Here is a 144,179-nt window from a genome sequence, read left to right as displayed (position 1 = left end):
ATATAAGAACTGAGAATTATTATTATCATTAAACTTGGCTCCATATATCATCAAAATTGATCACCTCAAGTTTTAACTCAAATTGTCAAGCTTTTGAAAAAAACTAGTAACTTTACTAACTGAATGTATAAGCTACATTTAAAGTGATGCTGAATGTCAGAATTTACAATATTGATTTGCAGGCTTTTACATAATAATGCTCATAAGTAATGCAGGCGTAGCCACACATACTGCATAATGTCGAAACCATAGCAATGATTTAATGACTGGAGAAATATGCTTGTTTCGGTTAGTGTAGTTTAGTAGAAAAAAAGGATCAGGAGGGACACTTAAGTCCCTATCAAGGACCCTATAGGAGAGAGAAAAAAAACAGAAGACACAAAAAATCAGACCCGATTACATTTGCTTAAAGTGCTTGTCCAAAGCATTCTTAAACCCATTCACACTACTTGGAAGTACAACTTTCTTAGGCAAACCATTCCACTGATTCACGACCCTATTAGAAAAAAAAGTAATGCCGAATATTAATCCTACTTTGTAACTTCTGGTGTTTAAGACAATGACCTCTGGTACAACTACTATCAGCAAACATGAAAATGTCAGTTAAGGATAAATTTTCAAAACCATACACAATCTTGAAAACCTGAATCAAGTCAACACGTAACCTCCTAAGCTCCAGTGTGGTGAGATTCAGCAACTGTAACCGCCTATATTAAGGAACACCCTTAAGGGACTAATCATCCTAGTAGCCTCCTCTGGACCTTAAGGAACTAATCATCCTAGTAACACTCCTAGTTGTAACCTCCTTAGCTCCAGTGTGGTGAGATTCAGCAACTGTAACCGCCTTGAATAAGGAACACCCTTAAGGAACTAATCATCCTAGTTGCCCTCCTAGTTGTAACCTCCTTAGCTCCAGTGTGGTGAGATTCAACAGTTGTAACCACCCATAATAAGGAACACCCTTAAGGAACTTATCATCCTAGTAGCCTTCCTCTGGACAACCTCTGGACCTCTAGACCCTCCTCTGGACCTTCTCGAGTACTTCCTTAGTTTGAGTATGAGTGGCCATTATTTGACTTTCTAGCATATCTTGTGGAAATTAGCTGATGACTTTTAAACATTACCTCAACAAAATGACCAAAAAGACATTGTTTTGATATCATGTAACTAATGAATGTATATATGTTAATTGTCTGTAAAAAGAGAAATATCAAGTATATCTATAAGTCGTAATTTAAAGATACCTTGGAATTATTCTTTTACAGGTGGCCCTCCTTTATCGTGTTCCAATCTCAGTGCAACGTTGGATAATCGGCAAGAAAATAGCCAACAATCACGAAACCATTCGGGGAAATGGTGTCACCGCCAACTCAAACCTGGTCTTGTTTCTCGTGAAGAAAGAGGGTGACACAGAGCAGGAGATGATGGTCATAAAGGGTTTCCAACAAAAATTGTTGATGGAAGGCATTAGCAACATTGGTAGGACCATCAATGACAATTAAATATTAGTACCTGATGTAACTAAAGATGTAACTTCACATGATGAGGTATCCATTAAAGTTGCCTCTGCCAAGTTATAAAGCCTGTTCTATACATGTACATTGTACTCCTTGACTCCCAGCCCATGTCCCCACTATGGTATAATATGGCCACAAAACTTCAAGTTTACAACCCCTCAGTGTAACAGTTATGGCATTTCTCTTTGCATGCTAGCCGTGATATTGTGCTGATCTTTTTGTTCAGAACTTTTAACTGCTGAAAATGGCATTAAGTGGTGCAGCTAATTTTGGGCTGAACTGAGTATTTGATTCTCACAAGAGTCAAGTTTAACATGGAACGGTTATTGTGTGATTAAAATGTGGTAAATCATAAAGTGGCTATCAAATGGATATTACCACACAGCAGATAGACAATAATTGTGTCGTAGGGACATCCTCTCTTCCAACATCTTACCACCTCTATCTCCTCCCTCCTACCAAAAAAACACAGGGATTACTTTGGCCAGGAATGTGACAACATGAATAAACATATTTCTATTGCCAATTAATTCGCTATCTCTCTCTTCTCTCATCAATTCAGAACTGAACTTTAATGAAGAGGAATATAATAAATATCTTCAAGAAGAGAGAAAACGTCCGCAATCTTCGCATGAAGAGATTTGTCATGACCAGTTGCAGGATGGTTTATATCTAAATCAGCAGTTTCATCAGATGGAAGAGAAGGACCAAGCTCATAGAATGAATGGTGAATCTTTCTATGAAAACACCAGGATGAGTTCATCACCGTATCATCAACAGCAAATACGTGACAAGACACAGGATGGTTACCCAGATCAGTTTCATCAGATGGAAGAGAAGGATCAACTTGCTCATAGAATGAATGGTGAACCTAATTTCTATGAAAACCATTACCGGATGGGTCTGCCACAGTATCATCAACAGCAAGTACACAATACACAGAGGACAACAGGTGAGCATTATTAAAGTTGCACCAGCAGCTGTTTGCATTTGGAAGGTTAATTTATTATGGTCGGTGCATTGTGCAATTAAGGTACATGGCGTGTGCATATATGTATTACAAGGACCCTAAAGCTTGTTTTAGCTGTGTTGTTGTGTCTAATTCTCACCGTCATATGCTATTGAAGCAAAAAAAACATAATACATGCTATTGAAGGGGTTGATGCTTAATTCCACCAAATTTGCTCAGTGGAGGGATTTCAATCCTGCATGCACACTAGCAATCACTTTTCCAAACAGCCATCAATATTTTGATCTAGGCTGACTAATACCACCCTTTCATTGCAGATGTATTCTGCCTATCCTACTTTGCATGAAACAATTGGAGCTGAAGCTGTTTTTGTTATGTATTTAATTACTAGTAAGGCTGATCAAATGTCTTCACCCTTTTTGGAAACAAGGGCAAAATGTCCTCAGAGATAGTCACATAGAACTTCAACCTGCTGGAATGTTGAAATTTATTAAATTCTCCCGGCTGTGTTATGAAGCTGTGGAAGATAGTTTTTCTGTAGCATTGGTAGGATATCTATACGTACATACGTTACACCTCAATTACCTGTCACGTTTCAGCCTTTTGTAGACAATTTTCAAAAATGCATTTTAATAGCCAATTATCTATCTCAAGAAAAACGTTTTTGTCAGACAGTTGCATTATATGTCCCAGATTTTCACTTAATTCATTACCATTTTATGATTTGTGTCGTCTTCTTTGATAAAATTCACCTCACTGAATCAAAGAATAAAATCTTATTGAGGAACTTCTACCTTCTGTCTGACAGAACTTCCACAAAGAGGTTTGCCATTTTCTCCGATGAGTAGGCAACCAGACGTTACAGAGTCAAGAAGTGCAAACGGCAGGAATGAAGTCTTTCCACCTTCAGATTTAGTCCAACGTGGGCCGATGAAATATTTCGGTCCAGCTCAATCACAAGAAGTTGACCAAAGAGTGCGGTCATTTGATCCAACGTCTGGCAGGAAGACATTACCTCCACAACAAGTGCGTAGAAGAGATGACTTGGATACTGAAGCAAGACGTAGGGGTCATTCATCAATGCAAACTAGTAGGCGTCTATCACTCTCTGACTTGCGTGTACAATCACAACCGCAGTTTGTGGTGCCACCTCAGTTGTCCCGTACTGATAGCCTTCCAAGGTCATTTAAACCACCAAATGTCTTCCAAGAACAGTTAAATGTGAAAGAAGACATTGAAACACTATTTGAGGATGGACCTCACCATCGTAAACAGCGGCAAACTGGTAAGCAAATGTCATGATGTCATTATGATGGTAGCATGTAGCAGTAGCATGTACAAGGGTGTCCACAGAAAGAAATCCAAATCAGGCTCACCAATAAATGGTTAACTCTCCAAAGAATCAACTGGTTTACAGTAAAAGAATGGACTGGTTCACTGTCAAAATTGAACCGCTCTTGTTGGGCGCATCAGGCTGGGGAAGCAAAGAGCCATATGTAGCAATGTAGATGGACTCCCAAAGTAGAGTCCATATCAACCCAAGCCCAATAATGATTTTTTCTAGGGTGAGCACTTTTATTGTATTTGGCAATTCTAGATAACCAGATATGGCACTCTGGTGCTCTCTCTCTCTCCTCATTGAGGACAGGATTTCTCTTGAATTCCCTATTGAGTGGGTATCAGGAAAGAATTAAAACTACTATTTTAGTGGACCGACTTGACGGATGTATTTTTCTTGGTTCTTGTTACGCCACTGTCTGGTGGTCTTTCTCGAGATGTTAGATTAGTACCTTACCCTATTTTGTCATTTGGTTGATTGCTGTCCGATTTGACCAGTAATTTCTGCAAATTTGGCAGATGAAGCCACAGGCCTGCTATCTGGCAACCTATGAAGAATGTCTGTCAAGGTGTTGTACAGTAGATCAATTTTTACTGATTAGCTTTTTTGAGACCAACTGCTGTGACTTGTTTAAAAAATTAACCAAAGAATATTCTCTGTGGAATACCATATCTCAGAGTGCTAGTGGGCCCACTTTTCAGTTGTTTAAGTTAAGCCCAAAAAAACATTAAGAGAAGAATCCATTTTCATTGGAATGAACTTGACAGCAGTTAGGAATCCATAGCAGTTAGTTAAATTTTTTATTTGTTTGATTTTCCAGGAGGAGAAGGCGATCCTCATGACCCCCTAGCTCCTCCTCCTGTGGACACCCATTAGCATATATAGTCTTATATATAAGGGTAACAAAATTTGGGGTATTGTGGGGGGAGGGAAGGCGATGTCAATGATTGGTTACTGTCAAAGCATATTCCTGCACATTTATACTACATAGTACAAAAAGGTAAACAGAAGTTTCTGAAAGGCCATCCTTTTGGTTTAAGCAATTTGCTTTATATACTTGGGAAATCATGCCAAAATTTTATGTTCTCTGTGGAGGATCCTTTACCAAATGTTGATAAATCTCAATATGGCAGTGATTATCACATTATTTCAATATGGCAATGAATCATTGAAATTAATTCTCCCTGGCCCATGTCATATCCATCTTCCATATTACATGTAATTATATGTACACTCCCTTTCCTTGTGCCCCTTGTTGCTTGCACATTCACATCCAGCCCATCTCCATACTAATTTTACCACTTTTATTACACTTTTCTGGGTTAGCTCCAAAGAAAAAAAAATCACGACGAGAGCCATTGAGAAGACCATGTGATTTTAGTGGGCAGGAGAATTGGAGCATGGAAAACAACGGTGGATGGAAGGAACAGGAGGAACCTTTTATAGGAAGAGAACAATTCCGTATTCCACAACCTGCATCATCACGGCGGAGACATCGCAACCAACAACTCCCAACGGCTGATGAAGTTGGCTGGGGGTGTCCACAGTGCACATTTATAAATCCACCACGTGTCCCTGGTTGCCGTCAGTGTTCGCATGAGCGACCAGAAGACTACGAAATCCCAAAAATGGGGTCATATGTTATGGACAAAGATGAAGCAAGAATCGAGGCATCATTTGAGACAAATGAACAAGCGTTTGCAATGGTGAGTCCATCTCATATAAGATGCCCTAATTCCCCCCTTCCCCTCCCCCTCCCTTCCCTCTTCCCAACAGAACATTTGAACAACAAGGCATAATTGCTAGTTGTATGGAAGTGTATATATAGTTACCTAATGATACCTAATAATTAATACTATGTTTTTCCTTTGTCGTCAGTGAGCTGATGGTTTTTTCAAACTGGAAAATCACCTGACGTAGGATAATTTTACTATATAGTTAATTGTGCAATTATTTAGTGTCCACGTGAATAGCACTGAGAGCATGCAAGAAAGCTTACCTACATTATCATACAAATTAGGCCACATGAATAGCTAATTGAGAAGCGAGCATGTCATGAATATGTATTTATAACATAGGAAATTTAATAAAACCATACTCTAGGGAATTAGTGTATAGTTTCTCTCTGAACATGTCCATTTTTTCCATCAGGATTTTAACTTCAAAATGCTACAGAAAAAAATAAGTGGTTTTAGATCTAATAGCTCACATAGGAAGGATTAGAAATTGTAGTTTGTTGGCTAGGTGAGCCTATTGAGGCTATTTCTGTTGCCATAGGAATGGTTGCCATGGTAATTGTTAGTTTTCCTGAGAAGCGAGTCACTAGGGTCATTCATTGTGGTGTAATTGAGGGTGACCAGAAGTCCATATCTGGAATGGATCGAAAGCTGTCGACTGTTTCTGTGTGTGTTTGTCAATTTTCATTTAAATCAAATATATTGTGAAGCGCCCCTTGCGCTAGATTGCAGCTGACTTCTACATACTTCTTAAACACAAACAGGTGATGCCATAACATGCACGCATGGCATGAGGGTTTCTTACAATGCATTGGTATATACACTTAATGATCGAAGCAAACTAGGGCATGTTTTGTGCGTGCATTCATTTCATTTGGTTGATCGATTGGCAGTATTTGACTCTTCAAATTTAGTAGGAAGGTACCGTTTGCTTTGTGGACTTATGTCCCGAAGACATTTACAATGAAGGGTAAATTGGAGGGAAAATGGTTACTTTTTGCTATGAATACAATGACAACTTAATATAAAGTTATGATATTTAGTTACAAGACATCTGAAGTAAAACGTTTGAAGTACGATGGTGCTTTGTTCTGTGCAGCATTCATGGATAGGGGTTTGAATTTTAAAAATTGTTACAAGTAGGGCAGCTATCAAAGGCTACCGCTTTTCAATGCAGTTTATTACCATGAAGCGATCCTTATTTTGTTGCACCTTTTTATCTTTTGGATCTGTGAATACCATTGGTTAGTATAATCATCATAGTTTTGTCAATTTTATTGTTGGTTATCGCCCTCATGCGGTCAATGCATGCTAAATCGTTGCGATGATATTCACAACATATATAGCCGTCTTCTTACCCCGGTTCGCAAAAAATGTAATGGGGTGAATGTGTATGTTTTGGTTTTCGATATAGATGCAAGTCCACGAAAAGGAAACAGAACGTCTTACTGCGCGCAAAAATCGTGCTAGGCTTTACCAAGCGACGGAATATAATCTAATCACGAACGATGAAGTATTTGAATGCCCAATTTGTTTCTCGGAGATCGAACCTGGACAAGGAATCAGACTACAAGAATGCCTACATGAACTATGCAGGTACGCATGCAGGGCTAATATACTACTGTTAATGTAAAGTCATTCCTTAATTAACTGAGGCTATTGTATTAAGTATGATCTCCCTGATTCTCTCTGTCTGTTGGGCAGAAATCACCTCTAGGTTTGTAGTTTTTATATGTCATGTTTTTTCCTTAAATCTTCTATATCTATTTTTTTAAGCCCTTTTGATTACTCAGTCTTTACTAAATTTCTCCTCCTTTCTAGTAAGCTTTTATTTACTTTTGTCATTTAAAAATTTAAAAAATTTAAAAATTCTTTTGCTGATTTATGGTTACTACATTTTGTCATCATTTTTTATCATGAAGGGATTGTTGTGCAAACCATGTCAGACTTAGTGAAGATGCCGAGGTGAAGTGTCCCTACACAGATGGAGACAATGCATGTCAACAAACCATTCTAGAACGAGAAATTAAACAGGTAATTAACACGGAAATTAAAAGCAAAAATATGAAATTCAATTTCCACAGTAATGATCATAACTGATATCTTAAAATATGATACTGCAATAAACAATTAATAAACTGATAAAGAAATATGATGAATGTCAAGTTAGGTTATAATTAATTTAGTAGTCATCCAGCCACATGACAAAAGAACCCCATTTATTATATATGTATGTATGTATATAATGAATGTGAATATGCATAGCCCTGTGTCAATCCAATCGTTCATGGCCTCCGTCTGTTAGCAGCCCCACGACGGAAGTGGTTTAATGATATCAGGGGTCGTTTTCAATTTAGCTCTTCTTACTAATACATTTCTCAGGTTTTCTCTTATAAAATCTTTAGCCCACCGCATATTCTCGTTGACATTCCCCATCTCCTAACATGAAAAAATTTGTAATATTTTCAAATTAAACAAACGGTGTGCTTTATTGACATAATTTTTCATCATTTGGGTTTGCAAAGTGTTTAGCTTGCTCTCTCTCCTTCTGGGAAAAAAACGTTTTCAAATACATGTGCGTCTCATATTTGCAAAATTAACATTCATGCAGCTGGGTTGTTGAGACCAGTCATTCAGTTTTACATCATCAATCCTTTAGATTGTTGGAAGAGAAGGTTACAATGATATCAATGAGACCAGTCATTCAGTTTTACATCATCAATCCTTTAGATTGTTGGCAGAGAAAGTTACAATGATATCAATGAGACCAGTCATTCAGTTTTACATTATCAATCCTTTAGATTGTTGGAAGAGAAGGTTACAATGATATCATAGAAAGAAGCCTAAAAACAGCTGAGGCATCATCACCTAACACTTTCCACTGTTTAACACCGGACTGCAAAGGCTGGTGCTTCTACGACGAAGAGCACAACTTTTTCCACTGCCCCATCTGTAAGCAAATGAACTGTTTGACCTGTAAGGTGTCACACGAAGGTCAAAACTGCAAGCAATATCAAGACGACCTTAACTTGAAAGCTCGGAACGATGAAACGGCCAGACAGAATCAAGAAGCCCTACAGGTGATATTATCAAGCTTGCATGCTTTAATATTAAGCCTTTTAATAGCTCGTTTTGAAAGTCATCTGCAGTGCTTATAACCCATAAATATGCTACAACATTAACAAAAATGGTCAATTAGGAAACTTGTTTGTTTTTTAATCTCTGGGAATAATCCAGAGTTGGGTTAGATTATTGAGAAGTTAAAAAAAAGGTACATATTTGCAATTATAAAGGTTCTAAAACTTTGTGGCCATACAGATAACTGTAAAATAAAAATAATTTTTTTGAGTACCCACATGCAGACCTGACAAGATGGCCAGGGAAGGGGAATACAGCCCTAAAGCCTGTAGTCAATTTCGGGAGGGGCGGGGAGGCGGGCCTACTAAACCATATGATTAAGATATGCCGTGTGCCAAAAGTCAACTCCTAAAATATTTTATACTTCTAAAATTTAGAGTTGTATTTGTCAAGGCCCAACTTGAACAGAGTTTTGATTTGACTGATTATTGGTGTTCTTGAGAGGCAATCACTTTACTTAGGGAACGATTCACCCCCCTTCATCAGTCCAACTTTTGACAGCTCAAAAAATTCCCATCTTTGTCGATATATTAAACTTAATTTCCTTGCTGGATTAAGATATTGTATTGCTTGCCAAAGGAAGGAATCTCTGGGGTGGTGATGGCATGTGTGTGTACAGCACTGTGGCTTGTAAACATAATAACTCTCAAAAGATATGTAGTGGATGAGCTATCAGAAATTATCACTTTACATTGCTGTCAAAGATTATTTGAAGTCAACAATTTCAGATTCTGTAAAGCTTGAAAACAAGGTAATCACACAAAATAAGGCTTGGATAAAGTAAATAGATGGCTTATGGTCGATCCTTCTTTATCAGAAGAAGGGAGCAGATGTTTTCTGATAAGGTCAAAGATCATACTAAACCAGCAGAGGTCAGAGTATGAAAGGTTGTAATCACAGTAAATAAAACAAGATCCTCTCTACAGTTCAAAACTTTAGATTTGGATCTAAATCGATCCACTTTAGTGAGTACCTTAAGTCAATCATGTGCTGAGGAGTTCAAAGGTCATTTCAATAGAGGTCAAAGTCAGAAAACCTTTTGAACATGCAAGCTCCTAAAACATAGTTTGGATTACCTTAATAATTGGTATCTGGATCTACCTCAATGAGTGTGTGAAACCTTTTTTTAGCAGTGAAGGTCAAGGCTACTTGAGGTCAATGGAGGTCAAAGTCTGAAAACCTTGCATACGAGACAAATCCAAATGTAGATCTTAAAAGGACTTCATACTTGGGATGTGTATCCACTTTAGAGAAGTGCATTTGCAAAATACCATCTTTTAACTCTTTCAAAAGGTTTATCATGGGTCAGGTTATTAATTGTTTCTGGGGGAGGGGGGTTGGGGGGTAGAACATTTATTTTACTTTTGAAGCATGTCCAATGGACTATTTCGTTTTAAGCACATAAATTTTTTTCTTTTTGTTATAGCAAATGTTGAGAGATGGAAGAGCCATGAATTGTCCTAAATGTGGTGTTGTCATCCAGAAGAAAGGTGGTTGTCCAAATATGACATGCTCTGTGTGTCGCACAGGTTTCCGCTGGACTGGTGTAGATATGTAGAACGGCTATTATACTTGGATCCACAGCACCTTTGCGCAGCCAGCTATCCGCATGCCGGAGAGACTAGATACATGTCGGTAGTTTCCCGGTGTATGCTAAATGGGTAGATTGACTGCAAAGAGAGGTTCAGAAGGATGATAGCAACGAATTGAGACCATTAAATATTAAAATAAAAATATTGGTCATATTTTTTGCAATAACTTTGTTTTAATTTAATTATGGCTTAAACATATAGTTTTCTACAATTTAATTTATAGACAACCTTTTTGAACAAAAAAAAAAAATTGAGAGATCAAGTTAAGGGTCAACTCTGAGGATAAATTTCTAACTACTAGTTCCTTGCAAGGATTTTTGGACATTCATCAAAAGAAATCATCAATTTTCCTTCTTAGTAGAGTATGACGTACAGCTCAGTGTTGTGACAATTAAGTTATGGCTCAAGTCACCAAATTTCAAAAGTGAGTTGACCAGAACAGTTTCCTCAAATTTTTTCCCCATTAGAAATGAAAATGCAGGGACTCAAGTCTGAAACTCAACTTGAGTCTGGGACATCAACATAAGGAGAATTGCTTTACAAGTTGCAATTACAACTAAAGTTGGCCTGTGTCCTGTTTTTGGCACTAAAAAATAAATTATCAGCCTCTCACTGATTTTGAAGTTTTCATGATCAGCCTTTCTTGAGCTAACATTTAGCCCTTATATGTTTACATGCAGAAAACCTGTATTCATCATGATCTACATTCATCACTGAAAGAGTATTGTTATATTAAAAATCAATTTCGGTCACTTGATCTATAGAAGTAGTAGTAGTAGTACTAGTAGAAGTAGCAATAGTAGTACTAGTTCATCACTGAAATTAGTTTCCTTCTCGGAAGCACAGATACTTGCCAAAACGAGACAAAATTGTTCAGTTTGGAAAAATAGTAATCATATTAAAAAGTCTCATATAAATCTGAAATTATTATTTAAAAAAGATACTTGCCAAACCAAAACAGTGCTTTGTACCATCAGTAGGGGTGAATGATATGATCACATTAAGTCATTTCTCTCACATCTAAACTTGTTTTTGGTGATTAAATATATAGATACATGAAATGAGACTTGTTACTGTCAGCTATCAATGTTACTGTACGTCTTACATTAGTTTTTTATGAATTTTTGTATAATGTAGAAATATTTACAATCATAGAGCTTCTGCCAACCACTGTTACTACTGTCTTGTGTTATGTAAAATTAATAGAATTGATCTCAAATTTTACAATATATGTGTGTGTGTGTATATATATATATATATATATATATATATATATATATATATATATATATAGATATATATATATATATATATATATATGTATATGTATATATATATATATACACATATATATATGTTTTGTTATTTGTTCTTGTTATTGTTACAAACTGTTATAAAATTGTCAGTAAGACTCCTTTCTAGTTGCTTTAGTCTATACAAATTTCTTTAAATCATGCAAAATCAATTAAGCGAAATGTAGATGCAATGTAAACAATTATTAGTAGTTAGATTTCAATAAGAATTTCTTTCATAGCACAATTGCAATACATGGTATACATATATGGGGGGAGAGGGGAGGAGAGGTGGGGGGCAGCTGCTCTGATTTACATGTCATAGTGCCATCTCAGGAACTAGGCATGATATCTTTCAAAATGAAACAAGACTTTGCATAGCTGTTTAGTTTCTCAATCACATACTGTATTATACAGATGATATGCTTGAGTTTACATAGTAACATTTACTATCGAAGCATGTTGTTGTTGTGTACACCCTGGACGGTGAATAAAGCATGTTGTAAATGGAACCATGAATCTCTTCTTGTTGTTGTGTTTCAAGCAGAACCAAAAGATGTATGACAACTACATATCTATGTTCATTTAGTATATTTTCAATTTTGTCACTATATACTGATTCATCAAAACACTTCATATTGTTCAAGATATGGAAATGTTAGTACACTGAGAATACTGATACAGGACTATTAGTTGTTTGCATAGAATTTATTCTCTGCTATATGCTTTGTTTGGGAAGCAACACTGGCTACTTTACAGGGATATTTCGGTGGCTGAAGATGATTCCTAGAAATGCTGGAAATTGTCTGCATCCTTAGGTCACAACCACCTCCTCATAGCATTCTGTATGGCTGGAGTAAATATGGATATTTCAAAATTTGGTGATATGTTGTGAATTATGCATCTGGCAATGGTGAATGATGTTATAATCAGACATGGAATTATGCATGCAGTGATTGGTAATATGGGATGTTGGTCAAATGCCCAAGTAATTTATTGAACTTGTGTGACCTGATTAATTCGCAGATGACGTTGCAAAGGTCCTACCTGTACTGTGTAAGATTTGTCACATGGGGTGTACTCATACTGTGTTACCTTGGCATGTAACATATTTATTTATGAGTAGTCAAATGAGAACTTTATTTCAGGATACATAAATAAAATGTGTGTCTTATATGTCTTCTACCGTGCAAGCAAGTATTTTCATTATAGATATATTTGCAGGTTTTTTTTTAAATTTAAAGCCAACTTAGGTCTTCGGCTTGGAGCACAGCATTTCTGTATCATTATAATCTTCCCTGCCTATATCAAATACCACCAAGAGATAGAATATCTACCTGAGTTAATAATAGCCATACTGACGCTTCTCTTCACAAATTAATGATTAAACACACTGCACTATTTCAGCGGTCAAGCCAAATTTTCTTTACACAGGAAAGTAGCGCCAGCCATTAGAGCCATAGACGTAGGAGCCCAACTTGATTTGGGGGGTCTGTAACGAGTTGCCCGAAAAATAAAACCAAATTTTTGCGCTCCGCGCGCATTCAACATATTAACCCGCTATCATATAGGCATGCATCGGTTATTACATCGCATGCCAAATACATACAATCATATGCCGTGTTATTACCCTTCGATATTGATTATGACTTTCGGGGAAGTCGTTACAATAATAATGATAATAATATATAAGAAAAACACATTGCAATTTATTTTTCTTTCAGTAGGTGCCCGAAAAATTCTCAGCATATTGCCCGAATTTTCACCAAAATATTTGGTTGGGGGGCTGCAGCCAACCCCCAGCCCCCCCCCCGCCTCCTGCGCCTATGATTAGAGCACTTGTGTTAACAATCATCTGTGGCTGGTCGATTAATTAGGTGTGCTCAAGGAATCCTAATTGCCGTACCTAGGGTATAGTTTATGCTATCAAGTAGCAAATTATTAATGCTCAAGTGAATTTGAAGACTGTTTTTCTATAGGCAGGCTTGACCCATGATGTTGTTGTGTTGGATGAATGTTACCATAATAGTATTTGCCAACTTTGCAATCCTCATAAAAAATCCTCATCCTCCCTGACAACTGTGCAAGGACGGTAAGAGTCAGTGGCGGAGCTAGGGGTATTGTTCAGGGGGGGCGAGAATGGTCTGTAGGGGCGTTTTCGACACTATATCTAAGCGGAGCGCCACCACAGGTTGGCGCGGAGCGTACAGGATTTTTTTAGTAAAGATACTCCCTAGATCGCCGGAAATGACCCTTTCCGGGCCTTGCTAATTTGCAGATAAACGAAGAATAAATAGGTGTCATCGCCATTTTGTCAGAAAATTACACCATATGTGACAAATGTCGATAGGTATTTGAGAGCACAATAAAAAAGTCAATAATCGCAAATAAGTTAATAGTGGTAAAAAGCTTAAACGGGCGCCAGCAGTCCAATTGAGTATGTCAGGGGGTGGGGGGGCATCCGCCCCAGCTGACTGTATGGACGCTCCGCCACTGGTAAGAGACTCCATACTTTTCAAATTCAGGAAACCAAAAATGCACGTTTGAAAATCCGCACATTAGTAAGACTTCTGTTCATTTTTCCTCAGTGCACACTTCTTCACCATTGAAAGTTATCTGGGACATTATCCTGTGTGTTACGTAATCAATTCCCCAAGCCTAGCAAAAGACTTACTTAAAACATAGTTATTGTAAGATGGCTCATGTTATATATCAGTATCACGCCATTTATTTTGGTAAAGTTGTTGTGAAATGCATGTGACCTGGATGAAAATAAACAGTTCAATATGGCCGCATGTGCTGTAAACACTTAGCATTTGTCTTCTTGTTATATCGCTAGGAATCAGGATAATCCTCCATTAATCCAGGGTATAACAAACTGGCGACGAACTAAGGAAGAACCTATAATATAACCCAGAATATTTCTGTATTGTAAACATGGCAGTTTACGGGAATATCGGGCCGTTCGACAACACAGTCGAAAGCTTCGAAGATTACGCAGATCGCTGCGATGCCTTTATAGTGGCAAACGATATTGCCGAGGCGAGACAGGCTAATTTTTTTCTCGCTATGGTGGGCGCTGACACTTTCAAGCTCTTGAAAACGGTATGTAGCCCAGACAAGCCGTGTACACAGACGTACGCGCATCTGAAAACCATCCTGAAAGGACATTTTTCACCGAAACCGATCGTGATCGCTGAACGTTTTAAATTTTGGGCTGCTTCACAGTCTGAAACCGAGTCAGTTGCAGACTTTATTGTTCGCTTGAAGAACTTGGCAACCCATTGCGATTTCAACGCATTTCTACTGGAGGCACTGCGAGACAGACTGGTCTCGGGACTGCACACAAGATTTGTGAAAACTCAAACGCAGCTACTCTCAACCGCTGATCTGACGTTTGACAAAGCTAAAACCAAGTGTCTTGCAGACGAAATGGCTGGCATAGCAACAAGGGAACATATCGATGCAGGAAGTTCTGTGAGTACAAACAGATTGAATTGGCGGAGCCCTCAAGGTCAAGGACGAAGGGGTCAGGGGACTAATAGAAACAACGACAAGCACAATAGGCCTAATCAGCAACCCTGGCAAGCTAACAGTGCACAATCATGCTATCGCTGCGGGGGAAGCAACCACAAGCCCGATGATTGCAGGTTTCGCGAGGTAAACTGTCATTCGTGCGGGAAGAAGGGTCATATTCAAAGAGCTTGCCGATCTGGGGCTAAGGGACCTCAAAGCCAGAAAAGTTCGCAGAATCAGACAAGGACAGGGGGTCACCGCAACCACTCTGTCTCAACTAGCTATAGGCCTATGGAGGATGGTGAGCCTAACGTTAGTTCTAGTAATAAGGACACTAATGAACAGTATGTAGATAGTGTTAATACTGATGAAAGTGATTTACATTGTGGTTTATATCATACATTATCAGGTGTAAAGACCAATAAGCCGTATTTGATTACGTTAGTGGTAGGGGACACTAATGTTCCAATAACCATGGAAATTGACACCGGTGCGGCTCGTTCCACCATTTCAGAGCATGTGTACAAGTCCAGTTTGACCCATTACCCCATAAAGGATACCAATATAACCCTACGTGGCTATTCAGGTGAAAAGGTGCCTGTGATAGGGAGTATTGTAGTCACGGCAAAGTATGGAGGTACTAGTTGTAGGATGGATTTATTGGTTGTCAAGGGAAGCCGTCCATCCCTTTTCGGCAGAGACCACTTGAGTAAAATCAAACTGGACTGGGAGAATATTTTTGTGGTATCTGAGCCAAAACCAGCAAAGGTTGGAATCCAAAATTTGGGGAATCCTGTGTCACCAACCTTGGAAAATTTGTTGAGTCAAAATCAGAAAATGTTCTCATCAAGGGATATGGGTATTAAGGGATTCTCTGCTAGGTTGAGGGTGAAAGCAAAAAGTAGACCCAAATACCAAAAGAGTAGGCCAGTGCCTTACTCATTGTTGTCAAAGGTGGAAAATGAATATGAGAAACTTATCAAGAATGATATAGTTACCCAAGTCAACTATAGTGAATGGGCCTCACCAGTTGTGCATGTACAGAAGGGAAACGGTGAAATAAGAGTATGTGGAGACTACAAAGCTTTGAATGATTGTATTGAAGATGAGGGATACAAATTACCAAATACTAATGATTTATTTGCAAAACTGGCACAGGGAGGTACACACCCTAAGGTATTTTCAGTGCTTGATTTATCTGGTGCTTTCAATCAGCTGTTTCTTGATGACGAATCAGCTAGGCTCCTAGTAATGAATACACATAAGGGGTTACTGTCACCAAAACGTTTGTGTTATGGGGTGAAAACTGCACCAGCTATTTTCCAGGAAACGATGGACAAAATATTATCTGGATTAGACAATGTATTTTGTTACATGGATGATATCTTGATTGCAACTGAGAATGAGAATAGTCACCTTAAGGGCCTCGAAGCAGTGTTTGCGAGGTTAAACATGCACAATGTTCGGCTGAATGGCACAAAATGTCAATTCATGAAATCAAAGATCAGGTATCTTGGTCATGAGCTCACCAGTGAAGGTGTGAGCCCTTTGCAGGACAAAATCGAGGCCATACAAAAGGCACCTCGACCAACCAATGTATCTGAATTGAAGTCCTTTCTGGGCATGGTGAACTATTATGGCAAATTTGTAAGGAATCTCTCTTCTCAGATGCAACCATTGTATGCCCTACTGCAACACAACATTAATTGGGTTTGGAGTGATGACTGTGAGCAAGCTTTTGTTAATGCAAAGAATGCTTTAGCTAGTAATCAGGTGCTCACCCATTTTGATCCAAATAAACCTCTAGTGTTGAGTGTGGATGCTAGTCCATGTGGACTTGGAGCTGTTTTGGGCCATCGATATCCAGATGGTTCAGATCGCCCCATAGCATATGCCTCTAGGACATTGAGTCAGACCGAGAAGAATTATGCCCAAATCGAAAAAGAGGCTCTTGCCATTATTTTTGGGATCAAGAAATTCCACTTGTATTTGTATGGCACTAATTTCACACTTATCACAGATCACCAACCGTTGACTAAGATCTTCGGACCAAAACATGGCATCCCGGCTTTGGCGGCAGCTCGGATGCAGAGATGGGCAGTGTTATTGTCCGCATATCAGTACAATATTGAGTACCGCTCTTCCGCAAAGAATGCAAATGCAGATTTGCTCAGCAGACTCCCAGTTGGGGAAGCCTCTAGTGGTGACCCAGAGGAGTATTTTGTTTTTGAGACAGTCCTAATGGAAACCCCTATTACTGCGACTGAAATTTCAAAACATACAGACAAGGACCCAGTTTTAGCCAAAGTTTTAGAGTTTACTCTATCTGGCTGGCCAAATCATTGTGTTGACCCTGCCATACAACCATACTTCACACGCAGAGATGAGCTATCCCTGGAGGATGGATGCCTTCTTTGGGGGCGTAGAGTAATTATTCCATCCAAATTGCATGAGCTTATCCTGAGTGAACTTCATGAATGTCATCCGGGCATGAGTCGGATGAAGGCACTTGCTAGGTGTTATGTATGGTGGCCAGGTTTAGACAAGGATATTGAGGATAAAGTTAGGCTGTGCACGCAATGTATACAAGTGCAGAAGGCGCCTAACCCTGAACCATTGCTGTTATGGCCATGGGCCACACAGCCGTGGCAGCGGGTTCACATAGACTATGCAGAGGTCAAAGGTCAGAATTTCTTGCTAGTGGTGGATAGCCATTCAAAGTGGTTGGAGGTATTACCAATGAATACCACTACAAGTACTGCCACGATTAATGTTTTGAGAACACTTTTTGCACGTTATGGGTTACCCATTCAGCTAGTAAGTGATAATGGTCCTCAGTTTAGATCTGAGGAATTTCAGAACTTTCTGAAGTCCAATGGTGTGGACCATACTCTCACTCCTCCATACCATCCAGCTACGAATGGGCTTGCAGAACGCAATGTTCAAACTTTCAAGAATGCTTTTGCTAAGTCAAGTGGGGAGACATTGGGTCACAAGGTAGCTAATGTTTTATTTAGTCTTAGAAATACCCCGAACACAACTACCGGGAAAACTCCATCAGAGTTATTTCTTAAGAGATCCCCTAGGACTAGGCTCTCTTTATTGAAACCTAGCCTGCAGAGAAAGGTGGAAAAGAGACAGGATGCTGCAAAACAGCAAAGGGACCGCAGTTCACCAGTGCGGCAGTTCGACCTTTATCAACCAGTGAGGGTGCGAAATATTAGAGGGGGGAAGGATCGATGGATTCCTGGTACCATAGTGAAAGTCAAGGGGCCTCGTACATATATTGTTAGGATCCCTGGCAATAATCGTAGGTTTGTACACTCAGATCATCTTATCCCTGACGATACTGGTGCAAATGCTATGGCTGGAAAACCAAACATCAACTCCCCTATGGATGCTGATGTTGTGCCAGTTCCAGTTAATGTACCTCAGACAACTAGGGAATTAGGGCAGAGCTCTAACTTGGATCAGCCAGGACCTTCCACCACATCCCCAGTAGTATCTGGAAGTCCTGTCCACACAGGTCAAACCCCAGTTGTGGTAGCAGAGTCACCTGCACCATCAGCTACAGTAACCAGGTCAGGCAGAGTTGTCAGACCACCCAAGAGGTTAGAGATTTAACTATACCCTCAAGTTGTTAGTTTTGTTTGTTTGATTTGATAAAAGATTGATTGATTTAATAAAAGTTGAGTTGTTTAATGAAGAAAAATATTTGATTGTTTCATCATCTGGTAGGAAGGAGTGTTATATATCAGTATCACGCCATTTATTTTGGTAAAGTTGTTGTGAAATGCATGTGACCTGGATGAAAATAAACAGTTCAATATGGCCGCATGTGCTGTAAACACTTAGCATTTGTCTTCTTGTTATATCGCTAGGAATCAGGATAATCCTCCATTAATCCAGGGTATAACAGCTCAGTAGTATGGAAAGCCATTTTAACATTTAATCGGGAATTTTAGATATCTGAAATTGTTTCTTATTTCAGATATCTGAAATTGAATTCGAGATATCTTAAATAGATTTCGAGATATCTGAACTTCTAATTCAGATATCTGAAATTGAATTCGAGATATCTGAAATTGAATTCGAGATATCTAAAATAGATTTCGAGATATCTGAAATTCTAATTCAGATATCTGAAATTCAATTCGAGATATCTGAAATTGAATTCGAGATATCCGAAATTGAATTCGAGATATCTGAAATTCTATTTCAGATATCTTAAATTTAATTTGAGATATCTGAAATTGAATTTGAGATATCTGAAATTGAATTCAAGATATCTGCAATTCTAATTCGAGATATCTGAAATTGAATTCGAGATATCTGCAATTGAATTCGAGATATGTGAAATGCATATGCATAAATTTCCGATTAAATTGACATTAAATCGGGAAATTTCAGATATCTGTAATTGAATTCGAGATATCTGAAATTGAATTCGAGATATCTAAAATTCTATTATCAGATATCTGAAATTGAATTCGAGATATCTGAAATTGAATTCGAGATATCTGAAAATGAATTCGAGATATCTGAAATTGAATTCGAGATATCTGAAATTATATTTCAGATATCTGAAATTGAATTCGAGATATCTGAAATTGAATTCGAGATATCTGAAATTGAATTCGAGATATCCGAAATTGAATTCGAGATATCTCGAATTCAATTTCATATATCTGAAATTCCCTGGTATTTCGAGATATCTGAAATTGATTTTAAGATATCTGCAATTATTTGTAGATATCTTAAATAAATTGGAGATATCTGTAATTTAATTTGAGATATCTGAAATTATTTCGAGATATCTGAAATTCCTTATTAAATGTTAAAACGGCTTTCCATACAGTAGACACACCATACGTGCAACAGCCATGAAATAATTGGGTCTTTTTTGGCGTTCCATATAATCTACTAACTTCTGGCAAGGGGCGATGTGGGCTTCGCAAACGTATTAGTTATGCGGGCTCCCCGTGGAAATTGATTGCGAAATTCCTGTTTGGACAAAGGTCAACAACGGGATCGCGGACAGCAACAATAACACTACTGAACTGCTTATGCTAATTTAAAAGTTCTGTTAAAGTTACAGGTACTTAGCCCTAGCTTATGTAGGCCATAATTAGTCTAGGAACAGGTCGAGAAAGCTAGCTATGCAGCTAGGTCTGGAATAGCCTAATTATAAAGCCTAGGCCTCCCGAGTCCTAGGCATGTGTTACTAATACTAGTCTAGTATAGGGTGACTGTACCTCACCGTTCTGTATCCTAATCCCCTGTCTAACATCCTGTTCAGCATTTGGCTGCATATTAAGTGAAATCGTTAGGTCTACACTATGCATGCTTTAGATGCTCATCAAAACTCAAGTCCAGGCCAACTCAAGTCTAGCAATTAATTAAGCCTAACTTAGGCCTTACAATGTTAGCTTGGGGAGATTATATGCTACTGCTAGTTGCTACTGCGACTTTAATAGCCTAGTAGTAGTAGTACTAGTTTTTTACTACAAAGTGGCTATTCTTACGACTTGTCGTAAGAATAATTTCTGACTACGCATGCGCAGTTGCTATTTTTATGATCAGTAGTACTATTTTTACGACGAGGAGTAACAATAATTTCCGGTTAGGGTTAGAGTTAGGGTTAGGATTGAGGTTTAGGGTTATGTTTAGGGTTAGGGTTACCACTACTACATGCGCAGTTGCTTTATTTCCTTTACTGCACTAGAATTCGCCTTTGTTGTAAGAATAGTTTATAAATAATTGTTACGACTAGTCGTAAGAATAGCCACGGCCTTTTTACTACACTACTCCTTAGGCTAAATTAGTCCTCACTCAAGTATTTTTATTAGGCCTAGCCTTTTTTTATGATGTTTTTAATTGCTTATACAGGGTTACTTGTTTAAAAATAATGTAGTAAACCATCCCCTATTGGCATTTGAAGTTGAACTGACAACACCTTCTAAAACAGAACTATTGCCATCAACCTCAAAGTGGACCCAAACCTAACAAAAAAAAATTTGTGTAACTGATAGTAAATTCAGAACCAAGTACACAACCATGAAGACATGAGAACCATTCTGGTATCTGTATATATAGCTATTTTAATACTAGCCTACTGTAGTTGTAGTTAAAAGGGTAGTCCATAGGAAATTATATTTTGACTACTGAAAGAAAAACATAGCATTGTGTACATTCCTTCATATAGTTGAAATTGTCACAGTTTGTACTTATAGGGAACTTGAAACAAACAGTTGTGATGTCATAGGTGCACACTGACAGCAAAACATTTTATTTTACTTTTATCATTTTGACAGTGGATTGTCCAGGGTTCCTGTTTTTGTAAAGTTAGCAATAATGAATGACTAGTGTATTCTTATGTTGACTTATGTTGAATTGTGAAAATTGGATGTACGCTTTAAGGAAGGAACACAAAGCAAATTTGTCAGATGCCATCTATGCCATCACACCTGTGATGTCAACTTCAAATGTTGTTATCTTGCAACTTTCTTCAAACTGTTTGAGAAAAATTCCTTTTTCCTCAGCAAAAATGAAGTTCTCTTGGACTATCCTTTTGATTGCAATAGGGTTATCCTAAGTCCTATTCCTTGGAGGAATCTTTGATTGCGCAGCATGAGTACTGTTGAGACAGTGAAAGTCACTTTCACAATTAAATATATTAAAAATTTAAAGTACAGTACAACTCTGATTATCCGATTTTCGGAAACTGATTGTTATTTGTATCAAGATTGTTACAGCTTTACAAAACAGTGCATGGTTATTATTTTGTGATCACACTTTTTACAATAATGAATGTTCATTAGGCCAGCACTTGTGTACCCAGCATACAAGCTATGGCCTTTTATCACAAATTATACCTGATATGAGCGGTTACAGTCATTGCAGCATTGTTAACAAAACACATTTTTGAATGAACATCTTTCTTTCTTTTTTGAGTTTGAGTTTGTTTCGAAACAAACTTTTCATAACAATCAACTGTGCTTGGTCAAGAGATTTTTATGCTAAAAATAGTCAATGACACTTTTCCAAATTTTCTGTGAATTGATTGGCTAATAGTCCCTTACCCATTGACTTTAAACATTCTTGCATCTGTAGCACAGACTCTCTTTGTGATCTTTAGTGCTCAATAAACACAAAGTATGCATCTGCTTGTATGATTTCTTTCCCGTTTGTAGAGGTATATAACAAAGTTTGTGCTTATAGGCTATCATGTGTGATATTGTTTTTAATTTTGTTTCTATCTTGACCCTCTCCATATCCCAACTACTACTACTGTACACAGTGATTTAGTATATTAATATGTGTGTTTTAGTTACAAATATTTTTACTTATCATCAATGACATATTTGTCAAAGCTGAGAGGAGAATCACACCAGCCTGCACATTCTAATTGCTGAAGCTATTTGTTTAAAATGTGTTTCTAAGTAGTTCAACGGTGAAATGATCATGAAATAAATATGTACAGTAAATATTGACAATTTTTTGCTTTCCTTTCAGCTTCCCGAGTGACAGCTGCCACCATGCAGATGAGCACCGCTGTTTCCGATTTTATTTTAGCCTTTGTCTCTTACGCAGTGACTGTATCACTGTTCAGAATTCCCAGAGTCGCTGCAGCCTTTGGATTTCTCCTCACAGCAGTAGCAGCGAGTCTGGGATCATTGAAGTTTGGACTGCAGCAGCCAACGGTGACCATAATCAGGTACCATTCTCATGCCAGTTGGCTGGCTGCCGTGGTCGGTACTTCGCTTTTCACTGCTGATTATCATCTCGGAAATCGCTATCAGTCTGGATATTTCTCTTCTTTATCAATTCTTCTTTTATGTGCCATTCCGGTCGTAACAATCGCTAAAGTTTCAAACTTCTGGTCCAGTCAGGTGGACGCTTATATTACAGATGCTATGGGCTTTGTTTCAATTTTATCGCTGCTTCTATCGAGTGTTATGTACCCAAACTCGTCTTGCCTGGTGGGATCGCTGATGTATGTCCTTGCAGGAGTAGTCGGAACACAAGGTAATCTTTATAATATCAAGAGAGTTGACTGGTTTCACTATTTTCTGGCCTTTGGGAATGTGGCCTTTTTCCTGGCATTCAAGCACAAACCTAACCCAGTTTACTTTAAATCAGGATAATTTCATTGAAAACAATTCCACAATGAGACATCTTGTCTTCCATCCTGAACGACAGCAATTTCCAGTTTCTGCCAGAGTCTTATCAACCGAGTCAACGTAACAATTTGTCTGTAATTTTCCGATTTACCAAAGCTTCCTCTTTTCTGTGCAATGTAATGTGGAGGTAAAGGGACTTTATACTTTTGTGATGAGAGCTAATAGACTTCACTGGTCGTATTTTTAACTGCATTTTGAATTTTTCTACCTTTCTTGCCATACCATGGTATATTCACCCAAGGATATGTTTGTAGTTCAAATCATTTTTCTGCACCTAATTAGCGGGTTTTAGACTGTCAAATAAAGTAGAATACTGTCTTACAAAGTTAGGTTGAGTTTCATTTTGCACCTTTAAACTAACGCATAATTCAGTGGTGGTAGTGCATATTTAGGGTGGAATAAATTATAACCACTGAAACACTATATAAGAGATTAGAGGAGATGGCATTTGAAAAGCTACCCTCCTCGTACAACATACTGTATGAGTGAAATGGTTAAACCGATTTGAGAAATGGTCTCAAACTTTTTTGGCTGTGTCCTAACAGCTAGAAAGTGATGTGATTTGTCAATGCAAAGGCAAATATTTTCAATCGATAATCAAGAAACAAATTGACTTTAAATGTGAGCATGGATGTAACTATTAAGTATTAACCTTGACAAAAACTATTTTGGTTACATATCTTAGATTTTAACTGCATGTGGTATTCGGTTCAATTGCTATTGATATCCTATCACCGATAAGTTTTGGCCTGTGGTCCACTATCCAATCTCCAATCAGTTAAATTTGTTTAGTTTTCAGAAGAACAATGGAAGGGGTTTAAAACGTGGTGTTATAAATTACACTACAGAAACGATTGAATAGTGATGCAACTGTAAACCTGTATGAGAAAGGTTACCATTAATCCAGGGAGGATGAAAACTGCCATTACATCAATCAGTATTGAAGGTAGCTGAATTGGTATCAGCTGTAATTCTGTCCTCTTTGCACTAGAAGTAAGACCCCAAAGTTCTCTGTTTCCAGAAAAGGTGTCTCCTTGCAGGAAGATATATGATGTGAGGCACATTGTCTGTCAGGGTTGTTGTAGGTATACATCTCACTAATGCTGTAGTGAATATCCATTTCCCTGTACAACCATATGCTGTTATGTTGTGTCTCCAAAGTTGCCATTGAATTCCTTATCTTTATTTTCACTTTATATAACCTTGTAAAAGTCTGCTTTAAATTGTGAATTATGCAGTATATATTTATTACCAAGCTAACATCATGTCTATGCTGTAAAGCATTTTAATTCACAGTACTTTAACAGTCAAATTATGAGATGACAGCATTTAAGTTTGATATGGTGTGTCTGTGTGTAATAAAATGGAAATTGCAAGTAGGTATGATGTCATAGCCACACATTGACAAAGATGGGTTTTTTTTTTCCTTCAATATTTGTATCCAATTTAATACATCAGGACTGAGATGCATCACAGTATGATTACAAAACCATCAGTGCATCACAGTGTGAATACAAAACATTCATTGGTATATCACCCAACTTCAGGTTAAGACATCAGTTTGGGGCAAAAAGGCAACCATGGTGAAGAAAAGCAAAAGAGTTTGTTGTCAGTGTGTGACAATGAAACAGCATCCTGTTTGCTTAGGAATCACTTTTGTTACAAGCTGTAGTAATTCTAACTTGACGTGACAAAAACAGTGGATTTAATGTGTATTTCACCAGGATGCCTTGAATGAGTTCTTTTTTCTACTAAAATAATTTGACGCCTGAACTTTGCCCTAGAGTATGGAATCAAGTACAGAACAATGAGGCAAGTACAAACACTATTATAATACAGAGATTATATGTAGACTTGTAAATATTTGTGTGATCTTAAATAAAAAGAAATTGTAATCTTTTCTATTTTTAAAGATTTTCTTCAGTTTCTTTAGTAACTGTTTTGAAAACAGACATCCTTTGTATTGAATATTAATATTGCCAATGGTCACAGAGAAGGAGCATTTCATCTTACGGAGACGTTTTCACTTAGATATAACAGGCTGTGTCAATCTCATATTTTGTTTAAAATTGACTATTTAGCCACAAATTCATCAAACTTCTGAGAAGACTATGGTGCAATATAAATGGTTGGCTTTTACTGTCAGCTCCAGGCCTACGTACCTCTTGAGGAAGGAGTTAATTTGGACTGTAACGTGTGTCAAGGGAATGTTGGCAACAAATATCTGGGGAAACCCAGAGGAAAAGTCGCCCAAGAGAGATCCTAGACACAAAACCTAAACAAGTTGATCCACCTCTCAACCCCAGTCCCCTTTAATACAGCATTTGAACCTGTAGATATATATATATATATATGTATAGATATATATAAATATGTATATACATATGTATATATATATATAAATATGTATATATATATAAATATGTATATACATATGTATATATATATATATATACATGTATATATATATGTACATATATATATATATAGGCACTGCTAATTGCAACTGGTAGTGATATTGCTCTTTGGTTTACAGAAATGGGCCCGGGGGCTGTCGTGGGGGTAAGAATAAGTTTCCCATCCCTCTTTCTAGCCCATTGACAAAATGCAGAAAATGTGGATTTTTGAAAGTCTTACGATATTAATGACACTGGTATACCAGAATAATAAAGAAAACCGGAAAGTTTCTATTCCAACGATATTTATTAATTCTATATCTTTTTACATCTATAATCATAGTGATTATATGTAGATTACCGTAAGTTAATCATCATTGCACAACGTTAGTGGGTACCCAACTGAAATCATATGAGAATGCTACAGATGTTTGATATGGGGGTAAAAGAGAGTTACATATCGTTAAATACAAAAGATTAATTTAGAAGATTTTACTTTCCGAGTTACAAGATTATTAGTATGTCTTTATCACTGATAGAAATCTTGAAGTTCCTTTAAGAGTCGGATAAGCAGAAGATACACATCGAGCCATCCGATGAAACACAGTGCCTGTAAGAACTGGCATTACTTAAGCACTTTGTAGAGAGCTTGGAGGCGTGTAACCTTGCCCCCAACTCTCTGCTGCAATATCAGGGACATGATGGGAAGTTGTTATATGTCTATGCTATACATCACTGCCCTAGTATGAAGGAATCTTTAATTGTTGCAAAAAGTTAACTATTTTAGGGGAGTGATGACTATGAGAAATTTTTAGTTGTTTTAGACCATAAATTCTTATCATTCTGAATCAACTTAAAAATAGCTCTGGATGTGGTTGAGAGAGAAAGGGAGGAAAGCTACAAATTATTTTGGGGCTCTTAGCCTTACTTCTGTCCTATCATTGCCCTCCCATGCCCTTTCTTACTACACGTAAAAGGTATCCCATTATTTGAAGCAACATAAATCGACCATCTTTGAGCAAGTCTTTTAAGAATGGCTGCTAAACAAACCAAACTTATTCGACAATGAGGTATGCTCCCTCTGGTCATGCCTGGATTGGCAAGTATAATCTCACTGGATAAAATGGCATACATAAATTAAAAAGTTTGGGATATAACTTATAACTGATTTACAACTATTTACAGCATTAATAACAAATACACCAAAGATTTAAGCCAACAAAAATTAGAATGTCCAATTTGTTTTTAAATTCAAGCATTGTTTCAAAGAATTGCATCCTAGCCCCCCCCCCCCCCACCACCACCCTCCACTGCTTGAACTGTTTTAATGCTCTGGTAGTTATTTGTCTTAAAGCACTATATTGGTTATATCTTTTAGTTAAATCTACTCAATTTATATATTTTATCCCTAAATGTAATTTACTATAAAAGGCAACATTCAAAATACTATCAACTGGGTTATAATTTTAAACAATGCCACCGGCCAATACCAACTTACTTGTTACATTAAACTCATACTCATCCCATGAACATGTGCACCACAGTAGCAAAATATTCAATAATTATACAGACGTTTCCCTAAAAATGAGTAGAGATGCCAGATATTTTTGCCAACAGTTAAGAATATGGAATATATCACTGGCCTTGGACATGATTCTAGAGTAAATTAATAATTGACTAGACCTAGTTTACAGCTTGTCTGAAAAGCCCAAAACAAGTTGATTTGTAATATTTTTTTGGTGCATATTTCGAAGACTGAGACATAAAATATAAAGATTCTATTTTAGGAAGCAAAGCTGGAAAGGGAAGAAGGAATTTTTCACTGATTTCGCACATCAACAAAGTATGTTCACGAGGTAACAATTAACGTTATAAATTCCATGAAGAAGCTGTACAACTTGATTTTGGTTGTGTGGTATTTTCCACGTTCATGTTGTCAAGACTCCCAAAACTAAACCACTTTTTGACAGAATATTTCACTCAAGGTAATTTTTCTGATTGAAACCAAACTACAGTTCCAACATTAACAATGCATGACTACCAAACTTTGCCAGTTTGTTCTTCAGAATGAAGAAAAACACTTTGCTCTTGTAGAATTTCTGAGCCTTAATTTATATGCAGGCCAAAAGAAGCAAGGGAAAACTTAATAAATAATTTTTGGTGAAGGAACCTGAAAAACGTACGTCTATTGGTCTTTTAAGGTTCCTAGATTTCCCCCCAAAATAAAATGCCCATACATCCCAATTTTTCATGCATCTCCACAGCTAATTTATAACACTGGAGATAAACAGAGACCATTTACTTTGGCACTTGGAAAAGAATAAGTCTAAGGTTGATAGTTTTGTTAGCTAAGATCTTATTACATTCAGCCGAGTCCACTAAAGGAAGAGTCTCGTATGGACTCTCAGTCTTTTCCTCCGTGAATTCAAACCGATAAACCTGTGGGTTTATTTTCACGTCGCTGTTTGGCCCGTTTATGACTAGGTAGTGAACGTCCATAGGAGTGGTCACACGGCTCTTCAAGACTAACTGGAATGTCATCCTACGTTCAATGGTGTGCGATGGATGGCGCTCGTGGTCGTTGACGGCCGTCTTGATCAACCACTGTTGGTTGAAGGCGGTGAACCGACCCGACTCGTAATACAGCTTCGTGCTAAAGTCATCCGTTCGGTACGGCCTCAGCTGAATATCTGTAAGATAAAAGAGATAATATATAATTGATTAGAAGTATTCAAGGATTGGTTTTCTACTAGTAAGGGTTGTCCAATGGTCTGCAACCACTTTATTGGTTGATTGGAACCAAAACGGTTCCTTGACATGGAGGATATTTGTCCATTGATATACTTCAAAAACCTAACATTTGTTGTTGATACTAGTAGAGGGCGTTTTGGCTAGAAAACATTGGAATTTTGGTCAGTAGTATGCACAAAACAATGATTTCATTTAACAGAAGCATTCACAATAAGAAACTCTGGAAGAGAATTTCACAAATTAGTGTCATATTCCAATGAAATTGATGATTTTCGCCACTACATCTTCCTCCTACGTTCACACGTGACGGCCAGTACCTCCGACACTCTCCCAACTTAATTTACATATTCACATTACATCTCAATTCTAGAACAACACAGTTTAAACCTACTTCCTTGTTCAATCCAGAACCCAACCTCCCCATCGTCACAACTTCCTTCCTTGTGTGACTTTCATCTCCAACTCACCGTTAAAAGTTATCTTTTCGTAGGACAGCAATCCCAGAATATTACGATAGTTCTTCACTTCCTCCTTGTGCTTGGATTCCTTTTGCTTCACCACCTCAAGGACCTCCTCTCCTTTCTTCGACGGGGCCGAGCATTCCTTCTCGTGCAGGGCCATTTCGTGGAAAGGACCTTGCCAGGAACATCCCAGAGCATCGTATTCACAATTAACCAATCTAAGCATGAGAACAGTTTGTTATGGGAGGAGAGAAGGGGAAAAAGAAGAACTGAATTAGAAGGTGTTTTAATTTAAATAATTGCAAAGAGAGAGGAATCTGGTTTTCTTCTTTAAATCCAGGCTGATAGATAATTACAAGGAATTTCCACTTCCTTACCTGAAAAATCTCTCAGGACTGTCAAATTACCTGTGAATGACATATTAAACAATTGCATTAGAGTCGAGGTAGGACTTTAGAAATATAGTCATTGGTCCGTACCAGGAAATGCGCCGTGCTTCTGTTTCAAGATTTTAAAGGAGTCCCATGCAAGCATATGTGGATGCACTCTTAACAGCAGACAATTCCAGTAAAAAAGAATCAAAAACAAACAAATGGAGACAACATAAGGCTTTGTCTGTATATCATTTGTTGCAAAATTGTTGTCATCATTTTCTGACATATAATGTCATATAATGAGGTAAAATGTTTCCATGGTAACCATTTAACATGTTTCTGTTTATTTGTGCTGAAACACATACAAACTTGCACTGACCTCCTTTCAACATACAATGCTGTACAAATATGTAACTGGACAGTAACTTTCAAGCAATTTAACAGCTTAGAGCCTATTTTCTTTGAAATAAAGTTGTTCTCTCAAAATATGTCTTTAAATATCAGTAATTATCATTATGTTCCAGATAATGTATCATTTCTCTTCTGTTATATAAACCAAACACTGCTGCAACATGTCCACATTTTTCCATGCCAAATATCCACACGTATCTGTCCAGTTTCTTGTTTGCAAAACACTGTATGCCCTGGTCGGATCAATGTTTACATTTCTGAAAAGTCTTGATAAACGAGTCCAGTATGTATGAAACTCAATATCATAATATCTTCTGGCCAGGCATGCAAAAATGAGGACATAAGCGATGACAGAAAATAAATAAACAAAGGAAGCGGAAAAGTGGTGGTTACATATGTTTGTCTGGCATTAATTGGAGGACGTCTCTTCAAACATGATTTTCAGTTTAACTAGCCCTTTTGTTATTTCTTTAAACTCCTTTATTTTTTGAGTCGTTAGCAAACAGAATCTTATCCTCCACATCTTGGCTGATGTCGTTAGGAAATACACAGTTTTTTGTGGATTTTTTTTGTTGTTATTTTTTTCACTACAACATTTTCATTCAACTTCAAAGTTTCCAGGGATACAATTTTTTTTCTTTTCTCTACAACATTTTCAGGAAACTTCAAAGTTTCCAGGGATCACATTTCTTATTTTTTTCCCCTTATCTATTTACACATCTTGTCCGACACAATTAAAGATATTGTTGTGCCTTTTTTTCTTATTTCCTTCAATTTTTTCATACCTTAAAACTTTTATCACCGCCTTATAGTGACGGCTAATTGACTATTGTACGTCATCATACTTAACAATGTCTAACAATCAACCTTCCTTTCTCAAACACTACGGTTAGTAACAGTGGACAATTTAGATCTTAACTCAGTACTTCACAAATGGAGAGAATGTGAATATACTGTAGAAGCTCTGACATTTCAGAGAGTTAAAAGTCCACGTCTGTGGACAAGCTTTTATGGATTGATCTGAAAGGCAAAAACCGATCTATAGAAAAAAAAATATCACGGAATAGGGGAAGCTAAAAGGGAGTAAAAATGTCCAGAGAGGCCTCATTTGTCCTGTAGTCCAGCAAGCCAACTTGTCACCGTCTATTTGTGAAAGTGGGGGGGGGGGGTAAAAAAAGAAAAAAAAAAAGAAGGCAAAATACACACACACAATGCAACATCACCAGAAGTTTTAGTTTGCACCTATCAGTGGTTATATTCACTATCAATGTAGTCGTAAACAAGGTATGATATACACTGTTTACCAGCCCTAGTCAGAAGAACGATTGAACTCCGCAATCGACACAAAACATGAACGTTTGTGTCTTTTTTCGAACATAGTCTTCTCTTTGTTCCTGTGACATTTCTTAGGGCAACGTGTGGTAGAGTATATGCCATAGAGTAAGTTACAAGCACTCTTCCTGAGTAAAAACGCATTAATCAAGAAGTTGGATATCACAAAATATCAGCTTCCCTGAATTGTTTATTTGAATTTTTTTTATTATTAATTTTTTTCCCTCTACCCCATGAAGTATTTGACTTTTGATACTCTTATTAAATAACTATTGCAATTGCCATATACTGAATGATCAGCAATATAATTTCTGCATTTAAAAATATTATTTCAGGTAACCCAGAGAAGTTCAACAATGTATCTTTGACAATGTTTTCAATTTGCGATTCAGAATGCAAGACAATGTGACAAAGATTCTTACAGAGCCAACCGGTCACCACTACGATAGAATTAATTTATTCACAGGTTTCTGTTTACAAGTATAACGTTTTTTATATTTTTGACAAATCAATCCCAACCAACCACAAGAAATCAACAGAGCATAGCCTACGATATGAGATTCAAATCCCTAAGCCATGCTTCAAAAAGAAAAATTAACAAATCCTCTGTGTTATGCAAAACCTGTGAATTCAGATTCATAATTTTGAAATAAGCAGACAATTCATATTTCAAGGTAATTTTGTTTTTGTTTGACAATGAGCCCACTCTCTTTGTAAAATCTCTGGAAATGAGCAAAAAACAGTATACCCACCCCCCCCCCCTCACCCTCCCCCCATCATTGTTACTCTGAGGCATCAAACATATAAAATAAAACAACCATTCCAAGTCAAATGAAATTTATAACCTTTTAGTCGGTGATTACTCAAAACAGCTTTTTTTGTGGTTTAATAGTGACTGATATGGTTGACCTAGTAAGCAAGTAAGTCCCAGCTACAAGTGGCTGGGACTTATCATTAAATCTCTGCAAACCATTTCTTCTTTTTTAAGTAAAATATACTACATTGATAGTGAATATAACCAGTTCTAACGTACGGGAAGATTTGTGTCATAAACCGTGTAATATAGTGGCGTGTCTTGGACAAGTTTGTGTTAATTTAGATTTCTCTGCCTAATTTCTGATCATTTTTGAGATATGTTCTGTTATAGAATATGCATGGGTTATGATTGTACATGCGTACTTGTGTTTGTGTGTTATGGGCACTTGTGATTGTGAAAGTAATATTAAGGCTTTCCAATAAATGTTCTCTCTTGGCCAAGTCCAGAGCAAAACATTCAATTTCCACCTTCAAAAAGGAGAGTGAAATTGTGAAAACATGAACCTTGCGCTACAAGGGTTTTTAGTTTCGAGAGCGAAAAACGTCCAAAGGCTGCTTCATGGAGACAGAAACTGGTTAAAATGAAGTATTGGATAAATAACAATTCTGGATGAGCCATCTGACGGATTCCAAAAAAAAAAAAAAAAAAACCTATGATATTGTCAACATGTACAAATTTCATGTGCTGCTCTGTGAATTCTGCGGCTTGGTAGCTCATGGTGGCGTACAGTACATCGGCAACCAGCGCGTCACTTCTGGTGATGTTAGTTTGATAGGATAGCAGCCTAAGTCAAAACCTTTCCAAGGGCAGTGTTGTATGGGAAGAGACACAAAATTCTGAGCAAATAATTCGATATTTGAAACATAACTGTCGACTAAGGACCAGAAAGCAGCCTGATGAACCATTTCTTTGAAGAGATTATGACTTTCAAATTCCCCATATTCTTCGATTGCCGTTTAAATTTTTTTTATAAGTTAGACATGGAAATCATTTGATACAACATAAGATGTAGTCAATTCACCTGTTACCAAGCATTCTTTGCAGTTTGCCATAAACATTGTCCACTTGAAAGTTCTACCAGATACAATGCCATGTATGAAATATTTGCGTAACGATGACAAGATTTGAAAATAATCGACTATGAAGACAAGGTTCAAACGTTACTGATCAATGGTGACTAAATCAAAGATTTTATTGCAATGTTTTTTTATATGACCTATTCCACATTAAAAATGACAATCCTTTTGATGTTGCCAATGTTTGGTAAGTTTGATGGAACTGACAAAGACATTACAATCTTTCTTGTCATTTATTAGACTTGAAGTTAGCACATCATTTATCATTATTTTCTTCTCAACTGTTTATTATTTAGTTCAACTGCAGAGTGCATGTGGACTTCACAGACTCACACTAGTGACATAATATAAATGTTTCCCCCCCTGGATGTATGGCGAACAATATCAGGCTGCTTTCAAACAAATGCACTAAATTAATCACAACCAATGACTCTGATATGACAGTTTGACATGGCGGTTCATATATACTTGTCAACTTTTATATTTATAAATGTTTTTCACATCGTTAATAATTTATCTTTATCTCACCACAGGATCTTTATTTGGATATTAGCTATTCTTGTTACTGACTTATTTCATGAATATGCATAAAGCCACGAATCCCTGGATGGCTATGTATACAGATAGTTGCACGATGTATTAGAGCCAAGGAGCCTATGGCCTGATTTTGTTTACATACTAGGGACTAAGATAAACAAAACAGTCAAGTTGACAATAAAGAGTTGGGGTGATAGGCCAGTAGGTGACACTCTTTTCTAATATATATTCTTTGTTTATCGAATGTCTAATCTCTACCGAGATAAAGACTGAATTTCTTTCTTGACAAAGGAGGTTGTAACAAAGCATTTACCATCATAAATTTCAGGTTTCAGGTTAGTCAAAGGAGACCCAAGCAACATACTGCAGTTAATGGATTGAACATGTGCTAAAGTGCTCAGTTCATCAATTTACAAACCAAGCCTAGCGTTATTCCTTGCCTTTTTGTTGCGAACAGTTTTAACAGATTTTACATGTGGTGGCTTGTCTCAATACACATTTCATGGTTTCTGTATGGTACACGCCGTTTAAAGGCTATGAAGTTTTCAGATTACATATTCATGATTTCATATTTTCATGCAACGTGAGATATGAAAGTGTTCAAATGCATCTCAAAATAAGTTTTCTCTGTGTATTGAAGCAACTCACCACCTCCAAAAAACAAACTCAATTACAAAACTATTCTGCTTATTTTATTTTATAATTATTTATTTTTGGAAGGAAGGGGGAGGGGGTTGTTTTCTGAAAGCTAGAGTTCCAAAATTTGAAACCTTTCCTTCCTATCCCCAATAACATTTTTGTTTGGCTTTTAGTTTTAACATGCTCAATAATTTGATGGGTAGGGTGAGGAAATAATTTGCTGGTTTCTTTGTTTCTAAATGTAACCAATATCTTGTGACATTACCATAATGGCCTTAACCATTTATTGAATAAAAATTTTTAAATTTAAAACTTCAAACAGTAATGGCCTAGAACTAAGTTGAAATTAAAGCATTTTTGGAGGTAACACATTGGGACAAAAATATTTTGCAACAAATTAAAGATTTCTTTTCACATGGTCAAACTGTCATATCTCATTTTACATGAGAAATAATTACTTTCTCAATTTTAATAAACAGGAACTTCTTCTGTGCATGTCTCCTTCTCCGTTCATTTCCGTCGTTTTCTCTGCTCCATGATTCATTGTTCATTCGTTACAACAATTCTTTTGTCCGACAAGAGAAATATTTAGGTTTCTTCCTAACTTGATGCAGGAAAATTTGTTCAGTTTGTTTGGGTAATTTAGGCAGCACAAAGTATTACTTTTTTTTCATCCTCTGATCAAATTTCCGACCACCAGAGTCATATATTTAACATTACTTTGACCAGATATACTTCATCGGATGAAGAAGGCATGCGAAGAAAATTTCCCATATCATTAAAAACTAAACGTAGCTCAAAATTTTGTAGACGTTCCCGTCGAAGTTAACCCTTACATGGATAAAGGTTTTGACATAGGGACTGCGAATCCTCTGACTGGTATTGAAGGGCAAGAATGGGTACGACCCGTACCCTCTCACCTTTACCCACCTGAGCTGGCATGGCATCTATTGAAGACACCCGATACTAAGTGGCATAGACGGGTTCGTGCGTGAGCAGACGTCGGCAGGAAAAGAAGGATCCGGCTGTGCTGTGAGAATGACGGAAACACAATCAGTGAATTCAATCGATGAGCACAAGGTGTGCTCAAACATTGTTAACATCTAACTTATGCCTAACCTACCAACCCACGGGGAACCTAACCTTTCCCACATCCTACTTAGAGATACTGGCCTAATACGTCACGGTGTAGATTCTACACCGGGCGTTACCTTTCCTGACATTGGTTCCAGACATGTTGGTCCACCGCACTTCGTGGTAGCTGTTGGTTACAGTGAGGGCACTCTATCGGCAACTCACTGACTGCCTTCTCGACTGCCAGGTTCCTGCTACAGAGGTTCTTGCTGATCTCGCAGCGGCAGTTAGGGCAGGTAGCCCTCTCATCCTTCAGCCTTGCATCAGCAAGAAGGTGTGTAAAACACCCAGCACACATGAGATGTCCATTGGTACACTGCAATTACAAAAAAAAGTTAGATACACTTGTCTGAAGAATTCATTTGACCCTAAGTGAGATTGCTAGTCCAAACGCTTTAATTTGTACCACATTTCACCCCATTAAGTAATTTGATCGGTTGAAAAATAACAATAGATGGTAACTTGGGTTATAAATATCTCATGCTTAAAGGCATTGAAGCATGTGCGGCCATCTGAAAATGTTAACTTTCTGTTGCTTGCAAGAGACGTTTTGTTCATGTCGCTACAAAATGCAGGCAGTAATGAATCGTGATACCTTGTTATGTTTAGCTGGACCTAAGATGTCGATCGCTGTATCGTTTATACACTTTGCTGTGGGTATTGACCGCAGCTGTACGTACTGACTGTACACTGGTGTCTAATTACCGACTGCGGTAGCAAGCTGTGTGTGTGTTTTCTGGGATCGATGGTGGTGTCTAACACTTCTGTTACACCTCATTCGAAACTAGGTCAGATTACCAGCATTAGACTTTTCTTTTTACGCGAGTCTTCACACCCTTTAAATGTATTATTTACAGACCATAGGATTTTTCTTGTCTAAATGTTAACCTAGCTTTAGTATTTTGTAATGTGTAAAAATGATATCTACTTCCTACTATGGCTCAAACACTATTTTGGTGCAAAGAAGACACACTTTGTGTGGGGGAAACTCCCTTCCCCTCCCAATTTCACCTTGGCCTTAGGAAAAACATAGCCTATGCAGGTGTTTGTCAAGAATTCTTGGTTCTTACATGATCACTCCTTCAAAACATGGCTAGGCATAAGCAAGCTGGTCCAAATAAGTAAAATAGATTCTGTCTAATCATGCAATAATAGAAGGAAAGAAATGTGAGGGTGTTTAAACTAACATAAAACATTCAACCTGGGCTATCTTCCAGCGTGTCAATACTTGTATTCGCAGATATAAACATTTTCGGTTACGTCATCATAAATAGAACTGGGCTAGGCCTAGGCCGTAGCGAGCTAAGCCTAGCGAATTCTGGACTGAGGTACCTAAATGTAACTACCGGTAAGATCAAATCGACAACAAATATGGTTCACACACCATCTGTCTTAAAATGTAAAATATGTTGTTCTTTTTTGGTCTAAAGAACATTCGAAAAAGTCACACACCCCTGGCCAAAATATAAACAATACGCCCTGATGTGGCGAGAACTAACCTGGTAAACAGTGCAACTGGGTAAGTCTAAGCACACTGTACAGCACAGAATGCCATTCAGTCTCTCTTCAAGCTTCTCTCCTTCGGCCTTCCTGTAGGATTCCAAATCTGTTCTTGGCTTCTTTTTTAGCGGCTCCTGAGAATCCGATCCATCTGGCTCCGATGATGTAGATTCCGGAGAATTGTGAGAGTAGGAAACGGGATTTTCTGTCATCGTTGAGGCTTCCATGTTTTACATTCCGTAGACAAAGTGTTTGGCCAGTGTATGTAGTACAACCACGTATATATGTGTTAACGGTACTGTTTCCAGTTGGAACGTACACTTCTTTCAATGCAAAACTATTTCGTAATACCAGAATAGGTAAATAAACCCCTATCCTGAAAATGGTTGTTACCATTTACCAAATGAGCGTAAATTCCATCCAATTACTTTATTCCTCCATGGCTAGTTGCCCAATCGTAATATAGAATTCTGCTATAAATATTCATTAGAATAGTCCACATAAACCAAGGGTTGTCCAAACGAACACAAATCGGTAGGGAAACGCCCCATTGTATTCAAGTTGCCTCTCGACACTCTAATTTTGGCAAAATTCCAACGAACGGTGGCCGAGGATGTGAGATCAGGTCAGATCTAAATTCTTTGGTAATCATCTAGCTACTGCTATCCCACATCCGTTTTTTGTAAAGACGTGCGCAGTATCGGAGTGCTTGTTAGTAATATAATCATACATTGTCAAGCATGGGTGAGGTCTGTAGGGGTCAGACTTCAGAGGGTTGTCGACTGGCCTTAGAGGGGGAGCTCTAGATGGGGGAAGAGGTATGATTTAACTTAAGTTTACAGTTAGAGTGTGAAGTCAGCTTTCCCCTTCCACTGACTGACTAGTTTTTTTCTTCTTGTTTACACTTCCAATCTGAAAAAGTATTTGCTTGTCTACTTGCTCCTACTTTATTCCTTATCCTAGTCTGATGTTTAGTTTTGTTAACCTACAGGAGCTGTGCCCCCCTGCCACTCCCCCACCCTTAACATTTCACAAGGGGTGTCTTCTCTAGTATGCAATTGGAAGGACATTGGTGCTAATTGCCAAAATTTTGAATGATGAAGCTGAATTGTTTCCTGTTGCTCCTTCTTGAGATTGCTCACATCATAGAAGCTATAACTACTTTCAGAAATTCCTTGTCTGGCTCAAATTAGGGTTAAGGAGCAGGAATGTGTTACAGTTACAGGTCAACATGGGGAACCTGTGCAGGGCAAGTCATAAATTTTTGCAGACAAACTGTAGCTTTCAAGATACAGAACAGATAAGAATTTGGTACCATCAAGTCCAGAACTGATCCAAGGAAATATATTCTCTCTTATGGCAAAACCTCTCAAGCATTTCTTCTAAATTCACAGAACCCATTAACCCTGAAGTTACGCTTCCACAAGTGAGATTTATCTATATCTGCTTTCCCATTCACCCTCTCCCAGTGAAAAATTAACCCACTTTCATTTGGTACAGTACACAAAATATGACAAATTGTCAGAAATAAAACTCATTTCTCATAGCATTTAATTTCAATTCAATCTCCACAAATACAAAGCTTACATGCAACTTCATTCGAAATTCAAACTCGGTGCATTTATATTAATTATTAACTCTGTACTAGACTGCTTCAAACAATAACATACTTAAATTCCTTATCATTGCTACAAACATAATATTCTACTGAAACATTGTATTTTGAAGATCAGTGGTATTTTGAGCAAACAAAAAATGGTCAATATTTGCAGTGGAGTTCAGGGCCAAAGGGGGAAATACGCTTGCATATACTCTACACTGTAGGGAACATTCTATGCATGGAGCAAATTTACAAGAATATGTAAAAAAACATTTTGTATTTCCTTGGCAGGGAGGATTCCTGTCACCACAATGAGTGGAGAGCATCCCTTTACAAAAGGGCTAGAGATCACTGCTGTGTAGGAAGCAGCCATGTGCACATTACATTGAGAACACTTTTGTCGACACTGTACGATGTAACCAAGGCTACTCTCTGCTGAAAGCATTACTCTCTACACTGGACTAGTTCATGCCACAGTAACTCACAATGCTGGTTCCCAAGGACAATGGCTCTTAGAAAAGCAAAAAACTATTTGGCAAGTATATTTTCATGATCAACAGAAAGCACATATGCTGTTTAGTTTAGAGTTCCTCACCGTCCACTGAATGCAAGAGCCAATTCAGAATGCAACTGTCTTTCAGGAGCACTCGATTAAGTAAAACAAAGAGCCTAAATCCAAAACAAAAGCAAAGACAACCACCACCAGCATGAGCACAAAACAAAAACAAAAAGATTATATTTAAGTAACCATCCACTCAACTTCAAAACAGCATTTTACCTCATATTTTTTAAATGCAGAAAACCAACCCAAATCTTCCCAAAAGTGGGAGACGTAAAGCAAGCCAAATCTTTATCAATTCAGAGAACTTTTCAATTAATGATGGAACAAGGCAGTGAAAAGTGATTGACAATCCCAAACCAAACTGAGTTGTATTTTGAAATGAAATATGACTTGACAATACCCTCTCTTAAAATGAATTTATTAGTTCCCCTTTAACTTAAGCAGCGGAAAACGGGAAACAAAAGTAACGACTGCTTGAGATATAACTTCAGCCGTGTGAATTTTGAAGAGCATGTTTAGACGTAGAGATGTTAACCTAACAACAGACTGACATTTTGATTAATTTCAGTGATAAAATTTTACACAAGAAAGAGACGGACAAACAATCTTAGGGAATGAGTAACAGACAGACACCTTGAAATAGCACTAAGTATCTTTAGCATAGCATCTGCATATTATTAAAGACTAGTACTCAAATTTTATTGCATTGCATTTATTTGATGCTTATGGTTCGTCGACTCCTCCTTCATCGTAAATATCTTTACATTAATACTGGAAGGGATAAGATATGGGGAGATACAAAATAATGGGACATTATTAAATTCATTTGGGGGACAGAAAAGGAAGTAGACCATTGGCCCGTTTTACGCTTGCGTCTCCGTCGTCTCTGTGTAGAATCCCCCCGTCCGCAGTGAAGGCGCCACTGTTGAATGTTGTGATGAAGGGAAGGAATGCGTGCTAGTAGTGTGGAAATTAAATGATTCCTTGGTGACAGGCACCGGGAGTCTACTTGTCCCCAGATCCAACCTTTTTTGTCGTTCGTTGCCGTGGGGAACGCCTGGGGGAAGGGGACTTCTCTGAAAGAGAAAGTGAAAAATTTATCATTATGACTTGCCTACCATGGCATTACTGCAAATACACAGATTTCACAAGTGTAATGAAAGAAGCTTTTCCAATGATTTGGATGTCAACAGGACATACTATGCTGGAGAATCAACTCATGGTCACATACAAAGCATTGACTAGTACTTTACCCCTCAATCTCTAGTACATCTCAGTACCATGATATTTCAATTTAAAGGTGTTTCTGGCGGCAAACAATGCCAAATTTAAATTTAAAGAGAAAACTATTCCACACTGTTAGTTGAAAACACCACCTCATTATCTTTACCCTCACACAATATATGGTGAATTGAATTATTACCCTTTCTTTGACTTGCTAAAACCTTAACTACTCCAGGAAGTGGCCCACCAGCCTTGTCTATGTCTGTCTGCTCAATGTAGATATGATTCTGTTTTAGGAAGAATCCCCCTCCCATCTCCCTCCTCCCTCCTCCCACCCCACCCCTCTCCCACCCCTTCCCCCGCCCCCCAAGTCAAGCCACCAGCCCTATATATGCTTGTCTGCTTACTGTAGATGTGATTCTGTTCTGGGATCCAGGTTAAATCCACATCCCCATTGCTCTGTGTACCGGTCTCCACAGCAGCACGCTTTGTTTTCTTCCCCTGTTGAATGAAAAGGAAATATTTCAGTTGCTAACAACACAATAATAATAAACTGTTTAAGTGCATCTCCATACTTGCAGCAGCACAAGGAGAGAAATGTTCATCTGACTGAAGAAACAAATCTGATGATAACAAGTCTCTAAACTTGTAAATGCTAAAAAGCTCAAACAGGACCAGATTTGATTAAATATTTTACTTTTTGATGGACAAGTTTCTCTACTTAGCCAAGTAATATGTGCCTACCTTCAACTCTCTACTTAGCCAAGTAATATGTGCCTACCCTCACATCTAACTAAGAAATCTATTTCAGGAACAAGTTAGCAAAAATTTAATTCAATGCAAAATAGTATGGGTCCACTTAGTTCTTAATATATGAATTTGTCACAATCGCAAACCTCTACAATACATACCATTGTTCCTGGTGCAGTTTTGCTGGATTAAAGTTAACACATTTGTCAGGTGTCTTGTCTTAACAGATGAGTATGGTACCAGGACAATGTAGCTAAATCAACACAGTGGCTCATCACACTTTACAACATAGGAAGTGTGCGAAATAACGTTCATGAAACAGAAAATGGGACTGTTTTTGTCTGTCCAAACTGACATTTGGTATTTCAGTCTACAGGACAATTCCCAAAAATCATGGAATGGAATAACTTTAAAAAAAAAAAGTTTCTTATCACTCACCCCCCTTGAAGAAAAAAGCTGCTGTAATCCGACAAGCAATAAAACCAAGACCGCAGCCAAGAAAAGGTAGAGGAAAAAACTGCAAAAAGCAAAGAAGTATAGGTTGAACAGAAATGAAAAATTCATATGTATTCAAATCACCCGACTTTCTTAATCGATTACTTCCCAACATCAATTTAGGAATGATACATATTTAACAATTAATTAACACTCTCATTTGTGTTTTACAATGCCTTAATAGTTCAGGCTATCTACTGGCTAAATGCAAGTAGATTTGGCTTTTTACCAGTAGAAAAAATTAAGGTCTTGCATTTTTCTGACAGTAGACATTAAGAACATACACTACAAATTGAACAAAGCAACTTATATGTGCAAGTGTAAACTTGATCTGAGCAAAGTAAACATTTTAAGCACTTGTATATTTTAGGTTGTAAAATTAGGTTAAAATTGTGAAGTTCTAGGCCTAGTAATACTGAATTATCTCTATGGAAAACATGACAAAACTTGTTGAAGTCAGTTTTCTTTAAAAATTTAGTTAATTGATTCATCACTTGTACTTTGTTACAACACTGCTAAAATCCCTGGACAATGTTGGTCATAAGCTTGAGTAATCAATTTTAAACATTTTCAAGTTTCCTTTTAAAGAGGTTTAATATTATAATTGAAAGTGTCACAGTGATTAAATTGATAAGATCCATTCCCAAAGAAATAATTTACTACTTGTGTCTTTCCTTCATTTTGTTTAATAGTTACAAAAAAATCACTGTAATGGGTGTCTCAGTGCTTTCAACTGCAATTTTGAGTAATATTCGGAAACTTTGTTAAAATAACCCACCAAAGTAAAAAAAAGCTGCTACTGGCAGATAATATTAAAACACTTGTGCAGAGAAACTCCTAGACAACACAACAAAGCAGTAACTGCTTTTTGTCTTGTTGCAAGCAGTATTTTAGTAGTTATAACATGATTTTAGAGTCCCAGTTTGCAGTCTTGGTAATGTGACGTGACAAACACCATTGAGTTTATTTGTTGGTTTGCAATGATCCCTCCTTTGGTGGCAAAAGAAGGGAAATACACACAACTCTCTTAATCTGTTGCTACCATACTGCCACATAAACTATGGTTTTGATATCCTTCCCTGATGCTTCTTATCATCATTCCCGTTGACAGACATAAAACATTCATGCTGTGACTTACGTTTCTGTATCAATTCCTTCATCTAGTTCCACCATTGTAATTGTATCATTGAACAGAGAATCAGCATAGAAGTTCCCTTCCTGTTAAAGAGAAAGATGACGATATGTATACAAGGAAATAAAGACAGAATTAAAACAGCAAAATATCAAATCGAGGGAACAATCATAAACCCTAATTAAATTAATTTCATTACGGGATGATTATAGGACGATGACGAGGCAGTCAGTGGCAAGTAATGGAACAGGTAAGGGTAAGACAATGATGGACTGGATAGGGAAATGAGGTATATATAAAGAGATAGACAGCCAGGGCAAAATGAATCTGGTAGATCAAAGAAAATTAGGTACAGCAAGTTATGTGACAGCAATGAGACATTTAGGAAAAGAATGAGGTACTTAGGACAAAGATAAAATGGGAAAACCCAGAGAGACAATAACGATTGTTGGGGCAAAGGAAAGTAAGTAAGAGACAACTTAGACAACATGAAAGCTGGCTACAAAGATGGTTAGGACAAGAAGAGACATTGGGGACAAGGGTTACCATGGGGAGGACAACAAAGATAAGACATGAAGGATACACAGTTTATACCTAACAGGATGGATCATATTCCTCGGCAAACATTGGGTATAACCGAAATGGAAACCTTCACTTGTGAGTTGAAATACAATACATATCATTCTATGACAGAAATGATGGCTTATTTTAAATCATAACATTAAGGGCAGCCTGCTATCGTTTCCAGTATATGTTAAAACTTGAATTTTAGGCTCTAACCGGTAACTAAGGATCCATCGTCTCAGATCACAGATTCCTAAAGTATTTCACTGATGTCTACAGTACATTGGTAGAAGGCAAATACTGGCCACGGGAAAAATCCAACCAGCTACGCACATTACAAACGTTTTGAACTTCATGCTTATCATATCGTTTCTTGTCGAAGAGGGCATTTTTGGAATAGAAACTTTAACATATACTGTCCTCTACATATTGTAACACAATACCAGTCGTTTACTTACTGCATCTTTGTAGAAGAGCTGGATGACAAAGCCAAATGGTCTAGCAGCAAAGACTTCACCAGCTTGGAAATTGTACTCCAGTGTGGTCTCCTGTCCTGGTTGCACAGTGTAGTCATACTCAATGGCAGAAAACTATATGAGACAAAAATAGACATATAATGTTAGTCAAACGTACTTGTAAAGACAAGACTTTTCACATCTCATATGAGAGGGATTGTTAATAACTGGACTACAGGCCAAAATATGACAGGGTTTCTTAATTACTTGCAGACTTGAAACGTTATAGTTGCTTTTCATCAGTGCATAGTATCACAGTATAGAAAGTATCACTTTCTGTATATTTGGCCCCCGGGATGGGGGGGGGGTTTGCATGAGAACGTACTATCTCTCAGTTCCTGCCTTAAAGAAAACAATTCTGTCGATTTGACTGGAATCAGTTGAAAGGGGCAGGACGTGTGAAAAGCCGGGTGAGCTGGGCCTGTAAAACAGCAAAGCTAGGGTACTGGACCATCTGAACAATATAATGTGTAGAGCACTCACAATGTATAGGCAGTGATACGATCGCATCTTTACGACTACACTAGTGAAAGTAGGTCATACAATAAATGCAATTGGTTTTCGATTTGGACGAAAGCATTCTTTACGTGAAGCAACGTTTTTTTTCTCTAGTAACATTACTGATTAGTTGTGACTTACATTGTAGATATGGAACGAGAAATCTTGTGGGTACCGCAGTGAAGCATGGATGTGCTGGAGAACGAATTCTTCTTCCCCATTGTTAGCAAACCCCACAAGAACCTGTAGGGGCAAGTTCACTGGGATTTCTATAAATGGAAAGAATTTAAAATATTAACTGATCACCTCCAGCCACAGTGTCACATAATTACATGTGTAAAAGCATCTAATGTCAGCCTGAAAAAATTAGTGGATGTTTCATGACCTAGGGTCACATCAGATTGTGGATTATACGTCCTCAGTTATTCACAGTAGGCATAATCAGGAAGCTTGCCTTCCCGTACCACAAAGTGGGTGCTCAAAGCAAGTTGGTCACCCAGCATGAATCCGACGCCAGAAAAGCTGGCCTGTGAACCATCAGAAAAACTCTGCCGGTCCACGTCAACTTTCCCAGACGTCGAGAGACATCTCTGCAGTATGAGAGAAGCAAGATCAATTCAGCCCAAATGCCTGAGCATCATCGGACAATTTCACAAAAACAGATCAACTGATAAACATCAATAAATGGGATCTATAAAATGACAGATTCTCCATAATTCATACATTCTAAAGATGTCATGAAGAGTGTAAGGATGGTGGCACATCGAGACACACAACATTCCAAGAGACACATTCATACAAGCGTCAAAAGGAAACTTCATGCAAAATATGAAATGAACCACAACACAGAGCTGGAAACTTAATTAGCAAATGGATGGTGACCCATGAGTGAGTCAACAGGGGTGCATTGCTAAACTGTCACCACGTTTTGCACGTTAGAAGATATTCATTGTCGATAAACGTTGCAGAAAAGAATAAGGGAACGTCAAAAATATCTAAATGTTTTTTTTTTCCATCCTAGTGTATTTGCAAACAATGGCTACATAAGCATGGTTTACTTTTCATCGTAAGCCTTTTAAAGTCAGGTCTAATAGACATTATCTTTTAGTATTTAATGAAGGCCTGGAAGGGGATGGAGGAGGGAGTGATGACGAAATTTTCAGAATTACAGAGTTCCCAATCTAAGTCAAATATCTATGAATAGAATATATAAAGTGCCATTAATATCTCAAAGTATTTGTTTTACCAGTTTCCGAGTTCCTGGTGAAGAGCATGGTAGTATCAGCATCTTTAGATGATTTCAGAACTTCCTCTTCATCTTCCTCCTCCTCTTCCTCATCACCCGCCTCTACTGCCCGTTCTTCTTCCCCTTCCTCCACCTGTGAAATATGGGAAATATACATTTGTAAGAATTATACGCAAAATAAGTAGTCATGAGAAGACACTTGCAATGAAAATAGCGATAAATTCAGCAACTCACCAACATGACACTCTCAGTGACTGTATTGCTATTGATATGAGGCAGTAAAATATGGAAGGACCTGTGTGCCTCTCTGAACCCCAAGTTTGCAAAGGACTCCATTTCCCTTTTCCTTTAAAGACCCCCTTAAAGTTTTCACAGACCTCTTGGGGGAAACCATGGACTCCAGGCTAAGGGTGATGGGTGACGTAGTTGAAATAAATCAATGAGACATTGGGACAAGGGTTACCATGGGGAGGACAAAGATAAGACATGAAGGACACACAGTTTATACCTAAAATGATGGATCTTATTCCTCAGCAAACTTTGGGTATAATCGAGATGGAAAAACCTCACTTGTGAGTTGAAATGGCTTCAACAGCATGCATGAAAGAAACTTATATAACAAGACCTATATTACAAGGAGGGTAAGGCATTGTCTATTAGAGAGCACTGAATTGAGAATCATGGACTACCCAACCTCCACATTACAAGAAGGGTAAGGCATTGTCTATTAGAGAGCACTGATTGAGAATCATGGACTACCCAACCTCCACATTACAAGAATGGTAAGGCATTGTCTATTAGAGAGCACTGATTGAGAATCATGGACTACCCAACCTCCACATCACAAGAAGGGTAAGTCATTGTATTAGAGAGCACTGAATTGAGAATCAAGGACTACCCAACCTCCACATCAGTGTCCTCATCTTCTTCTTCCTCTTCTTCAATCTCAACATCATCTTCTTCCTCCTCCTCACCTTCTAGAACATCTTCCTCAGTATCATCTTGAGCTTGGGCCAGACCGATTCCTGAAAGAGAGAATGGAATAAATCAGAGGAAGGATATTTCAGTGAGTGACTTTTGTCAGCTTCCGATAAGAAATGGAGAGACAGAACCGATTAAGCACTTATCAATTTGATTTATGGGGCACTTTCTGTGAAGGAAAGCATTAGCTTATTACCCTATGGCCAATCTGTCAAATTTCTAATCCAAATGGTGCACATTCAACCCCACTTTTGAAGGGAAAATGTTGAAATAGTTCCCCAGTTTTGACCACATGTATCTTAGGCATACAACCCCAATCTGAAGGAGTTTACGAAACAACTACTGAAACTGGATTGCCAAATATGCTTTTCCAAGAGGCCATGAAACTTAAACAGATCATACTTAATTTGTTTTGATTCTTAATCCCAAAGCCATTTACAAAGTAATGGCTAAAGAAATTAAGTTGATATTGTTGTGTAAATGAACGCTTGCTACTGCTAACAAAGCTAGCCAAACTACTTTGCCCCTTGTGGTTACTCATGCTTAAACAGTATAAGATAAAAACTACATCTAGCTGCAATTAACTTTGACCACAAGAGCCTCAATTCAAACCAAGTGACCTCAAAGGAGACACAAATGCAACCATCACCTTTGACCTATACAGTATGACAGAGATCATTGTGAAGACAAATAGCTTCAAGAGGGTAGGGTGAGGCAGGAGGGGATGGGGGGGACAGTTATCTCGATCACATAGACTAATAATGATGGTAGGATTTGTGTCTCCTGGCTGGAGGGTGGGGTGAGGCAGGAGTTGCAAGTCAACACATATTCAATTTCTTTAGTTGCCATCAAAATGTATCAATAAAATAAATACCAAGAGTTCCAACACATATTACAATATTTGTCACCACTCATTTGTACCTTGGGTAGCTGCTCTAGAACTAAAGGCTTGCAAATTTCCTTAAAAAATAGTGGGAATATTTTGGAGCAACCAAAATTTAACATTTCAGGTAAACCGTAGTCTGTAAGTGAATAATATATTGACAACATACATACAGCCTTAAAGTTCTTAGGATTTGGGGTTTAATGCACAGTTACTGGGTTAGGCTGGAGAGAGGTAAACACATATAGCTTGATATAGACACAAGCTGATAACTGAAGTGTTAATAAGTGCGACCATGACATGCCTAAAACAATTCCCAAACTTGGCAATGTCAGATGCAAACGAAGTATCTGGCAAACCACTTCCAGTGATTGAACTGATGATTTGTGTTTAATGTTCTACCCAATACCATCAGTTTTCCCTACATACACATTATTATACAAAATCCATGAACGTTTTGTTGTAATTGTGTACAGGGTACATGTTTACTTTTCTCCCTGCCATTTCAACCAACAGAAGTAATTAAAGAATACCCTGCTTTCCTTTTTAACTGCTTTTCTTTAGAGTCACAGAGATGAGACAGCTACCACATAAACTTATCTCCAAACGGCAATTCAAAGATGCCATGTTACCATCAGTAAAGCATAGGCATTTGGTCTATTACGCTGGCATATGCATGTGAATCACAATTCATCTGTGGGAGCTCTGCACACTCCCTCTACTAAATTAAAATGTTCGGTGTATGGAAGGTAAATGTGAAAGAAACTGAGTAATTGCAGTGGGAAAATAATTATCATTCTCACTCTTTTGAGTTAGTTTATATCTAATTTTTGTTTAACTTTATGGTGGCTGTTGGGAATTAAAAATTAGGCTATTCTTCTTCCTTTTTGGGCAGGGAGGGGCTGGAGTCCGAGTCGCGATGGGGAAATCTAATTCAATTTTTTAACTATTTCTGGGGTGGAGTCAGAGTCGTGACTAGGAAAGCTTTATTCTTGTTTTTGCTGCATCTGTTTTCATTGCGTTTTCTATGCTTTTGAGAATGACGGATCTTCATAACAGTAGTTGTGGTGGGAAATCATTACAATTCTTATTTTCTGTTTGATGGAATCGGAGTCAGGGAACTTGGTGAATGTTAATTTAAAATTAGTTTTGTCGAATGGCTCAATAACTGTGGGGAGGAAGTTAAACATCTTGCCTGGAACTCCCTGCAAAAGATAGCCATACTGAAAGGAGGAGTATTCTATCATTGTACCAGCCATATGCACTATGAGGGGCATGTCATTCCGTCATCGGTACATTCCGCCATAGAAAATGTGCTCTTTTCGCCATAGAAAAAGTGCCATTCCGCAATGTTACCCCGATGGCGGTAAAGCACTTTTGTATGGCGGAAAGAGCACATTAATGTCGTTGCACAGTAGGTTTATATGCACTGTATATTGCTTTGCTTCACAGTACCTAGGCCCGCAAAATCAGAATCAGTCTTTGTAATAAACAATCAACCTAACTTGATTTGATTTTTCAACCAACTATTATATATATGAAGACAGTGTATCAACTCTTAATTAAGTGTATCCAGCAAACCGTCACATTTTAAGACAGTGTACCTATCGTTCCACGCGAATCAAAGAAAGTTTCACCGATACATTTCTGTGTAAAATCCATTACTTGATTTTACCTTTCTACCATAGGTTTTGGCCTCTCTGCCATGGCGGAAAGGATCGAAACATATGGCTGAAAGGTATGGCGGTATGTACCTATGGCGGAATGGCACTGGAACAGGTATACAAAACCCCAAAAATAACATGTATTTCTGTGATTTCGTTTTAATATATTTTTCAAGTTGTACAGTAGTATTTGTCACACTAGTGACACTACCATCTAAACTTGTGTCTAATTAAATTTTAACTCTGATTGTAAAATAGGCAAGATATTAAATAAGTGTTGGATAAGACTTTGGTAGGCCTTTAGGCTTTAGCTATGAAACTAGGGCTATGCTAGACCTATATTAAAATTGGCACTGATCCCTTTGACTATTGTGTAGGCTATGCGTTAATAGGTCAAACTTGTTAACCTAATTAACGGAGAAGAATACATTAACGTATTGTCGTAGCACACTCAAACACCACCTAGGCCTAGTCCTTTTTAAGTTGAGGCCCATAACTGTGATAGTATATAACTTAAGGATAGGCTGGGCTAATTTCGAAAGAAAGTGCAAAAAACAACTTTCCAAAGATTTATAGTGCATGGAGAGCTAGGCACTTGCGATATGCAAGTTAACAGAATAATCGCTCGATATACACATAATAAATTCGATAACCCATATTGTAACTGTAACTTAAATTTCCTCAAACATCTGCCCTAAGTTACTGTACTAATTACTTCCATTATCAGTTACACTAACAGGTGTTGGCATTCACGTAGTTCAGTTGGAACTCAAATATAGGCCACGTAGCATTAGGCTAGGTAGATCATAGGGTAAACATGCTGAGATCAACAAATGAAATTTAAAAAATACGAACCATTGCTTGTAAGAAGCAAGCTAGACGGTAAAACCAACAGCAAAAGTAGAAGGAAGTTGTGAATAATCTTCATGTTGGACAGTACAAGTATTGGGACACAGAAAGACGCGATTGATGTGGATTGATTTCAGGGGTATTACGACCGTTCGAACCAATATCCCGACTCTGTACTATCGTTTATCTGCAATCAGCTGTTTTTGTTTCAGATTGGACTTCAATATTCAGTCGTTCGAAGTAATAGTATGGGGGGCCATTACGGCGAAAAATAGATAAAGTCAATGGAGAAAATACAAATTGCGAAATCAGGTAGATAGTTTCAAACTATCAATGCATTGCTGAATCAGTCAACTGCAGGGACGGACTGGGCAGTTGGGTAATTAAATTAACAATAAATAGTGCTGATCAGGCGCGGTTCTACGAGGGGGGGGGGGGGCTATAGCCCTCCCAAAATTAATTCTAGCCACCCCCCTCCCCAAAAAAATCCACACAATCAATATATAATTTATAGTAGCTATAAAAACTCTCCATGGCACTACATCGGGTTCAACGGGTTGTTTAAGGGCTTAGCCTTGAAGACTGTGACTGTGCCTTGAAGACTGTGTAAGCCAATGCTATGATGGCGAGAGTGTCATATCAGGGCGACTTTTTTGGAGTTCGGGAACGAATTCGACAGCTCACTGGATCATGTTGTCCATATGTCCACTGTCATGCCCACAGGTTAAACCTTGTGTTAGTTGACACATGTAAGTCAGTGCCATATGCAGGCGAAGTCATTGGCCTTCTAGAAGAAGTTATCGCTATATTAATGCTTCCACAAACGCCACGTCCTGTTTGTCAACGCACATAATGACAGTAACGTGATTACGTGAAGGTACTTGAGTTGCAACAACGAAGTGATACAAGATGGGCATGCAAATTCAAAGCCATCTCAGTGTTCCTGCATCGCTTCAAAGAATTAAGTGAAACAATGGAACTTATAACTGAATCTGATAACAGATGTGAAGCAGGAACTCGCGAAACTCGCGAAAGAAGCCATGGAGGCTTGTAGACTCGCAAGCTGACCGAAGCCAATCTCTCGGCACACATCCATTTAACGTCCATGTCGGGAAGTTGTTATTGAACAACACCCTTGCCAGACGACACACATTGCTGTCGGCGGGGAATCGAACCGGGGATCTCATGACTGGGAGACGCCGGCGTTAACCACTAGGCTATACACTCCGCCTGACCATAGCAAATGCTTTGACCATAGCAAATGCTTCTAAGTTGACAGAAGCTTCAATTTCAGCCATGATTTCAGAGATGATGAGATCAGATGAGGTCTTTGAAGAAATCCTGGGATTTTCTAAAGTAATGGCTGAAGGTGCTGGTATTGAGATCCGAGATGAGCCCACAGGAAGAGATAGGACGTGCCCTCGCCATCTATTGGACTTCCTCATCACGGAATCGGTGGGGGTAACACAAGCAGCTAGAGATGAACGAAGTTTCACGATGTACCGCAGAAGTTTGTACGAAATCATTGACAAGATGTCGCCAGAAATGAAACGACGTTTCTTTCAGAACAATGACATCATACAAACCTGTATTGCATGTGACCCAGCCAATAAACAATCAGATCGTTTCAGTCTCCGGCTTTCTGATATAATACCACTGGTTGCAAAGTTTCCTAACCTCAACATAATCTGGAGCATCGGGTGGCTGTATAGCACGTCAAATGTTTTCCACAAAATGACACGTTCGACAGAGGAAAATTTGGAAGTTGTATAGATTGCGCACTGCATTCCCAGACCTTCGATTCTTCCAACTGCATGGTCTGCACCATTCCCGTCTCCCCAGCTACCGCAGAAAGAAGGGTTAAGACATACTTACGTGCTACAATGAGTAACAGCCGCTTAACAAACCTATGTGGACTGGCAGGCAATATATAGAACAGGACAACACAAGTGAGATGCTTCAACACCCGGAGAAAGTTGTCAATGAGTTCGCCAGAAAAGGACGTCGCCTTTTCTTAGTAATGGAGTAGAGTAGACCAGTTGGGGGTATCCCTGTGATTAATTGTTTATATTTAGTTTAGTTTTAAATATATGTTCAATTGTTCAGAAAAATTGCTTAAAGGTACCGTACATAAAAGTTATGGTGGGTTTGCTCGAAAATATGGTCGAGTTTTGTGGCTCTTTTTACATAATTCAGATTGCACTATTTCAGAGAACAGACCAGCAGGCGCGTAGCCAAGGGGGGGGGGGGCGAAGAGGGCGACCGCCCCCCCCCACCTTGAACATATTTTTGTGTATGTTTTTGTGATATCGCTAGTAATTTCAAAATAGAAAATGCTTAGATGCAACTTACAAGGCCTACAGGGAAATGCCATTTCCAGCGATCTGGGAGGCATTTTCGGCCAAAATTTTCTTGTACGCTTCACGCCAATTTTGGTGGCGCTACGCTTAAATGGTTTTGCAGAGCCATATATACGGCTCTGATAGTTTGCCTACAGGTTCGCCCCTCCCTTGGCAAAATCCTGGCTATACGCGCCTGCAGACCAGAGCTGCCGTGAAGTGTCAATCCGGTGCTGGTTGGGAGGGAGTCGATGACAAATTGCGTGGGGAAGGGGTATGTAAATATTGATTTGAGGGGTTATATATCCATCATGCCTTTACGAGTCCGGTTAGTTGTATCTAGTGAATAGGGAAACTAGAGAAAAGCGTGCACTTCCTATACATGAAATTAAATGAAGCCTAAAAGAACAAAACTCGTTAAAAATGTTGACAGTTATACACCACTGCTACAGTCTATAGGTTGTATTTTTATACCACTTTTAATTTTGGGAAAAGTCCCTCTAAACATCTTTGGCTCATCATTTTAATTGGCTGGACAGCTTAGCCTATAACACAGTTCATCAATTACAGCGCAAAGCTCAATTAAAAAAAACAGGCATGTATGGTTTTAAAAAAACAAGTTAGAATTACACATTTTACAAGGACAAAAGAGCAACAAAAAATCATCCAAGGATGCTTTGTTGTTTATATGAAGTTCAAAATAATGCTTTGGTTGAGTTATCATATTTGAAACAATTAATTAACACAAGCATTTCTTGGAAACTGGAAAAAAAACTATAGAAATATGAGTAGCACTAAAGCAATTCTTAACCTATGACACATATCATGATTAGCAGCAGGCTGTTTAAAAGTCACCGCTGAGACATATTCGATGGTTTGAACTGTTGCCAATATATGTTTCAATATAGCGCCTCCCTCATTGTCTTCTCCCCTGCCTATCCCTTCGCATTACTACCTGTTTGAGTCAGAGATCAACACGTAATTTAATTCACGTTAACGTTGTACTGAACGGGCATGTGTATACTGGTATATACGTATATATACACAGTTGGAATAATTTAGTGGTGTGGACACCATTCGAAAACTAAAGCTACTGGAAGAAAATTGCGAATAAATTAGTCGGATTAATATGAAAACTGGTGTTTCGGATGTACTACCATGTCCTTAAAAGGAAGGTTTTCAAAGGCGCCTTCGTTGCTGAAGTGGAAGACTAGATCAATCGATGGAAAGGGAAGGACATGGAACGGTCATGAAATATCATCATCTATGCCAAATATCGCAAAATCAAGCTCTGGCGACGATAGAAACTCCTATCCCGACAGCTCTTTAAATGGAAATATAAAAAGCGAACTTGAAACAGGTAACGGTGGTAAAACAAAGGCTTACAACCTGCGAAATAGATTTCGTTCGCTAACACAGAAAACAAAATCAAGAGGTAAAGATTCTATTCAGCCGAAGTCTAGTCAATCAGGCAATAGGCCTAGTTCTACGGAGAACGAATACGAATATCCCGGAAGTAAATCGCAAACGAAAAAAGATGGCGATGATGAGGGATATGAACACAGTGTACCGCAAAATGAAGGCCCGCCAAGTAATCTAGATAATCACCAGTTTTCTGCTGCTCCAATTGGCTACTTGAATGCTCCAAAACGAGGGGTTAACAGTGATAAGGACACAACTTCAGGGGATAATGAACCTGACTATGTGACAGAACAAGGTATTTCTACAGAATCCAATTCTTGTTATGAATCTGCTCTGGAGTTGCAAAGTACTTCCTCAGGAGGGTTTAGCAGTTACCCCAGCCACAAAGCATTTGATAGTTGCGATGGGAGGGGTCAATTACCCGTTTCTAATGAAAAACGACCTGAAGACAGACCACCTGCACGTCCCCCCAAACCCTTCGAACTGAGAGGAGAGCCAATCAATAAATCGAACAATGAAAACGAACATATTCCCCCTCAACCACCAGCGAGGCAGCCCACTAGTAATGAAGGTCGCACTTTTCCTTCCATCAGGGCTGTAAAGTTGTTGCACGGAAACAGGGAATCTGGAGCTTACGAAAGCATTGATGAGAAGCCGTCCCACGTAGTGGAGTATGGCCTTCCCGGTGAGTTACGAAAGTTGCCACAACAGCCTTGGTATTGGGGGCCACTCACCCAGGAACAGGCAGAAGCAAAACTGAGAGGTTTGCCAGACGGTTACTTCCTTGTTCGAGATAGTTCTGATGAGCGTTATCTTCTTTCGTTAAGTTTCAACTCTAATGGAAGGCCAGTTCACACACGGTTTGAATACATCGGGGGCCTATTTAGCATAAATGACTCTCAAGGTTACATGTCTGTGGTGGACTTGATCGAAGATGCTGTGCGAGAATCGCAAAATGGAGTGTACAGTTTTATGCAAAACATCAATGGTACTCAGACATTCCCAGCGAGACTAACGTGTCCTGTTTCCAGGTTTACAGAGATGAAATCGCTTCAACATCTGTGCCGATTTGTCATCCGAGAAACATTTCCACGACATTATGTCGCTGACCTACCAGTGCCTGAAAAAATCCGAAAGTATATTTTAGAAAATCAATACTAATCTTTTTGTACTAGCATCATATTCTTTTTGCAATTTTTTTTTAATGATTTTTATATTTTCTAATCCAAATTAACTTTCAGTATATGAGAATTAAGCAACCTGTGCTTCCAACGTTAATCCAAATGCTTAAAGGGTATTTTAACTGTTATTTTTGATATGATAATTGGTACTTATTTCATTTAATGAGACAAGCAAAGCACATTCCGTCAACAGGACCTATAATCTCAAGTGCCTTAACCACTATTATAGTACATGATGCTACTTTCACATGTTAAGTACTAAACAATTTTTTTTCCATTCTTTTTAAAGAGTGCCGTTTTAGAAAAGTTACATGCATTTTTTAGTTGTTATTTAATTCACTGTTATTCCACCAAACCTTTTTGTACTCAGTAGTGAAATTTTGTATGAGGCTAATTGTTTACTGTATCTTATTAGAACGAGAAGTTATTAAAAATAGATATGATTGATGACGTTATGAGAATATTTTCATACCAAGAGACGGGAATTATGTATGGATTTTGAGTACATTATATTCTTAAATAACTCTGTGTCTGGAAGATGAAAGAGGAGTTACATAAGGTTGGGGGAGGGGTGAGGAGGGGAAGGAGAAGTGGTGCCAGTACTATCTGAAGCATGTTTTCAATTATAATAGGCAAAATATAATGGGCATGGAGTTAAGAATGCCCTTTGTGACAAAATTTACTAACAACATCAAAGATGAAATTTTTCATTCTTTATATTCCTTTCTCTACTGGTTTCCGTATCTAATTATCTAATAATAGTTCCCTGTTAAGCCGAGATGAAATTTTGTTGTTGATTGTTATAGACAGTTGTAATAAAACATATGGTATTGTATAATGTGTACCTCTTAGCACGTGTAGCTAGAGGAAGTATACAACAGATTCATGCAGTACGATATTAATACAATTCCTCTCACGCTGAGAAGCTAAACTACGTGAACAGTCGAACGCTAAAAGTGAAATTATTTTTATACAGGTCTGGTTGTGTTACAAATGATAAAAGTCTGTTTTATAGATTTATATATCACTTAAAACATGTTATCTCTTTTACATGTGCCTAGCTTTAAAGGTCAAATGTCATCAGTATTGATGCCAAATATGCTTGAAAATCAAATAATGGTCACGCATGCTCGGACTTCAGCAAGCCTTTTACCACCACTTTCAAAGTAGGTTGAATAATTGTCTAGTTTTCAATAAATACACAGTTTCTTGATGTCTGGAAATAATCTGGAAATTCGCAACCACCAGGAAAAGTACTTTTGAAAACGTTTTCGCAAATTTTAGCGAGGTACTATTTGGGGGCAATGCTGATCACCTTTAAGAACTAGATACAGAGATAGTTTTCAAGAGGTCTGGTTTTGTCCCTCAGTAATCAGGTGCATTACCATGACAACAATAATTAACAGGAAATGTACTCTGTGGCAGAAAGTATCTTTGCATAAATTAATCTTTACATACATCTCCAGATTCAGTGTAACAAACGTTTTGTATGTCTGCGACAGCTGTTAATATTCTTACAAGTGATCTGCCCTAGCTCATTAAGAATCAGCCAATGTAAAATTTGTACAACATATATACTATATATATACACAAAATGTTTAGTTGCTATGCATGTCAAGTTCAAATGAACACAGTTGGTGTAGTAATAATTGTTTAAATTAAATATAAGCCTACACACATATATTCCGTATATACATAACATGTAATGATACTGTATAGAGCAGGGTATATAGAGCTAGTAGTTTAAAGAAACTATTACGTGATATTACTTCCTGCAGAACTTGCCATTTACTATACATTTACAGGTTTCTACCTGCAGTAGCTTTTATTCTTGTGTACCGTACCTGATCAAACTTTATGCGGTGGTTTAGCAAAACATTACTTTTATGTATAAAGCCATCGCAGTGTAAATTGTACAAACAGAAAATGGCTGGTTCTTTATAGACCTGAATGTCCCAATTGTCATCCCATGTTAGTTCACTCTCTTCACTAAACAAGTTCAAGTGCTGTACTGTAATGCACTGTACTGCAATGCTGTTCTGTAATGGACAAATGTAACCATTATGTAAACGTACACTTGTGCTTGGACTGTAAGTAATGCTGTACTACAATGCTTTAATGCACTGTACTGTAATGGACAAAATAAGTGCTTTACTGCAGTGTGTATGTACACTAAGCGTTACATAAATAGCAAAAAAAGTCAAACTATGGTCTGATGTTCCTTCCTTCTTAAGAGTCTTAAAAAAAAATGTCATTAAAGGCAGAATGTCATTAAAGTTGCTGCTACATTCTCTTTTGTTTTTTCCTGAATCATTTGTGGATGAAGATCACAGGAGTTTAAAGGAAGATTGGTGTAGTAATGGTATCATAGAGTTGTACCTTCACTCTTTATATCACTTGAGACTTTATTACTTTACCTTTGATAAGTCATCAAAAGTATCTAAATATCATTTTACTCCAAATTGTCATTTTGTCTGATCATCATTTTGCATATAAAAGTTTTTTTTTTTTTTTAAAGTACTCAAATTTCTGAAAAAGTTGAACAATTTTTTGATGACTGAATTCACAAATCTGATTAGTTGCTGTAATGATCAAAGTGTTGTAATTCGAGACATACAGTACTTTTGTTATCACTCCTTTTTTATGTACTAATTAAGCAAGTTATGCACTCAAAGGGTTTCCCATACCTTACATGGCAATCAGCAAGACACCATTGTTTTGTAGTTGATTCTAGTTAGTTAGATTCTCGTCAGCTATGTGCCTCCATTTTCTCTTTCTCTTCCTGTTTGTGGGTTTATCAATGGTTTGTTCTAGTCATATGGAACACTTACCTGTACAGTTTAATCATTTCCTTCTGGTAACACTTTCACTCTCATTACTGCCAGTAGCCATCGTAACTGGTGTTTGGAATGGTTATTAAAGTTAGCAGTGTATGCAGGTCTCTGAATAACCAGATCTAGCTATGTGGGTACATTGTACAGTAAGTGTAATCTGTTTGTGCCATTACATATTGCTGTATGAGTGTGGTTTGGTAAAACATTTTGCTCCAAATAACCAACGTAAGCTTCGTATGGCACCACTCTATGACTCAATGTGTGATAGCTTTAAGCTCGTACTGAAACCATTCTTATCATCCACCATTCTGAGTTCTTGTTTCACTCCTGTCTACTATAAAAACCAAACCTATATAGCTCAAAGATGAAGAACAAATATACAGAACATGAACTTCCAACTCTTTTTTTGTGTGAAAAAAATGTGCCTTTGAATCTATTAAGCTCCCCCCCCCCCCCTCCCTTGTTTCCTTAGTATTGAAAATGACATGTGTTAGACATTGAAATCATTTGATTGTGCTTGTTTGATTTATTTACAATGCTTTACAGTAATAGTGTTGGAAGGTGTTATCAATTCTATCAGTTCAAACTTCACAATGTTTGCAAGTAGAAATCTTACTTTGCATGGGAAGTTTGAAGAATTCTTATAATCAGCAGTTTTTGTTGAGGTCAAATCCAATGCTGATATGAGCCACTTGTGTTGTATTTGCTATTAGGGCTGATCTCTTAGACTGGAATGCAGAATCTTTAAATCATGCTCGTTATGAATTAGGAAGTGAGGTCACATATATCTTCAATGAGTAAGCAATGCAAATAGAATCTTTTTGGCATCTTGCAAAGATGAGTTGATTTGCACTTCATATGTAGTGTTTGTTTAAACGGCCTTTCCAGTGAACTGGTGTTTACACCACTGCCTGTGGTATTTCACTGCATGAATTAGATTAAGTTAATTCACATGATAGGAGCCATATCTTTTTCATAATGAACAAGCAGTACAAGTAGAAAAGTTTTTCACTTTCTGTAATTTTGTTAACAACATATGCACAGTTTGTAACACAAAAATGAGTTTCATATATCTAAGGGAATTCCCTTATCACCAAACCACTATTCTATATGTTTACAAGGAAGAATGAAAAGTGTCAGAGTTGAATGAAAACAGGAAGAAGTCATTGGCAGAATGTGAGAGTTATAATGCCAAGATTTGAAGAAATTGTTTACTTTATAATCAACCTAACCGTTTGGTATTATATGGCCAACTTGGCAAATGAACAAGTCAGTTCTTTTCTCCTCCAAACTTGCATGCAAGTTCAAAGGTGGGTCACCACTTCTCCCAACGCGGGGTCTGCTAGCAATCGCAACATTCCTACCCAGTTTCCTTATTTCTGGTTTGGCTCTCCTATGAACATTTTTTTTCTTCCAGTAGACGACTTTCAAAAAGGCTTTACAGTAGATTTAGAGAGAAGAACCTTTGAAATTGCTTTTTCAAGTTTTCCGTCATTACTACGTTTTTTGGGGATTAAACTTGAATCTGTGTGTATTGCAATTGCAGGAAGATCAGTTGACATATATATGTTTGTTCTGGCATTTAAAACTCTCAAGCATTAATTTAACAAAGATGGAAGTCAGAATGACTGTTTTGTTATTTTTTTTATGACTTATTGTTTTTCCAAGTTCATTAATGACTAATCAATTGCTTCACAAGGAGTGTAACAAAGATAATTAAAACTCAGTTTCTACAACAGAAAAGCAGGTTATAGAGACTGTTTTAAAAGTTATAAGTCAAAGGAAAGTTGCAAAAAGTCTACTGGGTGTTATTTTGACCATGTCCTGGGGGAAAGGGGGGTCGGTGTGGGTGTAAAGAGGGAGGGCTGTCTTATTCAACATTTCTATATATATATATATATATATATATATCATTTAACTTTAGCTGTATCTGTTCCAGCAAACCATGGTATTAAATGTTGTGATTCACGGTGCTCTGTTTGTAAATCAACAGTTTTGTAAAAATGTAATCTTTTAAGCCTATTGTACAGATTTTGTTTTTTAGCTTCTTTTTTTTTTGTATCAAGTTTCAGTTTCATTCCATAAACAATTAATGTATGGAGATAATCATTTCACGACCTTTACCTATGTTTGATGTGTGAGAAAGAGAAAGGTGTTTAAGACGGGAGGAGTGACTGAATGATGATCTCATGCATTGAAAAACAAATGAAATTATTTTCAAACTTAACATGCCTTTCAAGATTGGTTACCATATTTTTTCATCATGTTTTGGAATGCATATATACCACAGCCACAATTAATCTACGGTAGTAACCGTTTCATACAATGTTCGTCTGTAGGAACTGTGCTTTTATAAAAAATGAAAGGCCTAACGAAAGGTACCCACCACCTTCTCAAGATACTGTTGAGCACAAACCTAAAATGAGGATATTTAGACCTGTGATGGGTATGTGCATTGGATGCAATTTCTCCTGAAGGTGTGGCTTTTTTTGTGACTGATAAAGGAACCATGGTGTCCCTGTATGCTGCATTATATATTGTGTATATCTGCATACATCTGCATACATTATATGTTGCATATTGAACGGTGCAGAAGAACAATGCAGGCTGAGTAAGCATTTCTTTGTTTCTTTAGTCCTTCCAACGTTGAAACAGGAACCTTGAAGCTGATATCTTTGACAATGGTTTGATTATACACATGAACTAGATTTCATTTCCTCAAGTTTGTGGGACACACTTTTTGTCTGTATTTGATTCTGTTCATGATAAGCTACTTACAGAAAAGTCTCATACTTATAAACTACATAACTCTCTTAGTTATTGGTTGAACGGTATGCTCAGACTGCTCAGTTTTGATTGAATATTTCTTATCTCACAACAGCTCAAAAGTTCCTGCTCGGTACAAACGGAACATCTTTATGTGTATTTATGTACATACATAGTGCAAAGATGCTCTGTTCGTTGGACTGTGGGGTTTAACTCATTTTAATTCAAATATTTCATTTATATTGTTTCAACTTAGTACCTAAGACAGAAGGTTGTTTGGAACTATCACCAAAATTTGGTGTAAGTAATTTTAAACTTTTGTACCATTGTGTTTAATTCTTTTTTTTATAAACTGGACAAAAGCATTAGAAACCTTGTGTAAGATATCAAGTCCATATTGATACTATTCTCATCTAGTTTCTCTGGTAATTAAGTGATTGAAATAATAAATTGTGATCATGCAAACTCTCATTGCCCTCTCTTATTTTTTGTGTATATAAGTAAGACCAAGTGTTTTTCCACTTTTTTTTGTAATTCTATACTTTCAAAAGGGTCACAGGAATGGCACGATTACATTCAATTCAGGAATTAAAAAATACACTAAGTGTATAAAAATTGGGAAAAGAAATGTGTAGCAGTTGCAAAATGTCAACAATATTCCGCTTACAAATATTTGGGCCTGCCTAGAACCCACAGTGTACCTAACTTTTGGTTGCAACCGTGCCTTCCTGACATGTACTGGTAAAAACAATACATCTCTCTATATTCAAGGTTAGAATGCACACACCCATTGCGACATGTTGAAAGTTTCTTCAGAGTAACTCAATTGGTCATTGTTTAGTTTCAAATTATAATTTCAGTTCAACCATATGTAAACAGCATGACATATGCAAAGATTGAAGGAGACTAATTAGCATATTAACAGAACAATTATGAAGACTACATGGAAGTAGTAAAGAAAAAAACAAAGCTTAGGTGTAGTCACTGTTCTGCAAGGTGTCATTGCAAGATATTTGTAACCGTCACTGGTATGTACATAGATATTTACACTGAGATACTGGAGTTAATCAGGAGGGGGTATGTTACATAGACTTATATAATACTCTGAAGATGGGCTACATATAGAATAAATGTGTGGCCAGTTTCTTGCCATTACTTTAAGGTATAAGAGATGGTGTCTCCTGTTGGATGCTGGTTTGGCGTGGCTGGACATTCATCTCGACACACAGTCAACCATATATTCATTCAGACGAATTAACCATCTGATTACAAAGTTGGAGAAGCAAATATGTCGAGAGATGTGGAGCCGAAGAGAAATAGTCAGACATTGAATATATATCTGTGAAATGTTGTATATTACACAGGAAATAATCAATTAAATAAAGGAGGTAACTCTTGGTACAATTGAAAAATCATGACACGCAGGAGGCCCGGGTTCGAATCCCGGTGGAGGCTGGAAGTTCTTTCACTGTTCTGGATTTTCCAACTCATTACGATTTCAATTATATATATATTTTCATTTTTACCTCCATTTCATTAACAAAGCCTGTTCAAAGTATCTCTTTCGAGATCCAGCCTTAGGAATCACAAATGATTTCGAGTTGGTTAGCATCATGTTTGATCTCTAAAGTAAGGCAAATATGTCACCAAAACAGAACTAGTATTGTTGGATACAGGTGACAAACGCCTACAGTGGAATTACGACCTTCCTTTACCGGTTTCGAACCGCTGGACATACAATCAGCTTCCATAGTGTAGTGGTTAGGATGTTCGCATATAAAGCGAGAGGCCCTGGTGGAGGCTGGAAGTTTTTCACTGGTCTGGATTTTTCAACTCACTACAATTTCAATTATGTATAAATATATATATTCATACATACATACAAACATATACCCACACACACAAGTGGACTAGATACGACAGTACTGGGTGTGACAGTACACATTAAACGTCACGTTACACCTCCCACCAAATTCAGTATTTTAACTTCAACTGTGAATAAACCTTTTATATCGTGAAGCAGTGGTGTACTTGAAAATTAAGTGATATTCCACCCTTATCCACACATCCCACACCAACCACCCCTATTTCCATACAGCCACCCCCCCCCCACCCTCAAAACCTTACCCTTTAAGTAAAGAAGAGAAACGTCGAAGTCATTTGAAATAGAGAGCAAGATAAATTGCTTGAAACCTTTGAACAACTTCAGTGATCACAAGAAGAGAATACTCTTGAATTTGATACGACAGGGCAAATAGTTTATCGAAAGCTTCTCTCTTCAATGACATTTTAGTAAGTGATGATGGTAGTAATAACATAGGCATCCTGTACAAAACTGAGCAATGCAATACAACACAGCATACAACTGTAACTGAAGTACGATCTAGGAAGGAACAGAAATGTTTTCTCTTGTTTATACGTAACTGCAAGTACCTAGATCAATAACATAAGCCAGAGCCTGACGCTAACAAACCATAACATTAGACCTGCTAGCCTTACAATTTCACTATCCAGTCATTAGCAGGAAATATCCTGCCAGCAACGCTTCAGAGACCAATATCTGAGGAGTGTTTGTCCACTCCAGTGAATCACATCCAATGACGAAAGGATTTTTAGTTTCCTCATTTAAAACTCTTAACATCCAGGCGAAAGTAAAACTTCATCATTCGAGAACCAGATACACTATCGCTTTCAATATTATTACTATGCGTGGGTGTCTATCGCATTCATATCTGATGCCAGAAGGAAAAACTCTTGTTGAGGAAAAATGACTGGTTGAAGTGGTTCAATTTTGACAAGTAGCAAATCTAATTACAAGAGGTTATTGTTCTCATCTAGTTAATATTGAATTAGTTCTGAATGTATCTTGACATTCAGTTTTGCTATTATAGAGCAATAATGAATAACTGAAGGCAGTTAATTTAACAATGCTAAAAACAAAGCCAGAAATGTAAGTGGGTAAAGGCCTAAACAATAGCTTTAAAGTTATGAGTATATTCAACCATAGTTGTTATGCCAGTGGTATACAGAAGATCTCACTCTAAGCTTGGCCTTGATACATAACACAGGAATGTGTACAGACTTTGTGAACAGCTGTGATTCTAATCATTTCTCAAATAACAAACATCTGGACAACATATTATGAAGAAAATCCAGTTAAGGAGTTATGGAACGTTTTAACTCTCCAAAAGATTACTAACTTGCAACTTCGTCCGAAAATTCCATCTAAATCGCTACTTTACTTCAGAAATTTGCTACAATGTAACTTGTTATGAATGATAGCGTCCCTGCAGCCCCCTAAAAAAGTCACTTCTCTTGAATCATAGTATGAAAAATCCCCGAACTAGGACTGTGGCGATGAATAAATCATGACACGCCCATGTTATTTCACACATTCCTTATGATTGATGCGGGTAAGGTGATATTTTAGGTTAACTACAAGTGTAGATTGAGACAAGGGTGTAGGAACCGGGGGGGGGGGCCGGGGGGGGAGTTTTTTCCATATACCCAATAGACTGCCACTAAAAAATTCCTTTAAAGCTGCTTCTTATTACATAACTCTACTATCCAAGAGTTGCAAGAGCTTAGGTAGACTATTTCTAAACACATGTGACTGGGTTGTACAATGTCTACCCTTAGGCAGACTATATCTAAACACATGTGACTGGGTTTTACATGTGCCCACCCTTAGATAGACTATATCTAAACACATGTGACTGGGTTGTACAATGTCTACCCTTAGGCAGACTATATCTAAACACATGTGACTGGGTTTTACATGTGCCCACCCTTAGATAGACTATATCTAAACACATGAGGCTGTGTTGTACATGTGCCCACCCTTAGGTAGACTATATCCAAACACATGTGACTGGGTTTTACATGTGCCCACCCTTAGATAGACTATATCTAAACACATGTGGCTGGGTTGTCATTTAACCAAACTTTTATCCATTATCAGCCTTGTGATGTTCTCAATTACTCTTCTCAGTACACCATCAACCAGTTATATAGTAATGACCACAGAACAGTGTTGTATCAGAACTATATTCCATATGTTAGTGATGGTACCAACATGTAATAAACAGGGTCTTGATCTTGTTGCATGGGTCCAACATCAGGGCGGGGATTCGTTGGCTTGATCTCACCTCCTCTGGTCATTAACTCCAAGAATATTGCGACCCTGTTCATGTAGACAAAGAAAAACATGTGAAAACCAACTGCAGTATATTATACTATGTGGAAAACAGCCAAATTTGAAGCCTGATAGAACCATAATTTGGCGATAAATCATATTCACAAAAGACTCAATAGTAGAAGTCCATGTGAAAATTGTGACCGGCACTACTTTTGAGGGCTCCTCTGGAAAGCAGTGCTCTGCACTGAGCAGGACTACCCTCATTATAGATTATTATTATTATATTACACAAGATTTATATAGCGCCTTATTCAATTAAAAAATTGCTCTAAAGCGCTTTACAGCAAAAGATAAAAAATTTGTTAAAAGTAGAAAAAGTTAAAAAGGATATAAAAGTTAAGATTGTATAGAAAAATAGAAATAATAAAACATAATAGAAAAATAAATAGAAAAAATATGACTAAAATACAATAATAACACCTAAATTTAGTATGTACAGCAAGTATAAAATAAGTACATTAATCTGTGTTGGCAGCTCTGAAAAACAGTGTTTTAAGCAATTTCTTGAATTGCGTTAAGTCTATATTAATATTGCAAATGTCCTGGGGTAAGTTATTCCATAATGTGGCAGCGGTATAATCAAAACGCTTAAATTCATATGTTGATGATCGCGTAGAAGGCACACTAAGTAATTTTTTATTGCGTAGAATGATGATCGCGTAGAAGGCACACTAAGTAATTTTTTTATTATATAGATGACAATAATCATAAAAAAATAAAAAACACTGAGTGAATGTTTTCAATGTATGGTCTTAATCCTGAGGACGATATAACCTTCTATCACAAAATATACACAGTGTGGAAGCTTTGATTTCTGAGCCCCTGGAAAACTATAGGCTATGTTACAAATGTGTTTGTAACACACATATCGATGAGAAATTCATTAACTGGATTCGGTAAGAAATATAGGAGTTTTTGAAGCGTATATACCACCAAAAGTTTACAGCGACAAGGGATGTAGCTCTCTAGCCACTCCCAATATTAGAGGGCGCTGTCAAATCGGTCCTATCTAGTTCCGGAAAACCAGATGATGTGCAGTCTACTGTATGCCCTTTAAGCCTAGTCCGCAATGAAGAAACAGACTTACTGTGATATCCCATATAGAAGGAAACTCAGAAACCAGACTGACAGTAAATCAGTTTAAGCTTACACAGTATGAGACTTAATTTATATCCCTTTAAAGCCATTTCAAGAGCACACCTTTATATCCCTTGAAATCTAGCCAGAAAACAGACCTCTTTATATCCCATTAAAGCCTATTCAAGAGCAAGCCTTAATATCCCTTGAAATCTAGCCAGAAAACAGACCTCTTTATCCTTTTAAAGCCAATTCAAGAGCAAGCCTTAATATCCCTTGAAATCTAGCCAGAAAACAGACCTCTTTATATCCCTTTAAAACCTATTCAAGAGCACACCTTAATTTCCCTTGAAATCCTGTCAGAAAACAGACCTCTTTATATCCCTTTAAGCTTACCCAGCCCAAAGACTTGTTTGACATTAGTTCAAGGTTATCCAGGAAACAGTGTACTTCATATTTCTTATCCAGAATGATCACAAAGTCCACAGCATGCAGATGTTAAATACTAGTATGCATAAAGTTACAGTGTTTGCAACTAACCTCTTTCACTTTGGATAAATAAAATTAAATATGTCTGATATCAAGGTATACAACCATTAAAGAAAAGACTATAACTATTCTTAATCATACAAAATCCTATAGAAATGACATAAAATCACACAGCACAGTCCATGTGAGCGTATGTGTGTGTGTATCTGTGTGGGTTATCTAAGACACCTAAGTTCTGTTGATTAATATAGACAAAGTTCAAAGTCAATATTTGCAGTTGGGGTCTTTATTATCTCTTTCCACTGAAAACAGATAATTTTTTTTAGACATTTTTGTTATTATGCTGATGTCATTCAAGAAAAAACACAGAGTCTCAGACAGGGATGAAAAGGTCACATTTACTGTCCTAATAAAAATTGACTCTTTTCCAGGAATTGGAGGAGTGGGGGGGGGGGGGGGAGTGGTCCTTATCCTAGATATAGATTTTTTTACAGTTTCCCTTTTGGAGTTAACTTTGAAATAGGTCTGACCGTAGAACCAGTTTCACTTTTGATGTCATTTATTACCAATTTAATTATTGCTTAAACTACTGCTTGTACATTCAGGGGGAAATTTCACAAACCTATCCACGTCCCCCTGCCTGAGCAGTTCCTGACATTAAACCTGATTAAATTTGAACGATCAGTTGTTGACTTTTTGAGGATCTTTGTACTGTTCTGAATGCTGCTCACAGGATCACCAAAGGTCACCGAGTGGAATACTTTCAGTAATCTCAAACACAGAGATTGGGTATACCACATCCTGTTCATTTACCAAGAAACTAGGAATTCCATAGAAAACATGATAATAGAGAGCCCCCCCCCCCCCCCTTTCATTTTCAAGTTGGATCCTTATTTCATATTCTCTGGTAGAACAATTGTATACTTGTTGAGAAAATTGCATGAGTTGTACAGTTTGTGTAGTATTCATGTGTGTATATGTATGGTGAGAGATGTTTTTCCTTTTTTAAATTAGATCTTTTTTATGATGATGCTGATATCATTCAAGAAGAAAAACACAGTCCCAGACAGAGATGGAAAGTTTACATTTACTGTCCTAATTGTCACAATTGCATGAGCTGTACCGTTTGCTAGTGTTCGTGTGTATTGTGTGCAAATGTATGGCGAGTGACCAGTGGCGGAGCGTCCATACAGTCAGGGGAGGGGGGATTGCCCCCCTGACAGACTCAAATGGCCTACTGGCGCCCTTTTCAGCTTTTTACCACTTTTTACTTATTCGCGATTATTGACTTTTTTATTACGCTCTCAAATACCTATTGACATTTGAAACATTTTGTTGGTGTAATTTTCTGACAAAATGGCGATGACACCTATTTATTTTCGTTTAACTGCAAATTAGCAAGGCCCGGAAAGGGTCATTTCCGCCAATCTAGGGAGTATCTTTACTCAAAAAATTTCTGTACGCTTCGCGCCAACCTGTGGTGGCGCTCCGCTTAGATAGTGTCGTAAAGCACCCCTACAGACCATTCTCGCCCCCGACCAATACCCCTAGCTCCGCCACTGCCAGTGACTAAATCATTATAAACAATATTTGAAGTTATCAACTGCTGTAAAGGCAGAATATTAATGTTCATATGTTATAGTCTATTTCTCTCTCTCTCTCAAGGAATATTAAAATATTAACAAATTCTGGAAAATTCCATTAAAGAGCCTTTTGAGTTGATTTTTATGGTAATACCTACTAGCAATACAAGTAATGAAAGAAAATTTTAAATGAAAAATATGGAATTTTCAACTTTGATTTCAAATATGATTAAAACTACATGGAGAGTCTGGATGGATTTAAGTTCCATCAAAAATGTAAAACAATAATCTTCCCTTCTTGAGATATCATGTTTACAAGCTGGGCATCACAAACCCATTCGCACACACACATACGCAGTGGCATAGCCAGGGGGTGGCCTGGGGGGCACGTGCCCTCCCCAAAAAAGATTGTACCCTCCCCAAAAAAATTGTACCCTCCCCCCAACAAAATTGTGCCACCCCCCAGATGCAATTTGTAGTGTTAAAAAAAATACTCAAACAAAAACTTTATCTACCTCAATTAAAAACATAAATATCGGACAGGCTATGCCTGAAAATTCTTGAACATAAAGTTACTTTGAGTTGCAAAAGATAGCACCAGATTGCATCTTAGGACCCTTCATTAATCAAAAAAGGGACACCCCCTCCCCTTAGACCCCTCCCCCAGGACTGCATTCACAAAACAAACATTGTACCCCCCTAATTAAGTAAAGTGGCCCCCAAGATTGAAGTGTCTAGTGATGCCCCTGCACATACACCATCATGAATGCAAATGTTACAATTATCATGAAAACCAAAAAGGGAGACTTCTAAACACCATTGCACTAAGGTGAAAGTAACACAATTATCTGGTATGGACTATGGAAGTGCAACATGATATGCATGATATCTAGCGTAACTACGATACAAGTTCAAAATATATTAAGTGTCTGTTGACGAATTATTACTTTCAGTATTTACGAAAAGCACCTTTCGCAATCATATGAAGAGCTAGAAGCAGAATGCCACCATTCAAGTCCTTTTTGTAAACTGCTACAATGAGACAACAATGTTGTCATACCTATTTTTTGCTGATTCTAGTAAACCAGTATTATCCACACACACACACGTAACAAAATAAGACTATGCTCTGGTATTTTCAAGTTTCAGGGAAATGATTGCACCACCCCATTCATTACCTTTGCATTGTAGCCCCATTGTGAGTGTTGGAATGCTGTTTCCAAAGTATTGCAAAGACAATGCAATCCTGCCTTAGTTGGCTAGCTACATACCAGAAGTATCAAGTCCACTTAATAACCTAGCTGTTCATGCAACAAAAATGCACTATTGCAATTTGAATAGGTTCAATGAATCTGGTTATAGGTGGGGTTATGAACCAGGAATGATAGGATTTGTGGACCGGGGGACACCCTAAATGCTACACCACGGCACGGTGACCACGCCTTCACCAAGATAGTCCAGCTTCTTTAGTAATGCAACTAGTACCATATAATCAATGTATGGGTTGTTTCCAAAAAAAGTAAAGTTGCTATAATGAACTTATAATGAACTTATCCTCGTTAATGGTCTGCTACAATCAAAATCACTTCTATGTCTCAAATTCTCCTTTAATATCTACTTCTTGCAAGAAAAAACCAGAAAGCCAGTGGGCTTATTGTGATTCCTTGCCAATTGAGATGATACTCCCAAGCTTTCGTCATTGTTGATTAAATTGATCAGCAAGGTTCTTTCACTGACTGTGGACCTACCTACTAAATATGTTAACTTACAATGTTTACAAGCTATTTTTAGCAAAAATCAACTCAAGCCCTGCCCCCTAATAAATGTGCATAATATCACATTGAACATACACTATCATGTACCCAATATCTACCAACACCTTCACACAAAGTATGATTCAATTCTGAAAATGTTTATATTTGACCCGAGACCTCATTATTATTCATGAGATGAGCTCCAAAATCAATAGGGTTCATCTACTCACTATGGCGCATCTATGTACCAAGTATGACTTCAATCCAACTTGTCGTTGTTCAGTTACCGTGTTTACAAGCTATTTTAGTGAAAATCAACTTAAGCCCCGCCCCCTAATAAATATACATAATATCAACTTGTACATATATCACCATGTACCCACTATCTACCAGCATATTAATACCATGTATAAATGATTTCTGACTTTTGGTTGGGGAGATATTAGCATTTGAAGATTTTTACGTTTGACCCTGTGACCTCATTATTATTCATGATATGGGCACCAAAATCAATAGGGTTCTTTTACTCAGTATGGCACATCTATGTACCAAGTATGACTTCAATCCAACTTGCCATTGTTGAGTTATTGTGTTTACGAGCCAAGGGCGTCACACACACACACACACACACATACACACCCAATCACCATCGCATAGATTCCTTGAGCCTTCGGGCAAGTGATAAAAAATGCCTGTTTCTGTTGCAATCTATACACAATTCTCACAGTGACAGAGGTTTAACACTAGGCTAGCACAGCTCAGTGATATGATATATATACATTCACGTACAGCCAAGACAATGTGAGCAATCTACTACCATATACTATCATCACCATGGGAAGAGTTTCCCCTGCTGTCGGACATGGAAGTAGCAAAATAAAACAACCTCTCTAAGATTTCAAAACATTGGACTTCCTGATACTAAAATTACTTTCTCTACAGTATTACAGTCCACTAGGTAACCAATGTAATGAAATCAAGTGAACATTAAACATTGATTTAAAGACACATTAATGTCAGCAGTGGAGAATATGGGAGGGAAGATATACAATTACTTCTATCTAGACATCTGCACTTTGTAATTTTAAGTGATTTAAAAAACAGCTAATCATCCTTTAAGTAATCAATGCATTCACTTCTACCTAACAATTGAATTCAGATTAGACCATCCTGTAGTCTCTTCTTCAAATTAAACCATTCAACAAAATCTTCTGTAGACTAGACCATCCCATAGTCTCATGTAAGTTTACAGATTAGACCATGTCACAGACTCCTCTTCAGACTAGGCCATCCCATAGTCTCACTTAAGTTTACAGATTAGACCATGCCAGTCTCCAATTCAGATTAGACCATCTCAGTCCTCTTCAGACTAGACCGTCCCATAGTCTTATCTAAGTTTTATAGATTAGACCATGCCAGTCTCCCCTTCAGATTAGACCATCCCATCGTCTCCTCTTCAGATAAGACCATCCCTGGCCTCCAATAGTCTCATCTAAGTTTTAAGGATTAGACCATTGTGTAGTCTCCTCTTCAGACTGGACTATCCCATAGTCTCACTAAGTTTACAGATTTGACCATGTCACAGTCTCCTCTTTAGATTAGACCATCCTATAGTTTCCTCTTCAGAATGGACCGTCCCATAGTCTCATCTAAGTTTTATAGTTTAGACCATGCCAGTCTCCTCTTCAGATTAGACCATCCCACAGTCTCCACTTCAGATCAGACCATCCCTGGCATCCAATAGTCTCATCTAAGTTTTATAGATTAGACCATGCCAGTTTCCTCTACAGACTAGACCATCCCATAGTCTCCTCTTCAGATTTGCATAACAAAGTGTAACTATATACGCTTAAAGTTAACTAAAAATGAAGCAACGACAAGCATTGAGTGATGCTACTGAAATCCAGAGAAACATTGCCTTTCTCTGCCTGTGCTCCTTTAACTCATCATTATCACCAACATTTAGAACAGTTTTACGTCTTAAGGTCACCTAGCTATATAGCCTACTAGCATAATGTGTACAAGGATACTGTTTACTAGTCTTGAATTCTTAACATGTAATTTACAGTTTTCAATGTGAGTCTTTCACTATATCAAACTCCATAAAGTTATGCTTTATTGTATGAAATTTAACATAAATATGAGGAATTCTGTAAATTCTGTACTGAAGAGATGTGCATGTAGTTTGTTACACATGGACAGACGCATCTATTTTCCTTTGAGACATAACCAACATTGGCCATCCTGGTAGGGTACAAAACCCATGTGATAAACGCCTTGTGTCTTTTAAGCTTTTGTTCATAGTACGAAAGGAAACACTCATGATATAGAAAGAACATGAAAACAATGTTGAGTGAATTCGAAAGTAAAAAATTGAAAAGGACTGAGTCAGGCCTCAATTTTGTTTGATAATTTGTGAGTCCTCTTTGTGAAAATCATTCCATATCGAACTCATTTATTACACATCCCTGATGGAATAGTTACCATAGCAACAGTTGTACTATTTAAATCCATTCTAAAAAATCATTTGTTGGCTTTTTGTTGGCAAAGTTATGTTGAAAATTTCCTGGTACGTTTATTAAAGTATTTATCGTTCACCAAACAAGTATTGCTTCTTACTGTGGATAACGCTAGCTTTTTGTCACTGCACTGTCTACAACAGCTCTTACATGTAAAATCACAATTGTTGGAAAATGGACAGTAGGCTTTGTAGATCAAGGGAGAACAGTAATCAGTGCTAAAATGATATTTTGTTGTTGTTTTTGTTGTTGTTGCATTCTCACAATTTGGAGATACCATCCTCCACTGCAACGAGTAGATTAGGTTCTACCAGAATCCCATAAAACATGATCTGTTAACAATAACATATCAAACAGCACACCAAGAAAGATACTGGCAACTACTTCAAAGGTTGGTCTTAAATGAAACTATAAAACATGTGCTACATAAAGTTTCCTTGCAGTCATTACAAATTACTATATGCCAAATGCAGCCAAATGGTTGAATTCAGTACATAGACCACCAATTGACAGCCAAATGGTTGAATTCAGTACATTGACCACCAATTGACAGCCAAATGGTTGAATTCAGTACATAGACCACTTCCACCTTAGTACATAGATTTTGTACACTTAACATGTAAATATCATATGACTTGGTAATTATAACAAATCTATACAAAATACAGCTATATATAACTTTGCAATCTATGGTATCATAAGAAAAAGAGTGAACACGCTGGTCTGACTTCACACAACACTTAGGTAGATCTGCTAATCTACATTGTTAATGAAAATTTATGCAACTGTCATGCACTTGGAAGATGAGAGTGGAATTGTAAGGGGAGGGTGATCCCTTGGGGGGGAGAAAGGTCCCTTGGGGAGGGGAAAACGGGTAGGTGAACACTATTCCTATAACCTGTAATATCTTTACATGGTTTGACTGTTTAACCTGGTAATTGAAAACATAATCATAACTCTATCTGTTGTGCTAACTCAGGTGAAGGGTAACAATGTCGTCCAACAAATTACTTTACATCGTAATTAATGAGTAACACCTAAAGTTAATTATATACAGGAAGATCCTGCTAGTTCCTGTTAGTGTTAACAAAACTTATACTTTGGTATTGTACTAGATGCCAAAGTCTCACATAGTATTTACAGATGTCATATATTGTTTACTCTTATTATGTTTTATTTTTCTCTTCCTTGTCCCCCCTTATAATGTTGTGATTGCACTTTACATGTTGAACTGGCAGCCTTTTAATACTAAAAACTTATGTGAATTCTCTATTGACCCTCGGCCATACAGTGCAAGTTTTGTTAAAGACTGTACTGACATTGTATGTCACTAATGCATAGATTTGTCAGTATGTTGCCAATGAACAATATAGCTTACACTGCATATGCATACAAACAGTCACAAACACTACATAGAAATCAGAACAGTTTCCTGTAAATACCTTGTTACTATGCTTGGGGCTGCAAACTTGACAGTCTGTCTAAGACCCACAATCCCATCTCCTCTCCTCATACAGTTCCTACTTGTCACTAGAATTTTACTGGCATTTTATACAAATTACTATGATTAATTACATTGAATTACTTTATGAGCCTATGTCTGTAAAAATTTGGGTTTTATTACCTTATAATTGCAAATTACAAGTTTGACTCCCTCCACCTTCCTATACCCACCTTCCTATATCCACCTACCGATATCCACCTTCTGATATCCACCTTCCTATACCCACCTTCCTATATCCACCTACCGATATCCACCTTCCTATACCCACCTTCCTATACCCACATTCATATATCCACCTACCTACATCCACCTTCCTATATCCACCTTCCTTTACCCGATTTCATACTTTTCCAGTTTCTAGTCCAGTCGAATAATCCTTTAAAAAGTGAAATTCTACTGAGACACCTCATCCACTCCCCTGGAGCACCAGACATATTGGACTCTGTCCATAGATTAATTGGCTGTGTTTTCCTGCACGCAGGACCTTTTTTCAAGAAATCACCAGTGTGGGGGCATTTATGAAGAAGAGACCATCACGCATGTGATTATATTATACAATATACAAGGTCCAAATGGTATCCCCCTCCCACCCCCCCCCCCACCCCCACCACTCTCACAATTGGAATAGTTGAAATCTGAAAATTAAAAGTTGTTTTATAAAGCCAAAATTTTGAGGAATGTAATTTCTGTACAAAGATGCAAATTCCAGAAGAAAACTGAGACAAATAGTTGTAATTTTATGTTTGAAGTCACAATACTCAAAAAAAGAAAGGGAAAATGGTCGATATTGTGAGAACAATCAGAAATTCAGAGATAAGAGCTAAGTCTAAATTAGGAGATAAAAGTTTGACATTTTCATCGCCCAAATTTTAGCATCTAAAAAACTAGAATTCGTCTGGGGGGTGTATCCAAACACCTCCAGTTTTCTGTTCCCTCATTTTCCATTTTTTGACCAACCTGATAAGCAAATCAGAATTGTTCGTTTTTGTCAAAGTAAGTATCGTTACTTTTGGGGACCAGGCTGGAGAAGCCAAATTGCTCTATGGGTGGGAGGGGGGAGGGGAGGGGAATAGGGGCACACAGGTGGCTGGTTTTATCTGTAGTATCCTTTCTATCATCACATTAAAGATCATGATAAAAATCCATAATTCTTACTTAGTAACAGATAAACATTCACCTGGTATAGCAATGCAGACTGCTGTGAAAAATGGCAGGAATATTTTATCCGAACAAAAAAATGGTAACATTTTAACAAATGGTGTATAACAAAAGGTGTTCAGCAATTGCTTTTGAAGAACAGAATGTTGTTACTCTCGGTACTATTGTTTGAATTTTTTTTATAATGTCTCAAGAGCAATATATGTATGCAATGCAAATAAGCAACTAGTAAATTATACCCTGGGTAAGGTTGTGCCGACAACCAGATATAGATCTGACTGGTGATTTTAGATGTAAGCATTGTCAGGTATAGATCTCAAATAACCATAGCCCTTTCACAATCAAACTCTATACTCTCTGTTACTCCCCAATACCTTGTGCACCAGCCAGTCTAATCATGTTGTATAATAATGCATTATGAACCACTTACAGTACATATTACGTACCTGTTGACTTAGGGACCGTGGTTTGATTGCTACCAGAAATAGCACAAATTTTCGCTTGCCCTACAGTATGCTTGACCTATGACCTGACCTCCATATATGGCAATTGATTCAACCTTGATGTAATTGAGAATCCACACGTTGGTTTCCTCAACGTTGCATGTAAGACAACACATAAAACAGGTTTAACAGCAAATCGAGAGATGATGCTAATATTGCTAGACAGATTGATGAATATTTCCCATAATTATTACAATACTTGTAATGTAAAGCATGAATCACATATTAAAACACCCAGTGTAAATGTTTATGGTGTTCTTCAGTCTATGTACATAATGAAGCTGACCTTGGAAATTTGAAGTTAAAAATAAAAATGGGACTTTCCATCATTGCACAGTAAACGTAGAAATTGAGTGGCAGACAACTATAGTTCTACAGAAGTAGGTACAGTATGCATACATTAGATGATTGGTACCTGCAGATTTAAAATTACTCCAAATTACATTTTGCTATATCTATTAAACTAGACATGGAATAGCCTTTAGTTAGAAGCTAGAGAATTTCCAGATGACAAAAATATACTCTGTCACAGAGGCCTGCAAACTCATGTATGTATTCAGTATACAGTAATGCAGAAACGATATTCAACAAAACTAAATAAATTATGTTTATCTTGTATTTCTTTGATCATGTCGCGATGCTTCCATTTAAATTGATATATTTGTACTTACAACATATACCATGATGTACATGCTCTTAGTATATATAATCTCATATATGTTTATTATTATTATATAACTCTTAGTCTTACAAAAACTACGTGGGACTGACATGGTTGAGGAAGAGATGGAGGAAATACGAAGAGAAGCAGAAAATGACGAAAAAACGGAGAAAGTCGGTGTTCTTACCTTACTGAGATTGCAAGACCCAAACTGGAAGAAGCCTTTGATTATATCTATATATCTCCTATTTTCTCAACAATTCTCTGGAATTAATGCGTTAGGTTCTTTTTTCCCCATCAAATTGAAACTGTTAAAGTACACACAAACTTGTCATCGTCTTTAACGGTGTCTATACCAAAGAAAGACTAGTTATGAGATCAATTTATGTTTTACCTATGAAAGAACCATTGTATCTTAGCATCCTAGGGGAATCAGTTATCAATTCTTGAGATCCAAATCTGATCCACAAATTTGGGAATATAATGATCGTTGTGATAGCATTACTCTGAATCACTTGCTTCCTAGTTCATGAACCTTGGAAGTTACTAACCTGTTGACCTTGAAATTTGACGTCAATGCGGTCTAAACATTGATTCACACAATGAATTCAAACAGTCATATGGGTGTGACATTTACAGCAATTATTGTTTGGTCTTGGCATATATGTTAAGTACATAATATATGTAATGTACTGGTGTGTGCTCGAAATCACAGGTGAAGAATAATTTATAACTATGCAGGAGCTCCAAGCCGCGATTTCCTGCACTGCATGAGTACGAAGAACATGACAAAGGTCGAGAAAACTGAGAGCAACTTTACGTTACATTCATTTAAAGCAGGGCTGCTGACATACTTGTGTAAACACTCTCTTAAAGCCTCTATGGTTCTTGAAAGAACCAAACCAACATCCTAGATCAAGAATAACTTTGATCTATACATATTGGACTATGAACCTATGGACCTGAACTTAGTTTGATATTCTACATACCACAAGGTTTTTTAGATTTGTATCGCCAGTGGACGCCTGCAACGATCACCGCCTCACTGATCCTGATGGTGCGAGCTAGTATCCAGGAAGTTTATAAAGTTGGAGGGGTACATCACAGATAAGGAGGGGACTATACTTGTGTCCTGTAACTTTGAGAAGTAATTATGCACAAGATGGTGGCACACATAAGGGGAGGGATAGTGGGCAGGGACAGTGGCAGGGGATAGGGGGCACAGGGGCACTACGGGCCTGGGCTGGTGGTGGCAGATCTACATATATCCTGTCTCCATCACATACCAGGATGTGTACAAAAACACATTAACACATAAAGCTATGCTCCATTGGCCACATTCTGACATTCTTAGCATAGTCGAGAATTGTACGAGGACAGAGTTAGGTTCTTGAAAATATTTACCTTTTTCTTTAAGTTTGCATTAAAAGTCCCACCAGACATGGCCTTTATCCAGAAGTAAACTTACTTTTAAGTTTTGTCAGCTGAAGAAATACAATACTACTATCACATTTGTGCATTTAATCATTGAATGACTTACTAACTTGAGGCAGTGCAATGGTAAGAACCACCTTAAAATCTCTTAGTTACCCTGATCCAATGATATTGTGCTTAATATATGGTTAATGCATACATGGTTTATGTGGTTATTGTTATGTGCTAAGTTATTACTAAACTAACACAATACAGCTTTACATCTTTCACACAATACAGCTTTACATCTTTCAAACAAAAGCATTTACAAAGTCCTGCCAGAAAAAAAAATAATAATAACAATGTGCGTTTTAAGAGCATTTTTAATTAGTCTGAGTCCAAGTTCTACATTGTCTTTACAAATTTAAAGACTGTAACTGCTCAAAGTAAGCAGCCTACAATTTTTGGTTTCACAACGTGAAAGTTGAAACTCAGATTTTGTGATTCCAGTCAGTTCGCAATACTTCATCGCCGCCCACGTACCCGTTCGTATGAGCCTTAATCACATGTAAAATGAAAAATGGGGGAAATGTGATACTTTGACTTTCACATTTGTCATTGAATTGAAAATGAAATGTTTTACTTTCTTCCTTAACATTGAACTTTATATACACCCTTTTAAGAGTGAAAGGTGAGTAAGGCAGTTTATTTTATTTATTACAAAGTTAAGCAGCCACGTCCACATGTGGCAGAAGCTGAACAGCTTGTAGGTTACACTGTAGTTGGATGGCTATCCAATCAGAAACCCGTTTAGATTCAGGTTTAGCATATGAACTATCTATTTAAGATGCAGTTTCAGTTTAATCTAGACATACCCTCCAAATAGGTACAGTACTAGATCTGACTGAAGAAAAGTGTTATTTACGATTATGTAGCAAAATACTACTAAAGAGTAAGAAATGAAGGTGAGATCAACTTAAAGAACCTAATTGTAATGAAACAGAAGTCATAATTGAATATTATAACAATATAGACAATAATATAACAATATTATAACAATATAGACAGAAAAACAGCACTGCATAATCAGGATTATGATTATCCTTGGTAATCCATTATTGATAAGCCAACTGTCCAATATCTCGGTCTTACTTCTAATCTGACCTGTTTTATAAATTGTATATTTTAATCCACTTGTGTTGTCTGTTCATTAGTAACCAAATCGCATGTCTGAAATTGATATCTTTTTGTAAACAGTTGTAATGTCACAAAATCATGCAAACACACAGGAGAATAAATGCTGTTGTATTACACATTGAGAATCACATTGACATTGTAGGATAGTATAAGGTAACCTCACAACCCTTGGAGCTAAACGGTTCTTTTCAAGGGCGGCCATAGTCATGATCTCACTAATTTTGCTACAGCTACAAGACTTTTTCAACGGTCTGACCAGATTCCGCCAGAATTACAAAAAAAATCTCATAAGTAAAGGGCGGCAGTCAAGACTACTCAAAGCAAGTAAATGTTTCCCTGACTTTTGCGCATATGTCGGAGTTTGATGTATAATTCGGGTAAATTTACACCCTTTAAAGGGGGAAATAATCCATAAAAGTGTCTAAAATTTATACAAAATTAATGTAATTTTCCTTCTTGCACTGTAGCGATTCTAGCCTTTTGTGCCATGGTTTTTTAGATAAATATCTTATTCTGAAAAAGTGTTAAATAAATGCAATTTGATTTTCAAATACTAGGGACACGCCAAGTTACAGTACATCACTACGCTTATATACTGTCTAATACCAGTCATATCATTGCTCGTAGCGGTAGATTGAGGTCGCTGACGTCACACACAAATTGACATCGTTCTTCGTTTATAGGCACTGCCATTAGTGTTAACAACAAGGACTTCACGAGGTAGGGGTGGCTGTTCCACTTAGTTGCGCTGTTGGAGCTAGTTAGTGCATATTTTGTTTAGACTGCATGTAACTGTTGTATATTATCAATGTTCTTTGTATTTTGTATCATTCATTGTATCAATGTTCCTTTTTTTTGTATCATTCATTGTATTGCTCACCGCAGATATGTAATTTCCTTCTGGGATTCAATAAAGTTGACTTATTTACTTACTTAATACATTAGGAGATACACTAGAAAATAACAAAATGGGCTAATATCTCGCTCTTTTGACATATCTCTACAGCCTCCATTCGCGGCTTGCCCAAATATTTCAAATTGGTCCAAAGCCTACTACGTATACAGATCTAATATATCAAATGAAGGAAAGCCTCAAAATGTCTTGAAAATTTGGAGTGTCAATTTGTGCAATCATATTTTTATAATATTTTCTATCCTTACTAAATGGGCAACATGGAACAGATAAGCCGGCAAACAAACATAGATGAATCTCATGACCATTCAAAACAGGAAGGACCAGAAATGGAATGTTTATTTACACATTAGGGGTTCCCACAGAGAAGTACTGTACGTGTATCAATTACCTTATGTACTTATTGTAATCAATTCACTGGCATTTACCATCAACTTTATTGAAATTTTTTCCCCATTTTCAACAAGACATAAAATCTCCCCTCTCAAAAAGACAAACACAAGACAGGCAGCAGGCTTAGTAATTCCTGCCTTGTAAGTTTATATTTATGGAATCACCATATTTTATTGATAGAGCAACTGAGGAAAATGTGTCCTAAAGTCAAGTACCAGAGCATCAGAAAAGGCTTCCAGATAACTTAGCTATTGCAAAGGTACTACCCTTTTGAAAATTGATAGACAGAACACAGTCATTAGTGGAAGTGGAAAACCCTCTCAGCCACTTAAACGAGCAAAGTTCAAATCCAAGGACAGTTAGTGACATAGAAAAGCCATTCATCAAAGAAATGGTTTGAGTTAGAGAGTTTACAAGGTTTTCAGACTTTGACCTCTGTTGACCTCAAATGACCTTCCACCTCAACGGCAACACATGAGTTGCTTCAACTCAACACCATGCATCCACATACTATACATCAAATTCATCCACTTTACAGTTTTGAGTTATTTTGTTCACAAGTTTTTCAGACTTTGACCTCTCTTGACCTTTGAACTCAACAGGAAACAATAGGGTTCTTGTGCGCCATAAGGTGCATCCACATACCAAAATATGAAGTTCACTGACTATATAGTATTTGAGTTTCCTCTCACCTTTGGCAAGGAATCAAGAAAGGTAACAGAGTAGGGAAAGAGACAAGAGAAAGTAAAATAAATGAAAGTGAAACAGGAGCAAAACTTTTCATGCGATACCATCCACCACATAAAACCTAACGTCCTGGTTGCAAATTACTAACATTTTCAGAGTTTCTGTCTTAAGTTGATCTACTTTAATTTTACCTGTGAAATTTCTCAATAACAGTCCCCGACCCCCATTTTTTATTAATCTATCTTGATTAAAATACTTTTATTTGCAGACAGCAGAAAGGTTCTTTCAAGAACCCAATAGGTTTTCACTTTCGGGACAAGCAACTGCTTAAAATTTCAATACCATTTTTGAAAGTGTTTTTGTCGAGAAAGTGAAGAGTAAAGTATGAAATCTTTCACTGCTGGGTTGTTACAGCTCTCCTAAGGACCATCGTTTATAGACCACACTTATTCAACAGATGTGAGTTCATCCACAGTAACTGTCTGCCTTTCACTATGGGAGAGCTAAAGGTACCACGCTGTTTTTTATCGAACCAACATTATAACAGCATTTCTACTGGTCAGTGATGTAACTTACAACTATGGGAACCCCAGTTTAATTAAATCCATTCCAATGATTCCAACATTTGGCCTTTTTAAACTAATATTAGAAAAGTACTCTTAACAAGATATATTAAACTTTACGAAAGATCTAAAAATGAGATTAAAAGCTAAACGTGAAAGTAAACTCAATTTCCTGTTTAGATAATACTTGGCTAGCTCAAAAGGGAATTCCCAAACATATTAATTTCCTTTCTAAAGTTAATTAAAAAATTTTTGTTTTGAGATCGGACTAGGATGCTGATTTGGCGCGCATACGTGAGTGGTAATCACCCACAGTGATAATGAGATCTTAACAGTTCCTTTCCATTTTTTTATATTTTTTTTATGAATGACACCTTGAGCTAAATTTAAACTGATCTAAGGGGAAACACATAAAATGTGCCAATAATGAAAATCGTGATGCCGGACATGTGAAATCATTGCCATGAATCAACTGCTTTTATCCTACATAGATTATATAACTTTTAATAAAGGAGACCTTTAATAACAGATATGGGTACTCTTGGTAGAGCAAATATCCTCTTATTATCAAATACATTGGAACAGAAATTACTTTAACATTTTTGTTGTTTTTCTATCATAACAAATGTTTCAAACCTGGAGAAATTACCTAAAGATGAAAGCATTCATCAAAATTTTAGTCCAAAAATATTCATCAAATAATCAAGGAGGAGTTTGTGCTATATGACTTACCACGGTGTAGACAGCTGAAAAGAACTCTGGGTTTGTAAATCTGTCAATCTACGAAAAGGAGAAAGTCAACAGATTTAAAAAGTTATTATTAATTACTCCAGACAGCCCTGTTTTCCCCTCCCTCTTCATTCATTTTGCAACAAGTTTGTTAACCTTCGATCAATTTAAGTATTGGCTTAAAGATTGCCGAAAAAAAAATTCATGAGCTGTAGACATGTTATCACTGGAGGGTGTATCGCTATCTCATATTTATTGTTTGAGAAATGTCCCTTTAAACATCAGGTGCTCATTAATCAATGTGTTTGGACAACTCAACCAAACACACAGATCTTTTTCAGTTTAGCTCCTGAGAAACAAAACACATCTCAATAGAAACAAATAAGACTGTTAGGGCCTCAAATGAGTTTTTACAGCGCATTACAAATTTGTTATTAAGCATATATATTGTCGGGTATCATTGATTGGTGTTCTGTTGTATCAAGTTAACATGTCTCGGTTGAGTTATTAGAATTGATCAAAACAATGGATTTACATTAGCGCTGAGAATGACGTGACATCATCGTTAGCCTTAAAGGAGCATTCCAGACATTTGACATATTTCAAAGGTGAATAGTGTAATAGTAACACCTTGAACTGTACATGACAGGGGGTTTGCTTTGGGTATGAGTGCACGTACCACAAGAACCAGACATCTTGGCTGTAACAGGCCTACAGTTTGAACGAAGGTTTGCTGTTTTACTTTTCCATCATCTTTCAAATTGTTCCTATACGTTCTGTCCAAACTAATATACATAAACATATTTTAGGAGTTAGGAGTGTTAGCTCAGTGGTGCCTTTCAATCATAAGGTCCCGAGTTTGAGTCACTCCAAGATTAATGTATGTCGTCCAGTTACAGAGTTGTTGACAATTGACAATTCATGATCATGGACGTTAAATATGAACCTAAGAGACCGACTTCGGTCAGCTTGCGGCTTTGATAAGCCACTGATGGCTTCTTTGCCAGTCCAGTTGCAGGAGGCTCTAAAATACATACATACATACATATTTATCGACCTGGAAGGCAGCTGTTTTTTTTGTTTTTTTTTACTACTCTATGCAGCACATGTTCATGTTGTAGAAGCTGAATGACTTCTTTCTAACCCTACCTTTCAGTTCATGTCAGGTGGCTATCCAATTGATAGTTTTAGCTTATTTTGGCTTTTTTACAATCTGGAAGACCAGTTCATATGGGAAAAACCATGGGATTAACCCAACTCACTTTAGCTGGCCGAGGATCAAACCCATGACCTCCCACATGTTAGTTTTCACTGCTTCTAATGCCACCAACAATATTCATTTTGACTCTAGCACAAGAACCAAGTCAGATTGATTCTACTTACATCCTCTTTAACTTTACCAGCAGTGGTAAAGTCATCCAGTCTTCTATCTAAGAAGTCCCACGTCTCCTGGTAGTCATGGGAACCATCTTGAACAATGTGAAGCTCACAACTCTTATAAACTCCCAAGAGAGCAAGACGCCTAGTGTACCAACTGAACTGAAATAACAACAGTGAAAGCTTATATCAATCGTTACGGTTGAGATACTTATGACAGAGGAAATCCTAATGATTAAGAAACTAGATTTATATTATGTTTCTTTGTGGTTCTTTCCCATCTGTTTATTTATTTATATAAGTATTACATTTTTAGTAAGAAGAGGCAAAAAGCTTGACATAGACGAATTTTATTAGTCATTATTATTCAAGTAATGCAAACAAAAATAAAAGTATTAATTACACGGATTTGGAAGAGGCTTTCCTCTCGTCTTAGTGAATCCTTTCCATTACTTCCTGTATTTTGTTTCTTGAGAACTATGGTCATTATGTTTGATGTCCACGCAATGGTTTATATAACTTGAAGTAAGTTCGTACTAAACTATTATTGTTTGTTCAATATATTTGAAAGATATCAATAACGGAGGGGAAAAAAATTCATTCATTCATTTGTTCGTTCATTCATCCATTCATTTATTCATTCATTCATTCATTCATCCATCCATCTAATCATTCATTCACCCATTCATAAATCCATGCATCCATTCATTCATTCATGTATCCATTCATTCATTCATTCTAACCAGACAACATTTCCTCTCTCAGATGCTTCCCATAATAATGTCCAAACGCTTCTAAATGCAAAATCAGAAAATTGCAAAATTTTCACCATTGACTTCACTACTTGAAATGAGACTTATAAACCTATGCTGTTGTGGCATATCTGGTATAATTTAGTATCAAAACATTTAAATTAACTGAAAAAGCTGCAAAACTACACCTTAACAAACACCTTAACACTTGAGATTGCACTTACACCTGCCTGACGTCTTCATGTGGCAGTCTGAATTAACAGGACTTTTCCATGAAATTGTTGACCAGCAAAACGAAGCAAACCGACTTTGATGAAATCTACCATCAAGATGTTCATTTGACATTATTTATCAAAGATCTCTATCTGTACAGTGCAATTCAGCCCTCATCCATACACAAATTCTACTTTCTCACAGACATCTTTACATTCTGACCACAAGGCACAAACTTCTGACTGGGACACGTTGCATATCATCTCTATACTAAGCAGAATTGTTTTTCAGAAATTGAAAACTTTTGTGATAAGATATGTGAAACTAACCAAATGATACTAACCTACTGACTATTGCCATTAAAAGCTGACGACAGAAATATGAAGCTAATGATACCTACCCTGTTGGCCTAAGAATCACGTCATCACAAGAGGTTACTTCTCACAAACATCCCTTTCTAGTATATCCTTACATAAGTCACAAACATCCCTTTCTAGTATATCCTTACATAAGTCACAAACATCCCTATCTAGTATACCCTTACATAAGTCACAAACATCCCTTTCTAGTATACCCTTACATAAGTCACAAACATCCCTTTCTAGAATATCCTTACATAAGTCGCAAACATCCCTTTCTAGAATATCCTTACATAAGTCAAACATCCCTTTCTAGTATATCATTACATAAGTCACAAACATCCCTTTCTAGTATATCCTTACATAAGTCACAAACATCCCTTTCTAGTATATCCTTACATATGTCACAAACATCCCCTTCTAGTATATCCTTACATAAATCACAAACATCCCTTTCTAGTATACCCTTACATAAGTCACAAACATCCCTTCCTAGTATATCCTTACATAAGTCAAACATACCTTTCTAGTATATCCTTACATAAGTCACAAACATCCCTTTCTAGTATACCCTTACATAAGTCACAAACATCCCTTTCTAGTATATCCTTATATAAGTCACAAAAATTCCCTTTCTAGTATACCCTTACATAAGTCACAAACATCCCTTCCTAGTATATCTTTACATAAGTCACAAAGTTCCCTTTCTAGTGTATATCCTTACATTTATAAGTTTCAGAATATCCACTGTTGTGTTTTTCTGCAATCTTACAATAATACCAGACTTACCTGACCTATCCCCCATTGGGAGGTGCCATTTGTAGTTTATGTCCCAGTATTTTCATTTAAAATAGAACTATCCAGTTGGTATCCGACATAGTAATTGCCAGTTATTTAACGTTTTACTTACTTACGGAATCAAAGCAAAATACTTTCGGGTTGTAGTATAATGTCAGAATTTTCAAAGTCACAAGTTCTACAAGAGAGGTCTCATCATGATTGCAAACAATGTTTTCTTAAATGGATTAATATTTTGTTTCTTGTTTCATGAGACTATAACTACCTTTCAGGCAAACCGATACTTACATCTACAGACCTATCACCTGAGTGATAACAGATATCATCAATTAATTTGTATAAGTTGGTAAAGTGTTCCTGGATATTGGTAGGTAGGGCTGTGAGGGCCATGGCCTGTGGCCAGTGGTCCATGTAAGGTACCAGCATCCTCAATCTCATTTGAAATGCATCTCTCAAAATGGATGGAGATAACTCACTGGAGCTTTTGAAAAAGAACACGAGGGATTGGAAATAATACTGTTTAAATAAACAGTTACTGTTTATATGAACTGTTTCCTGATCAGTTATCTACATATACATTCATCACATTAAACACTGAGGCCAGCATTTTACTGTTTAGTTTACGAAGGGTGGCAGTATTTCAGAAAAGCTTTGCAAAACCCTTCAGGGTCCTTAGATCCAAGGACTGACAAAGATTCACACTTACATCTCACTAACCTTAATTACATAAATTGTACTAGAAGTACTGGATTAGCAACCACTGACATATAGTGCACTCCCCTTGATCATATAGGAGTCAGATGTTAGACTTTTTTCACTGACACATGATTATATGATTTATTTAGTTTATAGAGAAGGTGGACTGGGCTGCACGAGAGATTAAAATTTAAAAGTAACAAAGTTACAGAACAACAACAAAAACTGGAAAGTACCAAACTAGGATTACAACCTTTCACTAGATATTATGCAACTTGATTGTTCATCAAACATGGTGGGCCTTTGGATGTAAACAGCTTTTGTACATTAGTCAAAGTGATAGATATGCATATTCATGACCGTTCAATTCTCAATATGTCACTTAGTAACCAATTACATATTGAGCCGTACATCATTTTTTGTATTATATCGAGATATTTACACCTTTGATGGATTACTTTATGCAGATTTTTGAATAATCTATGTCTTTCTGAAAAGCAGTCGACTGAGTTAGATTACAGCATTTTTCTCACTTAATTTTTCAGTGGTTCACTAATTCATTTGATCAATCACTTATTTGTCCATTTATCCAATTGTTTGAAATTTATAGAAGATTAACCTGTACAAAAATAAATACTTCCTACACAACAATTGTTAACTTAACACTATTATCAACAATAACATCATGAGTCGCAAATGACTTACTTCCTTGATTTATCTGTGTCTTTGGAAAGACCTTCTAAATGTTTTGATATATCGTTATTGCACTGTCTGACAAAGTGGTGCATCAGGTCGCCTCCACCACGAGGGAAGAGCCCATGTGTCACTCCTGGGTAGCCATGTTGCTGTGCGCCCTTAGCAATCGCCTTCACAGACCATCCATGTGATGGCACAAAGTTGAGAGCAGAGTCCAGAATGCTGGACTTTAGCTCCTCTTCAGTGACCATTTCTTCTTCTTCATGTTTGTCATGGCTACTGTAGTAGAACAGAAAGAAAGAAACAAAAAGCATAAAAACAAAAAATATTTCATACAGGAAACCTGATATATTCAGGTGATCTGATATATGATTATTCTTCTGTTTGTACCTGTATAGTGCTGTTCATGATTTTTCCCTTTAGTCCAGTAATTAAATATTCATTTACATAAAAACAGCATATTTGATTATCTCATATACATATCACCCAGTTTTGGACAATTTGCAGGACTGTATTTCACAGTATAAACCAACTTGTACTAATCATGGAAATTCGCAATGACAATCTACACTGCAGTAAGAGGCATACATTATCATCCAGATTATTTACATATCTGGCTATCTTCTGGTTCCAATGTGTCCAGGAAAATCAAACTTTCACAGTTTCACTGTAATGTTACAAAAATATACACAGAAACACACTATACAGAGTTACTCTATCGTGTACGTAATCTTTATAAATATATTCCAGTGTCATAAGTAATCAAATTAACAGTATGAAATGTCTCCCGAAGGAAATGAGGGCGGTATTGAAGAACTTAGCATGTGTAGACTCCGGATGTGTGACCTGACTAAATTCACGTTGGGTTCGGCTTTGAGTACAACATTTCTGTATGCTGCCTATTGGACGACTCAAACCATAATAGTAATTACGGACTTTGCCATCCGTGTTACTTTACGGTCTACTTTCAGACATATTATTTTGCATCATTTCTTACCAAGATTTTTCAACGGGGTTTAAATCAATTTATTTTCTCCCATGGGCACCATCTCACCATCAGTTACTTGGGTGACTAATTATTTAAATTCGCCTGCACATATCACTACTTGAACAGTACTGGAGAGCTATTTGCCATTTACTATGCTATTTTTGAGAATGCTAAAATCAAGTTACCTGTGATCTGATTCGGATAAAAACGGCCTGGAAGTTGATAGAGATCTGCTAAAACATGGATAATCTAATAGAAAGAAAAGAGAAAGGATATGTCAAACCTTATAAAAGTCGTTAAATTTAACATTTTTGCGGAAAATCAGGTCTGATGAAAACAGATTAATGTTAACAACCGTTTTAAAGTTTGTCTCACAAACAGCCAAGGATTTGGATTCAGTATGAGTAAGATTATAAGTTATTAGATAACAAACAAGAGTTAGTAAGCTTGTCTTTGAAACAGTCTAGACTAGGTGCATGCACAATGTCTGATGGCAAAGCATTCCAATCTTTTAAAGTGCGGGGAAGAAGGAATATTTATATAAATTCTTCTTAGCGTTGGGAACTTGGAAGTTAAGATCATGTTTATTTCTTGTGTTAACACTTTTTGTTGGGATTAGATTGTCTTTATCAATTGATACAAGATGGTTATTAATTTTATACAGCATTTGTAGACGTTTGTGCTTTCTTCTTGTTTTTAGCAGGGGCGAATCTTATTCCTCAAGCATATCAGTCACACTGGATTTATAAGAGTAGTCTGCCATACAAAATCTGGCTGCTCTTCTCTGAATAGCTTCTATTTTATCCACAACAAACTGGTGATGGGGGTCCAAGCTACTGAAGCATAATCGAGTACTGGCCTGACAAGGGTTTTGAATGCTGTAGTTTTAACATCTTTGGGACAACTTGAGAGGTTACGTTTTAGAAGGCTAAGAACACGGTTTGCTTTATTGGTTATGTTATTGATATGTTTATCCCATCTTAGTTTGGCTATCAATTTCAACACCAAGGTTAGGGTGAGAGTCAATAACTTTTAGGGGTTGGTTGCACTGGGTGTAGATGGGTGGGTGTTTTGTAACATTTTTTAGATGAAATTGAGAGGATGTAGCATTTAGATGGGTTAAAATTCATTTGCCATTTATTTTGTCATTGTTCCAGTTCATTTAGGTCATCTTGGAGGATTTGTTGGTCAGTTTGGATATCAATTTTTCTATACACAAGGCAATCATCAGCAAACAGTCTAATAGTGCTACTGATATTATCAGGGATGTCTTTTACATATAAAAGGAAAATTAAGGGACCCAAAACAGTGCCTTGGGGTACACCAGATAAAAACTTGTTTAGAATTTGATATTTCACCGTCACAGACAATACACTGATTGCGGTTGCTGAGGAAAGATGCAAACCAAGCCAGAAGATTTCTATTAAAGCCATAGGCAGAGAGCTTAGCTAAAAGGTGTTGGTGTGGGACCTTGTCAAATGCTTTAGAGAAATCAAGTTTAGCCATGGAGACAGTACTGCTTTGGTCAATTTGTTTAGAGATATCATCTATTGTTAGGAGAAGCTGGGTTTCAGTGCATCTTTTAGCATGAAAGCCATGTTGGGAATCTGTAAGGGTATTATGCTCATCCAGGAATTTCATCACAAGTGAGTTGATTATGTGCTCAAGGACTTTACATACTGTATATACGTTACATATAAAAGTATTTGAAGTATAGTCAGTATTGCGAAGTTCGGAACACTGCGAAGTTCGGACACCCTAAGAAATACACGATTTCACCATGACAACCTATAGCAACAGCCAATTTCACGAAAAAACTACAGTCATTTTCTCTCCAAAATGACCCATGTGCAAGTAAGTACTTACATATTTGTCAATAAAATGACGGAGTTCTATGAAGTCTGTTATAATTACTGAAGAGCAACTGCGCCACCAATTTTATCACCAGCGCCACACTGTGGGTTGGGTGTCAGAACTTCGCAATACTCAAGCAAAGAAATACCAGTTCCATAATCACGAAGAATCTTCTTGGAATACAACGTGAAAACAGTTTGCAGGAAAGAAAGTTTGGCCGTGTATCGTAATATAACACAATTCTCCCACCATATCAAGTAAATTTTCAGGTGATTTAGACCAGAAGATATAGTTTTGGGGTGTTTTAAGGCTTAGGTGTCTTTGAAGTGTCCATGCTACAACACCGGTTTACTGAGATGGAAGCATGGGCACAGCTTATATAATTCCTACTTTTGTACTATTGTACATAATTTCCCTCCCCTACACTAGCTAATATTCATACCTGCACGATTTCAACGGATCCAAAAATTTAATGTACGATCTCCCTAACATGTGGCCTCAGCAGGTTCAGCCTAGCTTAATAAAATAACCAACACAACACATCTTTTTAAGTTATCATCAATATCAAGTTGCATTTTTGTTCTCCTCCGTCCGAAATTAGGCTGAACTTTCAGGGCATATTAAAAACAAATAATTTTTACCTGATAGCAAGGAAAGCTATACTACTTCTCTATTCGCTATAAGTATAATTGTAGGCAAACGTTATTGACATTTCGCATAACTGGTACCATACGGAAACCAATCACCTAGCCTACCGGCCTGATCTAACCTAGGCCTACAGTAAGGCTAACAAGTTAGGGTAGTCGTCTCTATAAAAGACGTCTCTGTTAAAGCTCGACAAAGTTTGGTTACATGAAGCCAGCAACTTTCGAATTGATGCCAATGCAGTCACGGTTTCCATTCTTGGTATATGAGCCATTTTTGGCGAAAGTGTACTGGCCAAGTGATGTTAACTGGTTTGCAGACTACGTTAGGTAACAAGGTTTACACTAACTTACGGTGTTGTTTCTACAGAGATAGAAAGAGGAGAATGTTGACAACAACGAATCGCCTGTATATCAACCAATGCAATGCACGTAGCAAAGGCGTTATCGGGCGCTTTGTATTTTGGCAGAGTTATTTGTCGACCAAATATTTTGGTCGATATCTTTTCTGTGGATTTTGGGGGGATGAGAAAACTCATTTGGAGAAGGTCTTTTAGAGCCATTTTTTTCGAGAAAAACTTTGTAGCAAAACATCGAAACTTAGAAGAAATGTGGGCATGCATGACTCTCAGGAATAGTTGTAATAAGTTTACGTAAGTATATCCAGTCATTCTCTAACACCAATCGAAAGAAATATATAAGCTGGTGTTAATCCCAGATCATCACATAGATAACGATTTCAAATCAATATCTCTCCAGTGTCTTCCTAACTATTGACGTTTACAACTACAGGTAATATTTATAGTAGGAAAAGTAATTTTTGTTCTAATAGGGTTGTGAATGAGTGGAACGGTTTGCCTGAGAAAGTTGTACTTGCAAGTAGTGTGAATGGGTTTAGGAATGCTTTGGACAAGCACTTTAAGCATTGTAATTGGGTCTGAGTGTTTGTGTCTTCAGTTTTTTTTTCCTCTCCTATAGGGTCTTTGAAGGGGACTTGAGTGTCCCTCCTGATCTTTTTTCTACTAAACTAAACTCTAATAGTGCAGAAATGACCATATACCGGCCGTAAGTCCTAGAAATTTAGTAACACACAAAAACAGTAACAATTTAAGGTCTCGTTTTGTTAATTCAACTATGAAATCAGACCAGCTGCACGTGATTTCAAAGGTGGAGGATTGCGAATTTAACAATACCCTCCCCGTTTCATTTAGACAGAGGGCTGAACTTTATGGAAGGCCCAGGGGTGAATGAAGGATTTGATAAGTAAGGATCACGGCTGCCCTGAGCCCTATTGCAGACGACTCACTAGGGCGGGACAATCTGGGGGTCCTCTCCCAGAATAAAATAGATGTTATAAGTGGTACATTCTGAAGCATATTTAGACTATAAAGTAGGTCTATATAAGTAGCTTTAAACGCATGAATTAGCATATAAAATATTAGCTAGGAAGTAAATAATCCCCACGAATGCTCGAGTTATAGGCAAATAATATTTTACAAAGGAGAGTACCGTGCTTGCATGCCATCCCACCCCCCCCCCTTCCCACCGCCCACCCGATCTTTTGCTTACGCCACTGAACCAACTGCTGCCACAACAATTCTGATACTTTATAAATTAAGCCAAATGCTCAGAACAATACTAACGGCATTGTGGACTACCAATAAATGATCTTACGAACGTCTATAAGGCCAACTTACCGGCAAATAAAGCGTTTATTAATATGACTTCGTAAGGCCCTGTGCGGATTGGGGCCCTCCACTCCCGTTCAGACACAGGACGCTGTCATATTATCGGTTCCAGCAGAGCCGTATAGACGCCTTGGGTGATTGACCAGTGCAAGGTTCAACTTGCACAGTTTATCGAACAAAAAAAGAGCTTGAGAAAACACAATTTGAAATGCTTAAAATTAGTTTGACTTGACACTTCTAATGAAGATATGTTTCAAATCACCTCTTCTGTGATAGTTACGAGCGAAATGGTATATATACTACTATACTGACTCATTCATGGTACCGTAATTTATAAGCTGCACCCACAGATTGCAGATTTCTGACGGCTGCAGCTTGTTAATGTTTCCGTAACTAGATAAGACCTAGAGCCGTATATTAATGTTGGGTTTGTCTGGAGTGACCATTACTATATGCATGGCTCAGTGATCCATCCAGCGGCGGCATCACATGGTTTTGAAAGAACGGTGCCGTGATTGGTGCCTCCGAAGAAACTAGCATCTTCTTAAATTTCGTAACGAGGGGTAAATCTGCGTCTACGGTACGTGGAGCTTTCGTTGCATGCCTTCGACACGTATATTCCGAACCAGTATATACTAATCCGCCACTAGTCTTTCGCACAACTTGATTTTCTGTCGTTGTCTCTGTTTTCTATTTCTATGGTACAGACTAGATTACGCAATACAGATATATGCAGTATGTTATATTCACTTGCTTCATTTTGCTATGGCGCCGTCAACTACGTTTTTTTTTCTTAAAAAATAAATAGCTGCTGACATTTCAGTGGATCTGTATTCATTTCAAATCCCTTTTCGATCGTAGAGAGGGCCTACCTGCCCGAAAGGATCACCAATTTATCCAAGGTCATGTAAACTAACATAATTGGTCAGGGGTGTTAGGTTTATTATCAAATTATGTGTTCCAAACAAACTTCGGTATTACTATAGGCTCAGTTGAGCTGTTACAGTAGTACTGCCTTTTCACAGGGAATGGAAGTATGCCAAAAAAATGATGGACTGTTAAATTGTTGTCAATCCCCTTTGTTTATCCCACCATTTTTGGCAAGCTTGCACTATCTCAGAAAGCATAGACCCGATGCCCATCTATAGGTTCAGTCAGGGGCGTCTCTAGAGGGGGTTGATAGGGGAGGTGTCCCACCCCACAAACTTGGTAAAATTGACGGTAGTTGGAAAATTGGAGTGCTACAGTTGGACTTTCCGACTGTCGCACTTTAATTTACCTAGGCCTATGCATATATTCCTGTGATTGTAAATGATTTGGTAAATGTGACATATGTGGGCGATACTTAGTATGTTCCTTAACTGCATCCTCCCCGCCCTAGGGATATTTCCCGGCTAAGGTTCCGCATTGGCAGAGACAGACTGACAAAAATTGAATATTAGCCCCCTTTACAGCTATTTTATATGCATATGGCTGCCACGAAAACACTTCTAGTTTTAGCCACGCTTGTAGTTGTTTTATCTGCGAACTGTGTCTATTCATTTTAGAGCAGAGTTAACTATCAGGTTATTAGTTAATTTGGGTTGGCGTATATCGCCACCGAATTTGCACATATCGAATTTATGTAGGCCTACGTGAGAACCGCAAACAATGAAAACTGTATGCTTTTACAGTATGTTTTTATACTTATTTCTAAGAACTGTATTGGTCCTTGACGAAGATGATAGGCAGATTGTTCATGTGAGTGATAAAGAGCCCCGCCGAACCCCCACCCCCAAAAAATAATATTAAGCGCGCTAGGACAAAGCACTGCATTTTTCGGTAATTCACTATGTCGTCGAATATAATTTGTTGAAGAAAAAAGTTTTCCCCCTTGTTACATTAACATAGCTTTTGTAGTTAGTACTCTATGTAGCCTTCAAGCAGATAACTTATACTCAGTTGCTTACTTGCTAAACCAGAGTGATTAATAAGTTTGTGAAGTGAGGGCCAGTGGGTACAAATGTATCGAAAAAAAGTTCGGAACAAAAGTGCAGTCGCGAAAGATGGAGTGTGTGATTGACCGTATCGTTCACGAGAAGCGCGGGGGGGGGGGGGGGGGTACAAGGCAGCAGTCGGAATTTTCTGGCTTCAAAACCCATCCAGTTGGAATTTCAGCCACTACACCCCCGAATCATCAAGCCTTAGCTACGTCCCTGGGAACAGTATATTCTTGTTTTGACTTGATTCTGAAAGATCTAGGATCGAAGTGTTCCTTAAAATGCTTCAGCTTATATAAACCCATAGAAGTGGTCCAATTCTTCCCCAGCAAAGTTCAAGAATCCCTCAACTGAAGCATTTTTCCCCTGACTGATGATGGATCATACATTTGGTAAAACTTTCACATTTGGCATAAACAAGGGTGTTGTGGGCCCCATTATGACCATAGGCCCAGCCTTTGTACTATTCACTTTTTCCTTAATTAGTACATTGTGTACATGTAAAGACACTATTCTTTAAGGCCCATTTTTTAGCTAGACCCCTCCATTTTCCCATTTTCCCATGTCCCCATTTTTCCCCTTACCTCCAAGTTATTGCATTAGCAAATTTATCCCAACATGTAGTATTCAATATGTTTATACTAATAAACTAAAATTAATACTATTAACCTATTAAACTATTTAATTATACTGATATATATATATATATATATATATATATATATATATATATATATATATATATATATATATATATATATATATATATGTATACACATGTATAAATTTCTTTAAATTTTTGGACTGATCCATTTATTTATTTCTTTTTTGCTTCAGTTTTTTTGCAGTCTATATATATATATATATATATGTGTGTATATATATGTGTATATATATATAGATATATATATACATATATATGTGTATATATATATAGATATATATATACATATATATATATATATATATATGTATATATATATATATATATATATATACACAGCAAATCATTGGTCCAATGCCAACTAGTATATCCAGTATCCTTCACGCTTAATGCTTTCTATAGTTTTTCTGTTTCATAGTTTCTCTGTTTGTGGCAACAGGTTAGTCTACATAGTTCAATTCTTATTCAAGGGGGGTGTAAATTTACATCCATAAAGAATCCTGTCTCATTTCCATTTAAAAAAATGAAGGGGGTGTAATTTGACAAATTGCCAAAATGACAACAATTCTTTAAATAGTTGGACTGTTCCATTTTTTTTTTTTTTTTGCTTCAGTTTATTTTCAATCTAGATATTAAGCACAAACACATGTAGACATAACATAAACAGTGAACAATGTAAATAGAGAATGATAAACAAATATATACTTAATGATAGTTTCTTATATACTATCATCCACACCTTTTGTAATATCCTTTAATTAACTTGATTGTACATATGGAAACTGTGGTTTTTAAATGCAATGTGTTTCTCAACACTAAAGATAAAACTACAGCGATTTAAAATGAGTGCATATGGGATTAGTATCCTGCATTTTACATTTGTAAAATGAAATATTTAGCCTGAAGTAAGAAGAAATAATGTTTCATATATTTGTCCAAAAAGCCAAAGAGATCATTTTGAATGTTATTCCTTTGTGAGGAAAACAACATGAAATAGCATTCCAAAAACTCAGGACCCTATCAAAGTGCCAAAAGAGGTGGGGGGGGGGGGTTATCTTCATCTTCTAATTTACAGAATGTACATAAAGAATCCTGTCTCATTTTTCATTTAAAAAAAATGAAGGGGGTGTAAATTGGCAAAATGCCAAAATGACAACAATTCTATAAATAGTTGGACTGTTCCATTTTGCTACCAAATTAAGTTGGTATTATTACCACTGGTGTCTCTGAAAGCCAAAAGATAATTTTGAATAACAGAGCTGTTTGAAAAGTCACACCTAAATTTCCCAGTAATAATAACAATAAATACAACTTTTTCACTGCTTCATATTTACATTGATTTATTAAAGACATGTAAAAAATCACTCCCCATGAAAGAAAAATTACTTTCAAAATGTAAAAAATTGTAATAGAGCTTGAAATTAGGTTATTTTGTTGTTGTTCCACCATGTCCCCAATAAACCAGCATACGTTTTCAAACCTTTATTTAGTCCATCTCTGTTTACTTTGTCAGATATTTGGTAAATGTGTTTTCCCAGCATGTAAACATTAAACATCATCTTAAATCATTAATTATTGATTAAAAGTGTTGAACAGTGAAATAACACCTATAGTAAACAGATGGTTTAGTCAATTAATAGATTGTTCACTTTAGAACTAACTTTCCAATAAAGATAATTTAGACGAAAGATGTTCTATTTCTCATGCAAAAAAAACTTTATGGAAAAATGTTCTCTCACTTAATGTATGTATATATATATATAGATTATCAAATAACTTACAGTGTAATTAATAAGCTGATGAAGACAGGTACATTTCACCCTCCATCTTTCTCTTTCTATACCAGAGTACCTTGTACTGCAAAGACATTTGAATGAGGGGGGGGGGGGGACGGGGGTAGCAGGGAACGTGATGAGGAGAAGGAATAGGGTGGGAAGTATTCAAGTGAGAGGAAATCATGAACTAGATCTTTACACAGTCTATGGTAAACTTAATTGTTGGGTATCACCACAGATAAACTTGCCAATGTTTACATTGAAAGGTACAAAGTATGGCAGAAGAACAAGTAAATGCATTATTGTTATGAATATTAAACAAATTTCGTTTTGTCATTGAAAGACAGAACTTCATGTTGCCGTGTTAATACGAGGCTAGGCTTTGGTTTCTTTTGTAGTCTGTATCTTTTGTTATATATCTTTACCCCCCCCCCTCCCCCCCCCCCCCCCGCGTGCAGTTTCAATTAACAGGAAACCTCAACAAAGGATCTTCAACACCCTCACAATAGCCCTCTGGTTTGTGCATACCGATGGTTCATTCATATTTGAAAGCAATTCAACTTTGGGTATATACTTGCATATTACATATAGTAATGGTTTATTTTGGTCTCATTACGTTATGACGACCTCATCAAAATGCAACTTAGCAATGATATTTGCATCGATTCTGTAAATGTTGGGATGGAAGGACTTTCAAGAGTAATTCAGGTCGTTATGTAGAATATATGGGTAAAATCAACTACAGAGAATTCACTGGGAACTTAACAGTTAGAAAAGTAAACTTTAAATTGTTTGATGGTGTTGAAAGAAACTCCATAGTAATCCATGGTTACACAGTACATACGAGGTACTATGTGTGACTTCTGACTGGTACTCTTGGCAAAGAATGGTTTTAAAGACCTCCAACAAATGAATGGGAGCTGGATAGCTCATGCACTTGGTAGATACTGTTAGGAAAAGAAAAGTCACCCTCCCTGTGCCTGGGCACAAAAAACTTAGCTGATCCAATCTCAACCCCTGGGTCCCCTTTCATCAAGATTGTGACCGAAAGCTCACTTGGTAGGGACCTGGATTTCGGAACTTGATGTGCAGAATGATGACTGGTTTGAATTCTGTTCCAGCCAAAGATTTCATTGGCCTTACAAAATTTCCAGTTTTTCCTTAGTTGAGTAATTACTTATCCCTTTATATAATCATGGTGCACATATAATTATATAATAATAATTATAGGAGTGTTAGCTCAGTGGTTAACGCTGGTGCCTTTCAATCATAAGTTCCCGAGTTCGAGTCACTCCAAGATTCATGTATGTCGTCCAGTTACATGAGTTGTTGACAATTCATAATCATGGACGTTAAATATGAATCTAAGAGGCTGACTTAGGTCAGCTTGCGGCTTTGATAAGCCAAACGGTGGCTTCTTCGCGAGTTCCTGCTTGCAGGAGGATTTAAAATACATATAATTAAAAGGCCAAGCGATGAGAGTGAGAATTAGGCTGGAGGAGGAAAATGGAAAAGTCAGTGGGTGAAATTAACTACTGATATCAAAATGTTATATCAAATATATAAGCCTATAATGTTGCCATAGAGATGAACTGTAATTTTAATCAGAATCAGTCAGCATATGAAAAATATAGCATGAGCAACTATCAACTAAAATATACAAATAATATATGTATATGTCCATATTATATTCACATATCCATATGGTTTCAAGGAATGTCTTGCATTGATTTCAATGTAATACTTTAACCTGCCTGAGAGTATCCTAACTAGTTCCATGCCGAGCAAGGACATGGCAAAATTCAAGTTCAGGAAATTAACTATTAAACAATGGGACGTTTTCTCTTTTATTACTCTCTTTCTTTCTTAAAACTCATTATCACCAATTTGAAGACAGATATAAAAGTACTGTCACAGCTATACCAAGCATCAGACTTGTTGGAAGGAAGAAATTGTAATCGAAGCATTTTTAAAACGTGCTAACTGTTTGGTATGCAACACGAAACTAATTAGTGGCCGAATTAAACTTTCTTTCTAAACTGGCCACCCAGTTGGGCGCTTATCAAGGTGAAATCCCTGATGAGCCTACGCAAATCTTGACTGTCCAACAATCCCTGCAATGACAACACACGCAAACGATTGACTATTGGCCAAATCAGGTGTTTCCAGGGATCCCGAAGTCTGAACTCTTGAGGGGGTCAAACTCCCATCTTAAAGGTAGTCAGTATAGACCCCAAATTGTATGCACACTATAATTGCTGTAAGTTTTCAAAAAGTACTTTTCTGGAGGTCTTTCAACTCTCCAAATTGTTCTCAGACAATTTTTAAGGAACACACACGATGATTGAATGTCCCAGTGAGAAAAATATCCTCGAAGGTTGTAATAAAAACAGTTTAAGAATTTTTACCAAAGGGGACCATATTTGAATATCTATTGGGCCAATATTGGGGCCAATACAGCATACATTTAAGTGGGTCACAACTCACAAGACCACCAGAAGCATGCCCACATTGCCAATTTTACACCCATTGAAATAACATGCACGTAAATCATTTTCGAAAAACAGCTCTCTGGATACACGGCATGTTCATGCGATATGAACTATATATTATATATTGGTATATCAAAAACGATATTAAAGTACCTAAGCAATTTTTAATGCCTTTATGAGCCATTACTCATTGAAGCCATCATGGGACCATTTATCATAACTTTCCGCACAGAAAAGGTCCCTTAGGTTGCCACATAATCATATGGGGAAAATAATTTGCTGCTAACAATTTTTGTGCTCTTAAGTCCAGACATTGTGGTTTTTTACACACAAAATGGCCTTCACCTTGCGTCTCTGTGAAGAAACTTAACACTCCTGTAATAATGGTAAAGTCCACCGAAGGACGCGTTCACACTTAGCTGTTAGTGTTAGGATTTGTCTGTCGTTCTGCGTTTTCTTCGATTAAACAACTATAACGAACAATTTTGTACAGAAGCGTAGAAGAAACTTCTCAAGGAGATGCAACAATTCTTCAAAATTACAAGAATCTGAAAAATGACATTTTGTCGCCCAATACCAACTCATCAAAACTACAAAAATCTGAAAATTGACATTTAGGCGAGATGCAATTACACATCAAAATGGTATATATCTGAATTTTTTTGATATCTCTCGACAAAACGTTCATTTTCAAATTGTTGGCATGGCGAGTTGATGCATCTCGACAAAACAAATTTTCAGTTTGATGTCAATTTAATACGCCGTCTAACACGTCAGTTTTCATATTTTTGTCATCATGCCGAGTCGATGAATCTCGAGAAAGTGTTTATTTCCAGACTTTCGGCATTTTGAAGATTTAGAATATGTCGTCAAAACGTCGTTTTCACTTCTTGTCATAGTTTTGACACGTTGCATCTCATCAAAATGTCAACTTACATGTCTCTTCTACACTTCCGTAATCATGCCACATTACTTCCTCAAGTTGATCTCGAACGTTATCTCGTTAACAATGGCCAAGATTGTTTATTCGTCTAGTGTCTAGGTCCGCAGTGTCAAGGTTCAAGAGACGAACGCGCTGGTAGATCAAAGTCACGTTGATTGGTACCGAAGTAAGATTTGTTGAAATGTTTCACAATAGGTATTTACCCTGTAAATAAATCTCACAATCAGAAGATTTATCCCAACGTTATCATTCTTATTGCGGCAGGTAAATTAGCTCTTAGCTTAATCGATGCACCAGATTAACTGACCCTTTTATTTGCAGTCGGCTGATACCACAAAGACACCTTGCATTCGGATCTTCTACTGAAGTTGGGCAGATGAGCTACAGGAGGTGGGGGCGGGGTGGGGGGGGGAGGGTTACTCTCAGTGAGTGATTCAATCATATGTAAACGTACAAAAGAGATGCAAGTTGAATGTCGTTTTCAAAATCACAATCGGAAATGTTAAAAAATATCCTGACTCGTTGGATCCCATATAAGATACACTGAGACTTCCAATGATGCTAAAGTTTGTATTATGTTGAATACGGAATGAAAATATTAGTCACAAATATTGTGTTGATACATCCCAAGGTCAAACAAATATGACAATAACCATGGACACTTTCAAGATTATTTTCAATTGCAAGATTTAAATTTTCACATTTAGTTTGAGTAAGGTATTCATCTATAAAAATCTTTTAAAATGCTTTTCTTAGCCAAACCAATGATGACATATGGTTGGATACTGAATGACCAGGCTGATCAAGTTAATATCTCTTGATGTATCATTGCTGGCAAAATATAGAGCAACCAATTAATAAGCATGAATAAATCACCATTTTGTCCTAGAGTAATATTTCCTCTTTAATAAGTCAGGCCATAAGAATTAGTCTTGATGATGGTTTCTTACTTTAATTTTTATGTTTCATCTGTTACCTCTCTAATTAATCTGAGGAACTGAAGTTATCATAAATAGCCTGCCGTAGTCATGTTTGAGGTAGAACAATTTCCAGACACTTTTCTGGGAGTATCTGAGCCTAGCTTTATTTGTCACACTAAAAAGAAGCAAAATAATTGAGATGTAATTTTTTGTAAAAGAAAGAAAAAACAGTTTTTAAGGGGGCCAGTCTCTAGACATATCAAAATTGAAAAGTTTGTGTAAGTATAACACAGCTGGATACATCAAACATTTGGTCATCTTTAATCATGAGACTTCCCTGGCAGTACTTCTCTTTATAATTACAAGGTGCAATTTTTTTAATATTTTTTTTTACAAGAAATGGATGTTGGAAGGGAAACATCCAGAGGGGGTTGTAGGCAAGTAAAACTTTCGGGTTATCAATAACCAGTTAATCATTCAAAAGTTTAACTGGTTAACCAGTTTACGACAAAATAATTAACCAAATTTAACGGGAGAGCATAGTTCTGGCTGTTCTCCTCCCCCTCGCTTGCCACTCCAACAGACACCCATGTTCACAAGTATTGCAGAAGCAGCTTCTTTCACCATACAGGGCAGTGCAGGAGGATTGTATTCCACCATGGATGTAAAAACAGTTTTACCTCCATGATTCCACCAAGTTAAGCAATTTTGTACCTGAATTTCGAAATCCTTCTCTCTTGGGAAGCCAATCTCTTAATTCAACAGTAGCAGACAGATCAGTCTAGAATGTTCCAATTCGGAAGGAAAATATGAATGGGCATTGTTCACTATTAACCGCAAGAGACTATGCACAGCTGTTCCTGCTGGGTTATTACAGGTGGTGTTCCAGGAATAGTTCAAAGGTTAGATTAACTATATCCTCAGTATACACTTTGGTAATATCCTGAAAGCAGACCACATCTGTACTGATGGCAACCTATAAGTTACCAAAATGCAATTATGGACAGCCCAGTCAAATTATGCTCCATCTACAAAATATTACAACAGGGGAATAACTGGGAATCTGTCATTGAATTTAAAATGAACAGAGAATAAATTGGCCCTAGTCTGTTGGGTTTTTTTTTGGTGCAAAATAAATGGCTAGTATTGGCTATATAAAGCCTGGCCATATTGCTCTGAAATCTCTTTCCCCTGCTAATTTCCAGGTTGTATCCAAGGAAACTGATGGGATCAGATGCCTGGTTCAATGGAAAACAAGTATCGTGATTTTGAATGGCACCACCAGTAAATAAATGGTTATATAAGTATAGCAACCAACTATAATGGCTGGCTAGCTCACTCTCTACTTGGTAGAGTACATTTGCTTTCAATAATCCTGAGGTTAAGTCACTGCTTTGAATCCTGTTCAAGCTGATAATCTTTATATAACAGTTCAAGTTCAAGTAAGTTATAATCAAGTGAACCAAGAAAATACAGGTTCTAAAGAGTTTTTAATTTATGAATAATTTAGAGAAAAACTAAAAAGAGAAAGATAAGAGAAAAGGGTGTATAAGTGACAACATAAGTAATGGAAATATGGCCAGCTGTAACTTCAGGTTTTCACAAGGGGATAAGGGACATGTGTAGTGGCGGCCATGTAGTGGGGGTGGTAGAGTGCTCACCCACGTGATTAGTGCAATATTTAACATTCAAGAAGAAGAACTGGTTAACATGGAAATAATGGTTTGCTAAATATTGATTATATCATTGTAGTCTAAACATATAAGGATAAGTTATAGAAAATTTCCAGGTGTGATGTCTTGTACCTTTGCTGTGGGAAAGGGGCAGGGGGGCGGGGGGCTGCCTTAATTGCTGAGTGCAGCCTTAGAGATGATGAAAATACTCAAATTCATGTTAATATCCTCAGTACGAGCCCTTCAAATATGCCAGAAGAAATGAAAAACAGTCACCAATATTAATTCAACAATGTGACTGAATGATTTGGGGAATACATTGTTCTTGTGAATCTATAGCAATGTAAACAATGATAAACACCAATAAAATAATCAGGAAACATTTAATACAACCTTTATCACATCACTTTATCAATATCAACAGATGTTCACCGACATGTTTATGCAGACGGCTGGATAAACATGTAGTAAGTACTGTATGCTATATGAATATTCATAATGCAGCCAGACATACTCTATGAATATTCATAATGCAGCCAGACATATCCAATATATATGAGAGAGAGCAGCTATACAATAGGCGAATGACGCTGCTACAAGGACAGACATTACTAGTCACATATTATCTGTTTGTCAGATAGTACGACCCTGGTGAGACAAAGAAATAAAAATGGAAAGAAATAGTCAATAGGACGAGACATGGACATATTTGTTTTTATCAGATAGTTGATGGTTTGAGCTCCAGGGTGGGATAATAGCACAATGGTACATTAACAACAGAAGTGGTTGGAATTAATCTACGAAAGATACTGGTGCCGCTGTACGATAAATACAAATCTGAAATGCTACTGAAACAGCCAATTGATCATGTCTTATCAGTGGTGTGCACATAGAATGGTAAGGATGGTCCCCCCCCCCATCACGCCACCCCCACCTCCATCATCAGTTGGGGGTAAATGTTCCACCAGGGATGGTTTTCAATATATTATAGTGTTTACTAGCACATCCTTGTATTGGGCACCTAAATAGATGAAATTGATAGCCCTTATATGCCTCAGAACGCACTGTTCGATGTCAAAACTTTGATTTTTTTTTCTAGTTGAGGACCCCAATATCCACCACTGTATCCACACCTACAAGGCAGCACCAGAAGGCAACCCCACAGTCGCACCATTTATTCCAAAAAGTCTTTGATCAGCCTTCAGCATGTCCATTAAGCTTCATACCACTACCAAAATCAGTTGGGGGATACTTGGCCCTCCCCCACCTTTCTGCTCTTGTGGATGTCCTTTTCCTCCAGCATGATCTTCAGCAAACTAAACATGACTATGACGGCCGGTTTGGTTCTAATGACATCCCTGTTTGTTGTTTGTAGTGTCTTAATTGTATAAAGGCACATGTAATGCACACAGTAGTATGAGAGTAAGCCAGTAGGTTTATATATATACATATATATACAAGGGCGTAGGAACCAGGGGGCTGGGGGGGCCAGCCCCCCCAGTGAAAAATGTGGAGGGGCGGAAGTATCATTCCGCCCCGTCGCTTCGCAAGTCAGAAAACCCCTTTTTCATATCCAAATGAGAAAAAAATCTCATTTGGAGCACCAAATTGCATCTAAGGCCTGGTGAAAATACAAAATTAAGTTTACAAAATGGAGTGGGTGTTGAAGTGTGCTATATTACACCAAATTGCATCTGAGGCTACCTGGAAATGCAAAAAAATCCAAAGGGGAGGGGGACACCCCCTCCCCTTAGACCCCTCCCCCAGGCAGGCCATCAGTCTTCAGCCCCCCACTCAAAAATACCTTCCTACGCCACTGTATATATATATATATATATATATATATATCTACACCCTTGACCTGACTTTAACACACCAGAGTCATATCATCACATCAAATATGAAAGGATTTATACCCGCCCTCAGACTGTCATAAGTCCAACCATGATGATCGTATTCTGCATTTTGGTAAATTTTGACAGTTTCTACACATGGCTGATTATTTCAGAGTGAACCTTTAACTGTTATACATGTATTAGTTGCATCAAGGAAGCATCTTTGACTTCCTTGTATCACAATATATACGAATATCAAAGAAGACATTATCTTCAGTCTTATCCATCATGTTTTACTGCAAAGATGAGGTTACATAGGCATCTCTGAGGCTAGGAATAAACATAAATTCAACAAGCTCTCCGTTAGGAAGTTTACATTACTCATTTCCTCTCATACCCACCCACGCATCCCCCTCCCCTCTCTCCCCTCATCCTCCATACAGTCACAAATTGTGCTTAGGTTATCTATAGTCAACAGTTATTGACCTCATTTGATTCCATTGAGTACCTTCTGACTCAAGACTTGGGTTTAATAGTCTATTGTACTCCACTTGACTCTAGGTAGCGTTTACACCACTTTACTTGTGACTTGAACGATTAGATTTCAACAAGAGGTTGAGTCCTTACAAGGACTCCTGTATAGTGACATGAAGATTGATTGTAAACTCAAATATTAGAAGGTTGCAGAAGATATTAACTTACATCATTTACAAAAAAGACAAGAACTCAATTTGTAGCTTAAATTTAAAGTAGCTTTTTTTTGGGATCTCATTAGTAACCTAGAACAAATTATTAAAGCATGCTCCATTCCAGACCATTTGCTTTGTAAAAAATTAGTATAAAATGTTCAGTAACAGCATGAAGTATCCCCCAACCTCTCCATCTCAATTCTGTCTAGTTGCTCAACAAATATGCAATATGCATGCAGTTTAATTAATAGTTTTCACATATTTCAATCATTTGGAATTTGCAAATTAGGTCAGTTGTAGTTTACTACATATGCTGAGGAATTTTTGTAGACTTCTTCAGATGAGTTCATATTTTCAAGGTAAAACCATTATGTGGTATGTGGTCATGATAAGAGCTCTAATAGAGTTTGGATTCAGTATCTGCAAACTGCATTTCTGTTACCAAAAAGCGATGTAATACACAAAAGAACACTGCTAAAACTTCAAACATATGTGGCTCAATGATGAGTATATACTTAGACTTGGCCAAGTCTTCAGTCCTATTTAAGAAAGAACATCAAATCTGTGGTAACTCCCAAATGGAATAATTGTTCTGTTAGTTGTCTGGGATTGTTTCTCCTTTTAATGAAGAGTTAAGTCGTGGTAAGGACTTCTGCATGAAAGGAAACAAATAATAGCTACCCTAAACAAATCTAGCACAAAACCAACATGTTCCATCTTTTAATAAATCTTTATCTATAAGATGGATATTGGAACAATTTATTCATATTAAATATCAAAATAAAAAAATTTCCAATTCAAAATCTAAAAAGAACTAAGATGAGCCTATTCTTTACAATAATTTATTATTTGCATAACATGTGTCACTTCTCAATTACATTCATGATTCCACACTGCATTTTTATTGCTATAACTGAAATAAGAGAGACCAGTCTACCAGGCGTCTAAATACTTCAACGGAATATGAGTAATAATTAATACCTTCACCAAGGTTACCGTGTGAGAGAAAAAACAATAAAACTGTATATATTAACAGAGATATACCGAACAAATATTGCCTGTTAGTTGTTTAATAATGATGATATATTGCTACTGAATTATATGGACGAGAAACTTTCCATTCGCTTGACGTATAAATACATAGGTGACAACTATGCATGGAAGAGTGTTGTATTTCGGCTATATTCGGTATTGAAAATTGCTTCAACTTAGTTGTTCTGTAATTGATTGTGAAAGGAAGATCTGGTACCTTAAAACATAGTATATTACTTTCACTTTATCACGAGATTGAAACAGGATGGAAAAAATCAGGGAAAAACTTTCAAGGAATTAAAAATGATGAAAAAATAATAACAATGCATTACATAAACATTTTGGGAAACAAAGAGTTTCTGCAGTTTAATAATAGTTTAAATTTTGATCCTTTATACTCATATAAACTAAGGCAATAATCCAATTTCCAAATTTATTTACAAGAGGGAAATATTAAAAGGCAATTGATATTATTGTCCTTATTATTGTAAGAAATAAGCTATATTTAGCCTTCTGACATGAGAACTTTATTTATCCCTCACTGTCAGAGCTACTCATGAGATATTCATGTATGTATTTATAATGCTGTACTTCATATCCCTCTGTAAGATAGCATAACAAAAGAAGGCAAACTTTGCAAAGGATTACAATTGAAAAAAATAATAACAATGCATTACATACAATTTGTGGGTAACAAAGAGTTCTGCAATTTAATTTTTTTTTAGATTTTGTACCTTATACTCATATAAACCAAGGCAATGACCATTTTCAAATTTATTTGACAGGAGGGAAATATTTAAATGCAATTGTTATTTTCCTACACTAAGCCTTATTGTTATTAGAAATAAGCTATATTTAGCCTTCTGACATGAGAACTTTATTTATCCCTCAATGTCAGAGCTACCCATGAGATATTCATGTATGTATTTATAATACTGTACTTCATATCCCTCTGTAAGATAGCATAACAAAAGAAGGCAAACTTTGCAAAGGATTACAATTGAAAAAAATAATAACAATGCATTACATACAAATTGTGGGTAACAAAGAGTGTCCGCAGTTTCAATTTTGTTTAGATTTTGTACCTTATACTCATATAAACCAAGGCAATAATCATTTCCAAATTATTTTACAGGAAGGAAATATTAAAAGGCAATTGTTATTTTCCTACACTTAAGCCTTATTGTTATTAGAAATAAGCTATATTTAGCCTTCTGACATAAGTGCCTTATTTCTAGCCCTTACTGTCAGAACTACTCATGAAATATGCGTGTATGTATTGATAATGCTGTACTTCATATCCTTCCATACAAAAACACCACATTAATAATTGTCATCACTGTGTCTCTATGGAGACTTCATATATATTAACTGCTTGCTGTATAATTGCATACTAGCAAATTTTCCATTGCTTTCTGAAATGTGAAGTGGATCCGCCCCAAGAGTTAGATAAAATCTAACATTTGGAATGATTTGGGAACCTCTATTATTTGTTTTTTTCTTTTTTTTCTTCTTTTCTTTCCATTTAATTTATCATTTCTAATGTTGTCACAACAAAGTTCATTTCAAGTCATGTTAGCAGTGAGCAAGTAATAATATTACAAAAACAAAGCCTTGTTTTCTTTATGACATTCATGAGAGCAAATATTGCATTTTGAAAGGACTGCATCATGTAAGTGCAGCTGAGACACTAGTGATAGAAACTGCAGAATCAGTGTTACACAGGCAAGAATTACAGAGGACTTCATTGTACAAGACAAATGCATTCTCACTTTAATATCTGAGTGTCTGTAGTCAGTGCTTGGTAACATATTCAGGTGAGTCACTTACATATTAACAAATCGCAGAATGAAAGAACGATCAATTAAAGCACAATCTTTTTCATTTTCGTCTCTATTCTGCTCAACTTAATATCAGGTAGAAACACTACTAATAACTACTAGCATTAGAGAGCAGCTCATTACCGGGGAAATATAAAAAAAAACAGTCTTTCATGAAAGTGCACTGACATATTCTTAGATAGGATTGCTGGCAGGTCATAAGCTGGATAAACTATTGCTGGAAATGAACGGAAATGAAAAAAACCTAGTAAGCTATTTCTAAACCCAGATAATACTGAATGATGCAACATACCGGGAAGAAAAAACACTTTCACTTCTATTGCTAGTCGTAAAATGATGTTTTGATTATATTTCCAGAAGATTCTCATTCCTTAATACACAAGTAGTGCTTTGACCTGGTGACATAATCAAGTCTAATGACACTTTCATATTTAAATGAAGTATGGATAATACTTTGGCAGATGTTGACACATGGTGATTTCCATGTTGGGACAAACTTTTAACTTGATGAATACAATATGCTGAATACAAGAAGTAATCCTGCACATCAATAGTAGGAGGAGGTGGGTTTAGGGTTTCCCCAAAAAAATTTGGGTTTTCTGAGTGAATTATTGTCAGGAAGACAGTCTGACAAATACATTGAATTTATGACATTTCCTCTGATTTTTAGACATGATTTTTCAATTTGATTTAAGCTTGGTTTGAATTATTTTCCTCTCAAAATTATTAAGGATCTAACCTGCCTACAAAAGTATGGTGATCTTCAGCGTTTCTAGAGAGGGGCCTGTCATATCCATGGTAACGGAGCCACAAGTAAATGTTGCTCTGGGTCCTAACAGCTCTGTATCTCTTTATCAGGCTCAGGATCTTAATGCACATCATATATATGCTATTGACAGATCTCCAAAGATTTTGTACAGTTTTGGAACGTATCTCAAATCTGTGTGCTGGTTGTAAAAATATGTTTCAAAAGATCACATCTTCAACAATTTCAAAAATGAAATTGTATGTACCACTTGTGAGCAAGTAAGAATTGTAGGTATCAGTCCAGTTCATTCCAATTTGGATTCTACTGACGCTCAAAAGCTTAGACTCAGTTTAGCTGACCCGATTGAAAATACATCAGAGTAGCATTCTGATTGGTTTGTCGACCGGAATGGTTACGTTGCCAAACGGATAGTGGTCAAAATGTCATTGTTAAAATGTGCTAGTTATTTGGGATGCCCAGAAATGTCCAGCAGAGATATATCATAAGAAATTCTCAGTCATTTCAGAGACTGCAGCTTGTCAAGTGTTGCGGAACTATATAGGACCGGTATGACTGTACCCCTCTGTTGAGTTAGGGCGTGGCTGAACATCCCTCATTGATAATTTATTCAAATAATGACGAAATCTGTTTATATTAAGGCAGACCCAAGTCCAAATGAACTCACTAAAGTACTTTATGTGGGTTGTTTATGAAAATGAAGAGTGCAAGAATTGAAATACTTCCTTATAGCGGCGATACGAGTCTATTAACTCCATATGAAACATTAAAATCATTTATCGCTTGGTGTTTCCTGAAACAGAATCTAACAGTCTAGTGGAAAGTTTGTAAGCCGTAAACATAAAATGGAGTATCACATTTGCAAACCAAGAAGGAAACTGGTTAACCTTTCTACGTGAACTTAGCAGATCCTCTAACCTTCCTGTCAGACTCAACGTCTTTGCTGATTGTAGTGTGAATTATTCATAATATTACTGACACCCCCCCATTACCACAGATGCGAAAAAAACTGAAAACACCACACGAAGGCTTTGAACATTGCTCCCTTCCATTTTTTTGCTTACTATAATAATAGCCGCACAAATATTTCTACATGTATGATATGCATATCTAGACAGTACAAACTATTGAAACCTGCTGAGACAATGCCATTCTTATAGAATTATCATGTGATCCGCCAAGAACCGCTTCATTTCCCACAAATTATTCGACCGTGACTTGAGGAGACACATCCTTCTCCTCCATCTCGCTGGCTTTCTCATCTTGCTCGGTCAGTTTGACGCTGTGCTTAAAATCCCCTCCGACATTACTCTGGAAGGAATTATCGTTGAGGGCGCCCTTGAAGTTGGTTATAGCTTCTAGATCCTTGAGATGTCTGTCTCGGTATATCTTTTGGCCCTCCTCAGAATCCACCATCAGTAACCCCGGTCCCTGGTTGTGATGTATTCTGTTCCCTGTGATGTCAACCAGGGTCGAGTCCATGTGGTCCCTTGTGTCGACCTAACAAATGAGGAAAATTGGGCAAGATTAAGCAAACGATATTAATTAGTGAATCGTTAAGTCATTAAGTGAGCACATGTACTAAAGGAAGCAGGTCATGCAAGATAAAGGTGAGTTTCCAGTACATTTCTGATAAAATACTGTTATGTACAACCATGTTTATTGGTGACAGAAGTAACACTTCAAATGATACTGACTGCCTTGTAAGTCCCTGTATGCTTACCTCTATCAGGATACCACAGTCCTCTCCTGTATTGCTTCCATTATTATGGATGTTACAATTCTTCAGGGTTGCCCTAGAACCACTTAAGATGCAGACACCATATGCCAGCTGAGGAAGGGAAGGGATACAGAAAAAAAAACAATCATCTTGATAGCTTGTAAATTTAGAGAGTTAGTTTAAAGGATGTGAAGACTCGCGCAAAATTGTCTAATGCCGTTAAACTAGTTTCGAATGAGGTGTTACAGAAGTGTTAGACACCACAATCCATCCCAGAAAATACACACACAGCTTGCTACCGTCGGTAATTAGACACTAGTGTACAGTCAGTACATACAGCTGCAGTCAATACCCACAGCACAGTGTACAAACGATACAGCGCTGGACATCTCAGGTCCAGCTAAAGATAACAAGGTACCACGTTTCATTACTGTCTGCATTTTGTAGCAACACAAACAAAACGTCACTTGCAAGCAACAGAATGTTAACTTTTTCAGATGGCCGCACAGGGTTTGGGGCGAGTCTTCAATGCCTTTAATGATACAGCATTTATTTTTAAAGCTCTGATCTTCATCTCTTATCAAAAATACTCTGTTTCCTGATTAAAGAAAAAATGTGATACATCTTTGCAGTTTTGCAGAATTGCATCATGAAAAAGTCCAAGAGGTTTAAAATGTCATTAGTTGAACTTGAATATACAGTAGATACTCCTTGTCTGTGGGTCTTTAATACCAATACACAGGTATAAGGTTTTAAGAGCCCCCCCCCCTCCCCCCTATTCTCCCTTTCTTTAGTGTTAAGCTTGATTGTATCACAAAGTTTGTTTTTACAATAGTAAGTGTATGGTTGAGACCTCACACCCCCCCCCCGTTCCTCTTTTAATGCAAAAGGTAATTAACACAACAATCATACTGTTGTGTTATGTGACAAAGTTGCCAACATCTGATTTTTACAGTGGCAATTAATTACAGATTTATATTAAAACAAATTATTATTTTATTATTATTATATATTAGTATTATATAATATTATTATATAATAAATCATTAGAATAATATATTACAACTTATTATATTTAAAAACTATAAATATAATATAATATAAAAACATAAAATTTTTTAAAAAGTTCTACATATGAAACAAACATATTTAAAGTATATAATCTGTATACAAATTATTTCAACACACATCACACATATTCTTAAATATTTATGATGTTAGGACCAATGCATTGATGAAGATAAGATATTGCAATTACATTCCAAACTTGGTCCATGCTGATACGAAAGTCTGCAATTACTTGTCTCTCTAAAGCTTGACAAGAAATTATCAGCTACAACACAGAAGATTCAGTAGTATGTTACAAAGACAGATCTAAGGAAAACTATAGGTTTGTTGATGCAGTTTCTGAAAATCTCTTCAATACTCTCCCCCACAATTGAGCAAAGTTAATAGTTTTTGAAAGATTTCAAAGGCACTCTCTTGGAGGTTCAGACCGTTCCAAGTTACTCCCGGATATCGAGGAGTTTTGTAAAAAAACAATTAAAGTCTTACAGAGAGGAAGAATGTTACTAGGGCTGCGGTAAAATAGATGTTGAAATCTTAATTTTTAGTGACCATTATCTGTGACTAGCGTATTTGTGATGAATACTGCCAACATTTGAAAGCTACCGATATTAAAGTGTGATCAAACTGACAATCCATGGAATAATATCCCTAGTGTGGGATCCAATTTACACCAGCCCTCTGCATGCATTAGGATCAATATCTAGTGAAGTACACTCTCGGCCTGCCGAGGCAGCGATGGTGACGTCAAACTGGATATTGATTGTAATGAATGCGGTCTTCATCTTACAATCTCTGGAAGCTGGAGGATGCTTTCAACTATGCCACAAATTTATTATCATGACATAGTAAGAGGCATAACTTGCATTCTTCAGATGGCATGTGCAGTAAATTAAGACAGAGAAAGCGAGAGAATGTTTATAGCATAATACTGCTGCATGGACCATTTCATGCTGCTGTGTGCTAAGGAGTGCTGAGTGTTGGTAGTGTAGCTGGTGTGTACTGTTATTGTTTGGTTCCTGTCACCTTTCTGTGTACTTTAGTGGGCCTGTGTTATCTTGACAGTAAATAAACTATTCCTGTGGGAGACACCTCTGTGTGTCAGAGCAGATAGAAAGAAAAATGAACAGGATGTTTTGAAAGGAAACCGAAAGCAAGCTGTTTATGATTTGAAGATGGTGATGTAACAAATCCAGAGATAATGAGTCATAGGAAATGAAATGTATCTGTGAGGAGGAGGAGGGGGAGGAGGAGGAGGAGGAGGAGGAGGAGGAGGAGGAGGAGGAGGAGGAGGAGGAGGAGGAGGAGGAGGAGGAGGAGGAGGAGGAGGAGGAGGATGGGAAAGATGAAGATAGAATAGTGTGTGGAATGATGTATAGCAGAAGGGTTTGCAGGGAGACATTCCTATATTCATTTCAAAATATGCAGATTATTTAATATAAGAAGAACTAAAATTAGAGCAATATCCTGTGATGAGGATACATGATATCCTTGGTATGTTCATTGAAATGTAATGGTATTCATTGTGGTGTAATCATACATTCCAATTAATAAACCTGGAGTATACACAGTATGTATGTATGTATGTATGTACAGTATAGGTCACCCAGTGGTTACATAGAAGAAAATTATAGGCAATTTATGGAAAATTAGCAAGGAATTTGCTGAAGTACTGTATAGTATCTGCTAAATTAGGATCTTTCCAGTAGAGTTGGACCCAAACCTAGTCAGCTGCAGCTAAGGGCAACTTTGACTTACGTTTATGAATCTTGTATCTATTACAGTCACCCCCAAAATAAATATACATATTCATGTATTACATAACTTATATGCACATTCATGTAAGTACTCCATTAGATGCATATTCATGTGTTACATAATATTCAAGTACACATTCATGATATTCATAACTAATATGCTTTTTCATGTTGATAAATGTAAACAATGCAATCTGCCTCCTTCATCTCTTGTCACAACGAACAGGGGATCTTTCAAAAGGCAAATCTGACTGACCCCAAAAGGGCCAAACCGATTTCACACCTAGGAATAGGCCTACTAGCAGAATTATCACCAACTGGGCTGGGGGAGGATTGAGTAAACCTTCGTCATCCTTTGATCCGAATGTTGGTATGAAAGAATGTCAGGAAGCCAAAAAATTTCATCTTGACAAACCACAAGTTGGACACCACCAACATCCTAAATATGTCATGCCCTTAATTTTACTGCCTTTCCGGTAAGCCCCGAATATTTCTAATGCAATCACTCAATAGAGATAATATTGGATATTATGATTCAAGGATAATAAGATATCCAACTAGTACGTACAGCTCCAAATATTTCACACTCCTCCAGTTTCATCTCTCCGTTCCCGTAGAGTTGAACGCCTCCTCCTTCGAAGATACAGTTGATAGCCTCAAAAGATTTGCTGTTGGAGCTTGACAGAAGCCAACTGCACTGCTCATCATAAAACTTGATGTTCTGGAAAGACACACTGCTCCCTGATAAATCCAAGGCATCCATCAATCCACGGCATGATATGATGGTATCTTCTGGATTACCAAGACCTGAGTCACGACAAAAGGGACACATGCATTTGCTCAGTTACTTTTGAATTGTGAAATTCACACTCATATCAATACAAGAAGTCAAGGGTTGCTATCATAACTTTAGGGGGGCTCAAACAGCAATTTTCTTTTATAGCGGAAACACACATGTCAAATGTAAGTACTATTGATTGAGCGTCAATGCAAATTTCTGCTTTAAAACATTTGACACAGACAAAAGGTTAAAGTGACCAGTGAAAAGAGTTTGTGGCAGTCCCAGGTTTTAAAACTTTAAAAGTGTGGGCTAGCCATGTCAAACAGGCAGTAGTAGCAAAAAGTGTCAGAACCTTATTCTATCACCTGATCTACTTGAATCTTGTAGATACATCCCCTTTAATATCCCCTTTTATATCATCATCACCCTCTTCCTTCTCCTTTTTTCCCCCTCCTCCCCCCCCCCCCAATGGGACATACTACAGTAAATATAGCACTATTTTGTTGTTATGCTACTAATGGCACCAGCTATCACTATTCTGTTGCTATGCAACTATAATGGCACCCAGCTCTAGGTTGGGTCACACATAGCCAACTACAGTATTTATCTCTGGGCTCCTTTAAGCTATAAAGGCTTCCTTTTCTCAGCCAAAGTGTTGGTCGTTCACAAATTTACATAATTACTTTGAAGGGCACTGGAATGATTAGGATGCTTTTCAACAGCTGGTAAACAGATTCGGCCGGAGACATTGTTCCATTATTACACTACTTGAAAACATGGTTAACAACGCACTGTAGTGTATATACAGCTCTATTCATATACCTTTGCCACGCATCTCAAATGGTATGTCTTCAACATGGATGACTGCCAACACATAATAAGTTACTCAACAGTGTGGAGTCCCACCCTTACCAGTGTTAGTTGCTATGTACACATACAATTGAAGAAAAGGTTTTTGTAAAGCGAGACTGAATATGCTGAAACATTGAATGCAAATTAATCACCAAATTTGTCTGGCTTTTGATACTAATACCTGTCTCCAATGTATCATTGGCACTCATATGGACTAAAATATATTAAATTTGTTATTTTCATTATAAAATGCAACCAGCAAATTTTACATTACAATTCAATCAAATGCATCAAAAATAGTCTTTCCTCTTAATATGTAAATTCTTCCTTTTGCCTGTGCCAGGTATATTAAAATCTACATCAAACCACTTTTTTGTTTGTTTTTGGTAAAATTAATATCCGATGAATGATTACTATAAGTTGTCAATATTTTTGAACAGTAGCCTAAGTTATACAGAGTTAGTTCCTACACACCCTTGTCATGACTTTGCCATACTAATTCCATGACAAAACTTTACAAATTCTGCGACCTTTATTAAAGACCGTGATCTGCACTTTTCGCATTGAGCATATACCTGACACATGGTACAGTTATACTTTGTTAAAAACAAAAACCTTATCCTTCCTTGAATTTGGGTTTTCTGTTATTACATATTTTCATCAAACAAAACTGATAATCCTAGTAGGTTTATGGATAAAGTCCATTGAACAATGGAGGCCACTTTTACTATCAAGTGGTGCTTATGAAATTGAGCTGAGGCTAAAAGTAATTTGACCCTCCTCACTGAAAGAAGAATTCTGCATTATTACAATCACTGCCCTTGTTTTAAGTACCATCATAATTTCTTTCACAGAAATATGAGTTTTTATTTGGCCTTATCTGTACAAACTGTACTTAAACAACCAGCACATTTATCAACCTTGTCAAATATAAACCTGGGCGGTATCTTAAATTTCTCTCTTGTCTGATCTCTCTATCAATATTGAAAAGGTTAGCTTAATCTTTAGATTAAAATCTCTCTTATGTGATAAGAAATAGTCTGGTAGAGTCATAAATAACCATTTCTGCACCACAAAATATAGAATATAAAGTCTCAATACCTGTTTGCTGATGAATTTCAAAAAACAAACTTCCGAAGCATATTCAATTGTTTCTTATTCTAAATGCACTCTGACCAGGTTAAAGCTGTCAGGGTTTTAGTCTTCAATAATTAAAGTATGAAACCCTGACAGCTCAAACATGTTACTTTGGTAAAAAATTGACATCAAAACCCCTTCCTCATGCTGAATTGCAGCATGAAATAGCAACTTTAGAGTTGCACAACTTGCAAATATATTATAGGAAAGCATTGCAATTATTATTTTGTATTATTTGTACTAGACATAATAACCTCTGAAAGAATCAAGTACACTGAAGCAATGGTTTCGGAGCAATTTATCGTTAAAAATAGCACACATTTTTGTGAAAAATACAAAAATTTATTATTTTGACACCTTTAAGTTGACCTAACTCCACAAGACAATGTTTTTGTAGCCTAATTTGTTATATTCCTGTTCTATGGGATAGAGTCTATAGGCATCTGTAATAAAAAGGTTGTAGGATGTTTAATTGCTGAGAAATGAGACCTCACAAAAATCAAGAAAATGCCAAAATGGCAACAAATTGCAGAATTTCAAAGTATGATAAATTGGCCAATTTTGAAGCAATGCAACTGAAATTTTCAGAATATGCTTATTTAATGGTGGTCCAATCATGCAATAAATTTGGGAAATTTTAAAAGATGTCAAACTACAACATACTCCAAAATTTGGTGATTTGATATGGAATGACCCTGCTATTAAAACCTCAAACAGAGAGATCTTAACTTTGTGTACACTTGGAAGAAAGATGTCCAACCTCCTGCATACACATCTAACAACGATCTTCCCACAAAGCAATAGTAAGTACTGATGGGGAGCTCTGAATAGTATGCATAATATTGTTTTAGAAATTTCTTGGACAATCTTTTCACCACCAGAATGCTGAGAAGCAATACACAGGAGAAGAGGAGGGGGGGGGAGGGATGGGAAGAAGAGATATTTATAATCAATAGAGTGACAGGGAGAGAGAAAGAGAGCAAATAACTTCTCTGTATTTATATTGTGAAGAAACAAATAAATGAAATGAAATAACAAGCTTCTTATCTACCTATGACAATTGCTATAAATTAGAGGATTCTTTTTCTTTCTTTTTTTGGCAAATGGAAATATGCAGAGAAATTATTGGCTAGATCATGATTCAAATCTAACAAACCTAAAGATGTCAAGTCCTGAGATCTATTCCAACTGCACCACCCAGACAAGAGGGGTGGGGAGGGGAAGGGGAAGGGTTGGTGCCAGGCAAAAGCTGCTGTCTCTGTTAACAGGAATCACAACCCTAGATTCATTGAATGCAACCCAGACAGAATCAAGAAATTGAAGGGGGGAAAAAAAAAACTATTTTGTGTACAACTAATGCAGCAACAAAAACTACTCATTTTCTTTTGTTAACTTTCGTAAAATGTCTGAAATAAGTCTGTCGGCTTTTTGAAGGATCTTCTTCTCAGGCAATCTGTAAACTTTTTCTACAGAGAGATAACATTTTTAGATATGATTGTTGCGAGCCCTGGACGAGATTTAATTCTGTTCCCAGGTCATTGACTGCTTAGACCCCGTTTAACAATTCTCCAAAGGTTATTGATCTCCAGTCTCATCAGAACTGGGCAGCTTATCCAACATCTTTTACCCTTTCAACAAATTTTGTGTTTTGTAAAAGATTTATCTGATGATAAACAGACTTTAGGTACTAAATCCCTGTAAGGGATTATCTGGCAGCGACTGACGGGAGTTACACACATGATGTTTAATACTGGCTGTAATAGAACGTGGTACTTAGATAAGATAAAGAGAGCAAAAACAAGTCTGTACTCTCAAATTATTTTATCAGTCACTGACCTCCTTCAAACAGACTGCCAGAATTAACATTCACTCTGTACAAGACTGCATGGCAGGAAACCAGTTCGTGGTTAATTTTCAGCCTCGATTTTTCTGGTGAACTATTCTTTCCGAGCTCCCTAAAGTTTTCCAAAACCCCCAAAATATACTGGATTTGTGGGATTCACAATGTGATCATACTTACCTGTCTCCACCTCTACATATGTACTTTCCTATCTACTTAATCTACATAATAATAATAATAATCATAATATCATAATAATACATAATTTTTATATAGCGCCAAACAAACTTTGAAATAATTCTCGTAGCGGTTAACAAAATAATAACAATTATAACATATATGCTTTGGTGAAGAGATACGTTTTGAGAGCTGATTTGAAACCGTTCACAGTATTGCACATATTAATATGTTCTGGAAGTGAGTTCCACAGGCACGGTGCACTGGATACGAACATTCTCAAGCCATAAGTCTGTGTTTTTACTCTAGGGATGAGTAACATCAGTGATGAATTAGAGCGAAGTGAGCGTGTGGAGGATGGTCGGAGCTGAAACAAGTTGGTGAGGTAGCTTGGTCCTACATTGTGCATACATTTGAACACCATCAGAAGTAGTTTGTAGTTGATTTGTTCACGTATCGCGAGCCAGTGGAGTTCGATCATGGTAGGGGGTAATGTGATCATACTTCCGAGTTCTAGTAACGAGACGTGCGGCGGTGTTTAGTACATGACTGGAACAGTTTAGCACTGTGCCCCCCCCCCCACTGCTGGGGCACTACCCACTTTATCTTATCAGGGAGTGTTAGCTCAATGCTTAACGCTGGTGCCTTTCAATCATAATGTCCCGAGTTTGAGTCACTCCAAGATTAATGTATGTCGTCCAGATACAGAGTTGTTGACAATTCATAATCATGTACGTTAAAATATGAATCTAAGAGACTGACTTCGGTCAGCTTGCGGCTTTGATAAGCCAATGATGGCTTCTTCGCGAGTTCCTGCTTGCAGGAGGATCTAAAATACATACATACATCTTCCTTTCCAATCCATCATTCAGAAGAAAAAGAACTACAGTACTTGATTTGAGCTAAGCATTTTCTTTCGAGTTTTCTCACTACATTGACTTTTGGTGATCATTATTTTGTACCAGATTTTTGTCAGAAAGGCAGAGTTTACAGTAGCTTTGTTTGACTTAAAGAGGGGCAAAACGGGGATGTTGTCTCTCTGTGCATGCTAAGATTTTAATAAATTAAATATTTGAATTTAAAGCTACAATTTAGTTACGAAGCAGAATAGGGTAAATGTTGAAGTTTTATTTGGGTTTACAACAAGTTGTAGTTTCACTCACAATATTTATAATAACAATAAAATTCTGGAGATGATAACCACATGTGACATTTTTTAAAATTAATTTAAAAAATGCTGTAAATTGGAATACATTTTAGATTCTGTCTACACCCACCCCTCTACCACGTTTTATAAACTACAAACAAGGGCAATTGTGCGATTGATTAAACAGCGTCGTCGATGTTTATATTTACCCAACAAACATTAACTAAGCTCTCAGTGGTTACTTTGAAATACCACAAATTTTACAACAGACAGGTACCAGGTCTGCTGGCTGTTAGTTTTGACAAGTGCTCAAGCCAAAATCAAACATAAGATTGGATCATGCTAAATACTTCAAATGTTCCAAAGATTTTCTGGTGGAGGACTCCCTTGTTAGCGTGGGTGTAGAGCTCACGATAACACGTTGCCACAGTATGTGTATTCTCACATTCTATTTAACAGTTGTATATATACCTTTAAGTTCCTAGCTCTATTATATGTAGTATGAAGGAATGCAGTTTGTGGATCAGTTAAGTGTCTATTGTTACAGCTCTGCTTCAGACTATTGTTAGGTTAATCAGGTTGTATTGTTAGTGTGTTACCTTTAAGTAATCTTGTTTTCTGTATATATGTACTGTACAGTTTTTCCTCAGTCTCTGTTATACTCTTGAAGAAAGAACTAGTTGTGTGCAGCAACAGGCTGTAATATACTCAGCTGTCTCATGCTTATTCTCTAGCTAACTAACAGACCAATCAGGGCTGATATTATCTGCTAGCCTTTGGTCTGAGATATCTCGGCCGACAACCATTGATATCCAACCAGTGACAAAGAATTTTACTTCTAATTAAAGATGGATAGTTCAAAGGCAAATTAAACTATGAATAATTGTGAAAGAGAAACATGATCTTTAGTATCCAGGTGAAATGCCCTCTCTCTTTTTCTCTTTTTAAATATTAAAAAGTTGACCCTAGTAGGTGTTGTACCAAAAGTAGTCTTTCACTTTCTAACCTTATAGTAAGTGTTATGTTACTGATGCATGATACCACCAAAAAATATATTTTTATATTATAAAAAAAAAAAAAAAATATGATTTACTCTAAATCTAACGTCCAAAATTGAAAGATCATCACCTGGATAAACCACACGCAATGATAATGTGTGAACTTAATAAGCTCTTTGCTGGAAAAAGTTTGACAACCTATTTATTTCAACACCAAAACATTCCAGTGAAACGCAAAGACAAAAAATTGTGATCCATTTCGCTGTTGTCCAAAGAACAACCAGCAAAGTTGCTTAATAAAAAAACCATGAAAATGTTATAAACCGGAAGAATTTATCTCATTATTGCACTTGGATCACATCCTTTTTACTCTAAAATATATTATACTACACCATTAATTGTCATTAACTCAATAAGAAAGGAAAATGGGGAATGTTGTTATTAAGTATTTTCAGATCATAATGATGACCTTAATTGCTATTGTGTTTATGAACGAAAATGCCAAAATCAAGGCTAATCATATGCGGGCCTGACGGCTGACAGAGTTACTCTCCATGCACCGTTAACATCTGATTTCACAATTAAGAGAAGTCATCTCAATGGTCACCATGGTAAAAAATAGAGTATGGTAAATGCATATACTGTACTTAAAGACTTCCTATGGGTGAATATATCTAATGAATCGATTAAGATTAAGGACCAAGAGTAGACGTTAATAGAGATGCGAGGAACAAACGACAACAGCAGACTCTGGAAGGTTGAAGATTGAACTCACCAAATTAATATCAAAACAAATTGTAAGAGCAATTGCAATCAATTTTTTTTATAGAAATAAATTTGTTGCTCATTAACCCGTCTGTATTCTGTGTGTGTTTTTGTCCCTTCTGTTACTGTTACTGGTCATTCAGCCTTTGAAGAAGATCCTGCTAGGATCGAAACGTCAGGCCAACTTACTTTTACACATTCTCCTACAAAGGCTCTCTAGTGGATAGGCAGTTTGCTAACAGTTTTATTTTATTTTATTTAGAAATATATTTTAACTGTAACCACAAAAGAAAGACTTCTATGCTGCCGCTCTGAGAGAAAAGTAACTATTGGGGTAGAAGGAAAGGTTCAGTCTCAGGGCTGCGAAAGCTAAGACTGGATCACAGTCAATCCAAACTACATAGATCTATCACATAGACCCACTACTGGCAGAAGCACAGTCAATCCAAGATATCACAAAGACTTATTGCTGACATGAGATATAATATTAATATACATAAATATATCATATATAATTACTCTGTCTGTCTCTCCGCCGAGACTTGTTCTGTCAAATAAGTTTGTTCTCAAACATGCGATGTCTCTGTCTAACTCTTTTTTTTTAAGTGAGATAACAGTTATGTATCATTTTATTCTGTTATATTCAGCAATTTGAGCATCTTTCAAGGGTATCTACTTACTTAGCTGATAACTCTATCGGAGAACATATAAATCAATTTAGACAGATGCTCTGGTTCCAAATACCTTCAGATACCCTCATAAACCCCAAGTAGATCTGTTTATATGATCCTGATATTAAATATTTCTTGCACGAAGAAAGCGTACACAGTGTTCAATTATTGCAGTAGGGTTCATTACATACTCACCGATAAATGTGAGAGAAAAGTAAAAGTTGGCAAGGCCGGAGGCAGAATGAGTCCCCGGGAAGAGCAGGATAATGTCTCCATCGTCAGAGGCAGATACCGCTTCACTGATGCTGGTGTGGAATTGAACAAAAGTCTCTCTTGGAAGATGAAGATCCTAACAGACGAGAAAGACAAGAGCAAAGAGATGATATAGTCATGGGATAGATTGTGCCTTCCTAAGGTAGTCTTATTGTGACCGAGGTGGACTGACATGCAGGTCAGATGAATAGATGGTAGGGGACTAGCCACCACTGTAGCCTCTGAATCAAATCCAACATTTGGTTTGCTTCAAGTTCTGTTCCAACATTGTGGACTTCATCCATGTCTTAAAGTTTGGTTGTATGCAGAAGAGTGCTAAGTAGGGACCATTTCTTAGGTTAGGGACCCTTCATCTTTGCATTGCTGGTGGAGAAGGAGGGGGGGGGGTATTGTTTTTGCTTTTTGCCCAGGGGTACCAATCACTGTCAGTTTGCCCGGGCTGATATTCCACCTCTTTCAGTAAATCTCATTAGCATAATTGGGTAGTAGTTCATTTTCCACTTATTTTAAGTAATTTCAATTTGACACAGAAACATGCAGATTAAAAACTGCCAGATCAAAATAGCAACCAATCAGACTTGGTTTTTCAAAGACTAGGAGCTTATTATCAGTTCTCTGCACAGATACTGGTTTAGTTGTCCATGTTTTTCAATAGAGACAAACAACATTTATAGACTTAATAGAATTACACAAAGTTTACTAACTGTATCAACAATATTAAATATTAAATATATGAAAAGTGAAAAAATTACTTTATGTGTTGTTTCCTTCATTGTTTGTTTATCAAAAAAGAAAAGGATATAAATAGATTTTTTAACTGTACCTGAATCATTCCAGCTGTGACTCTCTCACCAACGAGATGTGTAACAGCCTCGCTACTAGATTCACTGATCCTTGTCTGCAGATTCTTAGCAAGTACACTTTTGGGTGATGAGTTTAACCCATCTATGGAACACAGCGATGTAACCATGTGCCTGTCAGTACAATCAGATACCAGATAATACACATGAAGTACTTTAGTCAATCCATACAATGAAATGATATATGATAAAATTGGGTGCTGAATATGTTAATTTTTGTGGATTTTGAAAATTTCCGTGGTTCGGATTTGGTCCATGGGACACCTTTTGAGGACCTCCTGTGATTTCTGATAAATAACAATGCTGGGCTAGTATAAGACTTAACTTCTGTAAAGAATTCTGACCCACAAATATCATAACTGACTTTTCGAACCATTTTATATCGAACAATTCAATTATGTTACCAGTGTTGCCAAAGACGAAAGCAAACATATTTTGATTCATTATAGACAAATTAAAATGCTTTGCATCCTCCCATCCTTTAAACTGTAGCAGATCACCTTCAGGTAGCCTAGTCAGCTTTACCTATAAGTAAGTACAAACAGGTCTGCATTCTCATTCCAATTTGGCAGTGAAAGTTGTTTTACTTATTATGTATACATGGAACATTCACTGACCAAGAATATGCAGCTTCTGTCATGATGGCAGGAAGGTGTGGGGAGGGGGGGGGGCATCAAGTGGAAAGAAAGTAATGTTGTCTACTGACAGTACAACAACAGCACAAATATCTGAGGGGGAGGGAAAGGGGAAGGGGAAAGGGGGGAAGGGGAGGGGAAGGGATAGCCGGGTGTACAAGTGAGATGGAATGTAAAAGATAATGGTTGTTGAGACTAGGAAATGTACCTTCAGTCTGAAATCATCTTCCCGGACTGAAAGACTTCTGTTTGTTATGTACATATTCTGTTCTACTTTTATAAGAAAACAAATATAACTACACTAGTGTTAATGAGTCACCTACAGTATAGTCACTTAAAAGTTTACATGCATTGGATTTTGCTCTTGAAATAAGATGTTTCTATGAGAAATATGAGTAGGAATATGACTGCAGTTTGGTATGAACTATAGCACAACAGCTGGCTGCTAAACTTGTGATCAGCTACTATATCCCTGGCCTAAATTATCTTGGAACAATCCCTTAGTTGTATATTATTGAAGTTAATTGTTTTAAAAGTTTACTGTAGGTATTCTAATAGGATTTGAAATATTTTGCATGCATCAAATGATTAAAACAAGAGCTTTAAGGACATTGTTGTTTGATAACGCATTAACTCTTATGTATATTATTGTGATAAATTCTTCCTTGATTGTTATCGGCAATCATAAACATAGTAGTTTCTCTTTGCTAGCCTCTTTGTTCTTAATTGCATTCTATATTTTTGCAATATTACAAGGACACCTGGACTGACTCTAAAAGGAAAGAGAATATTAATGATATCTCAAGCCGATAGACATGTTTGGCCAACAGAGTAGGCCGCCATAGAGGGTGCACAGTGTTAAAAGGTTACCAGTTCACACTAAAGTAGAGCAAGAGTGCTTAGGTTGTGAGCAGACAGGTATGTGATGAACACAGTAACTTCAGCTATACAGCCCTCTCCTCATTGTTGGCAATTGCTTTTAGGGTGAGAACCTCCTGGAAAGTACAATTGCAAACAAATTTTCTTTATGCTAAGATTGATGGCTGAATACTGATGGAAATTAACAGTTAACACCCAAACCCTGTTCATGCTATTTTCTTTACCCACTGAAGTAGATTAGCATGGGTATTTTAAACAGTTAAGTAGTTCAACAATCCCATGGAAACTTTAAAGATTTTTCCACTGCAAAAATGATGGCATTGTTCACAGGCAGTTGCCCATAGTGTCACTTCCCATATATGAAAAATCTCACACAACACGTGTGACGAAATGCTAAGAAGTTAATTATAGAAAATTGGGACATTCCAACGCACTTAAATTGTTTGGAGAACTACACGACTGAAACTATATAAAACTCTTGGAAAGTTCCACACCTCTAATTTCTGACCTAATTTCTACAATGTTTAGACCGCAACCTAGAAAGCTAACAGGCTTAATGATTCTTTGATATGGGAACGTCTAATTTGTAAAGCAAGTATGCAGTGCAGCAAACATTTTTCAAACTTTTGACACCAGGGGTCTTACAGTACATCCAATAATTGTGTTTACAAATTTTTCAGACTTTGACCTCTGTTGATGTCAAATGACCTTTGAACACAGGCAACAATAGGGTTCATATAATCAATGAGGTGGCTCCACATATTTAGTATTACATTCAACAAGCTGACTTGCTGAATTATCATGATGCTTACAAGCTTTATAGACTTTGACCTCTGTTGACCCCCAAAACTGACATTTGACCTCCAGCAATTGCAATAGGGTTCTGCACTCACATATTAAACTGCACATATTAAACTTGTATGAACTTCATCATCCAATCTTCCCTTTGTGAATTAACATGTTTACAAGGTTTTTTTCAGACTTGAACCTTTGTTGATGTCAAATGCCCTTTGACCTCCAACAATTTCTACAGGGTTCTTGTACTCAATAAGGTGCATCTACCTACCAGATATGATGTTCAGTATTTATATATGTGTTATTATACAAATAATGAATGGTTATGAGTGTAATAGTGCAAATATTTCATGAGTTGAAAGATGGAATGTTCCATTCAACGAGGCGCAGCCGAGTTGAATGGAACAAATTACATCTCTCAACGAATGAATATTTGCACTATTGCACGAATGGAAACCATTCATTATTTGTTTTTTACAACATATTATATTAAGATGGGTAAAATGCACTCATGCAACAGATTGTTTTGCACAGACAGGTTTCTCTGCTCTCTTACCATTGAAAAAAGTGCTACCAAAAAAGTATAACCCAGGGTTCTATTTCATAGAGTGGAATAGAGCGGATTTTGCATGCAATCAACAAGCAATTGACCAATCAAATGACCAGAATACAATTAGGTGTTGTATAAAGTGTTATAGCACACACATACACATCTTATCATAGATTCCTCAAACAAAGCATGCACTATGTTGTTCTTGAGAGGTACACCGTTAAACTGAACAATTTTCAACATAAAAAAAAACTATAGGAGTTTTTATTCAATGTTTAACAGACAAAATTTTGAAGCATTCCACCCTTCTTTTCCCCGTTTTTTGCATGATGGGAGTTTACCTTCTCGGTTTTTAATTCTGTTTGTTGATGATCAGCTCTTGCAGTCAAGTTCAGTGTGACCTACTGTAACATTGGCAAGAAGTATTGGTTCATATTGACTTAGTTAACTAGTTCAGTGGTACCTTCCCCCATCCCAACCCCCTCACATCCTTCAATCCAAATGTTAAGTATGTCACATGGGACATGAAATTTCACATTGAATAAAAAAATTATGCAAATTATATATATGCACCTTTAACTTTGAACCGCTTTCTTTCAATTTTCATTTCTTGATATTATTTCCTTGTTGCACTCAGACAAAGAAATCTGCACATCTAATTTGCAAACTCCACATAGTTATTACACCTGGGAGAACATTCTCACATATATACAGCTTTTATGAAATCCCATGTTTAATGTATGACCATGAGAGAGAAAACAATCAGATTAAAACCTGAATGCTATGGGAATGTGCCCTCTGGAGAAAGACAAAAACAGTCACATAGTTTGCAAAACCTTCTGCCAAAACAGACTTGAGGAATTATATCAAAGTTACCTTAGACAGAATTAAAGAAGTATAGTATGTAGTGATAGCGCTTTGGTTGCATTTCCATAAATTATATTTTTTACTGAAAAAAAAAGAATGAAAAAATATGTGTTTCCCAACATTTTGTAAAAGGAACTTGTCAAAGTGTAGGGAGGCAACATTACAAAACCAGAACAAAAAAAAAAGGGAAAATGCAAAACTTTTGCAGATATTAGATGGTGAATCCATTTTACTCAGTTCTAGCATACTCCTTTATCAAGAAAAGATCAATATTTGTTTAGATTATAAAAATATTTTGCTCCTATCATGTGACCATTTCTAGACTACGTAGTGTATATATGTCTATCATATATCAAGGAATGTATGATAATTTAAAATAGGATATTGGATATCAAGAAACGACAGGTGTCAGAGTATAAATGTTTAGTTACCAGGTAACTGTAGTGTCTAGCATGACATCATGTAGACTCGTAACCCATAACCTTGCTAATATGTCAGGTATTTATAATATCTTTTTATTGTATACTGAAAATTGAATGAGCTCAAACATGTAGCAATAAAGCATACATAAAGATGTTCTTATAAATCCTACAAATCAATATTCTATGATAACACATGAACAATGTGTTTTTTTTTATTACAACTTCTGTTGCATGTTACTTTAAAGACATATCAGACAAGGAATTTCATAAATTTTGAATGTGAAAAGACAGGTTTGGCGGCAGTATGATAGGCTAGCTGTGCATGCGGTAAGGTAGTTAATCGTACGCATCTCATTCATCAAGCAAACACATTAAAAATGTTACCATGGAGTCAATGACAGAGAGAAGAAGAGACTATACTTGCTCCTTTTTATTGTAAATTTTCTCAAATCAAATTTGGTTTCAGACATATAATGGGAATTATTTATTGCATAATGTAGAGCATATATCCGAAATGTTCATTTCAATCTGCCTACTACTTAGACGCATAGTGAATTAATCAGGACAAACAGAGAACAAATATCATAAGATTGTTTGTTTTATCAAAACAATTTCTTAAAGTATTACGATAGTCTGGCATCTCTCAGAAACTGATGTCACAATAGCACAGCTCTATAGAATACTTATCAATTTACACTCCAAACACACATAAAGTGTATACATATTATGTACTTCTATCTTGATAAATTCCCAGAGTATTGTGGTCACTAGTGTCTGGTAACTTCACATGTCCCACCTAACTGTGTGTTCTGTGTTATGTATCATATATATTATTGTCTACTAATCCCCTTACATCTATCTTTTTTGTTCACCATGCTCATTAACCTGTCTGTATTCTGTTTTTAATTCTGTTTGTTGATGATCAGCTCTTGCAGTTAAGTTCAGTGTGACCTACTGTACATTGGCCAGAAGTATTGGTTCATATTGACTTAGTTAACTAGTTCAGTGGTACCTTCCCCCATCCCAACCCCCTCACATCCTTCATTCCAAATGTTAAGTATGTCACATGGGACATGAAATTTCACATGGAATAAATAAATTAGGCAAATTATATATGCACCTTTAACTTTTAACTGCTTTCTTTCAATTTTCATTTCTTGATATTTTTCCTATTTGCACTCAGACAAAGAAATCTGCACATCTAATTTGCAAACTCCACATAGTTATTACACCTTGGAGAACATTCTCACATATATACAGCTTTTATGAAATCCCACGTTTAATGTATGACCATGAGAGAGAAAACAATCAGATTAAAACCTGAATGCTATGGGAATGTGCCCTCTGGAGAAAGACAAAAACAGTCACATAGTTTGCAAAACCTTCTGCCAAAACAGACTTGAGGAATTATATCAAAGTTACCTTAGACAGAATTAAAGAAGTATAGTATGTAGTGATAGCGCTTTGGTTGCATTTCTATAAATTTATTTTTTACTGAAAAAAAAAGAATGAAAAAATATGTGTTTCCCAACATTTTGTAAAAGGAACTTGTCAAAGTGTAGGGAGGCAACATTACAAAACCAGAACAAAAAAAAAAGGGAAAATGCAAAACTTTTGCAGATATTAGATGGTGAATCCATTTTACTCAATTCTAGCATACTCCTTTATCAAGAAAAGATCAATATTTGTTTAGATTATAAAAATATTTTGCTCCTATCATGTGACCATTTCTAGACTACGTAGTGTATATATGTCTATCATATATCAAGGAATGTATGATAATTTAAAATAGGATATTGGATATCAAGAAACGACAGGTGTCAGAGTATAAATGTTTAGTTACCAGGTAACTGTAGTGTCTAGCATGACATCATGTAGACTCGTAACCCATAACCTTGCTAATATGTCAGGTATTTATAATATCTTTTTATTGTATACTGAAAATTGAATGAGCTCAAACATGTAGCAATAAAGCATACATAAAGATGTTCTTATAAATCCTACAAATCAATATTCTATGATAACACATGAACAATGTGTTTTTTTTTATTACAACTTCTGTTGCATGTTACTTTAAAGACATATCAGACAAGGAATTTCATAAATTTTGAATGTGAAAAGACAGGTTTGGCGGCAGTATGATAGGCTAGCTGTGCATGCGGTAAGGTAGTTAATCGTACGCATCTCATTCATCAAGCAAACACATTAAAAATGTTACCATGGAGTCAATGACAGAGAGAAGAAGAGACTATACTTGCTCCTTTTTATTGTAAATTTTCTCAAATCAAATTTGGTTTCAGACATATAATGGGAATTATTTATTGCATAATGTAGAGCATATATCCGAAATGTTCATTTCAATCTGCCTACTACTTAGACGCATAGTGAATTAATCAGGACAAACAGAGAACAAATATCATAAGATTGTTTGTTTTATCAATACTAAAACAATTTCTTAAAGTATTACGATAGTCTGGCATCTCTCAGAAACTGATGTCACAATATTACAGCTCTATAGAATACTTATCAATTGATACTCCAAACACACATAAAGTGTATACATATTATGTACTTCTATCTTGATAAATTCCCAGAGTATTGTGGTCACTAGTGTCTGGTAACTTCACATGTCCCACCTAACTGTGTGTTCTGTGTTATGTATCATATATGTTATTGTCTACTAATCCCCTTACATCTATCTTTTTTTGTTCACCATGCTCATTAACCTGTCTGTATTCTGTGCATGTTTTGTCCCTTTTGTTACTGTAACTTGTCATTTAGCCTCTGAAGAAGTTCCTGCTAGGATCGAAATGTCAGGCCAACTTCCTTTTACACAATTGTCCATGAAATACAGAAGTTAAAATTATGGAAATTTCCTTTTCATGCCAAAAGCTTTTTTTCACCCTTGGCGCCCTGTCTCACACCTCCAGGGGGTGCATACACTGCATGTTAACAACTGCTGGTGATACCCTTCACACTATATCAGTCACATACAGAGCTCTAGTTGTTTTGTTTTTTTCTTACTTGAATCATCTCACACTGCTTTCAACATGAGTGAAAAGGGCAGACAAATTCAAAGCTCTCACAGAGCATACCCCAACCTTCTTCCCATCAGAGCCCTGGTGAAGTGCAGTTCAACTTTACATTAGAAGTTATTATGTTTATTAGCTTCCAGAGTTTGACCTCTGGTGACCTAAAGTTGATTCCACATGCCAAGTATATGTTAATTAAAGTTTCCCTTTAAATGAGCTCTGTCAAGTTCACTACTTTCCAGACTTTTAACCACAATAGACCTCCAATGACCTCACAGAAAACAATATTTTCTTGAACCCTCTACAGTGAGGTGCCAAGTAATTATGAAAGTAAATCACAACATACTTTTTTTGGAGTCATAGGGCTACAGTAAGGCAGGGTTGTCCAACCTACGGCCCGCGGGCCACAGTCCGGCCCGCCGCAGGGTTGCGTCCGGCCCGCCAGAGATGCTCTACGGTGCGAAATTTTAGTGAGCAGATTTATTGATAACAACTTGAGGCTATATAATCAATCATTTGAACCTTCTGGGTCCAAAAAACTGCATACAGGTCAGTTTGTGTGACACTCACTTAGCGGAGGGGGGGCGGCTGAAAAAAATCGAAAAATCGAGTGTAGGGTTCATGCGGCCCCCTCCTTCATCATAATCATTCCATGTGGCCCTCCTCTGCAAAAGGTTGGACAACCCTGGGCTAAGGGCTCTCAATCTAAGGTGTCCCATACACACACACAATCACACAGATTAACCTTTGCCTCCTGAAAGGTACAATGTATTCTTTACAATATTTAGTTTTTGTAATCATTTTCCCCTACATTGCTAATTGAACCAATTGTTTCAAGCTAGGTCATTCAGCTTCATTGGAAACTTTCTAAACTTGAATAAAATTGTAAAATTCCTTTTCATCTATTTGAATCAAAACTAGAAATGCAGTTTCTTTGTCATATCACTAATTAGTTCTTACATATCATCAAAAGATTGAGGTTCTTCTCTCTGAATTTATTTTGTTTCCAGTGTAAATTATCAAGTTGATGTACAAGCTGGATGCATTGGCTTGTGATTCCTAAATATTATGCAATACAAAAAAATCCCTTTTAGTGTTCCTCTGTCAAACAGTATGCCCATGTTTATGCCTATATTATATATATATTATGAAAGTCCAAAAATGGGTATTAAGCCACCCTAAAAGATAAACAAAGAGTAAACACTATGAAATACAGTGGAATCAACCAAATGATAATTCAAACTGCAATTGGTTCCTTTTTGGGGATCTCCCATGATGTCACTTGGCTTATATTCTGCCCATTTTGATATACAAAACTAATTGAAAAGATTGAGTATAGAAAGCTGAAGGCTTTATGGCCAAATATTGATGCATGTGTCAGGTAGTGTACATGTATACAAGATGACATACCGCACTACTGTCAGGCTCAATACATTTGGAGCTATAATGTCATCAAGTATAAAGATAATGAGTCACTGGCTTGAGAACAAATGGTTTCATCAAGACGATAATTAAACATTTGTCTGTGTGTCAGGGGTGGTGGTACATATCACATGCTGTGACTACATGACATGGGCGGGCATACATGTCCAAATCATATATGGACTCAAATCTCAAGTCCCTAAATTATAGACTTATTGTCATCAAACTCCCCAAGCAAGGGCGGCGGAACCGGGGGGCACAGGGGGCACATGCCCCCCCACTTTTCCTCAGATTAAAAATGTGCCCTTTTTCTACATAAAAATTTCTAAATAAAAAGAGTTTACAAAGCGAAACCCACGTCGAATGAAATGTTTCGGGAAGTTTTAAATGTTTACTACCACAGGCGTAGGAGCCCAATTTGATTTGGGGGGGGGGGGCTGTAACAACTTGCCTGAAAAATATTACCAAAATTGTTCGCGCGCTGCGCGCGCATTCAACATGTTAATGTGCACATCATATAGGCATGCGTTGGTTATTACATCGCATGTCAATAACATACAATCATTTGCCGTGTTATAACCCTTCCAAATTGGTTATAATTATTGGCAAAGTCGTTACAATAATAATGATCATAATAATATCAGTTTAACCATTGAAAAACACATAGAAAATTACTTTTCTTTCAGTATTTTGACATATTTCATTTGCTTTCATGCATGTATCGATCGCCTGTGCAGGGACTTGGACTTTATAATGATTTCACCTCATTTTGTCGTTTTCCTTGTTTCCCAATTTGCACATTAGATACTGCAGTTCTAGTATGCATTGTTTCCTTGAGGGGGGGTGGGGGGTGGCGTTGATGGAGTGATGTGTATACGCAAATAAGATAATACAATAAGAGTTATGAAGAGTACTAAATATCAGGCTGCATCAGTCCAATCGAATTTCTGCAAAGTGCCCTTCGACGTTGGTGCCCCCCCAGATTAAAAGTGCTTCCGCCGCCCTTGTCCCCAAGACAAGGCTCAAAACCAAACAAAATCACTAGATTTACTGTCAAGATGGATGGAAAGGTTACAATCTATCATGATGCACTCATATTACATTGGCCCTAAATGCTCAATAGAATAAATGGAATGCTACTACTATAGGACATGAATTCTCACAACCAGATCTTTGAGTGCACACTATATGTATACATGTACATTATCAAATGTTGTTGGTGTGTACAGCAGAGTATGTTTCTCACTATGTTGTCTACACATTCATCACATTGTCACTGTAACAGTTCACAGTGTACACAGTACATATATATGTTAGAGCAGTGAGTTAATACTCAAGTAATGTCAGTAAATTCATAAGTGCAGAAACAAGTTGCCAAGATTTATGGGGGAAATGAAAACTAGATTTTGCAAAACTAATGTGTTTATTGAAGATAAAATTGCAATTGTAACTAGGTTATGTAAAATGGGAAGGTGATATGAAAGGATGTCATATGGCAAAAATAAAGTTGAGATTGCAAATTTTTTAGTGGGAATGGTTAAAAGAGAAAGGTGCAGACCTCTACAAATCAGGGAATGGTTTTGTAACTTGAAAGTTGCTGAACCTCGAGGAAACCAAATCGGTTGACTCTGAAAGTACACCTTGGTGCGGTGTTAGATTTATCTGAACTTAAAAAGCGTCGGTTTGCATCAACTCAATTTAACTTAGCGAAGGATTTTACAGAGGTGTAAACGAACTTGTCGTTATTTAGATCTTGTTTAGTAAATTCTAAATCTGATCATTAGATCATTAAACCACCACAAGAAAATGGGTATTATTTATTGTATGCATTGGTTTCATTCTCTACCAGAGTCATTTACCTACAATTTGTCTAAATATTACAATTTTCAGTTTTTGTCAATTCTTTCAAATTAAATTAGAACTATTTCTCTTTCCTAAAACTAACAGTAGCCAAAAAAATAAAAATATCTTCCTACATGTGGACGATGTGGGCAGACAAGCAAACATTCACATATGGTGGGTGGGTAAGCCCAGCAACATTAGATATTAATAATATATGTACTGAGTAATTAAGTACTCTGCATTATTCAATCAAACTTGTGGACCACTTTGGTCACTATTTCTGAGAAGACTAGTCCAGCTTGAATAGCCAGCTCATTATTTGAGATAAAGAATTGTAAAAAACCACAGTGTTCAATATCCCAATACACAATAGAATTGATTACAAAGTATGGTTGAAGGGGAACTACAAATTGTCCCTTTTTGTTGGCCATTCCATTGTGGTATATTTAACGTTTATTGTGCTATCGTTGTATAAGACTAGGACAGGAAATCACATTGCCTTTTAAAGGAAAACTATTGCATTGATTCTTACATTATTATAAACCACAAGATGTTATTTGCCTTCTTTACATGTGTGAGACCTGATGTATATAGTTGCTAGTAGACAGAAGAAAATGTAATTTGGTACTTTATCACCCACAAATTGAGATAATAAAAAAAATCAAAGTCCTTTCCTAAATCTTGAAATGACAAATGCTTGATTTCCTGTAGAAAAAGGAAGTTTGATCAATCAAAGTTCATTTCAGCTATGTCATTATTTCCAACAATATAACAAAAAATATATCTAAATTAATATAGCCAATTTCTTTTCAAATTTTGTCATTTAGCCAGCCTTTGGCAATATGACAACAAAATGAACCCGCTACACTCTGCTGATAACGAGGGTGATATATAATTCTTTCAGGTTTCAGTTGAATTAATATTCCATCCCACCAACCAGCACAAGCACAGTATTGCCCTCTTTTATGGTATGGTTAGCAGCTGTTTCTTTAATGATATCACAGCTACTAACTGTATGAATTAATTTCACACTTTCACTAATTAATGAGTATATTACATCTTTAATTTAAGCATCAAATTTTGACAGTTGCCCTCACCTATATACTTTAGTGGATATCTCTCAAGCTGAGAGGTCAGAAATGTGCTAATTGGAATCAGGGCTTTAGACAGAAAGAGTCAGTAGCATGGAGTTCAATCCAGGACCAGTGGAAGGAGGCTAAGGGGGGTGGGGGGATTCCGAGGTATGGAAAAAGGAAGTGTAAAAACACTGCTTTATTGGATAAACTCCATCATGAAGTAGAGTAGGTAAAAGCATTCATTTGTACATTTTTGGTTTTCCTTTGTGGAATTCAGGGCTCATCCTGTCAATTATCCAAACACTAGTTATTGAGTTAGCTAAGCCTTGGCCATTCCAGTACTTTGCAAAAACCTGGTGGTGACCTTTGGTTGCAATGTAAGCATATTGGATAGTATTCGATCTTGACATCTCTGGCCAGTGTGTTGGTGACTTGTTCCTCTGATAAAGACCTGATATTTGGACTTTGTTTACAGACTTTACACATCAGTAGGCTTATAGTCACCACAGTACCTCCTTCATAAAAGATACATGTGTCATAAAGTAGTTGTGTTTAGTATGGGAGCCAACAAAGTGAAGTGACTGTGTCAGTGTTGTTATCAAAAGACAATATTTACACATTTCTACAAGACCAATCCATGCATTTCTTATCATTTATTATTTTCTTGATATCAATTTCTGTTGGGTATTTATGTCTTGTTGTCTCTGCCACAAATCCTACAATGTACGCCAATTTATATTACAAGTAGTCTGCCTCGAAATCCAGGTCATTCACTGGCTAAATGCCAGTAGAAATGCGGCTGAATTGTGTCAACTCGAGAAATGCCAGTGGGATTTTGAGTAGATATATTATTCAGGCACTGGCACTTTTTATCAAGTAGCTACAATTATGAAATTCAAGACCTGCAATTATCAGCAAATTGGTATCAGTATGAGACACATGTCTGCCCTCAGTGTGCAACATGGCTACTCATTCTGCACTGCCCACATACCACTCTGTGGTGTTATAGTACTTATCAACTACTTGTGTACACCTCCCAGATTGATTACTGTGCAATGATGGAATTAATACAGAGCATTACCTTGCAATGTTACAATATTGTACATCATACAACAGCAGACATATTACAAGGACTAGTGTCTGTCATTGATCGACATTGCAAGCAGCAATATCTTCACCCTATTGTATGGTTACAGCCACGATATGCAATGTACGGACAAGGAAATGTATGAACGTATAATTACAGTATGAGTATGACTGTAGTATGTGTGTATACAAATACAAGTATTATCAAATACAACGTATAACCATTGCTAGCATTGAAAACTCAATTTAAGATACATGACCATTGAGATGTAAGCCTTTCACTCTCTCCACATCCCACCCCACCATCTTCCCCACCTCTTACCGACCCCCTGTCCTCCACCCCTTCTACACAAAACCAGCCTGCTTCACCAATGGTTTCGTGTTGCAGAACTTTCAATTAAGACGATAGATGAACTAAAATGACTGTTAAACAATAATGGACACTATCTCAATGAAGTCATAGCCTGTCTATTCTCTCATAGATAATACTGCACAGCTAGCTCAATGTTCTACATATCCTGCCAGTCTTTTCTAGCTCAAAATTCTATACCTATAGCTTAGGAACACTGCATCCCACCCACATATATAAGCGTTGTTGATGGTTTTGCAAGTATTGCTTTGGTCATGATGAAAATCATGCAGTTGGTTTTCAGTTATTCAAAGGCTCTGTGTTTGGAGACGACTGGTATTTAAGTAAATAATAACAGTATGAGTGAAGCAAACTACAAAGGGTTTTAGCAAACAGGCATGGGAATATAGCAGATAAATCTCTGAGGAACTCTGTACGATATCACATGCAGTATAGATAGTACAGAATACCAATTTACTGTAAACAAAATACCATATATGTACGCAATACATATTTACCATACAGATACATATATAGCTATCATGAAATAATACATTGCACAGCACACATACTATACATACATGCTTTTAACAATTACCCCTCCATACTAAGAGCTCATTTTCTGATTGATGGAAATTTAATTGATATTTAAGCATTAACCCTCCTATATTGCAATCCCCAGCTTCCCATGCACTTGATGTATGTTAGATTGAATCCTGATTTCATAAAGCATCCTGAACAGATCACCAACCACAATCTTAAATCTTAACACTGCATCTAGATACCACCATTCCATCATCTGAACTCATATAACCATCGCCATGACAACACAATTTTACTTTACCAATAAAGCCAACTGAGTATTACTCAAAATACTGTAAGACTGCAATTGATCTAACTGGGAAATATGTCCAGATTTCTTCCCAAAATGAAACCTAAAGATCAAGTTATAAATGGATTTGATTTGATTGTAACTTTGAATAATTCATACACTGAAATTCATATCAACATACTTTAACAGAGAATAATTCAGTGTCCAAATTTTGTGTAGCAGTTATAGCTCTGAATTGTTTACTCTATCAAAATGTGTGGTTACTGAAGTGTAAGAAAAAACTGGGTAGCATCTTTTACAATGACATAGTATTAATTATTCTCTGGAGTATTCAAGCTAATGAAAACACTTTTAAAGGGATTTTATAACCAATAGCACCTGAGATGATACAAAGATTTAACAAACAAACAAAAATGTGTTTTTCTAAAAATTTTATTGAAAAAGGAAATAAACACATGTATGAATCTATCTTGAGAAATCTTGAGAAACATTTTGTAATATCTGATGATATTTGCATAATGTTGGCATATATATTCATCTGTTTTCACTTACCTGAGGGTTGGGTTCTCCATACGTTCCATTTTAGTTTCCAACGCCTCCAGCTCCTGATGAACAGCCATGATACTTAAAGCGATACGACTTTCATTAAGATCCTCACATTCTGAGTCGCTGTCAGATAACTGTGACTGCATTTTTGACAAAAGTACTCTTTTCTCTTTGTACTCTTTCATACATTCTGTGTAGACTACGACAAGGCTCTCAGGAAGTACATCTGATGACATTTCATAGTAGCTGAAGATATAAGGATTAAAATATCTTAATATGAATTGATAGCATGAGAAACATATGTATGCAGTAGACCATTTACAGTCAGTTAAAATGTAATTTATTTCTCCCATTAAAAGAAAAAAGAAAAATCCTCTTTTCTTATTGGTCCCCAAATATGTAATTGCAGAGATATATTCATGTGTAAATACATATATCTGGCAGTATAGCCTCTGATACTTTAAATAAGGAAGTTTGAATTTGCATATCTAGATGAAAACTATGACAATTACTTACAATTTAAGGCGGGGTACCAAAGTTCTTTCCAGAAAACTGTAGCTTCCTTCATCTTCCTCATCTGAAAGTCTCCAAAGGTACTTCATGAAAAATCTGATTGGACACATAAAGACAATACTTAAGTGTGTAAGATAGATGGACGATCAGGTAACTATCTACCTGGCAGAGAAAATCAGAACTTTATGAAATAGGGGCCTTCAGATTAAATGTCACGTTCGGGATCATAATGTGACATAACAACTGTTTCCCTTTACAGCTTGGAGCGTTAGCTCAGTGGTTAATGCCGGTGACTTCTAATCATAAGGTCCCCGGTTCGAGTCACTCCAAGATTAATGTGTGTCGTCCAGTTACAGAGTTGTTGACAATTGACAATTCATAATCATGGATGTTTAATATGAATGTAAGAGACTGACTTTGGTCAGCTTGCGGCTTTGATTAGCCAATGACGCTTCTTCGAGAGTTCCTGCTTGCAGGAGGATCTAAAGTACATACATGCATATACATACTGTACATACATGTACATACAGCTTGATGTTCCCTTGTAAACACTTAACATAGTAAACAAATACCTTTGATCAACATGTGTTGGGCATACTACTTGCTAAGTAATGTTCAGTAGAACTGGTTACCATATGGTATTTCATCTCACACTATAAACACATCCATGACCAATTCCCTTCCACTATCTCTCCCCCTTCACCAAGAGAAAAATACAATTTTTGATAAAACTGTGGACCAAATGTTCAGCATTTCAAAACCTAAATAGCAAAAAAGTTAGCTTCATACATTCTTTCCCTCTACAATTTGGGTTCATACCTCAAGTGTTCTAAGGCCAAGGCTGTATCATCTAGATATCCACTTTCATCATAAACTGGACTCAGTTCAGTCAATGATACTGTGTTATCATGGACACCTAAATATGTCTCGATGGCCGATCGCGATGTCTGTCCTTCCCCTTCATCATCTGATTCCACTGCCAGTGCACTATCATCAATCCTAATGAGTGCTTGGAAACCATCTGATACTGGGGCTTCCTCTACCTGTCAATATTTATAGTCAAAATATAAAAAAAAATTAGCAAACTGCTTATCCAACATTTATAGTCAAGCGAACATCACAAGGTGCTTGATTATAAGTGGAAATAGCTTTTTAAAACTTTTACTATCACATAATAACTATCAGTAATATGTACAAATATACAGAAGATATGAATTGTACAGAAAAGTTGAAGAACTGGATAGAAAGTTTAGAAATGCTTTTGACCTAATTGGGAGACCAGAATTACAAAGTAAGATAGACTAGGCCTAGGCCATAGATTTTGTTGAAGTCAATAGCATACTCAGTCTATAGTTCATTAATCAACCCACCAATAGTTAATTATTTGATGTGATTGTGCTTAGATCTGTTTTCAGTGTAATCTACCAGTTTATCACCTGGGTAAATTGTTTAAATGACATCGTCAAATTGTAGTAAATAACAGGAAAACAGAGAAAAATTGACCATTGAAAAATGCAAGATTTATCAAGACATTTCAGAAATTCTATTTTCTGAAATTATAGTAGATTGTTCACAAGCCCCAATCACATTTCACAAAGAAGGTCGAATTGAATCTCAAAGCCACCAGAATGGCTGCAGGTTTTCTTACTGTATTTTATTCTTCTGTGATGGTGCCCTGATGTATTAAAGAAATAACGTAGCATACTTGTGTACCGTAACAATCAATTTCATTAACAATCAAGCCTTAATTATCATATCATAAATTATCCCTTCATAAATTTGAAAGATGACTGCAATACCTGAACCAGAATGAAACTTGAGAATTCTGTAGGTTTCCAGACAGCTCTCCACCCAGTCTTTGCAATATTTTCTCTCATGCATTCAGCTAAAGCAGCAATGACCATAGCAGGAGTACATTGTTGGAATATGGTTAGATACGCTGCAAGTCTTTGGTCGTGAGTTAACTCATCCATTTCAAACACCTCTGGAAGTCCTGAAGATACAGACTTTTTCCTTTTGGCCGGTGTTACGTTGTCTGACTTGATAAATGATGGTGAAATACAAGCCTCATCATCCTCTAACTCAGACAATGTTCTTTTTACGTTCTCATTGCTTGGTTCCGCCATGATAGCCAGTGATGGTAATTATCACACTGAAATGGGAATCAATAAACATATAAATATTTCTTTACAGACTAATCCAGACAGAATCTAGGTCAAGTCTGTTTCTTTGAACTGCATTTATTTCCACCAAATTTAATATGAGTCAATGCAGTGACATGTGGTTTCATGTCCAGGTTTATAATCTGTAGTTAAGTGAAAGAAAGAAACAGTGAACTTTAAAAACCCAAACTTTCACTCAATGTTCAAGTTGGATTTTACATGTTGAATGTTCTTTTTAAGTATTTTCTGACAACCTTTAGCATTATGTGCATTCAGCATACCCAAATGTCTGATGTCAGGTGAACATTTGGACGTGTCGGGAACAAGAAAGAAAGATAGGTGTGTAGGCCTTAAACTAAAGATACATTTGATGAAGTTAATGGCACAACAACCAAATTCAAACTGTTAATTCTTTGAGTTTGATGTAAATATGCTTCTGTGTTGTCTGGGGGCTGATCGTGAGTGGATACAAGCAGTATTACGGGGATTATTAATGAATACATTTTAATGCTACAGCTAACTTAACTGTATCATTATAACTTAGTGAAGGCTACACCAAGCAATAGATACTGCACACTTTGGCATTGGTAACAGAGCAGATAGGCCCTAACTGCCTAACGTTATTAATTATGTCTAGTTCTACACTCAGTATTTTTGCGAAGTGCAATTCAAGTGTTACCAACGTATTATTGTTATATGACGATCGAACGGCAATAAATTTGAGGAAACGTTGAACGACAAAAGCGTCATATCGTATTATTGTAATTATATAACTTACAACATCAATAGAAGACAGTACAGAGTATCCAACCAATATCTAGAACGATGCAGACTTCGCAAAAGTATTATTTTCTATACTGAACTCTGAAGTCAGTTTCATTTTCGCGGACAAATAGGTCAAGGGTTGTTCATGCCTATTGCGTAACTTTAATTTCTGAACGTTGGTCCAGTTAAACGAAATAGAAGTTGTCGCCGCGTTTTAGCTACATCTTAATTTGACTAAATCCAGGTTCTGGGAAAAAATGATGAGTTTTGCTTCATTTTCGCATCACCTTTCGAAAGAGAAGGTTACTAAGAATCTTCTTAGTCAGGATTCAGGAGACTTCATAAGTCAAAATCCACAGTTCAAACGAGATGGAGCAAGGGCTGCTGTGCTTGTACCATTATTTTTTAAGCAGAATCAGTTACATGTATTATTGACGCGACGATCAGAAAATTTGAGGACAGCCCCAGGGGAAGTGTCTTTTCCAGGTGGTAAGAGAGACCCGGAAGACAAAGACGATATAGAAACTGCGCTTAGAGAAACGCAGGAAGAGATTGGCATCCCTCCCCAAGATGTTCAAGTTGTATCCAGATTGCCCCCAATGTTTTCAATTAATTCTTTAATTGTAATACCAGTGGTTGGATTTGTTCCTGATGACTGCCTGACTAGAGTGGTTATAAACCAACAAGAAGTACAACAAGTGTTCAGTGTTCCAGTTGCGATGTTTCTCTCAAAGAAATACCATCATTCTACATTCATGAACTGGCCAGGACGTTTCGAGTACATACACTTCTTCCAAAGACGTCACGATGGCAAGAAATTGGTACCAGTGATATTTGGTCTTACAGCTTATATATGTATATCTGTCGCTTGTGTCATCTATAAGAAAGACCCAGGATACCAGATGGAGACGACCTTCAACAGGGAAGATCTTGAAGTCGGTTTTGTTGTTTCGTTCTCAGTATTGTGCATTTCCACATATATGGACATTTGTGGAGAAAGGAGAAGGATGTCCAAGCAACTTCAACAGCAGGCCGTTCAAAAAGCAAAACTCTAAACCTGCCTCAACAAACAGTAAATCAAATTGGTATTCCTGGTTGTAGTAGCTGACACTAAGTCTATGCAACTTTAACCACCAAAATATTCTCTGGAAAAATTCATGGTTTTCTTTTAATCATTCAGATTTTGACAGATTTTATTGTTTGTCACCAATCCAGTTGAAGTTGGAAGGTGGAGGGATTGGAAGTTGGTGGTCTTTGTTGCATCATTTTATTTAAAACTGCAATAAAATACTCCACTCATCTTAGCCATTATTTACTCCATGTAAATTACTTCAACACTCCCATTTTTTTAGCTGTATCTTTGCACATCCTGCAACTATACCTCTTGTCATATTTTAGTTAACTTTATAGAACCATTTTGCAAGGTGAACTGATTACAAAATGTGACAAGTTCCTGGTAATGCAACACCAGCAAACTCAAAACTGTAAGGTTGATTTTAAGAGGTCTTAAGGGTATCTGAGGCCCCCTCCCCCCCCCCCCCCTTTGTATATAAAATCACTCAGGCATGCATACTGTACCCTAAATTGTATCATGTTAATGTGGTTTGTCAACCAACATTGTTCTTCACCTTGTTCTATGAAATATATGCACAACTGCCATCAATCTTGCTTAAATGTCAGTACAGTAATGCTGTTATACTGAATGTGTTGAAACTTTTGTAAAAGAGCTAATGACCATAATGTTTGCTTATAGAGATGTAAAACTTACACTGGAAATGAAGAATTATATATATAGAACTTTCAACCATGCTAATGAAAACATAGGAAGACTGAGGGAATAATTTATCCGGTATCGCATTGCAGAATGCTATGCAAAATGGGCAAAGATGTATAGCAGTTTTTGTATGCAGGTACCATAGTATAAAGGAATGTTAAGAGCCTTCAAAACTGCTATACAAAATTGAACACATAATTATTCTCTTGGATTATGAAATTGGATTTCAATGAAAGGTGGTTTCTTGGTGTTTGCTCTAAATGCAATGTCAGTGGAAAACTTTCTGCCATTTAAAGGATGTGAAGACTCGTGCAAAAAGAAACGTCTAATGCCGGTAATCTGACCTACTTTCGAATAAGGTGTAACAGAAGTGTTTGACACCACAATCCATCCCAGAAAATACACACACACAGCTTGCTACCATTGGTAATTAGACACTAGTGTACAGTCAGTACATACAGCTGCGGTCAATACCCACAGCACAGTGTACAAACGATACAGCGAAGGACATCTCAGGTCCAGCTAAAGATAACAGGGTATCACGTTTCATTACTGTCTGCATTTCGTAGCGACACAAACAAAACGTCACTTGCAAGCAAAAGAAAGTTAACTTTTTCAGATGGCCGCACAGGGATTGGGGCAAATCTTCAATGCCTTTAAGAAAGTTTTTGTCTTTAATGGAATCCTAACATATGTGAAGCAATTTAATTTGCTTAAAAGTATAATTACCACAAAATTTACCACAATTATAACCATTTAGACTAACAGTGAAAGCACAAGGTTATTATTATTTCATGTTTGATTGTTTGTTTTATGTTCTAAAGTTTGTTCTTCATTTAAAAGTAAAACTTTTGTTTATCACTTTCTTCTGTGAAAATCCACATTTTCCAGTTGTCAGCTGTGTAACTGATATTAGTGGAGCCTTTGGCTGCACCCTTTTTAATGACATTAGTATTTTACTATTAGAGTTCTATGGAAAAATGATCTATGAATATATATATATATATATATATATATATATATATATATGAATATATGAATGATATATGCAGAAACAGATGTTATGTTGTTTTCAATCCATCTTCATTATCATCATAATTATTTTATTTTTTATTCCTTGCCTAAGGCAGAAGAAGTCCATGCGATGGTGATGGTGTGTGTGTGTATGTGACACCTGCTCATAATCGCTCTAACTTTAGAAGGATAACCTGGGAAACATTTCATATTTGGTACATAGGTTACCCATATGTAGAACTGGTTTGGGATTGTTGTTGGTACACTATTGGTTAATGGTCTGTACAGTCAGCATGGGTCAAAGTCTGAAAACATTGTTCACGCAATATCTCTAGAAGTACAGAATTGCAGGGCGTTCAAACTCAGTGTGTATAGCTTGCCATTGGTGAGTAGACAATCTGTAGTGTTTTTCATGAATGTCAAAGATCACTTGAGGTCAACAGACAGGAAAAGTGTGAAAATTCTGCCAACATGATATTTCAAGGAAGGTTGCATATGCAGTTCTATTTGGCATGTGAGTTTCCTGTTCAGCAAACTCTATGTTAGTGGTGGAGGTCATTTGGGGTCAGCAAAGGGCAAAATGTGAATATATCAAAAGTGCTAAATCCTCAGAGCCAGAACTGCTTGGTATGATAGCATTGTGTATTGTATAGTTTGTACACAATTTCATCATTTTCATGTAGGACACAGTTTATTGAAGGTTACCAGGTGTCAGAACTTGAACACAACAGAAAGCTGCATTAGCAGGTATATATGGCTATGGCGTCTCTATAATAAGTACAAGAACCCTATTATTTTTGGTGGAGATATGCAGTAAATAATAAAGTTTGGGTTTCAGCATGGCATTTTGTACAAGAACATGGTGTACAGGAAAGCATATAATGAGTAATATCCTATTTGTTTATTTGTTATGAAATTGAAACTGATGCATTTATCAATTTGATAAGCGTAACCATTGCATTGTTTCTTGTGGAGGTAAAGGTCAACAGGAGTCAAATTGTGAAAACCTTGTAAACATGATATCCCAAGAAAGGAAGCTTGAGCAGACCTCATACTTGGTTTGTAAAAGTACCACAATGAGTACAAGAAGCCTATTGTCATTTTGTGGAGGTCATTTGGGATCATCAGAGGTCAAATTGTGAAAACCTTGTATACATGATGTCTCAATATTGTCAGCTTGAGCAGATCTCATACTTTTTATGAAGGTATCCTGGTATGAATAACATTAAGCAAAAGAAGCCATTAATTTTGGTGGAGGTCAAAGGTCATTTAGGGACACATGGTCAAATCGTAAAAGCCTTGTAAACAAGATCATTGCAAGAAGGGAACCTTGGACAGATCTCC

The 144,179-nt window shown here is 36.9% G+C and overlaps 8 protein-coding genes across 12 annotated transcripts in view; 4 read left to right on the top strand and 4 right to left on the bottom strand.

Moving 5' to 3' along the window:
• LOC139965750 (uncharacterized) overlaps window positions 1-12,103 on the top strand; it is a 20,125-nt gene extending 8,022 nt beyond the window's left edge. For all 4 annotated transcript variants that reach the window (XM_071968426.1, XM_071968428.1, XM_071968425.1 and 1 more), the window contains exons 5-12: window positions 1,266-1,479; window positions 2,080-2,469; window positions 3,296-3,772; window positions 5,153-5,532; window positions 6,977-7,158; window positions 7,485-7,596; window positions 8,364-8,642; window positions 10,127-12,103. In XM_071968426.1, the coding sequence (XP_071824527.1) occupies window positions 1,266-1,479; window positions 2,080-2,469; window positions 3,296-3,772; window positions 5,153-5,532; window positions 6,977-7,158; window positions 7,485-7,596; window positions 8,364-8,642; window positions 10,127-10,258 (2,166 nt within the window). In that variant the 3' untranslated portion in view covers window positions 10,259-12,103. The remainder of the gene's footprint in view (window positions 1-1,265; window positions 1,480-2,079; window positions 2,470-3,295; window positions 3,773-5,152; window positions 5,533-6,976; window positions 7,159-7,484; window positions 7,597-8,363; window positions 8,643-10,126) is intronic.
• Window positions 12,104-14,061: 1,958 nt separating this feature from the next.
• On the top strand, window positions 14,062-25,187 carry LOC139965757 (uncharacterized). Its single transcript, XM_071968442.1, has 3 exons — window positions 14,062-14,288; window positions 19,959-20,198; window positions 22,616-25,187. The coding sequence occupies exon 3, from the start codon at window positions 22,639-22,641 to the stop codon at window positions 23,245-23,247; it is 609 nt and encodes a 202-aa protein (XP_071824543.1). The 5' UTR covers window positions 14,062-14,288; window positions 19,959-20,198; window positions 22,616-22,638; the 3' UTR covers window positions 23,248-25,187.
• A 780-nt stretch (window positions 25,188-25,967) lies between these two features.
• LOC139965754 (zinc finger TRAF-type-containing protein 1-B-like) lies at window positions 25,968-37,018 on the bottom strand. Its single transcript, XM_071968438.1, has 4 exons — window positions 36,711-37,018; window positions 35,289-35,527; window positions 28,898-29,109; window positions 25,968-28,369 (listed from the first exon to the last, which is right to left on the bottom strand). Exons 1-4 carry the CDS (start codon window positions 36,936-36,938, stop codon window positions 27,978-27,980), a joined length of 1,071 nt encoding a protein of 356 aa, XP_071824539.1. The 5' UTR covers window positions 36,939-37,018; the 3' UTR covers window positions 25,968-27,977.
• Window positions 37,019-38,244: 1,226 nt separating this feature from the next.
• On the bottom strand, window positions 38,245-49,875 carry LOC139965755 (translocon-associated protein subunit alpha-like). Its single transcript, XM_071968439.1, has 9 exons — window positions 49,681-49,875; window positions 46,201-46,322; window positions 45,298-45,430; window positions 44,193-44,320; window positions 43,497-43,628; window positions 42,481-42,560; window positions 41,286-41,364; window positions 40,505-40,598; window positions 38,245-39,949 (listed from the first exon to the last, which is right to left on the bottom strand). Exons 1-9 carry the CDS (start codon window positions 49,751-49,753, stop codon window positions 39,879-39,881), a joined length of 912 nt encoding a protein of 303 aa, XP_071824540.1. The 5' UTR covers window positions 49,754-49,875; the 3' UTR covers window positions 38,245-39,878.
• A 3,075-nt stretch (window positions 49,876-52,950) lies between these two features.
• Window positions 52,951-60,681, top strand: LOC139965745 (uncharacterized). The gene has a single exon (XM_071968417.1). The coding sequence runs from the start codon at window positions 53,172-53,174 to the stop codon at window positions 54,594-54,596; it is 1,425 nt and encodes a 474-aa protein (XP_071824518.1). The 5' UTR covers window positions 52,951-53,171; the 3' UTR covers window positions 54,597-60,681.
• LOC139965746 (ubiquinone biosynthesis protein COQ9, mitochondrial-like) lies at window positions 59,496-90,284 on the bottom strand. Of its 2 annotated transcripts, none has more exons than XM_071968418.1 (7): window positions 90,143-90,284; window positions 87,622-87,685; window positions 86,458-86,727; window positions 85,345-85,537; window positions 82,941-83,096; window positions 81,561-81,608; window positions 59,496-64,399 (listed from the first exon to the last, which is right to left on the bottom strand). In XM_071968418.1, the coding sequence occupies exons 1-7, from the start codon at window positions 90,207-90,209 to the stop codon at window positions 64,361-64,363; spliced, it is 837 nt and encodes a 278-aa protein (XP_071824519.1). In that variant the 5' UTR covers window positions 90,210-90,284; the 3' UTR covers window positions 59,496-64,360. The 2 variants fall into 2 exon arrangements, with proteins under 2 accessions (XP_071824519.1, XP_071824520.1); XM_071968419.1 differs by having other exon boundaries at window positions 86,458-86,724.
• A 16,247-nt stretch (window positions 90,285-106,531) lies between these two features.
• LOC139965736 (SHC SH2 domain-binding protein 1-like) lies at window positions 106,532-140,198 on the bottom strand. The gene is made up of 10 exons (XM_071968403.1): window positions 140,061-140,198; window positions 138,920-139,272; window positions 137,940-138,163; window positions 137,124-137,216; window positions 136,614-136,853; window positions 122,238-122,388; window positions 121,337-121,490; window positions 113,342-113,580; window positions 109,955-110,062; window positions 106,532-109,731 (listed from the first exon to the last, which is right to left on the bottom strand). The coding sequence occupies exons 2-10, from the start codon at window positions 139,244-139,246 to the stop codon at window positions 109,435-109,437; spliced, it is 1,833 nt and encodes a 610-aa protein (XP_071824504.1). The 5' UTR covers window positions 139,247-139,272; window positions 140,061-140,198; the 3' UTR covers window positions 106,532-109,434.
• A 17-nt stretch (window positions 140,199-140,215) lies between these two features.
• Window positions 140,216-143,717, top strand: LOC139965742 (uncharacterized). The gene has a single exon (XM_071968414.1). The coding sequence runs from the start codon at window positions 140,305-140,307 to the stop codon at window positions 141,100-141,102; it is 798 nt and encodes a 265-aa protein (XP_071824515.1). The 5' UTR covers window positions 140,216-140,304; the 3' UTR covers window positions 141,103-143,717.
• Window positions 143,718-144,179: the final 462 nt, after the last annotated feature.

Source organism: Apostichopus japonicus, chromosome 3 (genome assembly GCF_037975245.1).
Source record: "Apostichopus japonicus isolate 1M-3 chromosome 3, ASM3797524v1, whole genome shotgun sequence".
In the NCBI taxonomy this organism is placed as follows: Eukaryota; Metazoa; Echinodermata; class Holothuroidea; order Aspidochirotida; family Stichopodidae; genus Apostichopus; species Apostichopus japonicus.
This window is presented reverse-complemented; position numbering and strand designations above follow the sequence as displayed.

What these genes read in the sequence shown, in the direction of transcription:
- LOC139965754 (XM_071968438.1), bottom strand. Translation starts at nt 36,938, where the DNA reads ATGGAAGCCTCAACGATGACAGAAAATCCCGTTTCCTACTCTCACAAT. An exon ending in CCAGTTGCACTGTTTACCAG is followed by an intron (nt 35,528 to 36,710) that starts GTTAGTTCTCGC and finishes TTGTAATTGCAG; the next exon opens with TGTACCAATGGACATCTCAT. An exon ending in CGAAAAGATAACTTTTAACG is followed by an intron (nt 28,370 to 28,897) that starts GTGAGTTGGAGA and finishes TTTATCTTACAG; the next exon opens with ATATTCAGCTGAGGCCGTAC.
- LOC139965755 (XM_071968439.1), bottom strand. Translation starts at nt 49,753, where the DNA reads ATGAAGATTATTCACAACTTCCTTCTACTTTTGCTGTTGGTTTTACCG. An exon ending in ATGAGGACACTGATGTGGAG is followed by an intron (nt 45,431 to 46,200) that starts GTTGGGTAGTCC and finishes CATATTTCACAG; the next exon opens with GTGGAGGAAGGGGAAGAAGA. An exon ending in GAAGGAATTGATACAGAAAC is followed by an intron (nt 41,365 to 42,480) that starts GTAAGTCACAGC and finishes TGCTTTTTGCAG; the next exon opens with TTTTTTCCTCTACCTTTTCT.
- LOC139965742 (XM_071968414.1), top strand. Translation starts at nt 140,305, where the DNA reads ATGATGAGTTTTGCTTCATTTTCGCATCACCTTTCGAAAGAGAAGGTT.
- LOC139965736 (XM_071968403.1), bottom strand. Translation starts at nt 139,246, where the DNA reads ATGGCGGAACCAAGCAATGAGAACGTAAAAAGAACATTGTCTGAGTTA. An exon ending in TTGGTACCCCGCCTTAAATT is followed by an intron (nt 136,854 to 137,123) that starts GTAAGTAATTGT and finishes TTATATCTTCAG; the next exon opens with CTACTATGAAATGTCATCAG. An exon ending in AGTGTGAAATATTTGGAGCT is followed by an intron (nt 110,063 to 113,341) that starts GTACGTACTAGT and finishes TCCCTTCCTCAG; the next exon opens with CTGGCATATGGTGTCTGCAT.
- LOC139965746 (XM_071968418.1), bottom strand. Translation starts at nt 90,209, where the DNA reads ATGGCTCATATACCAAGAATGGAAACCGTGACTGCATTGGCATCAATT. An exon ending in TCGAAAGTTGCTGGCTTCAT is followed by an intron (nt 87,686 to 90,142) that starts GTAACCAAACTT and finishes TCTTTCTATTAG; the next exon opens with ATTATCCATGTTTTAGCAGA. An exon ending in CTGGTAAAGTTAAAGAGGAT is followed by an intron (nt 81,609 to 82,940) that starts GTAAGTAGAATC and finishes TCCTTTTCGTAG; the next exon opens with ATTGACAGATTTACAAACCC.
- LOC139965745 (XM_071968417.1), top strand. Translation starts at nt 53,172, where the DNA reads ATGTCCTTAAAAGGAAGGTTTTCAAAGGCGCCTTCGTTGCTGAAGTGG.
- LOC139965757 (XM_071968442.1), top strand. Translation starts at nt 22,639, where the DNA reads ATGCAGATGAGCACCGCTGTTTCCGATTTTATTTTAGCCTTTGTCTCT.